At 42.5% G+C, this 112,728-nt stretch overlaps 14 protein-coding genes and 1 long non-coding RNA gene across 23 annotated transcripts; 8 read left to right on the plus strand and 7 right to left on the minus strand.

Annotated features, from left to right (window-relative positions):
- Window positions 1-11,611: 11,611 nt before the first annotated feature.
- On the minus strand, window positions 11,612-14,043 carry LOC111078012 (lipase 1). Of its 2 annotated transcripts, XM_022372541.2 has the most exons (4): window positions 13,842-14,043; window positions 13,306-13,546; window positions 12,701-13,243; window positions 11,612-12,642 (listed from the first exon to the last, which is right to left on the minus strand). In XM_022372541.2, the coding sequence occupies exons 2-4, from the start codon at window positions 13,441-13,443 to the stop codon at window positions 12,097-12,099; spliced, it is 1,227 nt and encodes a 408-aa protein (XP_022228233.2). In that variant the 5' UTR covers window positions 13,444-13,546; window positions 13,842-14,043; the 3' UTR covers window positions 11,612-12,096. The 2 variants fall into 2 exon arrangements, with proteins under 2 accessions (XP_022228233.2, XP_022228232.2); XM_022372540.2 differs by having other exon boundaries at window positions 13,306-14,043.
- A 1,239-nt stretch (window positions 14,044-15,282) lies between these two features.
- On the minus strand, window positions 15,283-17,863 carry LOC111078018 (lipase 3-like). 2 transcript variants are annotated; one of them, XM_022372551.2, is made up of 4 exons: window positions 17,501-17,863; window positions 16,773-16,950; window positions 16,355-16,710; window positions 15,283-16,106 (listed from the first exon to the last, which is right to left on the minus strand). In XM_022372551.2, exons 1-4 carry the CDS (start codon window positions 17,723-17,725, stop codon window positions 15,555-15,557), a joined length of 1,311 nt encoding a protein of 436 aa, XP_022228243.2. In that variant the 5' UTR covers window positions 17,726-17,863; the 3' UTR covers window positions 15,283-15,554. The 2 variants fall into 2 exon arrangements, with proteins under 2 accessions (XP_022228243.2, XP_022228242.2); XM_022372550.2 differs by having other exon boundaries at window positions 16,349-16,710; window positions 17,501-17,862.
- A 14,101-nt stretch (window positions 17,864-31,964) lies between these two features.
- On the minus strand, window positions 31,965-33,653 carry LOC111078001 (leucine-rich repeat protein 1). The gene is made up of 2 exons (XM_022372526.2): window positions 32,983-33,653; window positions 31,965-32,923 (listed from the first exon to the last, which is right to left on the minus strand). The coding sequence occupies exons 1-2, from the start codon at window positions 33,553-33,555 to the stop codon at window positions 32,210-32,212; spliced, it is 1,287 nt and encodes a 428-aa protein (XP_022228218.2). The 5' UTR covers window positions 33,556-33,653; the 3' UTR covers window positions 31,965-32,209.
- A 588-nt stretch (window positions 33,654-34,241) lies between these two features.
- On the plus strand, window positions 34,242-39,064 carry LOC111077999 (long-chain fatty acid transport protein 4). The gene is made up of 4 exons (XM_022372524.2): window positions 34,242-34,460; window positions 36,674-37,303; window positions 37,376-37,577; window positions 37,648-39,064. Exons 1-4 carry the CDS (start codon window positions 34,354-34,356, stop codon window positions 38,587-38,589), a joined length of 1,881 nt encoding a protein of 626 aa, XP_022228216.2. The 5' UTR covers window positions 34,242-34,353; the 3' UTR covers window positions 38,590-39,064.
- A 1,279-nt stretch (window positions 39,065-40,343) lies between these two features.
- Window positions 40,344-42,714, plus strand: LOC111078000. Its single transcript, XM_022372525.2, has 5 exons — window positions 40,344-40,443; window positions 40,555-41,197; window positions 41,256-41,399; window positions 41,462-42,458; window positions 42,519-42,714. Exons 2-5 carry the CDS (start codon window positions 40,602-40,604, stop codon window positions 42,636-42,638), a joined length of 1,857 nt encoding a protein of 618 aa, XP_022228217.2. The 5' UTR covers window positions 40,344-40,443; window positions 40,555-40,601; the 3' UTR covers window positions 42,639-42,714.
- Window positions 42,512-43,443, minus strand: LOC111078002 (peptidyl-tRNA hydrolase ICT1, mitochondrial). Of its 2 annotated transcripts, none has more exons than XM_022372528.2 (2): window positions 43,206-43,443; window positions 42,512-43,153 (listed from the first exon to the last, which is right to left on the minus strand). In XM_022372528.2, exons 1-2 carry the CDS (start codon window positions 43,371-43,373, stop codon window positions 42,704-42,706), a joined length of 618 nt encoding a protein of 205 aa, XP_022228220.1. In that variant the 5' UTR covers window positions 43,374-43,443; the 3' UTR covers window positions 42,512-42,703. The 2 variants fall into 2 exon arrangements, with proteins under 2 accessions (XP_022228220.1, XP_022228221.1); XM_022372529.2 differs by having other exon boundaries at window positions 43,212-43,438.
- A 3,407-nt stretch (window positions 43,444-46,850) lies between these two features.
- LOC111078015 (ATP-binding cassette sub-family G member 1) lies at window positions 46,851-56,611 on the plus strand. Of its 3 annotated transcripts, none has more exons than XM_022372544.2 (8): window positions 46,851-47,005; window positions 48,524-49,163; window positions 53,744-53,861; window positions 53,934-54,269; window positions 54,356-54,594; window positions 54,650-54,796; window positions 54,865-55,365; window positions 55,434-56,611. In XM_022372544.2, exons 2-8 carry the CDS (start codon window positions 48,725-48,727, stop codon window positions 56,033-56,035), a joined length of 2,382 nt encoding a protein of 793 aa, XP_022228236.2. In that variant the 5' UTR covers window positions 46,851-47,005; window positions 48,524-48,724; the 3' UTR covers window positions 56,036-56,611. The 3 variants fall into 3 exon arrangements, with proteins under 3 accessions (XP_022228236.2, XP_022228237.2, XP_022228238.2); XM_022372545.2 differs by having other exon boundaries at window positions 46,870-46,992; window positions 48,384-49,163; XM_022372546.2 differs by having other exon boundaries at window positions 46,870-46,992.
- A 4,032-nt stretch (window positions 56,612-60,643) lies between these two features.
- LOC111078006 (ATP-binding cassette sub-family G member 4) lies at window positions 60,644-64,330 on the plus strand. 3 transcript variants are annotated; one of them, XM_022372533.2, is made up of 8 exons: window positions 60,644-60,844; window positions 61,778-62,041; window positions 62,103-62,229; window positions 62,299-62,488; window positions 62,548-62,932; window positions 62,988-63,107; window positions 63,282-63,415; window positions 63,491-64,330. In XM_022372533.2, the coding sequence occupies exons 2-8, from the start codon at window positions 61,927-61,929 to the stop codon at window positions 64,262-64,264; spliced, it is 1,845 nt and encodes a 614-aa protein (XP_022228225.2). In that variant the 5' UTR covers window positions 60,644-60,844; window positions 61,778-61,926; the 3' UTR covers window positions 64,265-64,330. The 3 variants fall into 3 exon arrangements, with proteins under 3 accessions (XP_022228225.2, XP_022228224.2, XP_041451867.1); XM_022372532.2 differs by lacking the exon at window positions 60,644-60,844 and having other exon boundaries at window positions 61,420-62,041; XM_041595933.1 differs by lacking the exon at window positions 60,644-60,844 and having other exon boundaries at window positions 61,508-62,041; window positions 63,285-63,415.
- LOC111078004 (cell division cycle protein 23 homolog) lies at window positions 64,267-66,585 on the minus strand. The gene is made up of 3 exons (XM_022372531.2): window positions 65,566-66,585; window positions 64,891-65,492; window positions 64,267-64,827 (listed from the first exon to the last, which is right to left on the minus strand). Exons 1-3 carry the CDS (start codon window positions 66,530-66,532, stop codon window positions 64,354-64,356), a joined length of 2,043 nt encoding a protein of 680 aa, XP_022228223.2. The 5' UTR covers window positions 66,533-66,585; the 3' UTR covers window positions 64,267-64,353.
- Window positions 66,586-66,826: 241 nt separating this feature from the next.
- On the plus strand, window positions 66,827-68,820 carry LOC111078007 (phospholipase A2 group XV-like). Its single transcript, XM_022372535.2, has 5 exons — window positions 66,827-66,921; window positions 66,991-67,378; window positions 67,439-67,810; window positions 67,874-68,396; window positions 68,460-68,820. The coding sequence occupies exons 2-5, from the start codon at window positions 67,216-67,218 to the stop codon at window positions 68,680-68,682; spliced, it is 1,281 nt and encodes a 426-aa protein (XP_022228227.1). The 5' UTR covers window positions 66,827-66,921; window positions 66,991-67,215; the 3' UTR covers window positions 68,683-68,820.
- Window positions 68,821-70,128: 1,308 nt separating this feature from the next.
- On the minus strand, window positions 70,129-88,774 carry LOC111078003. Its single transcript, XM_041595932.1, is given in 5 exon segments — window positions 70,129-75,041; window positions 75,112-75,193; window positions 75,279-75,333; window positions 84,804-85,558; window positions 88,647-88,774. Coding segments are annotated over 4 exon segments (2,232 nt in total). The 5' UTR covers window positions 85,021-85,558; window positions 88,647-88,774; the 3' UTR covers window positions 70,129-73,163.
- A 1,836-nt stretch (window positions 88,775-90,610) lies between these two features.
- LOC111078010 (transmembrane inner ear expressed protein) lies at window positions 90,611-92,446 on the plus strand. 2 transcript variants are annotated; one of them, XR_002608211.2, is made up of 4 exons: window positions 90,630-91,377; window positions 91,462-91,614; window positions 91,932-92,056; window positions 92,137-92,446. XR_002608211.2 is itself a non-coding variant. In XM_022372538.2 (3 exons), the coding sequence occupies exons 1-3, from the start codon at window positions 91,269-91,271 to the stop codon at window positions 92,223-92,225; spliced, it is 351 nt and encodes a 116-aa protein (XP_022228230.1). In that variant the 5' UTR covers window positions 90,611-91,268; the 3' UTR covers window positions 92,226-92,446. The 2 variants fall into 2 exon arrangements, 1 of the variants encoding a protein (XP_022228230.1); XM_022372538.2 differs by lacking the exon at window positions 91,932-92,056 and having other exon boundaries at window positions 90,611-91,377.
- A 434-nt stretch (window positions 92,447-92,880) lies between these two features.
- On the minus strand, window positions 92,881-100,554 carry LOC111078009 (actin-related protein 2/3 complex subunit 2). The gene is made up of 9 exons (XM_022372537.2): window positions 100,490-100,554; window positions 99,998-100,084; window positions 96,935-97,028; window positions 96,768-96,867; window positions 96,509-96,695; window positions 96,233-96,453; window positions 93,333-93,424; window positions 93,164-93,273; window positions 92,881-93,102 (listed from the first exon to the last, which is right to left on the minus strand). The coding sequence occupies exons 2-9, from the start codon at window positions 100,069-100,071 to the stop codon at window positions 93,075-93,077; spliced, it is 906 nt and encodes a 301-aa protein (XP_022228229.1). The 5' UTR covers window positions 100,072-100,084; window positions 100,490-100,554; the 3' UTR covers window positions 92,881-93,074.
- On the plus strand, window positions 95,966-98,544 carry LOC121405304. The gene is made up of 3 exons (XR_005968513.1): window positions 95,966-96,055; window positions 97,587-97,645; window positions 97,796-98,544. It is a non-coding gene; the product is annotated as an uncharacterized LOC121405304 (long non-coding RNA).
- A 1,120-nt stretch (window positions 100,555-101,674) lies between the features above and the next one.
- On the plus strand, window positions 101,675-103,195 carry LOC111078011. Its single transcript, XM_022372539.2, has 2 exons — window positions 101,675-102,234; window positions 102,290-103,195. Exons 1-2 carry the CDS (start codon window positions 101,700-101,702, stop codon window positions 103,090-103,092), a joined length of 1,338 nt encoding a protein of 445 aa, XP_022228231.2. The 5' UTR covers window positions 101,675-101,699; the 3' UTR covers window positions 103,093-103,195.
- Window positions 103,196-112,728: the final 9,533 nt, after the last annotated feature.

Raw genomic sequence — 112,728 nt, forward strand, 5'->3', positions numbered from 1 at the left:
CGGAGCAAGCAGAAATAGTTTACTTTGCTGTTGCAAATGATTAACAATTCAATTCAAAATTTAAGATCAAAAGGCAAGTGTACAATAAAGTCGGCTTATTGCCGATATATAATATACTTAATGGGCGCTGAGGACATAAATCGTATAGGCTACGAATGCGCACTCGCCAATCGCGTAGATGCTCGTTGTGGCTACCATCACCTCAATTTGCCATTAGATAGGCGCATAGCACAATGAATTGTTGAAATTATTAAAATCACACATGCACACACCAAATTAATATCACGTGCGTAGATTCATGAATGGCGAACGCACGAGAAATTGTCATTCAAAGAAGAAACATTAATCGTCAGTTCATCGCCGACATACACCAATAATTTACTGAAACATTTTCGAAACAATAAATACGATGATGTATCACATGCGATTTTGACGAGAAGTGCCCTAGTAACAGTTGACCGGAAATAGATTTCTGGAACAAATGGTTTGCAGGCATTCGCAACCAATGCCCAGTTCAGTATTGACAGTTGGTATTTTTCCTTAGAGCAAATTATGGCATTATAATTTAGCGTTTTGCCGCTTTTCATGTCTTTCATGTCTTGCAGAATAGACTCATCCTGAAGTCTTGGCATTCTTTACACTTCGACGGTATAGTATTAAACACAAAAACAACGATTGATTCGTGTAAGGTGTGTTTTGGTGGTTTGTAGGTTCACATTTGTGTGCTGCTACTCAGACACAAATTCGATTACAATTCCATACAAATATTCGACAAAAATAAGCATTAGAATCAAGTTTTTGTTTTGATGGATCTATAATATGAAATTAAATTAAATCTCATCGTGTTTGCTTAGCACATTTAATTTTTTTGTATGCATTTTGTAATTTTAAACTTTGCAATGGAAAAAAAGTGGAAACGTGTATTAAGATTAAAAAACCATTATACAATCCGTCATCTGCCGCCGGCCTATGCAAAAAAAAAAATACCACCCAGAACCCATACAAAACAAACATTTCTAACTTAAGTTTAAGCCAAACAACTAAACACTAACAAAAACAGAACGCCATATACACCTACAACATACATCTACATATGTACAAATAAACCCAAACACAGTGAAAGTGATATATAATAATTATAAAATTGGTTAGTGTGTTATTTACCATGACGCCCCCCTCTGTGAACCAACAACCAACTGAAAAAGGCGCAAAGACACCGAAGACACCGTATGTGTGTTGTTATGCGTGCAACCGGGTGTTGGCTGTGGATGGGCCGTGAGCAATTCTAAAATTGATATTTATGAAATTCATATTGTCATCAGCTGTCCACTAAGATGAACATTTCATGCTAAGAGACGATGATACATAAATATGTATGTACATATACATAGGTATCAAATTAGGTAGGTATCATCCAATATTTCGATTCATTGGATAGTTGAATGACCAGTAGATAATTTTTTGGCTGAGGCCCAAGGACATTACCAAAACGATGGCATATTTGTATCTAAAATACTTCAATATTCAAAGGAAAAAAATGTTGTTAAGATTGAAAAGAAGTTAATTAATGTCCAAAGTACAGAAAAGCGGAAGAGTACACCTCCTGCTACAATAGCAGATAATAATAAGGACAGTGTGGCGTAAACCCCCGGAGAACAGTGTGGCAGATACTGAAAATTCAGAAACTGAATTCGAAATATAAATTGCCTTCCGAATCAAATATTCAATGTGATAAATTTGTCGAAAATGGTCAGTTATGAGTCAAATCGGAAGGAATTTTTGACGAAATTAAAATCACTCCAAAGATCTATTTGGTTTTTCTATTAATGATTAATATTAATACCCTCAAATAGCAAATAAAGCGCTTTCTTTCATGGGGAGAGACGTTATTTTCGAATGGCAGTTTATGGTTGGTATTGCATTTAATTTCCCACCAAGAAACGAGTTACTTTGGAGACGGCAATGTGTGTTCGAAGTTCGTTGCAACCGTCTTATATATTTTGTTCCAGTTCTTAATAATATCGCTAGAAACAGACAGAAAATGTTGCTAAAGAACAGAATGTTGCTACAACATGTATGTATGCTGCAGAGACACAACGAACTCAAGCCGATTGATCCAGCATGCTTGAAACACAGCGAACTAAAACCGGGTTGCTTCGAACCTCAAAATGCAAAAGAAGAAAAATTGTAAATAACTTTAATTTTCATATTCAAGCATATGGGAAAATTATAATATGTTAAGCTCTTACAACACATTAAATTAAAATAGTCAGATTTATGCCAAGTCTTTGTGAGTTATTTTGAGGTGCACCAATTGAATTGGATAGTAATAATATCTGTGTATAAAAACATACATGCATTTTCAAGAGTATGTTTTGGGAACTACTTCTTGAGAGAGTCGTATTGAGTCGTATTTCTTGAACCAATCGTAAACATATAACTACTTTTACCTTTGCAGACACTGCGCTTTATTCGCCTTATCGGAGCCTGCCCCACAACCGTAGAACATGCCTCTCGCACCCGATAACGAAGAGCTAACTTTCACACATACTCAGGTAAACCGAAAGGCAACAGGTAAAGTCAGCGAACGTGAACTGCGCACAGTGGGACCCCAGCCGAAAAGAGGTGGCAAAACACTAAGAATTTCATGAGCGATTTGTATAATATATCCATATATTTATCAATTTTCAAGAAAATCTGACTTTTGTTTTAGTAGATACATATGTATGACAGAAAATTCAACTTGTTCATAATGCATAAAGATGCATTTCAGGTGGAATAAAAAAAAACTATGTAACGTATGATTCTGTTTCTATTCCATGCTATCAGTACTCAATCGATACTCATTTTGGGGCAAAATAGATTATGCATTAGAAATGTGAGAGATACCAAAATAGATCGGCAAATAGTTATTCTATAAACCTCTTAAGCTTCTACATATAATAGCCCGTGTACTCGGTCAGACAAAATATTAAAAGGTTTTCGTTCAAACATATATAGTTTATTTCATGTAAATACGATTATTCGCTCAGAAGTTAATAATTTAGCATGCTGAAATTTCCGAAGGCCCTACTGTGCGCCGCTGATAAGCCCAGAACGCACATGGCGACATTCCAGAGTGTCGGAGTTGTTACGATCAACAAATATGGCTAGAACCCGGCTCTGAATAGCTCCGGTGTTTGTTGTTTGTTTAGATATCGAATCGTGCAATCAGGCGGGAATCGAGAAGAGGAGTAGGGGGGAAGAGGGCCAATGGCCAGCGCAGTTCGATATCCGATACCTGATATCCGAAAGAAAAACAAAATAAGGTGACCTGCTCCATTTGTTTGTCTATGGTGCAGCAGGGCAGCTAGAATACGAGTAGAACAAGCAAATCGTGCAACGTGGAGAGTGTCTCCATCTAAGTGGTGCTTCTACCTGCCCCTGCCCCTGCCCCTCCCCCACCTCGTGACTCCCAAGCAATGCGTAATCCGTTCGACTTAATAAGCCACGTTCCTGTCCAAGTATTTGATCTGGATTTGGAATCGGGAGGTGTTAGGTGCCCCCAGTCGCTCCCCCCACTCCCCTTAACGAACGTCTCACTTCACTATGCAAATATTGACGGGCGGCCCATTCGTATGCGTAATTTGCCTCAATTTATTGTTGTTTGCTCAACTTTTCCCCCATGCATTTCTATCTGTCTTCGGCCCCCCTCTTTCTCTTTAACATACTTTTACTGTTTCCGTAATAAATCACTAAATTGGACAGAGTAGAGGAAGAGAGTGAAAGAGGGAGAATATCGCCTAATTGGTGTATTGATTTTTGTTTTTCCTTATGGCCTAAGTGTGAATTATGGCGGGGGGAGGCGCAATGGGATGGCGCCAGACAACAAAAAAACATACTTATCGGGTTAGAGAACTGTACCCGTATATATGTATGCATGCATGGGACTGATGGAATGCATTAATAAGCTGAATATCATCATACGCAGATTAAGGACAGTCAACGAGTCTATTCAGTTCTTCATAAAGTCGAATGACCATCATCAAAAAATAGCCTAGAGAAAGAAGAAAATCTAAGAAAACGTTGTACACATCTACATAAGTAGATATGTGCATACCTATGTACAGATTTGGTATACAAGCATTTACCTGTTGAGAAACTATTGAAACCGATTCAACTGCCAAGCGACGCGTGACTATTGAATTTACTATGAGATTCGGAAAAATGGACTTGAGGAGGTGTCAAATTTAATTTATAAAATCAACCCACATGATGATTATCCAATAAATACAACAAATTTGTTCTTTGGTTTTCTGACTATCAGGTCTATTTCAGGCCTTCCCCATTCCCCACCGGAATATTTAGTTTGAATTTCCGTTGGATCTCCCTTTATCCAAATGTTTGAATATTTTTACGGTGTGCATTTTTCCACGGCGAACGATTCCGGGGATCAGTTGGCGAGTCCATTATTCACTGCAGTTTAAAATATTTGAAAACTTTCAACACGTTTATACCGCACTAATACTACCCACCCAAATACATACATATATGTATGTATGTACATATGTATGTACGTACATCCACATATATGTACCATGCAAACCCTTTAGCACCCCAAATCCGCACTCATTCCCGTTCGTTCTGGTCTACTTTAATGCCGTATATCATGTGGTGTAACCATGGCCAAGGACATTCACCATATGCGAGCATGCATAAAAACGCAATAATAACAGACCCTCTCTGCCCACAGCCCTGCACTTGGGGGAAAAGAATCCGAAATAGCAGAAATACTTTGGTCACCGCGGGTGCGAAACATTTTTTTGCACTTTTCTCTTCTTTTTCGGGGAAAGCTGAACAAAAAAAAGGAAAGCCAGAAAAACAGCAAATTTTTTGACTGGCGGCGCTTTAGCCTGGCTTTTGCCGTAAGTATGTTTGGCTGTGGCACGTATACGTATACCGAGCTCTACTCTCCTTTGCCCTTCCAGCCATTCAAGCTATCCCATCCGGTCCCGGCAAAAGTCTCTTTCATACGCTTTGTCGTGCGCCGTGCGGCGAGTGGGGCTGCAACAGCCGCGACGGCCACAAGAGCAAGCAGGATTCGGTATCCATCGTCATTGTCGGGTTAACAAACACAACCCGCCCAGCCACCCACCACCCACCACTCATTCATCCACTCATCCACCTACTCGCAAAGAGAATATAAACAACAAAAAATGCTTCAGCTATAATAGTCCTGGCTATCCAGAAACTGGCATCGACTGTATGAGCTCACTGTCCAGAACTGGACTAAACCTTTTCGTACATTAAGATAATATATAAAGATGTATAAATCTAATTTAAAAACAGAGTTTTTCTTTAGAAAAGTGTCCCAAAATGAATCACAATAGAAGCCAAAATTATAATTTCAGATTCAGATTACAAGTTTTGCCACCATCGATCAGTTTTTTCTTGTCTAACCCCGAGCACAGTTCAAACCTTTTAGCTTTCCAGAAACTAAACTGTATTAATAGGTCTAAATAAGTTTAGCCCTTCTCATATAGTTGAATACTCCCTCTACTCACTACTTAAGAAATCGTGCTCGAAAGAGAGAGTAAAAATCCCTTCAAATATTGGCAGGGTATTATCAAAAGTTTTTTTTTTAAGCTGGGGAACAATATGTATAAAGTTTAAGCGAAATGCAGAATGGAGTTGATAACTGAAGGGGAGACCGAGTAAAATAAGGGGACGAGCTCCAGCCGCACAGTTGTTGCTTCGGCAAGTCCTTGCTCCGTTCACTCGTTCAGGATAACATCACCAAATGAGATTAGGAAGGACATTCGCGTATTTAACACGGACGGACACTGAAACTGCTACCAAAGGCAGCCCGCAGAGGAGAGCATCTGCACTCGAAGGGAGACAGAGACCCCGAGTGAGGGACATACATATACATATACTCGTAGAGACGAACAGTGAGAGAGAAGGGCTGTGTAGCTGGTAACCAGTAGGATATCCTGACTGCCTGTTAGCTGGACTGCACAGACAGTCGCACAGGACCTCTACGGGGGTCCATTCGGTGGGGTTTTTTGGCAAAACGCTCAACAGGGGAATACATACAGTACGGGGGAGGGGAAAGAGTGGGCTGCGAGTCCTGCCTGCTAATATTGTGTACCACGCTTAGCGCCTCTGTTGTCATTGCAGGAAGTTGCAACAGTTTGAGGCATTGTAATTGCTTTTTTGTTTGTCCCTGCGAGGCACGAGGCACGAGGCGGGATGGGACGCGGTGTGGGATCCTGGTACGAGTATTGCAGCAAATTTTTAATTAGATTTTTTGATTTTTTTTTTTTACCATTTTCATGGAGATTTTTTGTGTCCACCGCCTGAGGTTCTGTGTTCTGTTTTAGCAAATGACACTCGCCTCAAATTGGGTCCGGTTGGGCTGAGAAAGGGAAGGTATATATAGTCCTCGGACAAACATATTTGTTAACGAGTTAAAGCGCAAGTTATGGAGCATGACAAATTGTTCGATGGTTATTTTGGGGTACAGATTCTGCCCAACTTACGGCAAGCAGCGAGTTCTTTTTGTGGTTTTTGGTCACAGACAGGAAGAAAGTTGTAAAGTCGAAACTCATGACAAGAAAGGCAAAGTTTTTATGAAAAGGAAAGAACATTTTGGAAAACATTACGAAAAATAGGTGTTTTTAAGGCAAACTTATTTCAACAGCCCCCAAGGTTGTTTTAAAGAATTGTGCGTATTCGTCCGAAATATGTGCGAATATGTAGACTTAATTTTATCAGAGATCACTGGAGGACATTTGAAATTAAATTAATTAAATGAAATCGCACAGAAAGATGGAAGGACCAAACCGCAGAGTAAACCCGAAAACAGCTGCTGAAAGTTCTTCCCCAACCTCAGAATAAACAAAAAGAATCGTATAGTACTCGTATCGTATAATTAAATACGTTCCGAGTATTCTATTGCGGGGGAGTCCGGACAAAGCGAACAAAACCACGGCCAAGCTCAAGCCAAAAAACTCGCTTCTGGGGGGTCGGCTCGGCAAGGGAGAAAACTTTGTTGCAATTATGAAATTTCAGACATTTTGATGTACACACACACATACACGTACCCACTGCACTACTCAGAGCCCTCGTGTAAAACACCATTTCCCCTTCTGCATCGTGTCTCCTTTGTTGTCCACAATATGATGGCTGGCCAGGAACGTTGTTTGGCTTGGAGAACATGAGACGAGTGTCCATGATATGGGAATACTCAGAATGGAACATGTAAATGTTTCTGGCTGGGGAGGTTTCTAGCCTGGCCTGGGGGTTTTTTCAGGGGTCGGGCTTCAATTAAATTGTGTGGAAATCAAATTGCGCTTTTGATTATGAAATCAGATCCTTTTTTGCCATGAAAACTTTTGGATGGGATGGCAAAGTGCAGATTTCAGTGGGCAAAACATTAATTAAAATTCGATAATTGCTGAGGTTTGAGTCAGCTTTTTTTCACTCTAGCTTATTGATCGTTCTGTAAACAGCGTTAACGTTCAAAATTTTGTTATTAAATTTGTTGGGAATGGAAGGGATTAAAGATAGCATTTTATAATCTTAATTAAATTATTTTCCAAATGATTTTGTCTTCATTTGTTAAAGTCACACATAGAACGTACGTATGTACATATGTAAGTGCACGATTATTTCTTATTACTGTAACAATTTTCCTCTCGGCTTAAAATATTTGAGATACAGTCGATAAATATGTATCGATGCCATTACTTCCACTCCGACCATGAACAGCCCCTCCCTGGCTTTCTTTTGCCCTGAAACAAAACGCTATGCAAGAAGAAATCATTTCAGTCAATAATCAATATGAACATATAGTAAAAACAAAACACAACTTGCAGCTCTTTTCCATTTAAATTTAAATATAATTGTAAATTATAATATTTATATATAATATATTAATATAATATAATATATAATATATATGTATAATTATAATATAATATATAATTTTCCCGCTGCTTTAGTATTTGAACATGCCAAAGAGATCTGTAAGCAACTTGTTTTAAAATTAGTCACCCGGTAGAGGCGCTTTAACTGAAAATTCCAATAACCCATAAAACTTAATTGAATGCATGAATATAAATTCCCTTAGAATTGTAATTGAAAGTACATTTCTCTGCTGCACTTTCCCCCCACCCCCTTCGGCCCATGGCCCCTAGATCACTGTATGTAACAACCGACTGACAAATAGAACAACAATAATGAAAAACGAAGAGTGGGGCTGCCATGGTCCGGGGAGCAACCAACCACATAGCATCAATTATAAATGCACTCGATAAATTATTTCCAAGTATTAACTTGGCTTTCCGGCACTTCAACAGCAGCAGCATCTGGCCAGGTGGGGAAGCACACACACCACACACACACATGCTATTTATGCGCACACATACGAATACCAGTACGAGCATGTATGTAAGCTTAAGCTACCTTTCATGTATTTACGAAATAATTTTTTTTTGCTTAAGTTTGAAGCAAGTTTTTCATCGTAAACTACGAGTACTCGAAGACTGGAAGCTCTCTTTCTTGAGCTTTGCTTAAGTATTTGTGCGGGGACTTGGCCATATTCGTGCTCGTGTTGGTGTTAAGCACTTCCGCCTGGCTGCTCGGCTCCTGCCCTGCCCGACATGCGTTTCCCGGTCGCGTGGCAGAAGTCTACCTCGAGACCTCTGTGGCTTCCACCTGCACTTGCACCTTTTGGCTTCTGACAGTTCTCACTCTATGTTTCCTCTCTCTCTCCGTCTCCGTCTCCGTCCCTCTCTTTGCTCTTTGCTCTGTTTGATTTTTCATTAAGTTCTCCGTTGAAGTACCAGCGTAAGTCACTTCTTTTTTCTTTTTCCTGGGTATCGTTAGTAAGAATTATTTTCAATTAGCCAGAAACATGACTGCGGAGCAGGAAAATTGATGGGAAACAGTTTTCCGTTTAGCTATTTTCCTTGAACTCAGACATACGCGCTCGCCATTTTCCTTTTTTTTTCTTTAATACAAAATTCCATGCAGCTAGTGGCTTTCGGACACGGCACCATTGGGGATTATAATGCTACACCAATCGCCACAGCAAATATCGAAGATGTGTTTTCTGGATTCGAGATTCATATACTAGTAATGCAAATATTATTTATGTATATACTATGTGTATTGTTTGTGATAAATAGCCCAATAGCCCATAAGCCGAATACTAAAATTATTATACATCGACGCAACAGAAGTATGTCGGATCAGCTGTAGCAGCAGGCGAAAGGTCAAATCAGATACATATATATTATATATAAATTACTTTACATGGTGCCATTTTTCCAACTGTACCACTGGTGTCCAAAAACTTGTTGCATAGTGCTGCATATTGACTATTGCTCTGATTAAATGTTTTTATAATTCTCACACAAATTATTTACACACTTTTGCTGTGAATATAATTATTGAACCGCTTTATTTGCCGAAACTGTTTATTAAAACTATTGAACACACATCTCATCTCATTTGAAATACATGATGAGCGAATATGAAAATACTATTTCCAATATCAATTAATTTAAGGTTAATCAACATTGAACTTATTTTTTTTTCCATTGGAAACCCGTTTTTGCTGGTCCAAACCTCAGTTCGATTCGATTACCTAACTACCCGAAAGTAGGCAGCACTTTATGGAGCAGCACACTACCCCCAGTGCACTGCAGTGGGAAAACCTTTGTCGCAGCTGACAAGCCAGTGGTCTGGTTGTAGTTTTTGTTTGTTCCCCAAACAATTGCATAACAATGCGGTGGGCGTGTGAAGAATCCAGGCCCTTAACTTAAGCCTAACTGGGAAAAAAGGAAACCGAACACAAACTTTACCCATTTGCTCATTCAAATGCAAATCTGGGCGCAAATCTTCAAATGACTTCGATTGGTTTTCTGGTTTCGGCTTTTGTTTGTGGGAAGGATTCTGCCCCGGGGCCTCCGGCGGACAAAGAACACAGCAGTCTTTGGAGCACTCCTAATCAGAGTTCAGGGCAAACATGTAAATGCATTAGAACAATGGTGACCACAGCATTTTAACGAATTTCCCAAACCGAATTGAGGAGAAATTTAATTTGGTGGCAAGAGTCCGAGAGTGCCGAGAGTGTGTGTGTCCCTTGTTCTCTGCTACCGGATAGAAACTTTATGAGCGAAGGTTCCATTTCGATTTGCATTTCTGTGAGAACTCGATTTCCGCTTGGTCAAGTGACATGATTGATACTCTCGGGCGTCTGGTGTCTGGCGTCTGGCGTCTGAATGATTCCTGGGGATTGCCAAGCCTGTTGCCTCGGGCCGGAGCGGGGCGTAAAAACAACACCAGGAGCTTTGACACGCCGGAGCGAGCAGCAGGAGACGGCGACACAGACACGACCACAATCGGAGCAAGGACATGCAACCAAGCCAGGAGAACCATGTATGAGGTGGCGACTTTGGGGAGTAGACAGATTTGATATATGGAACGGGCGACATCAAGCAGCCGACACATTGCAGCCCACAAAACATTGTAAAATGATTTTCGATTCTAGCCCCAGCAGAGGCTTAAGAAAATCGTGAGCTTTTCCCAGAGTACATAGAGCCAGTCGCAACGGCTCCTAAAGCCTCGCAGAGACTCTGGGAACTTATGAACCAGAAAAAGATGCATATGTGAATGCCACTGAAGTCTCACAAGTCTTATGTTGAGGTACATACATACAATATGTATGCAATAATGACTGAGTGGGATCAAGAGGCACATGATGGTGAAAGAGGTATTTGATTAATACACATTAACAGACATTACGGGGGACTCTGCAAAAAAAAACTCGAGGTACTCGTAGTGTTCGAAACTATAATAGCAATCTTGACTCGCTCTAAACTGATGTTAGATACTCAATACAAACCATTTTTGTGTACGCAATTGGTCTGTGTATATTTTGTATGGTTTTCAGTTCGGACAAAGGCTGTGGCAGCTTCGGCCTGGGTGCCACAAGTTGTATGCGTTTGTTTGTTTGTTCTGCTGGTTTCGGGCTCAGACTGCAAACAATTAAGTTTGCATCTGTGGAATGACACTTTTATTTCCTTGTGGCTGGCCAGGCACACCCAAAAAAGTGGGGCAGACACGCACGTACAAACATGTGCACTGCCGATGTCAGTGGCAATTTCAGTTTTTTGGCAACTCCACACACTTGGAATGGCCTATCCCCTGCCCGCGGCTGTCAGTTGCAATGGAGACTTGAATAAAATGTACTTGCCATAAATTTCCCACAGCTCCATAGAGATATGTATATTATCTGTACACAAGGCAGCTCCTGTTTTTTGGCAAGCCACAAGGCACTTGTCCGATTTAAATATTTAATCTGATTTCATGTTTCAATGCGTTGCATGCTAAACTACAATAATGCCGACCATATGTACGTAGGAGCAGCAGAGTGTCCTCAAACTAAATTTTCCACAACTTTACATTGGCGTTGCATCTCACTTTAAGTGTCTTTCAGCACTTTAATTGCACTTAAAACACTCAACTGTTTCAACGTTTCAACGTGCTGGGAGTTAAGCAGATTCTTAGGAAATTATGGCTGAGCAAATGTGCAATTACTGCAGTATTTCATTGTGGTGTCATTTTTGTGGTAATTGTGTTAATTTATTTGCCATTTTATTTTGATGATTATGGTAACTTTGGTTTTTCCTCTAGAATGCACAGCAACAAGATAAGTCAAGAATTAGCCAAAACATTTGATTCCAATATAAGTGTTTTAAGAACATTTTAAAACTAAATTAAATCTAGGTCTATCGCGACGATTTTACTCACCGTTCACATAAAATTTAAGCTGGGCTCGATACCAGTATATTAATCATTTCAATTAACATAATATATGTATGTAATATTATAATATTATATTTAAGCATGGAACTTGAATATTTTCGTCATTTAATAGATATCTGATATTATTTAATTGTCATTTAAAAGTCTTGCGATGATTTTTTGCTAATATGTGTACTAATATGTATAACTGCTCTAATTAGATACTAGATACTATTCAAAAGGTAAGCCTCGAATTCCCTATCCCTATCTAGATCATAGCAAAAGCGGCTCCCTCCTACCCTACAACTCTCCATCATCGGACCTCTTCATAACCTCTACCATTCCATCGTAGAGCAGGCTGTTGACGTCATTCGCCCAAATGAAATCAACGTGATTGAACTTCTCGTAAGGAATCAGGCCGTCGTGAACCACATTGGGCAGCGCGTCGCGCAGACGCTCCACATCCCTGACGGCGGTAAGGAGATCGTTCTTGCTGTAGTACAGGGCCACCTTACAGTCGACATTGGCCAGGTTATACTGCGGTGGGGTGTCGGAGCCGTGGCGGCGCCGATTCTCCACAGTACTGTAGTAGTCGTACTTGTAGAAGCCGCCGCTGTGCACCAGCTGGGTATAGTGCCCCAGGGACTTGAGCGAGGAACCAGCGACGTGTCGAACAAATAGCGGCACGAGAGTTGCATTCAATTGCTGGGCATCGACGCCCATCAACTGTAAAAGGAAGTAGTTGCAGGTGTTCCTGAAGGCAAAGCTACAAATCTGATAAAACAGTCGTTGAAACACTTCACCTTCCGGGGGAAAATCGTATATTCCCAGGGCTCTGGCATACAACTGTCAAATATACATAGTAAATGTGGATTATCCTCGAACGAAATATGGTTATAATTACGGTCAAAGGTCGGACGTATTTCGATGCAAACAAGACAAAGGGTGACTCAACGTAATCACAAAATACCACCGGGGCCAGAGCCTGCATCAGCTTGATCTTCTTCATGTAGCTGGGTCGCTCACTTCCCATCACCATAAAGGATGTGGTCCCCTGCGAGTGGCCAATGTAGTGGAGCTGTTGGAACCCCTTGGTCACCGCCAGAACATAGTCGATCGTGGCCGGCAGGTCGTACAAGCCGACCTCGTGGAAGGAGAAGTCCCAAAACTGGCGCATATATCGATGGTAACGCTTGTGCTTCCGTGAGTAGCGATTGCCCCGCGTGTTGAGCAACCAAATGTCGTAGCCCAGATCACTTAACCTGTAGGCCAGCGATTTCTTGGGTCCCAGGATGAGGTACCCAACGGAACTGTCCTCCAGGCCATGGACCATCAGAACGGGCTGAGCCCCCGGCTTCGGTATGCGATGGGCTGTGAGCACAAAGCCATCCTTGGTCGTAATTTTGTGTATTTCCGCCTCATAGCCATACTTCCTGATCAGATCTGGCTGAAAAGGAATCGTCGTTAGTGGTCGGAACTTCCACTGAGGCATCATCTCTAATATTTTACCGCCGGCAAATTAGCATCCTCTAAAATGGATTTATCGTATTGGATAATATCTGATGTCACAATATCTATGTGCAAGTAGAGCCAGACCAAAGATCCGTAAAATACTCGTAGCATTAAGTTCCCCCTTCTAGTCATCATTTTATTTGCTTCAATGTTGGTTCTATGGAATTCCCAGCTCCCGGTTGTATGTAAAACCTTCAGTCGGTGCAATTTTCCACATGCACTGTCAACCGCTGTCTCTCTAGCCCGAATGATAGAGTTTGTTTAGACCATAATTAATTGGCCAATCAAGCGCTTGAAGCAAGACAAAATCTATGTCTCTTGACAGTGCATGCGAACAGATCAGTTCAAATTGCACTCGAACTTCAATTTAAATTTGTTCGGAGTTTGTACGAAAATTCAATTGTTTCACTTTAATTATTTATTATTATTTGATTGTCTTATTTTTTTATAAATTACAGTTTACGTAAAAGTTTATTGGAAATTTCACTTCATTCATTTGTGGTCCTATTATATTTACGAGTAAAAATCATTACATGTATTTATTTTTGGGTGTTTAATATCCTTTGCTACACATCCTGTTCTAGTTGGAGAGAATTTACTTTTACGAGTCGTAATGTTTTTTTAAATCAGAACTATTCCCGCTGCGCGATCGACTGCCACTGATCACTGGCATCCAGTCGGATGCCTTATTTTATGGCTAATTTTAGTTGGCGAGGCTTATTAAGTCGCTTCCCTCCTTGACCCGGTTGCATTGCCTTGCATTGACTACTCACGACAATCAGGGCAATTAATATGCATAATATTGTAAACTGTTATTGTTTAGAATGTATTAAACAAGTTTTTATTGCCGCTCAATGGTAACTAGAAGTGGAAATAGAACAAACTAACAGGGCGGATAAGGTCGGGCGAATTTGATGTGAAAGCTGGAAAAATCAAATACTAGTTAGCTATTAAATCACACAAAATTGAACAAATCTGACGCTAATCACAGTTGATATGTTTTGTAATTGAAACTGCTGCTTATACTGAAATTAAGCTATTACCTGTTGTTCTGTTGTCTCTGTTTGCCCAGAGAGTTCTCAGATGTTAACAGACTTTCCTCAGGTTAGCAGTGTAAAATGAATTATTTCTGCTGGAAACTGTTCTCAACAGACATTTTACTCGCTATAACTATGTAGAAAGGGATTTTTCTCACCATTACTCTGTTCCTCGTTTTCCTTTAAATCCTATTATGCGTATAGCTCCTCCCTGAAACAAAGTTGTGAACTAGAGTTGGGTTCTTTGACTGTCGTTTGAATACGATGTTATGTACATTGTACATATATCCAAAACGAAAACTTACAAAAGATAAAATCGCACAACAGCAGGAAAAACACCAACAAAAAAAAGGAATTTGAAAAAAAGGCTAGACCATCCATATTGTCCTGATACAAGTCTAACTCCTTGTGCAGCCTTGCACAGGATATACAAAATATATATTTACACATACAAATTTATTTCTGATGGTCCTTCTGCAATTAAAAATCATATTTTTAGTTTATATAATATTTTTTTTTTATTCTTGGGACGTAGGTTGCTATTTAAGTTTCTGGCCTAATTATGAAAAACACAACTTAGGCGTCTGAAAATGGTTTTATTGTTTTAAACAACATTCTCTAGGAGTAGAAAGTCTTTTTTGAAACATTTGAACCTATTTTCAAAAACAGACAACTTTTTGGGCACTCTTTGTTGCGTAAACCTTTTCACATGGATGTTAAACACATCTTTTAAAGCACCTCGATCGTATTTTTGGAAAATTTTCTATTTTTAAATTTTGCCGGTTTCCACTAAGCTGATCTAAGCATTCTTGGCTTAAAAAGCCACCTCAAATATGGAAGAATATCTTGACAAATACATTTTCATGTCTTAATTTCAATTTTTGCCTGAGATGAATTTTTGATTTATCGTTAATCGATATCAAACGTGGTCGTACATGAAAAAGTTATATGTATGTTTTATTTATAAAACTCCAAACTTTTCTATGCAACTGACCATTTGGTCCCAGTACGACCAGAAGTGACCTAGGCCAGAAACATAAATAGCACCCCTCGTATTCGTATATGTGTGTGTTTAGCATATTTACATAAGTAATCCAAAATAAAGTATATTAAATCCAAATAAATACCTAACTAGCGCTGACACCCACCCTCTTCATACTGTAAGTATTTAAACTAATTTAGCTTATGCTAGGCCACATCGATAGCCCTTCAGATAACAGAGTTCTCTTGACTTCGCATGTTTTCCAGCATTCGATCCCAGAGCAATTCCCTCCCATTGATGGCCCATATGAAGTCCAGGTGGTTGAACTCCGGATCGTCGACCAGATACTTTGTCACGACATTGGGAAGCTTGCTATGCAGCATTTCCACATCTTCGGGAGGCGCCAACCAGTCGTTTTTCCCGTAATAAAGCGCCACCTTGGCCCGGACATTCTCCAGCTTGTATGAGGGGGGGTCTATTGTGCCGTAACGCCAATGGTTCCTCAGCCATCCATAGTCGAACTGTCTGAAGGCCCCAGACCTATTTAGCTGGCCAAAGTGTTGCATTTGCTTGGTAGAAGCTCCGGCCGGGGAGTGGCCCACAATCACCGGGAGCATCGTCTCGTTTAGTTGCAGCTTGTCGAATCCAGTGGTGAGAAAGATCACGTTCGAGCAGATCTCCTTGGTAATGGTTGTCTCGTCGCAAATGATCCGATTGAACATGCTGATGAACTCGTTCTTTGGCAGAAACTCATGCACGCCAATTAGCTTAAGGATCACCTGAAAGAAAGAGTCGAAAAGTGAGTTCTTTGAAGTAGGACTACGAAGAGGAATGTGGATGGGAACAAAAGAAACGTTAAGGCTTGGAAAGATGTCGATTCTACATGTAAATCTTGCTTGTAATATTGATATGGATCAACAATATTACACACACATTTAAGCTATCTTTCCGCAGATCTATTCCCATGCAAAAACTAGCTGTTCTTCGATGGGAATCATAGGAATAGGATGGGGTAACTTACGCTCACCGATAAATGCCACTCGGCCAGGAAGTTGACGACAGGACTCCGGCAATGCTTCAGAAAGGCCACTGGCGCCAAAGCCTGCATAAAAACGATCTTATCCATATACTCGGGTCGCTCACTGGCCATGATCCAGAAGACGACCGAGCCCTGGGAGTGGCCAATGTAGTGCAATTGACTGACCCCCGTGTGGTTGAGTACATAGTCGATTGTGCCTGGTATGTCGTGCTTGCCCATCTCATGGAACGTAAAGTCCCAGAACTTGGCATGGTGAGTGCTGTACTTGACGTGGTTCCTGGAGTACGTGTTGCCGCGGACGTTAGCCATCCAAACATCGTAGCCCTGCTCATAGAGCAAGTATCCTTTGAGGGGGAACAGCTCAATCAGAACGGGATGTGCAATGGAGAGAGCCACAGCTACTTACCCAAGCCTTTGTTGGGTCCCATCATCACCCAAGTAGCCGAACTATCCAGCAGGCCATGCACCAGGAGCACGGGCATTGCTCCGGGACGAGCGATCCTGTGAAGAGTGAGTATGTAGCCGTCGTCTGTCTCCACGGTATGGCTCTCGGCTGGATAGCCATATTTTTGTATCAGATGAACCTGAAAAAAGCGAATTTTAACCCGAGGATCAAGTACCGTACTTGTAAAATATTTTTCTATGTTTAATTGATTGCTAAATTTGCATGATGATAAAAGATCGGATACTTACGGAGACTTTACAGACTATTACAGACTTTATTTTAATTACATTTACATTTTTTAATTTCCAAGTCGGAAGAACACTCGCATTGATCTTTGTCACGTAAAAAAAAAGTCCTCACCTTTCGACTAGACAATAAAATTATAAAATATGAAAATAATATATATAAAAATATAAAAGAGTTTTTGAGTAGTTTTTTTAATCGGAAATAACTGTCAATTGTGTTGCGTAGTGCACTTTAGGCTTGAACATTTTACAATGCTCACATCCATGTCGTCATAACGCCAGTTAATAATAAACACTTTCGACGAAAATATAATGATGATCAAATGATGCTTAAATCCCACCAATCATTCGCAAATCTAACTGTTTAGAAATTGTTTTAGCTTCTGTACAACGTTTCTTTGAGAGTATCTTAATTTACAGTTTAGTTTGTTTGTCATTGCTTACCGTGTCCAAGTGCGAATCTTCCAAAATATTGGGATCCACATCGCTCTCTATCCGCAAGTTACTGTCCCCGACTATCGAGCGCCCCAGCCAGGTGGGGGATTTGAATTGGACATTGAAGAGGGTGAGATTGCCTAGCACCATTGACAAGCCAGCGCTGATCTCCGGCTGGACCAGGCACAGGCATAGGGCGCTGATGAGCAGGTTCGCTGACGACGATAATGACATATCTGTATCTGTATCTGTATGTATCTTTCGGTTCTCTCTCTCGCTCTCTCTATGTATCGATGTGCGGTTAGGATGTGGCTGGCTCTGTTAGCTGCGCTCTGTTCGAGTCACAAGTGTCGACTGACGGCAGTTTCAATTTGCAAGCGACAAAGAAACTTTCTGCGAGAGAGAAATTCGACACTTCCACACTCGATTATGTATATGTCTGTATGTACATCTGTATGTAGTAGGGACCTGGCATGTACTTGTACTTGTTGGTGTATAATAATTTCAATGGAATTGAATCACCAAAACAGAAATATTGGTCAGGTTCGGCGATAACCCCGGTTGGCTGCATTCGTCACTAGCTGATAAGCCGCGACGCAGAGTCCGGCTTGAATCGATCTTGACTTTGACTCCGCTTAGGCACGAGACGTCAGTCCGCCCCTCAACAACAACTGAAGAGGTTTTTTTTGTATTCGATGGGGGGCCTTGGCTGCCTTGCCCAACCAACAAACAAACAAGTCAACATGTTGCCAAGCCAATTGATTTTATAATATTGTTTCTCTCTCTAACTCTCTCGACTTCCCACATATACTATATATGTATAACAATTTGTTGCTAGATGGATGGGACAGAAACGAATTATAGATTACATATATTTATTACAGACACGCTTTTACATATACATATGTTGTATATGTTGTCCATCAACATGTATTATAGGGTATACCCATTGGTCCAGCCTACCCAACACTTGACCCAATAATCATAATCTTGAAAGTGCCCATTCCCAGCTGATTAGAAAATTATAAATAATGTTTAACGAGTGAGTAAATTAATTCTAGTAGAACAAAGTCCCCATCTTAAACTATCAATTAGATTTTCAATGCCTCGAAATAATTTTGCGGGACAGACTGAAAATGAACCAAATTATTTTTTCTGCATAATTCAACAATATAATATCCAGTATCCATATCCAATTGAATTGAAAAAAACCCATTCCTAGTTTTTGATTCTATTCTTAGACTTGAATAGTTTCCACCTTTATCATTTACTCATTGAAGCGGAACCTCCCGCAAACGTATGTACATACGAGTATGTAACTGTCCAGGCCACTCATTAAATTACTCATTTATTGCCCACAAAATAAAAAGATTACTTATTTACTATTTCCTGATCAAAGTTCAATTAACTACGCTAGAGTGGAAGCCGAGTAGGCATTATTTGCTGTCATTAACAAATATGTACATTAGGCTGGGCCAAAATTTTTTTTTCGAATTTCAAATGGGACACCCCCTTGTGTTGTTACCTTCGATTTAATAGTAATTTACATGTTATTACTTTTTTTTTAATTTTTTAGAGGTTACCGAATTTAAAAAAAAAATTTAATTAAGAAAATTAAAAAAAAAATTTTGCTGAATGAGTTGGATAATTGGTGAAATCTATCGCATATATATTGATACCATTCATATCGTCATTAATCAGTTATTGGGAGTAAAAAATCTTCACAAGGTTTTGCAAACTAGTTAACTAAATATATCAACCTCAGCTGAACTTCTTGATTTTCACCAATCGTTAATTTTACAACAGTAACTAAAAAATAAAAATACCTTATTAACAATATGAACTAGTTTCTAAGATTCAATATTGTTTGAAAAAACCGACGAATTCAATTTTTTTTTTATGTATATTTAACCAAAAAAGTGTATTTTCTTTTCGGGTAGCAACCCCCAAACATAAAACTAAAAATTAAAAAAAAAATTGTATAATTTTATTGAACAACAAAGAGAGGGGCCAAGAAAAATAATCAAATTTGTTGGTCAAATTTTGGCCCAGCCTAATGTACATACATACATATATATGTATGTATGTACACAATTTATCAAACTTTGATAGGAGCTTGATAGACGAAAAAGACCCGAGATCGGACACACGAATCGTATTTAATTTTAGAAATATTTTATTTGCTGGCGGTAAACAATAATGCAATAATAGATGAGCCAGAGATATACGAGAAGAGAGGAGAGAAACGCAGCTGGATTGGGAGTCTGCCTTATCGCACTGCACAGCAGGGGGAGTTGAGTGGAGCTAAGCCCGAGCTCGAACCGAGTGTTATTCAATTATTAAGTGCAGCGCTTATTCTGCATTTAACGAGCAAACAAACACATGCCCAGGCCTACCCAGAGATACATATGTACATACATACATATGTATGTATATATATTGTATATGAATGTATGTACATTGTACATTTACGGTGGCGGCAGCTACTGCTGGTCTGCTATAAATCCATATGCAAAATAGCACAAACAATGTGCAGTTCATTAAATGAGCTGTTGAGCATAAATATATAAATTTATGCATGTTATTCCCCCTCGAACTCCCCCCATCAACCTCTGCAATGTCAGCCGGTTCGTTCGAACGGACGACTGCATTATCATATGAAGAGCGTTTCAGCATGAAACTCGTTTTCGGGTCTAGCAACATGCTGCCACCCATAGATGTTGCTGAGAGCTAATCAAACTCCCTTCTGGACCATCCGATGACATTTGGAATAGGTTTTCACATTATTTACACTGCGGTTAGTTTTTAGGGAGGGCAATCGAATGCAAATATCCGAATTCCCAAGCTAACCACTCGATTCGATGACATTTTTAGCCTTTGAATAGCCCTCTGGGTCGTTGGGAGCCGTCACCGCAGGCCGCAAACAATCGACTGACGCAAAGAGTGGCATATTGACTCCAAAAGTTAGATTCAAACTTTTAATAGTTCCGAAAGTTCAAAGCAGAAGAGAGGGAAGAGGACGAACTGGTAACATTTTTGCGAAATATTTCTTTGAAAATAAGTAAAATTGAAGGAATAGGTGAGCTGAGCCCGAGAGTCGTGATATCATAAACGTCAATGGGATTTTTACATGTTTGCTGCCGATAAAAAACGCAGCAGATTCATATTTCCCGATAATATAAGTAGGTAGTTAATAAATTCAAATTGGAAATACTCAAGTCTACTATTCAAAAGCCGATGTTCAGACAGCATTTAAAGTTTTAAGTATTTAAAAGTTACATCAAATCTTTACCGAGTTACAAAAAAATACTTTTGAAGTGTGGACAGCACAGACTTGAGGAATCGAACTCTAGGAGACCGACTCACCGACTCAGACGTTTCTTTATTTTGGTATTTTTAAATACACCTATAAAATCTCACATTGTAGCAACAAGTTGGTTCTTAACTTTAATGTACAATACTTTAAGAAGGAGAAGTTTCGAAGTAAAATACCGGAAAATCGGCCACTTGAAAGCAATGAAAGAGCGACCTACTAAACACAAGAAATCAATGTGAGATTGCCAAAAAATGCGGGCGTCTGAACCCCTGGGAATCAGTAGGGTGAAGGAGCTCCCCCACGAGAAGACAAAATATTGCAAATATTCGAGTCTGAGCCGTAAGTGCTCAGTGTGTCAATGTGGCAAATGTATCTGTGTATCTTCACCTCGTTGCTAACCCTCTGAACACGTACTCGACGCCCGGCACTCGTTGCTCGGATCAATTTCCAGAACAAGATTTATGCGCTTGCCAAAAAGGGGCCATAAAATATTTATTGTTTTCGAGTTGCACGGCCCTGATAAGCGGCAGCAGCATCCCGATAAGCATGAGGGCAGCAGAACAAAGAGCAACAGGAACAAGGGGCTAAGTAGCCCGTACCAGGACCCGGCTCCTTATCCTGTAATGCGATACGAGTTGGGTGAGCAGGGCAGAGCCGTGAAATATTACCTTTAAATAAGAATTTATTTTCATGCTAAATTCGAAATTAAAATGAGAACACGCTGCATATCCCTTCTATCCCTTGAGTACAACGGAGAGCACAGAAATCAATTTCCATTACAAAAGACCAATCAAAGAAGAAAGCATTTTCGGACTTGAAATCTTTATAATCAGGAGGCACGTAGTTCAGTGCAATTATATGTGCTTCAAGTTGATGACTTTCTAAAGGTAATAACATTGTTCCAGTGTCTTTCATGAATCCACATGAAATGAACCATTTGAAAACATTACATTTAAGATGTTTCATTGCTTCAGTATTTGTGCAAGTGCACAACAAATATTTTATAGAGATTCGCTGAAATTTTAAACATACCTACAATGTATGTAATTTCCGGTTGTTCCAGACTTTACTTTTTAAAGCTGCCGAAGAGTCACAGCAAAAATATTTATAACTAAACTTAAACTTAAACTTAAACTTAAACATTTTGCATTCGGTACTGTATACGGATAATTGAATGTTATTACGTTCATTTTTATCTAGGCTGAAAAAGTAAAAGCTAATTAATGTATAAGCTAACTTTTTGTTTATAGAAATCAGTAAACAAACTGACTTTGATTTCAGCATGTTCCAATTGGCTTATTCTAAGCTAAATCCCAACAAGTATTTAAGATTATAAAACTCTATTGAAAGCAATCCCTTTTTAATGACCAATCCCGGGAATCCTTTGTTCTTTATAGCCTCGTTCAGCTATCATATAAATTATTCAGGTAACTGCTCTCTTTTCACAACGTATACATTTCCGCGCATACATATGTACATACATATGTATTTGTACATATATGCTATTCAAATTTTCAATTCCGATTCAATGTGTCTGTGCTTAACTTAACCCTTCAGGGGCCGCAACATCTGCAGCGATTTATACAAATAATTAACTGTCAACTGCAGGCAGCAGTCAGCAGTCAGCAGGCGGAATTTTCCGCATTCCTTCCCCTTCCGGCTAAGCGACACCTTGAGGGATCAGCAACAACAGGAGCCACTACCACTACCACTCCCGACTCAACTCAGTTGAAATTATAGGCAATTTTCGCCGGCATTCCGAAAAATGTGAAAAATGAAAAATATAAATAAATGTTGATGATTGTTTGGCAGCATGGAGGCAGCTAGAGTGACGGAGGGCACAGGGTGATTTATAAAAATGTGCGAGAAAAATGATTTTTGCACGCCTCAGAGCAGTTGACAGGCTCAACCATCAGCCATCATCCAGGAGCCGTGAGCCCTGAGCCATCATCCACTGCTGCTCCTCTCGACTGCCGAAGTCATTAACTCGACAAACCGCGTCGCCGTCAGCAGAGCAGCCAGGGATGGCAGGCGGGACTCGTGAGATTTGACATTTGAGTGTAGAGTGTCGGGCACTAGTAAGACGAGTATGACATTTATTGGATATTATACAAATTCCACGTTAAGAGATCCGAAAGTGAACCAAATACGTATTACAACATTGACATTTTTTTGAGGTTTTTTGGAAACTCATCTGTCTGTCAGTTACTATAAATTTCGTAACTAAAAGATGTAATACCCGACACACCTATACATACATGTGTTATGGAAATAATCAAATTATGAGAATAATCGGCATGTCGGTTTACCTATCGGAAGCGGTACGTATCCCCATCACCATTTCTGACGTGGGCGTCGATGCCGGCAGAGGCGAGTTATGTGTAAGTGGAGCGGAAGTGCACACATACACAGCACACACAGCCTTTGTGGGTGCTGTGGCGTGGTCGTGGGCGGGGGCGGGGGAAGCGGTGAGGCAAAGGCAACTCGAAAAATGTTAAGGCATTCGTTATGTCAACAAGCAACAATAAGAGAGAGTCAGAAGGAGGGAATGAGAGACTGCTGAGAGGGAGAGGGAGTGGGAGAGGGAGAGGGATTCTTGTTAGGCACATTACATCACTCATTTTGAAGCAGGCCTGTGCATGTCCGTGCCTGTATTTGTGTCTGTACTTGTATTTGTGTTTGTAATTGTAAGTCAGGAGTTTCCTAACGACCAACTTGCCTCTCCTCCTCTCCTCTCCCTCTCCCATTCCCCCCTCCATACTCCGCTCCGCTGCACCGTTCTGCTTATTTTTTTAATGAAGTGCAGCTCCTGTTTCTGCAACAGCCCCCCCTGCCCATCCCCGACCGCTCTTCGCTTGCAACTGCAGCCAAGCGACAAATGCCGCGCGTTCTCATTTCCTCAAACGTCTCGCCATCTCTTGCGGTGGATTGGATGCAGCACCGGGAGGAAACCTGCACCCGGACCCTTCTGCGGGGAGCTCGCTCTGCGGCCTCTTCTGCTTTGTGGCACGTTCATGGTCCCATTTTCCTGTGTTCTGTTTTCGCCCTTTGCCTTTAAAGGTATACAAATCTCTTGCTTCGCTGAATGCTAAGTGCCAAATGCGTTAATTGGGCATTAAAAGGAAGTTTGAGGGGGGTTAATAGTAAATGGGTTTGGGGTAACCATTTTATGGTATTTTGATATATATTGTATTGTGTGTTAAATGTTTTTCCAAGTGCAGGGTCAGTAATCCGTATATTTTACATATGTAAATACATACATATGTACATATGTAAATTTCACATACGTATTATGGTGAACTTATTATACAAATTTGAAATTCATAGTTTTTTTTAAGTTTAATATTAGATAATTAAATATAGAATAAAAATAACAATTACAAAAATATATTTCATCCGTTACATATTGACTTCTGTAAGTTATGTACATACGAGGAGAAATTGCTATGATAGTTACATCCTAGTAACCTATAGCTAGCTCAAATGACTGGCTACATAAATATGTATGTAAGTTTGTAATATATCCCCGACACGCGGTTGCCACACAAAAATATCAGAGCACTTGAGCGTAAAGAAATGTATCTCCAAAATTATTCTCTTCATTAATTAATGGTTAATTTCTTATGTGTTTCTCTCACCCCCCACTGCACTAACTTGCGTCCTCTGTGCTTCGTGGACAATAACTAACGACCTTACAAAAACGAATTACGTCGGCTTGTACCTATATTTATCGTAATTAATCGTAATTGTAAACAAATAATTTGGCGCCCAAAAAAAATACCTTTCCTCTGAAACAAAATATACATTTTTAAGTGCTTAAAGAACTGAACCAAAAAATAAAGCAATAAAAGTTGTCTGGTAATAGAAGGACGTAGTTTATGGTATTGAGACGTTAATTCTTTATAAAATATATGTATTTTTAGTTTTAATCAGTTCAAAGGAAAATATTGCAGCAAATATTTACACCAGAGGGTAAATTTAGTTTCACGTTGCATCCTATACGATTAATCCCCCTCGAAATTGTTTCTTGAACTTCACACTAGGGGTCGCACCCCCAGAAAGCAATTCCCCTGCCCACATTTCCACCCAAAGTTAGGCTGCCGACCGCCCAGCTCGGCACCGCCATCCTGAGCATTGTCTTTCCACCTGTGTCACCTGCTGGCTCAATCAACTAATAAACTCCCCGAAGCCGGCGGAGACTCCAAAGTGATTATTGATTTAATTACACATCAAAGCAGCAAAGACGATCAACAGGGGGGAGGATGGGAGTCTTTGCAATCAATGTACCTATGGGGGAATCTTCGTCATCTGCTGCTGTCGTCACTGTGCCGGAGTAATAAAATGCTAATGAATTAATTTGCGCTAGAACTTTGCAATAAAGTGACTCTTCCAGCTCCCAGCCGTGGTCTTTTCTTCCCTTGCCTGTCCTCCTTCGTGAACTGCTCCTGGTACATTATTAAATATCTTCATTGGCCCAAAGACATTCGGGCAAGTGCATTAAATTTAATGAACTCTTATTACGTTGGAGCTGCAAAATGAATTATGCATTTAATATTATTATTAAACATTCTGCCAACCCATCAAAGCCAACTCCAAATATTTTATTTCGTTAAATTTTAATCGTTTTCCTGCCTGTTTGCACAGGGGAGCTCTTCAAATTGAATACATTCCCTAAATAGTTGCATTAAGCAAATATTTCGAAGGGTGGCCAGTCCCTTTGAGAGGCAGTTAGATGGGGATAGGAGCCAGAGTCACAGTCGCAGTCGGAAGCAGGCAAAAGCAATTTCCTAGTCACAGATTTGATTTTGTTTGCCCAAGCGATGCGGCATGAAATCGTTTGCCAAATGCCGAATGCCACAGCGCTCAGATGTATCCCAGAGATACATTCGGCTAATGAAATGCACGCTCTGCCCGAGTGGGCCACAGGGCCACAGGCCTGGCAGGGCTGGGCAAATAATCAACTCTGGAGCATCAACAATAAGGGGCCATTGAAACAGACGGAACGCCGGCAAGGAGCTCGTAAAAAACTCACCAGCCGATAAAAATCAAAGGGAAGAATCATCCAGCAGAAATTCAATACAATGTGTAAAGAGTGGGACAATATTTGAGTCGACTGTTTGCTACCTACTATCATTTTCGGCTTTCAGATATCTCTTTGGGAGGCTGTTAGGCAATGCTTGACCTTGTTTTGATAAATTTATGGACAGAGATTGATGTTGATGGAATGGCAAACCCACCAAATGCCAAAGTCTCATCGGACAACAGCAGTATTTTAGCATGAATGAGACAGAAAATGTTTCATAATGGCAATGAGTCGATTGTACCCTTTTACTTCCTGACTACCCATTAGTATATGGAAACTCGCCTCCGCTGACCGCAAAACAAACTTTTTGCGTTAGATTTATGCGGCAATATTTTGCTTTGAAATCGGTTCGTGGCCCAGCACCACCCTCAATTCGAACCAGCATCCACCGAAAAGGGAGGGCACAAAGACAAATACAAATACACGTACAACCTGTAGCATTCATCCGCATCTCTGGGTCTCGGTTAAACTTGAGTTGTATTTACATTTTGCGCTTGAACGCATTTTTATCTTTATCTCTTGTGGCAGCCGAGTGGCTGCCAGAGGATGGATGAGGGGAATGGATTGGAGTGGAGTGGAAAGGAGGGAGTATGCTACATACATACATTTAAAATTGAAAATTGATTTTTCCAAATGTATTCGCAATTCTTTGTTGTTTGACTAGAATTTGATTTGCTTTTGCGTGGCTCGACGTGCTGGCTGGTCAATTTTTTGCGATTGATTTCGCTTCTGCCCAGCGGACAGATTGGAAAACGTTCCCCCGAAGAGTTTTTATGATAAACGTTGTGGAAGGAAAAAGTGGGATGAAACTAAGCACTCTCAGATTCCCCATATATATTTAGGTATGTATGTATGTAAGTGCGTCTGACTGAGATTCAAATTTTATGTGGCATAACAGTCAGGATTATTATATCCATAGAACCCATATATGTAGGAACCTTTAATGGCATGATCGTTTACGATAAAAGAAAAAAACAAAATGCACGAGTATCTTCGAAACGGTAGGCTAGTTACACGGGGCACGATTGAGCGAATCTCTACAGAATCAAAGCTTTAAAATCGAAAGAATTTGAAACGTAAAGGAACTATATCGACAGACAAACCCAAACAAAAATGCCTCAACCCGGAGAAACAGCATTCTCAGCTGTACAAAAATCGATTTATGTATGTACTCAAGTGGCTTAAATACATGCCGCATTTATATTTGCACAAAAGATACAAGTGCACAATAAATACTTTTTAGTTATGTTCTCCATAGAATTCAACATGGAATTATAATTCATTAGTTATCGTCGTTATTTAAAGTCTCCTTGGTTACATCCCCAATGATTCTCTTCTCCAAGAATTTACCTTCGATGTTCGTAGCTGTGAGTCGGCCGGCCCTGTTCTTGGCATTCTTGTTCCCCTTTCATTCAGCTTTTCTTTCAGCGCACCTTTAACTTTACATTTAATATACCCTTCTGGCCAAAGTCTTGAAGGGGGTCGGTCTATTGATTTTCTTTATTCCTTATCTTGATTTGATGTACCAGTTAGCGAGTGAATTTGAAATAATATTAAGACAAATATAAAACAGGAGCAAAAACCTTGCACCATAGAAGCCGGTCATAAGCCTATCAAAACGTTTTTATTAGACCCCTGCACGCGTCTGGGCGACAAGCCCCCACAGGACTGGCAGGGTGTTCCTTTTGGGATTCCCCCACGCGGTCGACGACAGTTTCGCGTGTGTTTGCACTTTTCCGGTCGTTTTTCTAGCTTTGAAAGCGACTTCTAGGCCTCTGATTGCCTGCCGCCATTTGGGGGATGTTGGTCTTGTGCCACAGAAATTGATAGCGGACGACAAATCATACCTTGAGACGGAGTCAGATGTGGTGCTGGGGCCGGGGCTTCACTCTGGGGGTGGCTCTCCGCTCTGTGGCAGCTCCAAGAGTCCCGAACCTTGTTTGTCCTGCTAATGTGGTGGCTGTTGCTATTGCTGTTGCCGTTGCTGTTACTGTTGTTGTTGCACAATTTGCCGGCCCGCTAATAAAATTTGATAAGCTAAAGTGGAGCAGAGCCAGACGGGGCACATAAAATGTTTACCCGCTGCACGCAAATTGGGGATAAATTCACTCCCCGAGTCGTCTCCGTAATGCAGGGGGAGTGACACAGCAACAACACCCAGTGATCCACCATCCTGCCCCATCCGACCCCCCTCCAACTGCCCCATCTCTACTCTTCCCAGCAATTGCAAAGTTAATTTGTGCATAAAAATGTTGCCAGGGGAGTCATCTGTTGGTGTCTGTTTGGATCAGGCTCTGGTCTTCCTCGTTGATTAGCCATAAAAATGTGTTCGCAGAATTTTTTCTCTCCCTCCGCTGCTCCCTGACCTCTTTGATTTATTCCAATGTGCTTTGATTCGAGCCATTTCATCGTATTCTATTTGATGGTGCCTTGGCCATTTTGGTTTGATGCATGCGAAATGCATTTTTGATGACGGTTAATGGAGTTTTTACTGTCTCTGAGCGTGGACTTTATGGGGAAGCTGGGGGACTTGTTAAATTTCCGTTCCCTTGCCTGACTTGGCACATTTTTTTTGGGGCGCTCTTTTTTGTTTTAGGCTGGGCCCAGTGCCAATGATTGGGGGTTGGTTTATTTTATTAGACATGATGGTGCCGGAGGGCAGACATGCAAAATTTCGAAACGTTTTTATATGCTCTGGATGGTTTATAACGCATTTTGAGACGCATTTTTCATTTATGACCGTATAAAATATACAAATTTGTAGCACACTTTTCAGAGCTTGTAGCTTAAAGGGGAGAACGGTTCTTGGAATTGATGAAGATTTCATGGAAATTGTGTATGCACCTACACTTGGCAATCTTAAGAGGAATGAAAATACGAATAGCGCCTACAAATATTCCAAATGGCATCAAATTATCTTCTGTCTAATGTGTTTCCGAAAAACAACCATGGATTCCGATACAGATGTATCGGTATCGGTAATCAGGTAATGTATAATGTTGAACAGTATATTTTACTTGGTGTTTATATGTATTTGTGTGATGCCAACGATGATCAAATAGTTTATTTATTCTAGACGCTGAGAAGCGTCCAGGGAATTCACATTTTGAATGATATGGGGCTCGCTATAAGAAAAAGTGGTCACAATATATGAATATACTCGTACATACATATGTACATACTCGAATGTACAATAGGTACATATATTTTTTATTTTTGTGAGCTATTTGTTTTTTTTTTTTTCTTTTTTATTGGCACCATAATTTGTTTTTAGAAATTCCGAAACGAGCAACCAAGCTCCATTCCATTGTTCAATATTCATTTCGATCAATTGTGTGTATCGCTACCAATTATATCAGTGTGCTTCCATTAACGCATTGCCTGTGTATTTCATGGGGTGCTGGGCAAGGAAGGGAGACTGCAAATCGGCAAGTAAAGCAAAGTCACGCCAAATATTTGCCTACACATTTACGAGTTAGACACACATTTTCACACAGGGAGAGCGACAAAGTCAGGGCCGGCAAAAGGACAACGTTTGAACAAACACGCACACACATGTCTCTCTCTCTCTCTCTCTCTCTCTCTATTTCATACATCTGCATAGCAAACAAAAACGAAAGCACACGAGAAGAGGGGAGAGGGGCACTTAAATGCTGCTCAAAATTGGATTTGGGGCAGCTTAGAGGAAGACGCTGCCCCCCGCTTTCGCACTCCCAAATGCTGATAAACATTTTTATAGTTAGGCCCAACATTGCCACAAGTCATGGCTCATCCTTTTCCGACTCTATCTCTTCATCTCTCCGTCCTACTCGTCTTTTGCGCCTTATTCCCCAGCTGCACATTAAAGCTCAGCAACACTGTGGAAAAGAGCGGCGGTATCACTGTTTATGCTTATTTAAAAAAGTGGCAGCGCTTCCAAGTTTTGATTTGATAAAGCGAAAGAAAAGGAAAGGAAAGCTAAGAAAAGGAAGAGGCCACAGGACATGTAGGTGGATGTGGATGTGTGTGGGAGAGATGCAGAAACAAGCACAGTGGGGTGAGTAGGCGCGCTTGCTGATAAAAAATAATCGTTTATGCAAGTCACATACGCAGCGAGCTTTTAATAATAAAAACAACGAGCTTCTGTAATATGAAAACAAACCCAGAGACGTGCAGAGACGTGTGCGTGCCAATGTCTCTATGAAAGTGAGAGGGGACCGGAACCCCAGAACCGTTGTAGCCACAAAGTTCCCTGTCCCCTGGGGGCTGGGACCCCAGAGCTCGTCGCCCCGGTTGGTGAACCCGGTTGGCACCCACAGGCCTCGCTGCCAGCCGGTGGGTCGTCGTGACCAGCGTTGCACATACATATATAGTACATACTTATGCACATAGTAGTCATTTATTGCTACATAATTGAATGAAAATTGCATGAGAGACCAAAAATCAAATCAACAAAAAACCAAAAACAAATTTGATTAATTTCTAAGTACGAACGAATTTTCAATTTTCAGCATGTTACAAAATATACGTATGTATGCACTGCATTGTACATTGGATGTTGATATGCAATAACTGCACCATTAAGTGGAATAATTCGATCTATAGTTGCTGTGCGGCTTAACACACCAAGCATTTTTCTACGATTAACTAAGGTTGGAAGGTTTATACAGAGCATATTTATAAAGGTAAGGCGGCAATCTCACACCTGCAGCCCAATTGAGGCAGCAGCAGCTCTTTTTTGAAGCACAATACATAGCGCCGTGCCGACCCCTGGGCTAATTTAAAACCAAGATCATCAAATAGTAAATAGCCAAGAATGGGCTGGACCGATGAAATGTCATTAATTTCAATTTCAAGTCTTAAGGTGTAACATATTTGCACAACTCATACATACACACACACATACATGAAGTTCTCGAGAGAGTGCTAATACTGAGGGCTGGTCATTAATAAATAGTGTAAATAGAAAGGGACCTAGACGGCTGCCTTGTGGTACTCCAGAACCTTGACAGGTGAAGAGAGGCAGAAGATAGAAATCCATCTCAAAAGTTTGGCCGAAAAGCTTCAATCAGAGCCCCTTCACGTCGAGACGAATGGCCATTTCTAAAGGTTGTGTATCGACCCACCAAAACTTGGAAACTAACGATGTTCAGGATGTAAACACAGTACTCTGTGTGAGACTCTCTATACGTAACATACCAGAATCCCCTCCCCCATCCTACAACAGGTAGGAAACGTAAGCCGGCAAGAGTGAAGAACAATGGGGAAACCCAAATACTGGTTTCCAAAGTGAAGGCTAATATCTGTGAACTCCCGTGATCCTTCATAAATTTAAGCATTTTTAAGGCTTCAAATAAAAAAAACGAGAAGGAACGTGTGAGTCGCTTCTGGGGACGCGACTCTACTTATACCCGTACTCAGTCAGCATATACATTTTTGAGCATATGATTATTTAGAATTAAAAAAAAAAAATTATTTTACATTTAACATTTTTTTGCTACATCTGTTATCTACATATACATATATTATGTATATTCTACATCTAACATGTATATTCTACATGTACCATTTAGATTCTACATCTCCTCCGCTAGGGGTTGCTCGCGCACTGAACGCGGCAGAGTGTGCGAGCGAGAAGGAAAATGAGTTGCGTTGTCGTTGGCTGGAGGGGGCGGGGGGAAGCAACTGAAAATTAATTTCTTCATTCTGGCTATAATTATTATAAGTATCTTTAAAATTGTGCCTGCCACAGATTTTCGTCCTTTGTGGGGGCGGAAGGGGGCGGGGCGAAATTTTGAAATACACTTGTAGCAGTGTGATATCACATGAGTCTGGAAACCAAATTTGGTTACCCTAACTCTTATAGTCTCTGAGATCCAGGCGCTCAACAAGACGGACGGACGGACGGACGGACAGACAGACATGGCTATATCAACTCGGCTATTGATGCTGATCAAGAATATATATACTTTATGGGGTCGGAAACGTTTCCTTCTCTGCGTTACACACATCCACTTTTACCACAAATCTAATATACCCCTTAACTCTTTTTTGAGTACGGGTATAAATAGATTGGCAGCTAAAATCATTTAAAATTCCATTTAAATGCGTTTTTATTGAGAACTGACTTAACAATGTGATGGAGTGATGGAATGAAAAATTTGGAACAGGAAAAAATACTAAAACATAAATAAGAGCTCCATGTTTTTAAGATTAAATTGAAAAAAATATAAAAGGCGGGTATAAAATATTACATAGATAATGAAAAACGTGTAATAAACTTTAACTTTACGTTAAAACTTAATTGAACACAGAAAAATTGGATAAAGGTATACTCCAGTCAGGGAAACATAAGGGCAAAGAGGGCCTTCAGCTGTTGAGAGGCGCTGCAGTTGGGGCCACATATGACCACATCCGCGTAGATCTGGTGCTCACGGCTGTAAGTGAGGTTCTTGATGTTGGTGAACTTCGGCTGGATGACGCGCTGGAGGAGATCTTCCTTGCGCAGGGCATAGCAGATCTTTCCGCATATGCATTTGGGAGCCTCCGAGATGAGTTCGATGAGTATGGCAGGCACTGAGTCTACCGACAGTGGCAGCTTGTAGTTGGCGACGGCTCGAGCTGCCTGCAGCCAGAGCGGCTGTGGGGTATTGCTGGCCGACAAGCGCTGGGCCTGTAGCTGAGCTGCCTCGGCATTGAAGCCTTGGAAACAGTTTCCCCACACGTCCAGCTGGTCTATGTGGAGATCCTCAATTGCTGCGGGCAGGGATTCTAGTTTGTTGCTGCACACGTGCAACGAGCGTAGACCCTGTAGCCTTCTAATGGCGAAGGGCAGGCGAGTCAGCTGGTTGTGATTCAGTTTGAGCGAGACTAAGCGTTCAAACTTAACCAGAGCAGGTGGGAAGTAGGTCAATCCATTGCTCGACAAGTCCAGCTCGCGGAGAGACTGACTTAGCTTCGTGCCACGCATCCAACACCAGTCATTCAACTCTCCCAGACAGTTGCCGCTCAAGTGCAGTGTGGTCAGGGATAGGCGGCCCAGCTCAGGAGGAATCTGACAATAAAAGAAGAACAATATAAAAAGTACACGCTATGCAAGGTCCGGTCACCCACCTTGGTCAACTTGTTCCCCCCGACATCCAGCGTGGTGAGGTTGCGCAGCGTGCAGATCTCAAAGCTGAGCTTAACCAGCTGGCTGTTGTTAATGCTCAGGGACTTGAGGGTGCGCGGGAAGCCCTTGATGGGGTATTCGCTGCGCTTGCTGACGACCATCCTCTGCTGCGGCTGCGACTTCTGGGGAATGGCCGTGGCGGCCGCTATGTTCAGTCTTAGGTTAATGGCATCCTTGCCCTCCATGCCCAGCTTCAGGGTCTGTAGAAATCCCTTCAGCTGTATGGGATCACATTTGATGAGCAGGTTCTCCGCAGGCTGATGGAAGCCAATAGTGGCCTTTCCGTCCAGAATAAACTTTGTGTGCACGGCTTGTACATTGTCCCGCACCTTGTACCGGGTGCCGGTCTTGGCCTGGCCGCTGAACAGCAGCATTTCCAGCTCCTTTTTCGTGTTTCCATTGGAGTCAGACGCGCTCTGCTTGTAGCCAATGGCAAGTGTCGACTTTACAGGCCTAGGAGTCCGATTCGCTTGCGTTGTGCGGTTCACCACCTGAACTTCGCATAAGATTTTCATGACGAGTGAGTAAACAAACAGAAAAACTATAATTTATGTCTAAACAAAATTTGGAAATAATAATAATAATATGCTGCTGGAGTTGCCAGCTTGGTTGTACGTCAGCTGCGTCTGAATGGCGTTGCCACTGCTGACCTATCTATCTCTGTTTTGGCGCGTGCGCTGGTTCAGTTTTACAGGAAAGCTCAGATGCAGCAAAACATTTTGCAAAAGTTACAAAACCAAAACAAAAGATTGCATTATATACAGTATTTGTTGCAATAGTTGCTAACGAGAGACGTAACTACTTTTGAAGCGCATGAATATGCTATTCCGCAAGGTTCGCCGACACTTTCTGCCGTTTTACATGTTCAACGGGTTCTTGTGACAACGCAACGAACACCGTTATAACTTATTGCGTTATAGCAAGTACAACAGCAATAATGGCAATCAGAGGCGAGAGCTCACAGTAAGTGATTGTTATATGGTGCAACAGCGTCTTACCAGCCTTTAACTCTGCTTTAATTTGCGTTCATTAGTACAACAGCGCACTGGACAACTATGTAAACAGCAACGTGATAATAAACATAGATAACTGCGCGCCGTTCAGCACCAATGTAAGTGGAAATTCATATTATCCGCTCAAAAAACTGATCGCTGCATTATTCTTTTTCCGCTGATCTGGCAACCCCACAGATCACAGCTGATCGCCCTCTAATATCACAACGGCGCGAATGCTTTTTATTCATCTTTCGGCTTTTTCGCGCGACGTTCGCTTTTGGTCTGGCTTTAGTCTGCGTCATCTTCGCGCTACAAACAATGGGCTGGATTTTTGCGGTGTTGATAGCGCTTGTCGCGCTGCTGCTGACGAGGCCAGGCTGGCGCTGGTTCTACATAGCGGGAGCTACATCCAAACGGGATTTAATGTGAGTCTAAATGGACGTAGATGTAGTGGGTGTTTTTTTTTTCCTGTGGCCTCCCCGTGCTAGGCTGATGCTGATGATAAGTTTACAATACCCGCCCCAACTGGTGTGCATTTCAATACAATTCAGATTCTAATGTGTGTTTTCCTTTGTGAATCCATTGAGGCGCTGTTGTCTGACCGCAAGACCGACCGCATGAGAAATCAGACGAGTGTTAGTACTTTGCCCATTGTACCGTGTGCTGTGTGGCCACATAGAAAACTCGTTTCCCGTTTATTTGGGTCGCCGTCTCCAGCAGCCAGATCCAGTTTTTGAGGAAAACTGTAAAGAGAAAACTACATTTGCGCTGAAGTTTTCATCTTCTGTTTGCTTAATTATGATTTTTTTTTTCATAAAATTTCTAATAATATACGTTACAAGTTAGTCCCCATCCAGTCCATTGACTTCTTCAGGTTCAAGGTCGACATAGCCATAGCCCCGGCCAAAAGAAACAAAATTCACTTTTATTTACCATTGGATCCGTACGATCGTCATCGAGCGTCCCTGCCGCATACTAATTTTTCGGGTGCGTCAGGCGGAAGCCTCACTGGCACAGTTACCCATTCGATATACATATTAGCGACTGTTCTTGAAAACGTACACCCAGGCCAGAGCCAGCTACTAATCGTACAAAGTCAATTAAAATGGCGGAAGTGTCGCCTCAAGCTTAGCTTTTCGGGGTTTGTGTTTGTTTTGAACGACTAGCTAGGGCTGGCAGGTCAAATTCCAGCTGCGATCGGTGGAAATTTCGGACTCAGCCGTGAAAATCTCTTTAGATTTGTAGTCTTTTGTTCATGTTTAGTTTACTCAGCGTTTTTCGTACAGCACAACAGACAGATCGAGTTCCATGCCAAGGCCAGCATGCTGAAACCGACTCATACCCATACTGTTCCACACACAGCAGATTCTTAAGATCAACATCAAGTTTGGCCGGACAACCTTGGGCAAGTTTTGGAGCGGCTGAAACGGTTGCTGCCGAAGTTATCTCCGAACAAACATGTTCGGCAGTTCCAAAAATAATAATAACAAAAAAACTAGCCACTCGAGGGGGGTCATAAGGCCTGATTAAAGCCTTTTGGAAAACATGGCTAATGAACGCAAGTAATCCCAATCTTATCGATATGCTGGTCGCTGCTGTCTCTCCAGCAGTGCAAAGTACGTCGGGTGCACAGCGAATTCAAATTGGGATCGCCTAAGCGTTCGAGTTCCAAGTCGAGTGCAGAGTAGTGTAGCCCAGCCTATTATAATATACAGCCCCAATTAACCTACGCTGGATAGTGTTATTCGCGAGCTTAAGCTAAAACCTAATAAGAGCGAGCCATAAATTAGAAATACTTTACCGTTTGCATATAGAGCATATCGAATTGGTTTTTATCGTTAGTTTGAGCAGATTTTCAGACCGGAAACTTTGCCTTCAAAACTGTATTCTGGAATACTTACTGCACTCGTATGTGCACTCGTATATGCACTCTCTTTTTTGTATAAACATCTATTTGAAATTCAGACCTGTCACTGCTGCATGACTTTAGGTATCAAGTGCAAAGTTCAATACAAACGAACTCTTCTAAGGCAAGCTCTAGTTAGAGCCCCCCGGTGATTGGCTGGAAGCCTTAGTTGTGCATTCCTTCTACTATGACAAGGTTAACCTGTATATAATATGTACATACAGATTACTACAGTACTACAGATTGTTCTTATCACAATCTGGCCTATATAAATTCATTGAATGTAAAGAAGATTTAGGGTTATTTTAAATGGATTCATAATTACAGCCTGTTTCCACATCATACATGTTGAGGTTCGTCTCATTTATCGCTCTCAGACAGACTCGGCTCCTACCCAATGACTATGTGTACAGCCTTGACATCACTTTGAACCTTCCATTGTCTGGCGTAGCCATAATCCCCATCCAGTGGCCTCCGTTCCATTGCAGATAGTCCGGGCTAAGTATTGGGATTGGGTTTATCGCGGCGATTTATCTCAAATCGCCTGGCTGTTGCGCCGTGCAGTGCGCTTGTCGAGCTGCGATTTCGATGTTGCTCTATTTTTATTACTTTCAACCGTTGACCATAAAACATCGCTATCGATAGGAGAAGATACTACGAGTGCGAGTGCGAGTGCCAAGTCGTTGCTTAACGTCGCTAATCTGCCTTTTCCCCTCTTAAATCCCACTCCAGTGCCTTGTGGGCCTACTTCAAGCTGCTGCGGTACACAAAGCGGCATGAGCGCCTCAACTACACGGTAGCGGATGTATTCGAGAGGAATGTCAGGGCTCATCCCGAGAAGGTGGCCGTTGTGAGCGAGACCCAGAGGTGGACCTTCCGGCAGGTGAACGAGCACGCCAACAAGGTGGCCAATGTGCTGCAAGCCCAGGGGTACAAGAAGGGCGATGTGGTGGCCCTGCTCCTGGAGAACCGCGCCGAGTATGTGGCCACCTGGCTGGGTCTGTCGAAGATCGGCGTGATCACACCGCTGATCAACACGAATCTGCGCGGTCCCTCGCTGCTGCACAGCATCACAGTGGCCCACTGCTCTGCCCTGATCTACGGCGAGGACTTTTTGGAGGCGGTGGCTGATGTCGCCAAAGATCTGCCCTCCGATCTGATCCTCTTCCAATACAACAACGAGAACAACAACACCCAGACCCAGAAGGACATCAAGCTGGCCAGGAATCTCAATGTTTTCTTGGCCACAGCCAGCAAGCAGAAACCGAACAAGACGCAGGTCAACCATCACGACAAATTGGTCTATATCTATACTTCCGGCACCACAGGACTGCCCAAGGCGGCTGTTATCTCCCATTCGCGGTGGGTATCTCAGCTTGCGCTCTTCTGAATTATATTTGCATCCATAAGTGTGGGCTTTTTCCACCCATGTAGCTATCTCTTCATCGCCGCCGGCATTCACTACACGATGGGCTTCCAGGATGACGACATCTTCTACACTCCCCTGCCGCTGTACCACACCGCTGGAGGCATCATGTGCATGGGCCAGTCCGTGCTCTTTGGCTCCACGGTTTCCATCCGCAAGAAGTTCTCGGCCTCCAACTACTTCGCTGATTGCGCCAAGTACAACGCCACAGTAAGTCCTGGAGCTGAGCCCCCTTTGAGCACAATCTTAAGGCTATAATGCTATACTATATGATCTCTAGATTGGGCAGTACATTGGGGAGATGGCCCGCTATATACTGGCCACTAAGCCGTCGGAGTACGATCAGAAGCATCGTGTGCGCCTCGTCTTTGGCAATGGACTGCGGCCGCAGATCTGGCCGCAGTTTGTGGAGCGTTTCGCCATCGCCAAGGTGGGAGAGTTCTACGGGGCCACCGAGGGAAATGCGAACATCATGAACCACGACAACACTGTGGGAGCCATTGGATTCGTCTCGCGGATTCTGCCGAAAATCTACCCGATCTCCATCATTCGCGCCGATCCCGACACTGGTGAGCCCATAAGGAACAAGGACGGGCTCTGCCAGCTGTGTGCCCCCAACGAGCCGGGCGTCTTCATTGGAAAGATTGTCAAGGGCAATCCGTCGCGCGAGTTCCTGGGCTACGTGGACGCAAAGGCCTCGGCCAAGAAGATTGTTAAGGATGTCTTCAAGCACGGCGACATGGCCTTCCTTTCCGGGGACCTCTTGGTGGCCGACGAGAAGGGCTATCTGTACTTCAAGGACCGCACCGGCGACACCTTCCGCTGGAAGGGCGAAAACGTCTCCACCAGCGAGGTGGAAGCCCAGGTCAGCAACGTGGCTGGCTACAAGGATACGGTTGTCTACGGCGTGACCATTCCCCACACCGAAGGCAGGGCTGGCATGGCCGCCATCTACGACCCCCAGAGGGAACTCGACCTGGACGTCTTTGCCGCCAATCTTGCCAAGACTCTGCCCGCTTATGCGCGGCCCCAGATTATCCGTTTGCTGACCAAAGTGGATCTGACCGGCACGTTCAAGCTGCGCAAGGTGGATCTCCAGAAGGAGGGCTACGACCCCAGTGTGGTCAAGGACGCCCTGTACTACCAGACGTCCAAGGGACGCTACGAGCTGCTCACGCCCCACGTGTACGCGCAGGTGCAGAGCAACGACATTCGCTTTTAGTTTCTCCTGGAGCCACTGCTCCTGCCCTTCTCTTCCAAGAGGGTTTCACCTTTTGCCGATATGCTGTTAATTAATTTGTAAGCTTCCCGCGAGTCGACTTAGTCTTAGTTTGAAAACCCTGCACTGGAGATGGGCCACTAGGCGAGTATATTGACGTTTTTCGGGAATGGGATATATCCCCACTTACCCTTCCCTGCCAACATTGCACATTGTTGTAGGCAATCTTTTATACTGTAGTAATCTTAATCGATAGTCTGAGTCTGGTATACGCATTTTGAATGTTTTTAGCCTGCTAAAGAACCTTGTTAAGTGCAATTTCGTTCGTCTCTTATTATTAGTCAGTTTTACGTAGTGGCATTACACTTCCATTCGCGCTGCTTTTCGCCTTTGCCTCTGTACATACGAGAGAAGCTTTGTCAATGGCGAACACGCCTATGATGCTTCAGTATCAAATAAAGTTTGTTTTCTTCAACAATCATTGTATTTAAATTATCAGCTTACGAGTCTGTGCGTACTGCCGGGGGAACTCGGCGGAACGACGACCGACCGACCGACCCTTCCCCACCTGCATACAAATGCGCTACTCAATTGGCAGCGCCAGATCACGACACCGACAGCTGTAGATGCTATATGATATAGACGAATGCGTTGACAATGCGAATACATACCCATACATACATGTTATGTAAATTCATATTCGAGCTTGTGTGCGAGGCAAACTTGAACTCTGCTGGCATTCAGATTCAGAGTGCAGCCAAGGCATCCCCGCTAATGAGACGATTGTATAATCCGCACCTGTGATTCATGATACATACATAGTTCTAGTAGCTACAGCCTTTAATCAGCTTTAATCTAGCATGACGTAGTACTAGATCCATGTTCTAGTCTCCGATAATTTGATTTAATAATATACGATAATATCATAGAGTTCTCAATGTATTCTAGCGTAATCGCTAAACGGCCATAGCGAAAACCGCGATGAAACAGCCGGCAATTAAGTGGTAATTATATTAAATAAAGGTGCACGCTCCAAACAAGATATTTACCCAGCTGGCACGCCCCATTAATGGCAGGTCAATCAGATATGCAACTTACTAAGTAGGAATTAATATTAATTCGATCTTATTTTGCACTTTTTGGATCAGAAGTACATGCACACGAGTATGTACGTCTCTCCACCATTGTATTTAGTCTTATAACGAAGATATTATATTCAAAGGTAGTAATATTATATTCCAATATAAATATGCAGAAATGCAGAGGAAAGAGTATTGTATAATCAATACAGAAATACTTTAAGTGTGTATGCATAAAAAGTACATTGTGAAAGATTTATGTATGAATATCTGTTTACATTGGTTGGGAGTCAACAATATTGTGTAGTGATAATCCAAAACTGTTTTTTTGAAAACGATGTTACGAGCAAATTAGATTTTTCAGATAAATTAACTTCTGTATGTCCGGATATGTTCGACTAGTTTTAGAGTAGTCGAACAAGCTAAGCGCCTATTGAGCTTTAACAGTAGTACATATCAGCAAACCGATTCGATTGTGTTATTATTCAATAAATAAATTTAAAAAACCCGCAATAAAAATAATTGTTTTAAGTTAAAGTTATTAGCTTGAAAAAGGCGCGAATTTCAAAAGCTTTCCACTCTCAATACCCTAAAAAAGCCAAAGGGAAAGCACCACCAGGTGAATGGCAAGAATCGAAGAGGCAGCAGCAGCAGCACCCAGCCCGAGCCAAGAACCGTTATGTTATCAGTTCAGGCAGGCAAAAGCCAACAACAAGGCGAGGCTTTGAAAGGCACTCTCTGCGCTTACAATTGCAGTTGCAGTACCCAGTCCGCCCCTGTAAGAATACGTATTTGTGTGTGTGTGTGTGTGTGTGTGTGTGTGTGTCTAGGAAATAAGATTATGAATCTGACGTACTGCCGTCTGCATAATTATTTCGATTCGAAACAGGCACAAAGTCAGCTGCAATAATAACAATAATAAATCAGACTGCAACGATGACTGGAGCTGCGGCGGTGCTCTTCTCGATCACGATTCCTACAAAGGCGGAAGAGGAACGTCTCAGAGATGACTGTTCCCGAGGTTCGGATAGGGATGCGGATGCCCAGACAGGTGCCGCAGCGAGCCTGGCCGGAAAAGCGGCCACTTCCTCCGTCTCGACCGTGGAGACCTTGTCCACCATTCCCATCAGCTATTCTCGGAATGACTCCCCCGAGACGCCACATCTAGACAGCTGTTACAAGAGACGAAGCGACGTCTTGCCCACCATTCAAATCGAGTCGGCAAATGCCGCGTCCACCGACCAGCTGCTGGACATACCCCTGGACACCGCCCAGGAGCAGGTGCTGCAGCAGATTCTCCGCAAATTTCACATCTGCAATGCCGTGTGGCTGAGCAGCATGGAAGGCACCAGGTACCACGTCAGCTTTTCCATGGATTTCGATGAACAGTTCGAAATCCTTTACGAGGCGCTACAGGAGTGGGGCATAGGCGATCGGGAGGGCTCCACGGTGTCTGTGGTCACCTGTCTGGCCAACAGATCTTATGTCCAGCGCGAGCCGCTTGAGGAGGCGGATTCTTCCACGAGCAGCGAGTAATACCATCCGAACGACGGACTTATCACAGTAATACAACTCCGTCTTCCGTCTTAGAAACGTCAATGTCCAGAAGAATGGCGCCTGGAACCGTTTTATGAACTCTGTGCGCTCCCGTCTGAACGTGGCACAGATTCTGAGAGACGTTCGTCAGGATGCGGCGATAACTTTTGACTTTTGCGTGCTTCTCGTTTCGGCAGCGTGAGAAACAAAAATGATCGATCGTTGATACAGCAGTTCGGTGACCTTTGCAATCGTTTCAGAATTCTGGCCAGCTTCGGCTTGGTGGAGAACAGCACAATCTTTCTGGCTTCCAGCATGCTGATCTCCCCGCTCATGGGACCAATTATTGCCGCCATTTTCGGGACGGTAATCGAGGACCGGTCGCTGCGTCGCCTGGGCATGCTGAACGAGCTGATTGGTATCTTGATTGCCACACTGGTGGGCTTCCTCTTCGGCCTGGTCGTCTGCACCACGGACAAGAAGTACGGCATTGGGGAAGGTCTCACCGAGGAGATGCTGTCGCGCTGCGATCTGCATTCACTGATCGTCGGCGTCTTCACAGCGATTCCGTCTGGGGCGGCGGCAGCCATCGCCATACTCGGAGGAAATATTGGCAGCCTAGTGGGCGTCGCCATATCAGCCTCGCTGCTGCCTCCGGCTGTAAACTCAGGACTACTGTGGGCCCTGGCCTGCATCTACAAGATCTTTGAGAACGACGACTCCCTCTACGTTGACGTTATCAAGTCGAAGCGGTACTCCGAGAACCAGGCCAAGGAGCTGGCAGTGTTGGGAAGCATCAGCATGTGCCTGACCCTCTCCAACGTACTGTGCGTTTATACGGTGGGTATTTTTGTTCTGAAGGTAAAGGAGATAGCTCCGGCCATAGGACGAAAAAACAGGCAATTCTGGAAGCACGACATCAAGCTGGTCAAGGGTCAGTGCAAGGTGGAGACTGATGCGGAAATCATCGACGAGCTGCTGGCCACACTGGCTACGGAGGATAAGCAAGCGATGGGCCTCAATAGAAACATCCTGCGTCACCTTGATGAAACGCGGTACCAGCACACATGGTCGCCGCTGAGCAATCGACACAGCTCCATTCAGCCCCCTGGCTTCTCCACCATCCACCGGCTGGAGCAGCTATACACGAATCGAATAGGGAATCCTCCCGGAGAGCGTCGCAAGCGCCACAGTGTCACTAGTCGACCATCGCAGAGGAGCAACGAAAACAGCCACCAGTTGAGCCCCCCACAGCACGTAAGCCTTTGCATACACACTTTGCAGAGTTACATAACTGCTCAGTTTTTCCAATTACAGCGTCCTCGATTTGCCAGTATGCCGTCGAACGTGAGGAAGGACGAGCCGCCACAAGAGACCATCATCCAGGTAGCCAGCTCCAAACGCTTTACAGTCACGCCGGCTCGAGAGGAGCACTGAGAATCCATATTATTTGTTAAATGTCTACGTGTAATGAATCTTTGTGCAACAATTTTCAATAACAACTAAAAGTCCACTCCCTCGGGTCCTTGTCGGTCCGCCTTGACCTGAGCACGACCCCGTTTCAGCTGGAGGCGCTCGCGTGCTGCCCGCTCTTGTCGCCGGCGCACTCTTTCTAGGGTCTCCTCGCTGGGCGCTGCCAACTCAACTTCCTGTGCCCGGATCACGGTGCGTAGCTTCTCCAAGGCATCAGCAAGGTTAAGCTGCTGGGAGCGGCTAACGTCGCTCTTGATATAGTAGTATCCCTCCTTGGTGATCTTGTTGGCCAACACCTTAAGCAGCTTCTGGCGCGTATCTTCTGGTATCCATTGCGCCTCGGCCAGTTTAAAGCGCACGTCCACTTTGGTGTTCACGGTGTTTACGTGCTGGCCCCCAGGTCCAGAGCTGCGACTATAGGTAATCTCGAGCTTATCCATGGGTATGTAGCCATTGAACTTGTTTGCGCTGTTTGGGGGCTGTAATACTACAACACATGAGCAACCAGTCGCAGAAGGAAATGAAACTTACACTTACCGGCGGGGGCGGCGTATAGAGCTGCAAGCGCGCACTTGGGTAAATCTTGTCCAGCGACAAGTCGCTTTTGTAGGACAACTGGCGACCCAGGAGTGTGGTGCTGGTGCAAGTCGAGTTGCTTTGCCGCAGCACGCTTATAAAAGCACGCGTAATTTTATTCATTTCAATCCAATTTTAACAATTTGTTACGAGTGTGTCCAACCATCGAAGGCACTATCGATAGTATCGATATTTTACTGCTAGCCTCTACTATCGTCTGTTTTGCGACTATCATGATAGTATCGAGCTACAGTCGTTGCGCTTTTGATATGTTTGGATTGAATACATTTGTAGAAAAATCTATAGGTGGCATCTATTTTTTACAATGGACAAGTTCCTAAAAGGTTTCAATGGTTTTTTAATAATTATTTGAGCCCGATACTATTACGATAGTATCGACTGTTTTTTTCAAAACATTCAAAGTTGATATTCCTCGATTTTGATATTCGGTTTAATATTACTAGCTAGCTAAACAAATAATTTAATCCGATTGATACATAAATTTTCTACAAGATGGGCAAGTTGTCAGAAGTCCTTTTTATTGGATTCTTTACATATTAATAGGCTGTTTACATTGGGGCTGCGTCATGCTTCTTTGCGTCTTGCCGGAGACGCAGTTTTTTTTTACATAGGTTAAGCATAGGGCCCTAGTGGTGGCAAAAAGTTGCGTCAGTTTCTGATTCATGTGCGTCTATTCGATATATTCGATATATTCGATTTTCTGCTTCATTGCGTCTATGCCGATATCAATAGCAGACGCGCCCAGTGTAAAAAGGCTATAAGGTTCAAACAAAAACAACATAAAACGAATGTGACGTCGTTTTGTGGCGTTGCCAGACTCGTGTAATTCGTAGTTGCTGCGGGCTGCCATACCATGATATTTTGTGATATGAAATTCGTCAATTTTGATATTCAGTTTAATATTACTTGATAGTTGGCCCTCTCAGCCCTGAACAAATAATTTTATCCAATTCCTCAAGGAATTTTGTTCAGGATTGGCTAGTTTTCAGAACTCTTTTTCATTATATTTTTTACATAATAAGGTTCAAACAAAAACGGCCAAAGCATAAAACGTAAATGTTTACTAAATGTGACGTTAGTGTTGCTGGTCAGCAAAGTTACTTCTATGCGTAAAAGCCACACTTTAGGCACACGGACGGCTTGTGGAGATGCTTGCAAAATGTCTCGTGAAGGTCTCGTTTTTGTTTGATTGTTTCACATTTTTCACAGTACTGGTACTGATTGGAGCCCTGTTACGCATGGCGAAACCCTGGCGCTGGCTCTTCAGTTGCAGGCAGGATTTGAAAATGTCGCTTCAAATTTTTCCCCTCTTTGACCTTCTCCTGACGGTGGCCATCAAAATTGCGTGTGTATGAAAGGGAGTTCACTGACTCTGATGAGTTGGTGGTGGTGGCTCTAGAGATTTCGCAGTTGTTTGATAATTATTTACTATCTTATTGTAACTATTTTTATTATTATTTTAAGCGACTACTTATTTAAGTTTTACATGTATGTATTTGATATACAATAATAAACATTATCTCTTTGTCCCCAAAAAATACTATTCGATATAAAATCCGTTACAAAAGTAACGGTTCACGTTTTCAACTTTCAGCCAATCAATCGTTCGAAATTTTCTTTAAACATTCTGGGCGCGAGATTCATTGTTGCTACGCGTTCCCGTAAGATACATGCTGCTCACACCACGAAAAGTCAACACGAAAGCGTGAAAAGAGTGAAAATTTTGAAAACCCACCACGAATTGAGAGCCAAAAATGGCAGTATTTTTTGTGCGCTAAGTGAGTTTGGCGGTCATTTTCAAAAGTATTTTCACTTGATTTGTATTGTCGATTGTGACTGGAACCTCAGAAACCTCAGAAAAAATCAATTATTTTATATCATAAAAGGAAAAAAAATTAAAAACCCATTGTTTTGATATGATAAAATAAATAAAACTGCAAAATGAACCCTATTCGAATTGAATCCTGAAAGGTGTCAACCTTGGTTTGTTACAATGTTAAGAAAAAATTAAATCGCTCGGAATTCTGTGGCACGGCGGAAATTTTTAACCGGAAATCCTCTGCGCGGTTTCCAATTTCACTAGAGATTTCTGTGGCACCCCTGATACATTTCTTTTTTTTTACATGGTAACTACACATTAACTACATATCAGCCAAATATTAATGGAGTAAGGACCCTATCTATACCCCCTTTTATTTAATTAATGTTAAAATTTTATTTTATTTGGCATACCTGCTAAATATACAAACGAAGTTCATAGCATCGGTCACTGCATTCATTGGGGTCTGGATGACAAACATTTGATCAATACCCTTTTGCCTCATAAACCATGTAGAAAGTTTATAAAATTCCTTTTTGCATAAAAATGCTTTTAAACACAGCTTTTAAAATTTTCCCGTTGTTTTTGTTTTCAAGCAATGAAAGTCTTCCAAATAGTTATATGACATTAGACTTTGCTAACTGACTAGCTGGAAGAGCGAGAGAAATATATGCGCCAAGCTGGCTTTCCAGTTGAGCTGGGAGCAGCGACTAATCGATTGCTTTACTCTGCGGATACAATTTTGCATCTTATAAATATTTTATAATAATTGTATATCAAGTAGTGCCATTAGAAGTGTCTAGAGACGGCTACGAATAATAATGTTGCATTTTTTCTCTCATGCTATCCCTTTTTTCGCACCAAAATTGTCTAGTGTCATAATGCTAAAAGTAACATATCATACCTTTCCAACATAGCCCCTGCGGTTCGAGATTTACTCTCTCCCGACTCATTTTTGCGTTGAACAAAATATCGATAGTTGGCTCGATTTGGCGGTAAAAACTGTTATTTTATATATTAAATCAATACCCAAACAGTTACTTTAAAACTGTAGGTTAATTATCTTTTTATAAATAATAAGTTGGAACTGTTTCGCAGTGTGTGGAACTTTCGATGCCTTTATTGACATACAAATGTATCTTCCCCAACATATATACCCGCCAGTTTAGTTATTTCTGGCGAACGCATCAAACGTATTGGCGTGAGCACCTTGACTACGATCACTATCGATATGAGATGCAGTGCTACCGGATGGTTGGAACATTTGAGCGATTTAATTTAAATTACACACAAAATTCTTAAAAACCGTATCATTCTGAATTATACATTCTTTGGCGATTTGGCGGGAGTATATATATATATATATAAATATCCTAAGAATCGGGAGCGGCACTTTTGTAATGTCTTTTCATGGCTCAACACAGCGCAGCAGTCATCAGGGAAACTGGTTTGACTTGTTTCTGGGTGCTTTGTTTGCTGGACTGGGAATACAAAGGCTTGTAAGTAGCTAAGCCCGTGGCACAAAGGAGTCGTTACAGACCTCCCTCGGGGGTGGCAGCAGCGAGAGAGAAAGAACAACGAAATGCATTGAGCCCAATGTTCGCAGCCCTCCGCCAAAAGCAGTAGCAAGAACCATTACCAAACGCATGGGATTGCCCAAAGGGAGAGCAATGCCAGCTGCTGATAACATTATGCTCTCCTGGCGCGCTCTCTCGCTCTGCCCTCTATTGCTCTACGACGCGAGAATTTATCAGCTAGTCAAGCGTTCATATTTTTCAGTTTTCTTTCGCGGCACACCACAGTTGGATTCACAAGTGGAAAACATTTCGTGCCTTTGGTCGCTTCGGTCCGACGCGCGTTATTTTCGTTGCATTTTTTGAAGAGACATAGATGTACATATATGTAATTACGCGGGGTATGCTCTACCATTAAGTTTTGCAGTGTGCAGTGCGGGTGTGTGTTTGTGTTTGCAGCTCTATGCGTTCTTATCAGGCGCAGCTATTACATATAGAGCTAATCAGTAGACCTTTCGCCAATCGAACAAAATATTTTGTGGTTTACATTGCAACAGTTGAGTTGAGGGTTTTGATTTAGCCTTTGTCCCCTCAAACAACCCCTCCCCTTTCACGGTCTCCACTCCGTTTATCACATTCGGCGATAAGCCGCAAGCAACTGCGAGGGGAGCGTTAGAGCCTGACATTTGAGAACTACATACTAAATACTTAGTAGAAGGAACCTACCTACAAACGCACTGGCAATTGCGAACGGTGGAGCTGGCAAAGGGGCAAATAAGACGACGGATAGGCCAACACTCATACACCGAAAGAAATATCAGCTGGCGTACGTAGGCCCGATCGTTTTGCTTTTGGATATTTTTAAGCTATTGACGAAAGTGCGCGTAGATGCTGCGATTTTAACAAAAACTATGTGTAATTAATCAATCAATTATCAATCGTGCTGTAATTGTGCCCGCGTACCAACAGAAGATGAGCCGAGTTGAAACAAAGGCGAGAAAGAATACAGCGCGCTATAGTAAATGTATATTCATGTGTATGTATGTACATATGTATATATGAATTTGCATTAAAAATGAGGCTTCAAGTGCATTCGGCGTACGCTACAAAACCAAAACGAGATGCGCGAGCATATTTACTTTGCGAAAAAGTTTGTGACGCGAGATATATACTGCGAAAGTGAACGCATTCACTGATTCCTTCCAAGTGCTTGTTAATGGATTTAACGAAAAGAATTTAAATGTCAATAATAAAAGCAATAAGCCCGCGAAAGCTTTGTTAAATAAATGTACTTGTAGGGCATTCAACCGTCACCATTCGCCACCATTAGCCACAAGAGAGCCAGTAGATTTGTCTATATATCTCACTCTATCGCTCTCCGTGTGGTGACAGCTGTCGGGGCAAAGCAACACGTGTAGCAAAGAGAGAGAAAGTGAGATATAAACAGAAGAAATATAAGAAGAAAAAACCACATTCATATATGAACATACATATGCATGTATTTATGTATACATATGTATGTATGTGCTTATGTAGCTGCAGCAGCCAAACATTGCCTCTGCGCTCCCATACACCCACCCAACCAGTGGATATTCTGGTTTGTTTGGGGCATGGTCTGATTAGCAACAGGCAACCGCACCTCTATTTCCGCCCCCGACATACATACATACATATGTATGATTCTCTTCTTGTTCGACTTTTTATTAAATGGGATGATGTCTGCTTCCCCCCGCTGTTCCCATTCCTCACTTCAATAAGCTAATGAACTCACACACACAGTCGCAGCCAATGAGAAAAAGACGATTTAAAAGAGCGAAATTAAAATTCAAATGAGAACTCAACACAACACACACACTCAAACACATTCGCGACGGCAAAATCTAACTTATTTTAATTGTTGACGCCGCTCTCGAATACAGGCCTAAGCAAAACGAGACGAGAAGCGAAAAAAGAAAAAGGAAATTAAATGACATTAAAAAATGTTTAACAGCACGAATTAGGCTGCAAGTGAATTTTAAACTTGTGAGATAAAAGTGAACTTTATTAGCGTTAAGGTGAAGGTTGGGAAATATCAAAAGTGATAATACAAACTCCTCACACACACACACACCGTTGAAACCATGTCCAGCTGGAGCTTGGCCAGTGCCGTCTCCCCGAATGTAACAGGTTCTGACGTCATCCGGCTAAGCAGCCTCAACTCTCGCTCAGACTCAAACCTGACAGCACCACCCCGTCCAACGACCCCTGTGCCCGCCAAGAAGTTGGCCTCCAAGCGCCCGCCACATCTGACGCTGCACATCAGACCCACAGCTGATGCGCCGCTAGCCGAGACCGAGAACAGTGCTCTGTCGGACGGGGGCCCATCCCTCTATGGCACGCCTCTGGGGGCGACGCCTGCTGCCTCAATTTCGGCTGCATCTCCCGCCAGCAGCACCAGCCATCGCAGCAGCAGCACGAGTGGGTCCATATTCCCTCACGAACAATATAAAGCCATCAAGAAGATCAATATCGGCTTTGAGAACATTCGCTACACCACCAAGTTTGGGGTCTTCAACAGGGGTAAGCGGATAATCGATCATGGAGGATTCATTCTGTGCTTTCCTTCAAATTGAGTCATAAGATACCATCTACTACAAAATACTGTCAAGTTAAATATGTTATTATTGTCACGCATAAGATACCATCTAGAGGGACATCCCCAAGGTTATAAATATTCGTATACGCACATACATATGTACATATATATTGTATTTGATTGCCCAGTCGCAGTCACGCTTTGGTAGGAGTTATAATTGTCCGTCGACAATTGGATACGTACACATATGTACATACATATGTATGTATAATATCCAGTGTATAAGCTTCAATGGCTTTCTTCTCTGGAATGTAAAAAGCATGTTCATTTAGACACCATAAAACTCAAAATTAAGCCATAATTATCCGAATCATCAGTAGGGAATAAAGTGCAATTTCCTATAGTCTCGGTTCATCAATTTTTAAACTGTGACCTAAACAGCCATGTACAGATAATAACAATATGATTATAATCCGCTTTTATTGCGGGCATTCTGTATTCTGGGAACATTGAACATTTCCGATATTCAGCTATCATCAGTTATTTGTTTCTTGGTTCTAAGTCGAGTATGTTGTTGCTTCAGCTTGAAGTACTGCTTCAAGAATAGTACAAAGAACCAGCGGAACAACGAATCCAGTCAGATTGGGGGTACGTTCAGTGCTTACAACACAAGCAACGCAATATGTAAGCAGCAGTCGTTATTTATTGACAAGATACTGATTGAGCGAATCACTCGGGTTCAAAGAGCCTTTTAAATTCAATTAAACAAAATGCATACAGAAATAAAAGAAGTATAGCTTTGAATTACTTACACGGTCAGGGCCAAATATAGAGGTCACTAGTATTATAAGTGGGAAATATGTTCATGAACATATGTATACATATATGTATGCATAGCACACCTTCTCCCCACCTCCCCTACTATGTATTTTGCATAATGTCTCTGGGTGTGTCTTTTTTGTTTACTCTATGGACAGTCCCACAGTTAGAGTGCCGATAAGAACTGCCGCTTACAACATACTGTTACGTCCTGGATACAGTAAATGTTTGCGCTTATCTTTTTGGGGCTCAAACAACTTAACGGGGAGCGATTTGAATAGTTATGTGGACTCGTCTGAATGAATCATCCGTGTGTAGTTTCGATAGATAATGGACATTTAAGTGAACAGGTCCGCAGCCAAATTGACTCCCAAGTGACTCATGCCTCGACTCATTTTATTGGTGTCCTCATTCGAATTATGACACGCGCCAAACTCTGATTACCGATACATACATATGTACATATATGTATATGATATTTCGTTGAAGAGTGCTCGAGCATTGAAAATGTAAGCGAGAAATAATATGAATCCAATTAGGGGCATACTTATCATGAAAAACAGGACGACGACGCTGCTCTTTGGTTCCGATGATAGATTCAAATGTAATCAGTCTTTAAGGTTTCCCACTCTTCGAAAAGTTCAGGTGAACTCAAACCATTTGCCAAACAAATTAATGATATGGACTCCATTTATTCATTGAGTTATCCGTATCAAGCTGAAAACTTTGACCACTTATAGCCGTAGTATTCCCCTACCTATCCGCCAACATTTGAAACATAAACCACATGTGGTACAATGTTACTCGTGTTCCATATCTACAATACTTGTTTAATCACCTCGCCAACAGCAGTGGGAACCGATAATGAATGCTTCAAAAAATATATGTGTGCATGTATATTACTATACATTTTATTCAGATTAATTAATAGAGCAAGAGTACGAAAGAGTGTCGATAATTTTGATAGCGTAAAAGTGCGTTCGGCGTCCAAGCGACTACGATTTCCATTATTACGACATATATCGGACATGTGATGATGAATCCTATAAACAATGTTATAAGCTATACATATGTATGTATGTATGCAGTAGGTAACGCAATGACAAAATTTGATGGAAACACTAGACATTAGCTTGACCAAATGGCCTGGGAGGATCTGTTGACCTACCGATAAAATAGCATTTTTAGCTACATGAAAAAGGCGCAAACGTTTTAATTGATATCACTTAAGATCCATTAAATGGATTTGATTCTGGTTTTCAGTGTCGTCTCGTCATCGTCGTTATGTGTGAGTGCATTTTCCCTGCTTTCCCTTTCTATGATTTTATTCCATTCTATACAAACATAGCTTTACATTCGCAATTATATGTACATATGTACAAAGCAGACTTTGAATCCAACATTGAAATGAATGAGTGGAAGTGGACAGCTGAGGCTTCCGCCTCACTGTTTGAAGTTTGCGTGCTCTAGAAATTTTAGATTGCTGGGAAATTTCAAATTTGAGGAATAAGCGGAGGCATTTGAAAGATTTATGATTACAAGAGCGTGACAATTACTCTTGCTTGCTTTAATTCTCTTGAAATCTATTCTCACTCGACAAGAAAGAGACCCTCAATAGCTATAATTTATCTAAAGCTTAACGCAGATGCATGATTCAACAATCAAGGAGCACTCATTTCACATAAAAAGCAAAATCGTTATCAAAATACACAAGAAAATGGATCAAATTAATTAACAAACAACCCACATAACATATCTAATTTATGTTTTGTATTACTGACAAGCAATGTACTTATGATATCCTATAGGAAGAAAGGAGGACTACCACGATGGCCAAAGCTTCTCCTTGCACATTACACATTACATTACAAAACGATTGCTCCTAAAACAGTTATGGGATAAACATACATACTCGTAGTAATTTGAATTGGATTAAATGTACCTACAGCTCTGTTGAGCTGAGTTTGTTTGAAACAGTTTTAATCAGCCTTAAAAGCTTTATCTAAACATTAATTTTATTCTGAACACTTTTGTCTGAGCTATCCTTAAAGATAACACGTAAAACTGACTTTTTGCTTCCACTATGATATTACGTGAGTATCAATTAAATCTATAAGATCTACTGATTCTATTTTTTTTTGTAATATTGGAAATTTCTTCATGTATATGCAACCAAAAGATTGTTGTTATTTTTAACACATTTCAAAACATTTCTGAAAATTTCCCCTTATTCGGTGATGGCACTTTTTGTAACCGGTACATACTCGAAGAGTTTATACCAATATTACAGCGTTACCGCTCGTTATTACTAAACGAAACGAAGGCGTCAGTTCGCTTATGGGAACTTTGTGCATAGAATCAATCAATTCCTTCAACGAATGTGTCCGAACAGCGGCATTACAATACATACGAGTATTTAGCGCTCATTCATCGTGTCAGCGGTTTCTGGTGCGAGGATAAACCTTAAACCTTGAACTACCCTATAGTTCTGTCTGTCATATGCCCATAATCCCAATTGGAAAATGCAATACCAAGTACAAGGTCATCGCATGACAGTGATAAGGAATTCAGTTCGCAGTAATTGGAATGCAATAAAAGTGGCTGCGGACACCTGTTCCATGGGTGGTTTTGGCTCACCATCTGGTCACCCGCCCATAACCCGAAGAAAAAGCGTTAGGGCACTTATACGACTTTTAGTCATACTCGTGGAACTGCTGCGATAAGATTTGACGAGGAATTGATTGATAAGTCTCCCCACCAGACCCCTGGAATCTAAATTATGCAGTAGCCATGGCTAATCGGCAGATTAAGTCGACATTCAGCGTGCCCGGCTACAATGTAGTCCGCCCCACGAAGCAGCCTGCTTCCTGCTGTATTGACCAATGCCGATCCAATCCGAACCATTCCTCGACAATTGAACTTAAATTTCTTTATGGAACACAATGAAAAGCATGCAAAAGGCGATTAGCCATCATTGAGCGACTCCGAGATAGGGAAAATGAGGTTCGGTGCGCTTATCAGTCGAGGACAAAGACGAGAGATATTCTGGGGATGTACAAATGTAGGACAGCCTGAAGCACAGCTGTAACATGTGCAGTAATCTCAATCCTAATGTCTTGGTTGTTCTTGCCCCTATTGATTAAATGGGTCTCAGGGTTTGTATTTATTGTACATAGTTTTTACATATGTATATTATGCATAGATGTGAACAGAACAGTCGTGTTAGATGCCCTTGCTCCTAAAAGCTCCCTTCAAAGCTTGGCCCCGAGACAGTAAAAACAACATACATGGCGTGTGCGTGAGTGAGCTCATCGACGTTCGACTCGAGCTACGCTTATAAGTATTATTTTGTCGTTGTTGCTGGTCTGCTCCCAAATTCAAAGAGCCCGACCACCGCTGCACTACACTGCAGGGCATACTGATTCGTAACCTCTTACTGGTACTTGGGTTAGGACTGGGACTGGGACTGTGCTTTCATTCTGTTCTTGTTGCATAAAACTGCACAACAACTAGATGAAATTATGATGTTAGTGATATGCAAAGAATGCATTTCTTAGACGTGATTAAGTGATCGATGAGGTTTAGATATCGAGCTCAGTGAGTCATCGGATCGGGTCAGGTGTATTAATCGCCGTGTCTATTGAACAGAGGGATTTGTTAATTTTACCCAAGTCCACCTTTCAACAACTTCAGTAATAATGAATGAATCTTATTTACATTGATTCCATGAATTTCTTGCTTACAGAAACTAAAGACGTCCTCTTGGGTCCGACGGGTTACTTTAAGTCTGGCGAGCTGAGTGCAATCATAGGACCCTCTGGAGCTGGCAAGAGCACACTGCTTAACATACTCTCAGGATACACGTAATGTAACCCCGATCCTTAGCCGGAATTCCATCCATGCTCATCAGTGAATGTTGTACCTCCACACTGTAGAACATTTGGTTACACGGGAGACTTTCGCGTCAACGGCAATCGACGGGACCTGAAGGCGTTCAAACCAAATGTGGCGTTCATCAGGCAGGACACGAGTCTGCAGGCCTTCCTTAGTGTCAAGGAGGCCATGCACTTTGCGGCAAACCTGAAGATTGGCACACACATGACGCTATGCGAGAAGCGAGAGCGGGTGAAGAGCATTCTGGAAGCCATCGGGATGTATGCGAACCGCAATACGAGGACAGGCCAGCTAAGCGGGGGACAAAAGAAGCGTCTGGCCATTGCTCTAGAGCTAGTGAACAATCCCCCCGTGCTAATACTAGATGAACCAACCACGTAAGTTAAATGCCAGACCAGTCTCAGAGCAGACACCATAATCCAGCGGAGAAGAATTCACTTGATATCTCACATCACATATGCAGCGGCTTGGACAGCTTTACCTCCAATCAGCTGATTACCCTGCTGAAGAAACTAGCCATCGAAGGACGCACTGTCATCTGCACCATTCACCAGCCGACGGCCCTGACGTTTGCCATGTTCGACTATCTGTATGGCATTGCCGAGGGCCACTGCATCTACGCGGGCGGCTCACAGAACCTCCTTCCCTTCCTGGGGGCCCTCAATCTGCATTGCCCGGAATATTACAATCCAGCGGACTACTGTAATTTTGATAGCACACTCCTATTCCATCGAATAATAAGTGCATTCTCTTGTAGTAATGGAGATAGCAACGCATGATTATGATACGGAAGATGACAAGCAGGTGGACAAGCTTGTGGCCCTAATAGACAATGGCCGAAATGAGGATTACAGACAGAACAAAACCGCACGGGTCGCTCAATTGACGGCCATGAAAAAAGTTGGTAAGAATATCCAATAAAATATATACTGAGACCGACCCTCTTCACTCACTCTGTGTTCTGTATTCCAGACCAACTGATGGCAGCTGGATTGATCACACCCGTCACAGCTCCTGTAATGGTTACATCTGGTCTTCCCGCACACTACCACCAGTCGAACAACTTTAAGCCCTTGACGCCTATAAAGGAGCTCTCCTCCCGTGTCTGGGACAGCCAAACGCCGGGCATTGGAAGCAAGTCGGGCGGCAGTTGCTGCAAGCCAAAGAAAAATAAGAAGACGAAGCCAGCCCTAGAGCTGGATCCAAGCCATCTATGCAATCGTGATAATATCTATGCCACGCCCTTCTATCGACAGCTCAGCATTCTGCTGCTCAGAGCCTTCCTACTCATTTGGCGGGACAGTTCGCTAACCACGATGCGATTTGCCATACATCTTATCACTGGCCTGATGATAGGAGCTTTGTATTTCGGAATCGGCAATGATGCCGCCAACACGCTGAACATCTTTCGCTACGTTTTCTACACGATCATGTTTATCATGTACTGTGCCTTCTCCGGGATACTAGTTAAATGTAGGCCACCCTATGCAGTTGATTGTGTAAACCCTTCCTTTAATTCAAACTATAATTCTAATTTTTAGTTCCTTTGGAGTTCCCGATTGTGTCCCGGGAACATTTTAACCGCTGGTACTCCCTGCGAGCCTACTACGTGGCCATTACTGTGGCAGATCTCCCAATACAGATCATATGCAGTGCACTGTTCATAGTGCCCACGTATCTGATGACCCATCAGCCTATGGAGTTGTGGAGGTTCGGTCTGTTCTTTCTCATCGTGTTCCTCACAGCTCTGGTGGCCCAAAGCATTGGACTGGCGGTGGGCGCGGCGTTGAGCCTAAAAATGGGCTCTATTCTGGGACCCTTCTTCATTTGCCCCTTTCTTCAGTTCAGCGGATTCTTTTTGATGGAGAAGGATGCTCCCATCTACATGCGCTGGATGTTCGACATATCGTTTCTTAAATACAGTCTGGATGGAGCTATGATGGCCATTTTTGGGTACGGTCGAGAGCGCCTCGACTGCCAGGAGATGTACTGCCACATGACGCGTCCCAAATATATACTCAAGAACTTGGACATGGCCGAGGCCAACTATGAGTTAGCCATCTTTTTTCTCCTCTGCCTGTTTGTCTTCCTCCGCATCATTGCCTTCTACATTATGTCGTTTCGACTCAGACTGTTCAGATGAGGAGGTTGGCGGCGATGAGACGCTTACAGAAGAGGAAGGAAACCTCCTGCCACATTCCGGATGACAGATTGAAGCTGGATTTAAATTTATGGTTTCTTTTAAAGCATTTATTTGAAAGGAACTTTTGTGCCAAAGATTGAAGAAGTCTAGAGTAGATCATAAGGAAATCGTGATACATAACTGAAAAGAATACCCCACCCCCTCCCCCATACAAACATAAAATGATACATTACAGAGATCAATGCTGTATATACGTATAACATTTTTATAACATACATAGTGTACACACAATTGTATTTTTGTATTGTATTAATGAACGATTTATTGACTAGTTTTAAAGCGAGTCTGATTTTCAGTCCTTATTAAAATACTTTCTGAAGAGGGTAAACAATTTTGATTTTAAAACTGCTGTTGTTTGAACTGGTTAAGTCATCACATTTTAACGTAATGGTTTTACAATCTTCTAAAAATAATTTTCAGTTTTTGTTTATTTTAATATTTAATTTTGATACTTCAAAACGCAATTTTTTTTAACGGAATGTCTTATTTATCCAAAGAAAATGAATAGCTTCTTTTAATAAAAAGTTTTATTTTTGAAACTTTCTTGAATGACAATAAATGAAGGAATTATTGTAGTAACTTTATGTTATTGTATTATTTCAATGCGTAACAAAAAATGTTGCTTGTGGTATTCATATTTTGAATAAAGTGAAAATAAGAAAGAAGAAATGAATATAAAATAATAGTAAAAATAATTATTCAGAGTCAGAGCTGGACTTAGAACCGGAAACATCAGAAACCGAGTGTGCGTGTGCTTCAGTCGGGAATTGTAAAATTTTTGTTTTCTTCATTCCAGCGCTTTTTTCGACAGCATGCCTGTTGGTAAAAGAAAAAGGAGATGTAAATATCGGGCCGTAGAATAAGATTTTATGGAGGGGATCACCTTTTTTGGCAGATTGGCAAACTTCAAATGCTGGAAAAATATCGGCATTTCGCATTTTCGCACCAGCTTAAACTAGTTTGTAGGAGTTCTTTGTAAGGCCTGCATCAATGTAAAGCTAAGCTAAGTCTTCTTTTGGTGTGTACGGAATAGGAAGTTGAGCGACTGATTCAAGGAACTCCTTAATTTTCCTTTGTTGAATTCACATCAGCTTGCAGCATTGACATAACTTTGGAAGCATTTCGTTTTCCAGCCTTAAATAAACTAACTCGTGCCGGACTCAATATTCACGGCGGAACACTTATAGTCCAGGTTCAACAAGACCTGGAATTCCTGTGCGTAAAACTGATTCTCCCAGGCTTTTCCATTTTCATTACTTGCTCGAATATTCCATCTTCCTCGGATATCTTAATATACGAGCGTCACCTGTCCGCTTTAAAGACCATGTCTGGACGTTGTATGCATGCTCCCACAGTGGCCCCGCCGCCCGTCGCGCGCCCCCCCCCTCCCCCAACCGCCGGGCGCGCGCGTGCCGACGCGGCGGAAAGGGTAGCTAATCGGGAAAAGCTCACCTAATCGTTGGTGGTTGTATTGTGGTGGGTGATCCCGGTCGTGCAAGATAATTCTAGGGGGTGGTTGGCGATCGCGGCTACTGGCCCCCCGGTTGTGCTAACCCCCTACTGGTGGGGTATAGTGGGGCCCCTTCCAATGCGTTCGGGCCCCCCTGCTGCGGGTCGTCAAACCTTGACCACCCTTATAAACCATATGATAGTTGTTGCTGATGTCAACTTGCCAAGTGCTGTTTGGTCTTCGGTAAACGAGTCTAAGTCTCAAGTAAACCATGTGAAAAATTCCTTGGGTCGATTGCTTGATCTGTGCTTTGTCTCGGATCCGACCATAGTGTTGCTAACCCGAGCCCTTCCGCTCACTATACCTGAAGACTCCTACCATCCTATATTCGAAGTGTTGGTCAATATTGGGCCCACTGTATTGGATCGAATGGGTAGGCTATCTGAACATGTCCGCTGCTTTCGTAAAACCGATTTTACGAAGCTTAGAGGTTCATTAGGGATTTTGATTGGTCCGCTTTGTACTTGTGCACTGACGTTCTGAAAGGCACAAACATTTTTTACAATGTACGTGACGTGTACACTTTTTGATTCTTGTGTCCCACTTTCTTGTCCGGTTATACCTGAGAAGCCTCCTTTGTTTACCAAATAGTTATCCAGTCTAAACTTAAAATCCAGACTTTATACAAAATTTCAATAAGTTGCTTCTCTTTCTCTCTCTGGCTATGTAATAGCTCAGTCAAATTTCTCCGTTCTTAACGCGCAATGCTATAAAAAATTACCTATCTCAATGCAGGGTACGATTTTCACAGGTTTCTCAACAGTTTTACAGCTTCGTAAATAGTAAGCGTAGAATGTCCGCACATCCATCCTCGCTATCATTTTCTCAATATGTCAGCAAACAATGATTAGGCAATTGCCCATCTTTTTGCCAAATTTTTCCAAACAAGCTATTCTCATGAAAGCTACTCTGGTTAGCCGTATACATACAGTTTACCAAGGTCGAACGGCATTTTCGGCATCGCGTTAAATGAAAGCTAACTGCTTCACCACGCTCTGTGTGGACCCCTGCTTAAAATATTCACCCATTATCCATATCCATTAATTCCTCATCTCATGCTTTTCCCCGATCTGGAAGAAATCTTTTATCACTCTTCTCCATAAGAAAGGTAGCAAGTCTGACGCAAAGAATTATGTGTGTAAGTTATCCGCTATTCCTAAAATGTTTGAAAAAATGTTAACTCCGCATTTGCAACATCTCTAAAAATTACTTATATCTCCAGCTCAGCACGGATTTATAAGGCGACAATCAACAACCAAAAATTGATTAGAGTTTAACTCTTTTATCATTAAAGGCTTCCAAGATAATGTGTATACGGATGTTATTTAGACCAATTTCAGTAAAGCAATTCGACTCTGTAAACCACTCCCTTCTATCACAAAAACATGACCTTTGAGGGTTTCCGCCCAAACTTTTGGGATGGAAAGGCAGCTACTCTGTTCTAGGTCTCAAAGAGTCCTTTTTAAAAACTCCTTCTCTTCACATGTTACGACTATTGCGCTGGATCCAAAAAGGTGAAGAGCACGAGGCCCGGTGCAAGCTACTTCCACTCTGAGGAAACGGCATCATCCTCAGGTTTGAGAAGGAGGAGCTTCCGTCGGCATTTGTTGCACGCGAGGCGGCGAGGCTCAATCTGTCCCTGCCGGTGACCGAGCATAGGCAGGCACATCCCGCCCAGGCGTCTCCGCAACAGGCGCAGAAGCGTAAAAGGCAGGGAGGACGCCATTGTTGCGTAAGCAGCAATATCGTAGAGAGACGCCGTCGTCAGACGACCGAATTTATTCGTGTGACGAGCTTGCTCCGCGAATGGGCCCGGCTCAGCAGAAGAAAAGGTCAAAGGTCAAATCGGCCGATACCGCAACCAGACACGCGCCTGCCGGGACAGTGCAGCAAGGAAATTGCTCCGGGCATCATGGAGTCGTCGGCGCCACCTGGTTATGGTATTTATTTTTATACTCGTACTCAAAAAGAGTTAAGGGGTATATTGTATTTGTGGTAACAGTGGATTCCTTCAACGCAAAGAAGGAAACGTTTCCGACCTCATAAAGTATATATATTCTTGATCAGCATCAATAGCCGAGTCGATATAGCCATGTCCGTCTGTCAAGACGGCTTGATGAGCGCATAGATCTCAGAGACTATGAGAGCTAGAGCAACAAAATTTTGTTTCCAGACTCATGTGATATCACACTGCTATAAGTGTATTTCAAAAATACGCCCCGCCCCCATAAAGGACGAAAATCTGTGGCAGCCACAATTTTAAAGATACGATAAAACTTCAAATTTATTATCGTAGAGAATGACCATATCTACCAGATTGAAATTAAATTTTCAGTTGCTTCCACCGCCTCCACCAGCAAGAGACCCGCTACTCATTCTCTTTATCGCTCGCACACTCTGCCGCGTTATGTACGCGAGCGCCCTCTAGCGGAGGAGATGTAGAATCTAAACATGTAGAATGTAAAATACACGTGTTACACGTACACACACACACATGCTTGCTGTCAGTCGGCTCGTGTCACGTCATGAGACGAACGCGGTCGATCCCAGAGCCAAACGCCGTCGGTCCCAGAGCCGAAGACCGTACGGTGAAACCTCAGCTGCGCCGCTTTCGTTGTATGATCTGGCACATCTATATACTGTATGGTTAGTGCTTGAACTCAATTTCAACGTCAACATATCTCGAAAAGTATGCGCGTCAACGGTCACCCTGTATAAATGCAAAATATATATCGATATATTATCTATCGGTAATCAAATACACATCAAATTTAAAATTTGAGTTCAGATTTAGCGGAATTTCAAACATCAAAATATCGATAGTGGTGTAACGAGTGAATTGTTTCCGGTAAATTAATGCATTTTTTGACTATATGGTCTAATATTGAAAAGTATGCAAATATCATCCCTGAATTATTTCTGCTACATGGCAAATACACAGAGTAGAATTTGTCGCGGCGCCAATGACGACAAACTTTGCGATGCACAGTGGTCAAAATGTTCACTGAAAGTAATTGAAAAAACGGTGCTCGGTTTGAATATAAATGGAAAGTTCGCCCGCTGGCGATTGGGAGTGCGTCGCGTCTGTCGCGAATGTTAATTGACTGAAACTGATGCCCACTGGGGGACATCAAATTGTGATACGAAGTTGATTTGTTTATTTACTCTTCCCTAACCATAACCATAACCATAAACAATAAAAGTGCATATCTGGACGTGTTTAAATGGTTAAACTATAAGTATATAAATTGGCATTCGTTGGGAAAACATTTGGAGTCAATGCGGGAAACCAGTTTTATGACCAACCTGTGTAAAAATACATAAATGTAATAGTAATTGCTTAGTTCCATTAAGTAATGCTCATTGCCTTGTGTAAATGCAAACTTCCCGGTTTTATAGAAGTATTCACTGATAAGCAGCTGCTGCTGCAACTGCTGAATGCACAACAAAAAGTTCCGATCCGATCCCAAGTGCAATTTCAGTTAGACATTTTGTATATGACGCAGTTTGATCTAGACATACATACATATGCACATACATATTTATGTATGTGGCGGTCTTTGTTTCTTTTTGGACCAATTGTATCAATTACCCAATTAATAATTTACCCGGGTTTCTCGCATGTTTGCCGGCTGATGGATTTTGAAGCCGCCGGTATGCAATATGTATGTATGTATGTATGTACATATGTTAGACTGTGGGATTATTAAAAATTCGCTTCGCGAAGTGTAAATATTTATTCGCTGATAGTGCAAGTGAGTCAATAAAATTGCTGTGCATATATGGGTCTATGCCGACGGTGAGCATGCATTTTCCGATTGCACTTGTACTAGATTATAGTTCAAGCGCAGACGAGACGACAGCTATCCATTAGCCATCAGCTAAGCTAATCTAATCTACAGACCTCGGACTATACATTTTAAACTAGAACCTGCAGATCCGATTGCAGGCGAGCTCAGTCTGGTTCCTGGGCAACAGGTTTAGTCGGGTTGGACGACCTTGATCAAATCCATCAAGCCTCGGGCGATAAGATTATCCATGACTTCTTCCCCCTGAGCGTCTCGTCTTAGCCGTTCGGTAGATAACCGAAAGCTCCGACTCGGGGTCGGCTCCCATGCAGGGGGCACTCGCATCGCATTCGAAATTTAAAATAACTTTGCATTCAATAAGAGTTACTGAAAGCAGTCGGCGGTTCAGTGTTTCGGTGGTTTGTTGACCGCCTGGATAAGGGTGCTGCAATCTCTCGCATAAACAAACTTGGCACATACTATACAGAATTGCTGGTTCGAATCGATCATAAATAAAGAGCAGCAGACGTACAATGCCCGATAACGACGACGACAACGTTGGAGAAAGGCAGACAAATGGCTTGGCCCACACCAGACAGCAGTCGTTGGAGCTGCATTTCAGCCAAGTCAGCTACCACCTGAAGAGTGGTAAGTCGCATCCATCGAGCGCATTCATTAAGTGCTTTACAATTTGGTACTCCTCCGTTAGCCACAAATGGTTTCACTCAGATACTGAACGAGGCATGCGGAACCTTCAAGTCGGGCCGACTGACGGGCATTCTGGGTCCGTCAGGGGCTGGTAAATCCACATTGCTCAATGCTCTGGCTGGTTTCAAGTGAGTGAGCCAATAATTAGCCGATTAGCCTCTGGAGCTGACTAAACACAATCATGCCTATCCAAACAGAATAAGGGGAGTTTCGGGGCAATTCCTTTTGAATGGTCGGCCCAGAGATCTGATGGCCTTCAGAAAAATGTCGGCCTACATTGCACAAGACTTTGTAATGCTGAATCTGCTGACTGTCGAGGAAACCTTGTGGGTCTCGGTAGACCTGAAGACGCCCAGTGCAACAGCCGCGCAGGAGAAGCAAAAGATTGTTAGTAGGCGAAGATCACTAGGCAGGCGCATTGCTAATCACATAAAAGTACTCCCTAGATAGATGACATCATAGACATTCTGCAGCTCCAGTCTTGTCGACAGACTTTAGTGGGGAACATCTCAGGGGGCGAGCACAAGCGGCTGTCCATTGGTATCGAGCTTGTTACGAATCCCCCCATCATGTTCTTTGACGAGCCAACCAGTGGCTTGGATTGTGTGGCCAGTTACCAGGTGATCTGCCACCTGCAGCGCCTGGCCCATGATGGAAGGATTGTGGTGTGCGTGGTGCACCAGCCAGGCTCGCGCCTAATGCAGCTGTTCGACGATGTACTGGTTTTGGCTCATGGCGAGGTCTTGTACGCCGGAGAGCAGCGAAATATGCTGGCCGATTTCGCTACATCTGGCTACACCTGTCCCCAGTACTACAACCCAGCAGATTTTGGTAGCGAACATATACAGATAATAGAGAATCCTAACACCATTGCTTCTGCCCACAGTGCTGGAAGTGTGCAGCGAATCCTCCACCACGGAGCGTTGCGAGTCGCTAATCTCCCAGAATAAAGGAAGACATAGCCCCAGCAGCACCTACGTCGAGAAGCTCAATGTGGGTGATGAGGGTAAGTCGCACAGAGTATGCCTCTAAATGTGAATCTGAGGATCTTAAGTATGATTTAAACAGACCCATCTTTCCACATTGCATTCTTCTTGTCCTTCTCTGCCCCCCCTTACTCTGTTACTCTATCCTCTGCTCTATCTGTCGCCCTTCTTTGCCTGCTTTTCTTCCATTTCAGCAGCGCTCATCCAGATGCCCCAACAAGCTGCCTGGCCAGACCTGCGCCAGCTGCGTGCCAAGGAGCAGGTGGGGTTCTGTTTCCAGCTTCGAGTGCTGCTTCGGCGGCACCTGCGCTCCATGTCCAGGGATATGGTGAGTGAATCTTGGACACCGATCGCTTCGGAATAACGCTATATTTATACCCTTTACCCTTCCTTCTCCACGCAGTTGGCCGTCCAGCTGCGACTTATTATGCATGTGGTGATCGGTTTGCTCCTTGGCGTGGTTTACTGGCAAATAGGTAGCGATGCCGCCAAAATAGTGTCCAACGTCTCTTGTCTGTTCTTCATGATTCTGTTTGTGTTCACGGGCAACGCCATGCCCTCGATCTTGCTGTGCCTGCAGGACTCTGCGGTCTTCATCAGGGAATACTACAACGGCTGGTACTCCCTACGAGCCTACTACATATCCAAGGTGCTGGCGGACTTGCCCCTCCAGCTGACCTGCCCCACGATGTTCATCAGCATCAGTTACTTCATGACAGGCCAACCGCCGCAGTTCGACCGCTTTGCCATGTGCTGGGCTGTCTGCTTGATGACAGGATTTATTGGCCACTTCATAGGCGTGGTTGCCGGTTCGCTGTTCTCCATGCAGCTGGCCATCTTCCTGGTGCCCAGCGGGACGATTCCGTTTCTCCTCTTCTCCGGCTTCTTCATTCGGTTGAATGAGCTCTCCTGGTTCCTGCGTCCCATCTGCGATGTTTCCTTCTTCCGCTACATATTCGAGGGTCTTCTGCGAGCCATTTATGGCTATGGCCGAGGCGACCTGGACTGCCATGCGAATTTTTGCTACTACAGAAGAGCAGATCAGTTTCTCATGGATTTCGGCATGGGGGGCGATGAGTTCGGCTGGGACCTGGCTGTGCTGGGTGTGTACGTCGTGCTGCTATTGGTTTCCTTTTACGTGACACTAAACGTTTGCATTAGGCGAGCCCTAAGGTGACCCGTGAAGTACAATTTCTTAGTTTTCCAATGTAATTCATGAAAATAAAGTATTTCTACAAGTGGAGAAGAGCATCGCCGGGGTGTAACCTAGTCAATAGACACACTGGATATGTCCATGGAGCTGGCATCATCCGAGGGTGGTCGCTCGGAGGGATTTTCTGCCCGGCTCCCCGACGTCCCAGGCGTCTCCTCAACCGCCGGTGTGGTCACGGTCGCTGTCGTTGTAGTGGTGGTACTGCTCGCTGCTGGTGTCAGACTTGCACGGCTGGAATGCGTTCGACGCATCCCCTCCGACAGAGATCGGCCCGCACGTAAGCTGCTTGATGCGCCACTGGAGCCAGCGGCCGTAGCCGTCGTGGAGGTGGTCGTTGTCGCTATGGAGGTGAAGGGCACGCGTACACGCATATCTGGCACCTCCCACTCCATGTCCTCCTCCTCCTGCTCCTCCTCGGAGCTCGTCTCGGCAGTGGCCACAGCAGAGGGAGTCTTTGACTTCTTCTGCCACTCGGCACTGCGCTTCCAGTCAATTGTCTTAAGCAGCGCCTTGGCCTCCGTCTTACGCTGAAAATCAAATTCGAATTTATTATTATCAGTGGGGGGAATCACTTCTGAGGCAGTACCCACTTCATCAGAGTCCAAGCATTTGTACGCATAGTAGGCTGCCCTTTCATAGTCCCCTTTTTTCTCGTAGTAGTTCGCGAGAGTGATGAAGCCTTGGTACAGACTCTGCTTGTCTGTGGCTGCCCGCTCATCCTCACAATACATGATGTAGCAATGGACCGCCGTTTCGTGGTCGCCTAGCTTCTCGTGGAGACTGGCCAGCTTGTACATGGCTATGCCCTCGATGTCGCCCACGTCTATGGCCTTCCAGTAGCACTTTACGGCGTTCTCGCACTTGTCCAGCTTCTCGTAGGTCTCTCCCAAGGCTACCAGCATGCGGGAGTCATATGGGCGTAGTTGGTGGGCGATTTTGAAGTAGTACAAGCTGTAGTAGTGCATTTTAATGATCTCATAGGCCTGCCCCAGGCCATACCACGCCCGATAGTCGCGCTTGTTAACTTCCACTGCTTTGCGGTAGCTCTGTATGGCAGCGTTTGTGTTTTTGAGTTCCATAAACTCGTGGCCCATCAGAGTCCAGGCAGCGAGGTATTTGGGATTCAGCTTCAATGCGCGCTGAAAGTAGGATATGGCCACCTGATGGTCGCAGCGTATGCTGTAGTAGTTTCCTGGCGTATTGCAGAGAATGCTGTAGTTAATTAAAGGATTCGTGCGATGTGATGTGCGCCAAAATGCACTTACCTATCACACAACATGTCTCCGGTCGGTATTTATTGATGCTGACGGCCTTGTGTGCCAGCTGTGCCATTTCCGTTTTCATTTCTTTGACAAAAAGTAAATTGGAGTAGGTATCCACGTTGTCCAGTCGGTAGGGATCGCTCTCCAGCAGAGCCTGATACAGCTCGATGGCCTTGTCCACATCCCTCTTATTGTGATAGACTAGGGCCATCTGAGCAATCAAATAAATGCTTTTACTGAAGCCCGACGTCTGCAGGTCCTCGTAGATCTTCAAGCCATCATCGTTGAGGTACAGCTCGAGGTAGGTGTGAGCCATGAAAAAGTGTCGCATCCAGTGCCCGCCAAGTTGCAGCCCGAGCAGCTTTTTTTTCTCCATTATCAACGGGGAGAGCTCCAGGTAGGCACTCCACAGCATGGGGACTAGACGAATGGCATGGACCAGCATTTGTTCAGCAGCTTGGTTCAGATTGAGGGCTTTTAGAACCACTCCATATAGGTAAATCCCGTATCCATCCAGGCGGCTCTTACCGTACTCCGCTCTCAGTGTCGCGAGCAGATCGGCCAAATCACGCATCTGGTTTGGCTCGTTGAGATTGGCTTGGTCGGTGGTGGAGTCCAGCCGTCGCTTTTCACGTGCCAGATAGGTCGAGTAAAAGTGGAGGAAGCGCGGCACACTCGACTCGCAGTTCCTCACGGCATGCGCTGCCCTCTCGTACTCGCGCACATCGTAGTAGCTTTTGGCCAGGAAGTAGTCACTGTACTCCGCAGGAGCTATGCCCTCCAACTGGCACTGGCTGAATGTGTGGTCGTCATCGGGGGCTTCATTATCAATTTGTACATCACTGAGGCCATGGTGCATCTCTGCCAGCCACTTGGTGCTGTGCAGGAGTCCTCGCTTGGAGCACTCGATAATTCCGCGCCGCAACTCCTTTTTAACATCTGGCAAAAGCACGCTAAAGAACTCCTGCATTTTATTTAGAGTTTTGAGTTTCCTGCACAAAACAATCAGTGTGACCGCGGATTTACCGCCTGAAATATACGTGGAATATACCGCATGACCCTCAGAAATATACCGGAATATACCGAGGAAAAAACGAGCTTAGCCCACTTAACCCCCTTCTATTTAAACAGTTGAACACCTTGAGTTAAACCGCGGATAATAATACTCTTTTTATAAGCTCCTTGTGGGTCCATCCCTCTTCCTTTACCTACAAAAAAAATCCTACCACTAATATTAATAGGCGTAAAAGTAATTCCAATTTTTCATAATATTCGTGGGAAAATTAAATACCCCCTGGGTCGACAATGGGCTAACGTTGTTTTTTGTTGATCGGAAAATAGATTGCTGACCATAACAAAGTATGCAATAACGATAAGGGGCAACAACAAATATTATTAAAAACTGCCTCTTTGTTAAAACCTTTTCAGACAAGCGCGTCTTCCCATCGAGGAAGGGAATTTAACAACTAAAACTCCCCTGCAGACACTGTGAAAGGTCAGAACAAAGGTTCTCCTACTCTTGCTCTTGCCACTACTTGAAACTGCGCAAACAAACAACAATATTTAAATGAATTGGCTGTTATTGGCTGATTCATTTATTTCCGACTGACGGTGTTTCGACCTTTATTTGTGACGCACAAGACACATCGCACCATGAGACTCAGCTCGGGAATCCTGCTGGTGCTGCTACTGACCGCTCTGTTGGAAGCAGCGGACTGCTCTTGGCCCTGGCCTTTTTCCAGGAAGCACAATCAGAATATGCCGACGCCGCCGCCCACGCCCCCGCCAGAGCCCAAAATGTCTCCAGTAATATTTGGTGAGTTTATTGATTTTCTGCCCAAGGATGACCAAGGGTGACCTTATTTTCGGATTTTAGTGCCAGGTGATGGCGGCTCACAGCTAGACGCGCGCCTGAACAAGTCGAGTGCTCCCTACTTTGTATGCCAGAAAACCCATGACTGGTTTAATCTCTGGCTCGACCTGGAGCAGCTGGTGGTGCCTATGGTGTACTGCTGGATAGACAATGTCAAGTTGTACTACGACAAGGCCACCCGTACGACGCACAATACCCCGGGGGTGGAGATCCGGATACCTGGTTGGGGTAATCCCGAGGTGGTGGAGTGGATAGATCCGACGAAGAACAGTGCTGGGGCGTATTTCAAGGACATCGCTAACGTGCTTGTGAGCATGGGCTATGTGCGGAATTTGAACATACGCGGAGCACCCTACGACTTCCGCAGAGCACCAAGTGAGATAGTTTTAGTATTTCACTACAAGTGCATGTTATTAACAGTCTTAAACATCTCTGCAGATGAGAATAAACAGTTCTTCATCGACCTTAAGCAGCTTGTCGAGGAGACCTACGAGGTGAACAACCAGTCAGCCGTCACCTTCATAACTCACAGCATGGGCAGTCCAATGACCCTAGTTTTCCTGCAGCAACAGACCCTAGAGTGGAAGAATAAATATGTAAGACGGCAGATAAGTCTGGCTGGCGCGTGGGCTGGCAGCATAAAGGCAGTGAAAGTCTTTGCCATGGGCGATGATCTGGACTCGTTCGCTCTGAGTGCCAAGATCCTTAGGGCTGAGCAGATAACACATCCTTCGTCGGCTTGGCTACTGCCATCGCCGTTGTTCTGGAAGCCGTCGGATGTTCTTGCCACGACCCCCTCTCGGAACTATACTATGGCACAGCTCAAAGAGTTCTTCAATGATATCGACTACATGACGGGCTGGGAAATGCGTAAGGACACAATGCGCTATAGCCAAAACTTCAGTCCCCCCGATGTTGAGCTGCATTGCCTATACGGCGACGGCATAGACACAGTCGAGAGGTACTCTATCCTTGGCGACAGACTTAAGATTTTTAAACCGATTTTATATCCCATATCCCACAGATTACAGTATAAAAAGAATAATATTGCCGGACAAACACCCAATCTAATCATGGGCCCGGGCGATGGCACTGTGAACCAGCGTTCGCTACGGGCCTGCAAATACTGGTCGGGATACACGAGCTCCCCCATTTCGACGTTGGCCCTGCAGGGTGTGGACCATATAAAGATCCTATCGAATGAAGATGTTCTCCAATATGTTCGCACTGTTATCCAGCAGCCGTAGTCAGAAAGTTTGCCTGTTTTATTAGACTAAGATGTTTTGTTTCTGGTACGAAATATCCAAAAAGATGATCTGTGTAAACCTTTACGATCAAATAATGCCAATTTTAATTTTAAATAAATGTGATTGTTTAAATAGTACAAGTCGAAACGAGTTTTCAGAATTCAGGCCCCTCCCCTCCCCAGAAGCCCCACAAGCAACTCGTGCAAATTGCATTTTCTTTAATTTATTCTTTATTGTTATCTTATTGATTTATGCTTATAAGATGAGATATCGAATCACGTGTTAATGTTAATGTCAATGTATAACGCTCTTTATTACTCATTAGTGTTTCATTTTTCGTTTTCATTTCATTCTGGTTTAGTTTTTATTGTTTTTCATTTTCATGTTCCTTTTAATAAATCGTTTGTTTATATGTATTTTACAAAGCGTTTACTTAGATGTATTTCCTTTTAATCATACCGAATAATTTGTTTTATTGCACTAGTATTTAATTCTCTTCTCTCACTTTCCCCTCCACCTTGCTAATTTATTGTAGTTGACATTGTTCTTTACTCTTGGTAAATTTCCCTTAAAGGAAATGCTCTTTTCTATGCACTTATTTACGGTTCGGGTCGGGTACTTCGATATCTGGGTAGATATTGAGAAAAGTGTCCTCGGACAGCATGTGCTCAAAGGGGCGAATCTTTTCTTTTTTAGAAGTTTCGCTTGCGTTTAGGCGAAAACTAAAGTTTCTGAATGATTTGCGTGTCCGAAACTTGGCTTTAGATAAAATCAAGAAATTTATATGCATGTATATTTACAAATTGTATCCTCATACAAAAACCGCTCTCTATGCTAAAGTGTGGACATTTTCCTAGAAATTGTGGCTGCCTTTGGGCTGGGTTCTCGCTCTCTCCACTGGGGCTTACAAAGCATATTACTCGTATTTTATTTTATATTTCGTTAGGTGATCAATTTGTGCGGGTGTCCTTTACTTTATTGGTTTGCTAAATATATACATACACCTTTATATATTTAGTATATATTTGATTTTATGTTCCTGCGTGTCAGTGTAATGTGTGTCTGTTGTGAGTCTGTTGAGAGTTGAATTTAAAAAATGTTTTCTTTTGTTTGTGTTAGTATTTGGTTTTGGGTGTTTGTCTTTGTTCAACAAAATTTGTGCTCTCGTTCCATAGTTGCAGTTAGGGTTTACATATGTATTTATGTATGCACACATATAGCATATACATATATGTAGCTATAAGTATGACGTACTGTTTGTTTGACTCAAATCATTGCGATCTCAAAATCAATACCCCAAAAATTCTCGGCTTCGAGTTCAAAGTTTTGCCGCTCTCGTTCAAAGAGTTTTACGTTTAGTATAAAAAATCATTATATCGAAAGTATAAAAATCGTATTTAGCCGTACATACTCTTTCTTTTCGTTTGTCTCATATTTTTATATCTGTTTTTTTTTTGGTTTCGTTTTATTTCCGTTTTTCGTTATTAAATCTCTGTTCTTTTTTTTTTTAGTTTTCTTAGCAAAAGCGGGTGTATCTTCTTCAAGCAGGTATTCGAATGTTACTTGGCAGGATTATTATTTTCCATAGTACATATATATATAATATATTTGTTGTTAAATAGTTTTATAAAAGCTTTGTATTCGAGTTGTGTGTGTGTGTGTGTGGTTCTGTTGTGGATTATGTATGTATGTATGTATGTGTGTACGTATGTATGTATGCATGTGGTGTTCGTAGGCCTGTTCTGCTCTGTTCTTTTGTATAATCGTATTTTTATTTGCCTTTTGTTTGGATTTATATCTAGTTTTATGCTTCGTTATTGTTTTATCAGATGCAATATTTAGAACTCACAATAGGCGTTGCCATTGACAACATAGCTGGCTAGTTAATTAATTAATGAAATAATTAATTACCGCTGCTCAATAGGTATCTACAATGGAATTCGCTATCAATGGGAATGATATCAAAATTGATTATTCTTAAATACACGTTGTATTACATTCCTTTTGGGGTTTCGTCTTGTAATTAAATTAATTAAAGCTTTTTCGTGTGTATGTGTCTGTGTGTGTTTAATCTTGATTCTAATAAATTGTATATATTTGTAATGAGAAAACAAAATTTCATCCGAATCCAAAAAACATTCAACAAACCAAACCAAATCAAATCAAATGAAATCCTATTTACAATTGGATAATTTACTACTTACTCGCTTATCTACGTTTAGTATTCATTTCAATTTGATCGAATTGAGTTGCTGTCATCCCCCTCTGGTTGCGGGGGTTCATTAACCATTAACTAGTCTCCTACATGCATTCACTATTTGCTTACACATCAGATTTATCAATGTCGTTAATACAATTGAATTGCCATGAATATATTGCTAATATAGTTCCTTCCAAGGACCTTTGGGCCAGATCAATAGACCTGCCATCCCATCTCATGCCATCCCGAAAGGAACCCTGATTGGTGCTTCGGCTGGCCGAGACTACTTATTGCATAACAATTTTATCCATCTTAGACTGTAACTAGACTAGCCCTCCTCGGCTGGCTCTGTTCTTCTCTTCTCTTCTCTTGTCTTCTTTACTTTGCTTTGCTTTGCTTACTTGCGTTTGCGCTACACATTTGTAATTAGTTTAGATATCTAGGGCTAGGTTAAGGTAATAATTCTTTCCTTTGTGGCTGTAATTTATCCAAATCATCATCACATATCAAAAAGTTTACAAAAATTTCACTTTAGCTTCAGTTTCTCCATCTTGCTCGTTGATGTTTTATGTTTAGTTCATTTCGTGCGCTTCGAATAAAACATACAACAATAGACCGTTTTACTGGCGGTTATGGTTCTCCTCGACCCAAACAACATATCTCGTTATGTCTTTTGTTAATGATTAACATAATCAACAGGTTGATATACATATATTCTAAACAAATTAGCTTCGCTTGTAGTTTCGCAGACATTACGAATATAATATCATGTAAACCGTAACGCTCCTCCTCTCTTATTATCCACTAACATTGGTTTGCTTAGCTTTTCAATTTCATTTCCAGTTGATCATATACCGTTCTCGGGAGACTTTTCGTGTAGTGTTAGTGACGTGTGGGCATGTAAAAGGCATTTGTTCGGTTTCTGTGATTCCTCCTTTAAAATTATTTGTATTTTAAACATTCGTTTGGTTTCATGCTCGCATATACGAGTACATACATACATATGTACCCCACAAGGGTGAACAAGGGTCCTAGGGGCTTACTTTTCCGTTGGAAGAACTCAACTCAACTCAGCCGAAAGCCCAGAAAGCGCACCTCAGTCGGGCAGCGAAATAAATTATGTTTTGGTTGAGTTTCAACAATCTGGCAAATCGTAACTATCGTATTTATTTGGTAAACTAAAGCGTGATCTGAGGCGCATTAAGTTCGCGCGTGATATATTTCAAAACACTTGTGTAATCGCATTGGCTCCAAACAAAATTGACATTTTCAAACTGGTTTAAAAACTAATATTGCTCTTGGTCAAACGAGTTAAGAGTTTAGCGATCGATCCTTTGCGTCTAGTAGTCCTTTTGGAGTTTAATTCTCCTCTGCTGTAACAACAATTCCTTATAAGCTTACGAGTCCAAAACGAAGGTCTAGTTCAAACAGAAACAGAACGATTTTGTTGCTTAGAGTGTAAATCAATAAAATTGTGTCTAATTGATGTAACAATTGCTTTTGTTTGGTTTATGTATCAATAATCTAACGTAACGCACACGCCACCGGTTTCAAAACTCTAGGAGTATTTTTTTATTTGCATGTAATACGAGTATAGACAGACAAACGAACAGGAGAGGTTAAAATGCTGGGATTGAACACACAAATATGCACGGCGTGCGCGTCCCTCCTTCTATTTGACGACGCTTTAGCTTTAATTAACATTATTCACAATTTCTTTAGTTATCATCTTACTATACAAGCTCTCTCTCTCTCTCTCTCGTCTACGCTTTGCTTAATTCTTTAACAATATTCTGTCTACTGAAAAATTCCTAACCACTCGTACAATTTTTGCATTCACCTGAAAGAAATCCCTGACAGAGAATTTGCAAATCCTTGAAGCATCTGCTGAAGTTGGGGAAGCGTTTGAACCATTTCACATGTAATTTAGTAATAATTTTCTTCATTTTAATTTTCTGTTAAACATTTCATTCATGTGAACAACTTATTTGGAGCTGACTACGTTCCCGTGTATTGCAAAAATGTGCAAATGTCTATCTGTGTGGCTCGTGTCTGCTGGCGTATGAAAAATTGTTACTAATAATTGTTTACGTTCACGTTAAGCGGAATGACGTTTAGAATGACGTTCCAGCGAATGATTGGATTGGGTATTGGGTGGCTCGTGTAACGACTGTCGATCGAAATGGAATCTCTTGTTGATATCGCAAATGAGAACAGCGACCAAATAAATTAGCCAGGCACATGTTGAATCTCAATCTCTGAACTAGAGCCTGTCCCAGTGTCAGACTGGATGGCTCTGACTCGCCTGCCCGTATTTCGAGGGGGCGGAGGTCTTCTGCTGGCGCGCCACCAGTCGACGCTCCCGCCAACGGTCGATGGGCGTGTAGCAACACCTGAAGAAAGGGGGCGCCCGCGTGCTGGACGAGCTGCTGGCGCTGTTGCTGATCTTGGCCAGCGACTCCACAGTCAGCTCCGTCTGCACGCCACTGGTGGTCAGCCGCGTCTCCGCCTGGTACTGGTACTGTGGCGGCGGAGTCGCGGCCAGGGGCGCACCCGCCTTGCAGATGACACTGGGCGGCTCCATCTCGTGCAACTCAAAGCTGTTTGAGCTGCTGTTGGTCGAGGGCCGAAACTCGTGCGAGCTGCTCTCGACCATGGCAGTGCGATAGGTAGCGGCAAAGTAGTTTGTCTCCAGGTAGTGGCAGGACTCGAACAGATAGTCATCGAACTGCTGCAGCCGCACCGAGCTGGCGGCACTGGAGTTATGCCCGCCAGAGGCAAAGCGCTGGCTCTGCTTGTGGGACTGCGTGGATGGTGATGGCGGCGACGGCGGCATCATTATCAACGAGCTCGACGCCATGGGTGGACGTGGACGCGGAGGCGGACGCTGTTGTCTTTGCTTCATATCAACAATTTCTATTTCTTCTATATCACTAAAACTATTTAACTGTTTCAACAAATAATGCACATCATTTCGTTTCATTTGATTATCCTCGTCGTGGTGGGGATGATCATCGTTAAGGGCGACTGCTTCGTTATCCTCCTCTTCCTCTCCTGATTCTGCTGGTTCTGCTGCTCTTCCAGCTCCTTGTTCTTCCTCCTGCGCCGTTGCTATCGATCTGTGTGCTGCAAATGTTAATGGAGTGCTGGCAACGGCGCCTGAGCCACGATCTAATCTTGGTGTCCCCTTGAGGCTGTTGATCGTCCTGATCGCATCATGCTGCTGCTGCTGCTGTTGTTGCTGCTGCTGCTGCTGCTGTTGGGGAATCAACTCTGGATAGGCCAAATTGAAGCGCTGTTGCAGTGTGGCACTGCTCAGCTGGGGCAGCGTTGTCACTGCCCCCATTGCCGCTGGGGCCCTTTCCAGGGTTGAGTCGATGATGCGGTTGAATTTAGCTAATGCACTTGATGCTGCGGCTGCCGATGAACTGGATGCTGCCGATGGTGTTCTGGTTGCGGTGATCTTAGTTGTAGGTTGTTCGTTAAGTTGAGGCACTGTTGTGACGGTTCGTAGATTATCACCAGCACGATGGCAACGCCCACTGCCCTGATCATTGTCCGCGACGACTGAGCTAAGCTGTTCCTCCTCCTCCTCCTCTTGCTCCTCCAGTTGGCGCTCAGCCTCTTCGTCATCGCAGACATCCTCATCAACATCATCAATATCAACGCCATCCTGCAACGTCTCCTGCACATTCAAATTGAGATTGAGGTGGAGCTGCTGCCGCAGCAGCAGGCGGCTCGTCTTCGTCTCGACGCCAGGCACATTCGGTGGTGCGCCCGCTCCTCCCCCCAATCCACGGCCGGCGGCTATGACGGCCGCCGCCCTCTGCTGTGCCGTTGCCTTAGCTAAATTCTTTTGTAGTATCAACCTCCTCGACGAAATGATGTCATTATTGTCGCTCCCCCGCGATTACCGGCTGTCGCGGGTGGAGCGAGGCCGCCCCTAACTGGACGTGCTGGCGATGGGCGAGACGGGTGACAGCGGGCTGCGGGCCTGCTCGCGCGGGCAGCCAGTCAGCGTGATCACCAGCTTTCGGGAGCCGGCCTGGTCCCGGTGCTCACACAGCCAGACGCCCTGCCACGTGCCCAGCGAGAGCTTGCCGTCCGTAATGGGGATTGTCAGTGAGCTGCCCAGGAAGCAGGCCTTCACGTGTGCGGGCTGCAAGTCACAGCAATGAAAAATCTGGTTAATCTGCGGCTACAGGGATTTTCGAAGGGCATTCACTCACCATGTCGTCGGGTCCCTCGCACGAGTGTCTATAGGGCAATCCTTCGGGAACTATTTTGTTCAACATCATCTCCATATCGTCTCTGCAAAGCGGATTGTCTCCAGATTAGCTCAGTAATACAAGTAATATGTAAGTACAAATATCGATTTAAGATCCTATTCGCTCACCTGACGTCTGGATCCCAGCTTTCGTTTAACGCCAAGCTCGCCGAGGTGTGAAGAACTGCAAGCAGAGAAACGAAGTCAATTAGTGTGTGTGCTGTGCGACTGACTAATCGTAATCATAATCAAAATCATAATCTGTGGAGTGATTGGGCTGCTGGTTATTAGACCAGCACGAGGCGTTGGCTCGGCTCCCAATGCATTTCAAATTGAGTTGCAACGCCAATTAGTCCACACACTTGCACCCAGCAGACCCATCAACGGTGCGGGGGCCAACTAATGAAAGTCAGTCATGGAATGTTAATGGGATATTCATGGATATTCCCCATCATTTATATGACAAGGCAAGATCATGTATGCCGTGGGGATTAGGAATCCGTTCCAGTGTAAGCGTCAATGGATGTTTTCCCCAATTTTATAAGCCACTGAATGAACATTTGCGGGGATTTGGGCTTTACTTTCAACAGTCGACTGTATCTGTCCATCTCTTACGAGTACCCATACCCATCTCGTAGTACCCATAAACTAGAGATCCGCGTGTCACTCACACCATAAATATTCACATACATCTATGTACATATAGTATGTATGCATATACATAAGTCCAATAGATACTTATGAGTACATATGTATGTATATATGTATGTCTGAGTTCACAGCAGTCAGCATTCACCCGATATTTATGAGTTACAATGAAGGAGTGCCCAAAACGAAATGAAAGAAATGGCATATCCGAAGACAATCGAATTATTGTCTGCTCTTTTTATACCCGTACTCGAAAGGTTAAGGGGTGTATTCGATTTTTGGTAAAAGTGCATGTGTGTAGGGCAGAGAACGAAACTTTTCCGACGCCATAAAGTATATATATTCTTGATCAGCATCGGTAGCCGGGTCTCTGTAATATCAAGTTGTGCCTCTCTGGAAAAAGTGTGTTATAGAACTCGGTTTTGCTTTGATGTACATACTTCTCCTGGCTATTTTCTATTTTTGCAGCAAATTGTTTACATGTAAAAAATTTTGCTTGGTTTCAGGACAATAGGTCTTTATTTTGGGTTTTATTTTGGGCTTGTTTCATAAAAATTATTCGACCACGTTTTTGTCTTAGAAAACAAAATAGAAACGCATTTAAATTTGGTTCTCATCAGTAATAAAACGGTTGAAATCGAATTATAGAGGTAATATTTCATCGACTAATGACAAAAAAAGATATAAAATATCTATTCCTGCGGATCCCGCTTTGTTTGTTGTTGTTATTCGTTTCGGAATGGGTCGTGGCGTATATTGTAGGGATATTGAAAGAAAACATATCCTAAATCTAAAAAATGAAGGCCACACAAGGTCAGACACAAACTCCCTGTTTGAAAAATATAAAATATAATCCCTTTCTCTCCTTGGCAGATCAAAAAGTTACCTTAATGCACGGGTTGGTATTCGTACTATAAGAAAAAGGCTGATTGATGTCGATTTACAAGGCCATATAACTCAAAAGGTCCCACTAATTTCCAAAAAAAAAGGGTCAGAAACCGAGTACATTTCTTGAAGGTGCGTTTGTCTCGTCCAAGTTGGATAAAACGTGGTAACGTCAGTTGAAACTAAGGTCAATGTGCTTAGATTTGTTGGGGAACTTCATATTTGGCACCTTAATACTACTTCCCACGACCCAAGGTACTCTGTTAAAGCGGGTATGCATGGTGGTGGGCGCATTCTGTTTTTTGAAAATTATTATTTTGTTATTTTTTGATACATAACAAAAATTTTGATGCAAAAAAATATTGACTAAACAAATTTAAAAAAAATACGGCAAAATGTCCGTTTCTTATATTTTTTCCATTACTGTACATATTCTTTTTCTGATGCACTCGGAATTTAATAAAATACATGCCTGCATGTACAGTACATACATATGTGCGCGTAGTTCCATAACTACAATGATATAGCCATTTGCTCATGGAGTATCGGGTAAACTCTCAAAACAATTTATAATCATCTAATACCTTAAATATTCTCATAAATCCCATTTGTTCTACGTAACATTGGCCATGTCTTATTTGGAATCACTTTTTCTGACACATTTATCGTATGGCATTGGGGTATTGCCAGGTAGAACCTGACATGAGCATGTGTGGACATCGGAATCGGAATGGAACAGCAATTGCCTACACTCGGGGCCGGAATTGGCCAACTGCCAGCGCTAAAATGACCAGCAGAGTCGAAATTGAATAGTTTAAACTGTGTTTAGTGTTAATAATAAATATCAGTGGAAGAGGCACACAAAAACACTTAAACATGCACAATAATTGCGTATTCATGAATAAAAGACAGAGACACAAAGACTGAGAGAATGAAATGGACGATGAAGAAGTACATAGTACATAGTACATAGTTAAAATTATTTTTAGTTTAGTTAAGTCACCGAGATCTAATTTTACGGCCTAGAGCAGAGACTGGGCAAACAACCTAAAAAGTCCAGACAATCAGCGGAGTTTCTTTTTAGATAATTCGAGAAACGATTATGTCATGTTGAACACGAGTAAATGGCATCGGGAATTCGAACATTACGAGCACAGCGTACACCTATCGGGGCCTGAGGACACTCGGACAAAGCAAATGAAAATTAAATTAAACTCAAAGTGACAGTCGAAGGACTACAAAGAGGCCATCTCGGTCAGGAACAAATTTACAAATTGATTGTAGAAGGGGATTGGAAAGGGATGAGAAAAAGGTAACAAGCCCCATCACTTATCCGGCCTCAAACATTGTCTATACATGCATGCATACATATGTAAGTATGTATGTACATATGTGTAGGATGACACCATTCCCCATCGCATCACAGCATATCACCCCATCGCATCGTTTTAAATATGTTAATGGCCTAAACATAATTGTGTGTGTCTGCGCTGCGGCGTTTGAGTGGCATTGGAGTCGGAGCAGGAGCAGGAGCAGGAGCAAAAAGCAAAAGCAAAAGCTTCGTGCACATTCAGACACATTCCACTCTTCGCTTAACTGGCGCATCCGCCTGGAATAGTACTCGACTGACACTTTTTCCATTGCACCAAACCATAAACGGAATGCAGGGCACGACGCGGAAGAGTGGTAAGCGGTGGTCGGACGGTCGGTCGAGGGATGCCTCTAATATGATTTAGCCCTGGACTTAGTGATGGGTCGGGGTCGGAGTAGTGTCGCCTGCGTCAGGGGTCCTGCGGAACAGAGGCTCTGTTTGCACATGGCAGCCACAGCCATGCCTCGGGAGCTAATAAACGTTTATGCACTGAAAAAAATAGTCGCGGGAGTTGACACCTAACCATATGGATATTAACTTAATCTATAAATCACTAAAACTAAAAACAGATTTAAGATATGTTAAATATGGTGATCAAGTCTTAGCATAATACGCAAACTGTCGATCGTTAGGCTGTTCGTATTAATATGGTGTATTCGATCTGTGGTGTATCCCAATCCTTCCTGCCCCAAAGGGGAACAGACTCGCAGTTCGCTAATCTGTAGTCCTCAATATTTTGCCTCAGTGTAAAAAGGCATCGTTAAGTAGCAGGTGGCGTCGTTTTTGCCGGCTGTTCGTCTGTGTCGGGGTGTGTGTGTGGGTGGGGTGAGGCTAAAGCCGGTGGGGACGAGACGGTGGGTTGTCTGAGTTCCGGGCACAGTGTTCACTGTGCACTGTGCTCTGTATTCTGTGTAGCAGGCGGTTAGGCACTACAAAAGTTGCTAATGTTTTTTAAAGAGGCCTTTTTAGTATACAAAGTCAAACATTCTGACGGCCCAAATGCAGGCATAAAGCACACACACGTACACACATAGCCGTAATAATCTCATACTTACACATCCGTACAAACACATGCATGTATGTGTGGCCGTACACATGAGGTTAGCACACCCCACAAGCTTAACAATGGACTCGACATAACTCAACTTGACTCGCATCTCGACTCATTCATTCATTCATTCGTTCATTCATTCATTTAAACCCTTACATACTCGAACAATACGAGTATAAGCATTCATACAGACACGCATCCACCCACCCACACACACACACAGCCAGACATCACGTGAGTGTATTGTGCATTACATAATGCCATGGATAAGGAAGCGCTTAGATGCGTCAACCGTCTTATTGCATGGCCGGGAGAGGCAGGAATCACGGAACACGCCGCAGCGGCAGGTGGTGTTGCTCCCCGAACGGAACCAGTTCCAGTTCCAGTTACTTTCGCGGGTTTTTGAAGCCAGCAGCAATCGAAGACACCGAACACTCTATACGAGTGCTGATGTACCCGAACCGGGGCCAGTTCCCGTTTTACCTCCTGCAGAAGTCGGAGAACAGGAATCACGGAAAATGCCAGCGGCAGGTGGTGCTGCTGGCCCCTAGCGAAATCAGTTACAGACCTTTTTGAATAAATAATATTGATTTATTGGTAGCGGAGAATTTGCGGTTCATAAGCGAACGATTTTAATGCTAAGCGAGCCACCAACACCAACAGGCCAGAAGAACAGAGGCCAGGCAGGAACGGAACGGAACGGAACGCACACAACGGAAGCCAAAAGTATGACACACACATGGCACGTTTTTTTTTTAGTTGCCTCCTTTCTCAGTGCTTTCGTCTGTTTGTTCTTTCCCTTTGCATTCTCGTTCTCATTCTCGTTTGGCGGTGTCGTCACGAAATTGTATCCAAAAAGAAAGAGAAATGGCGGAGGACGCCCACACAAATATATTCCTAATGCTGAAGGCTCCACCGAAACTCCCTACTTCATTCGGTACCCCTTCTCTGCCCCACTTCCGCTTTACTCCTCAAATTGGTTTCGCTTTCGGTTTCTGTTGATTTATTTGGTGTGTGGCTTCTCTCTCTCTCTTGTCCCACGCACACATCCACACCCCGAAAAGGACATTCGTTGACGGAGGGAGTCCTTTTACTGTTGTTCTTTTGCAGCTTTTCCCAGTTCCCCTTTACCATTTCTTTTTGGGTTAATTTGGGTTATTTGTTGGTAAATTGAAGTTGATCCATTTATGTATATGATCTTGTGATAAGTCCGATTCATCAGAAACTTAACTTGAAAAGACGACTCGACCTTTAAGCTTTAACAGAAAATATAAAAACATTTCATTATCTCTGATTCTCTATGATTTTATACTTTACAGGATTCATGTTTCAATATCTAACAATTCTAGTCGATCGTAGCAGTCCCACCCGCAAACTTTAACGTTTGGCTTACTTCAGCGGGGGGCACGGGCACGTCCTTGCTCCCATCCCTCCCACATAACGCAGCATATTGATGCTGGACTCGAGACAAGCGAGTGGTGCAAAGGATAATTGCATTGTTGGTTTTATTCACCGATTCTTTAAAGGCCATAAAATCAAATGTTGCTTAAACGGTTTCACATAGTGGTAAAAGCCCTTTGGTTCCTGGTTCACTGAATTCCTTTGAAGGAAGGAAAACAGGACGTTAACCAAAAATAATTTAAACATTCATTAGGTCCGTCTTAAACATTCTTATTATTGTTGCCCGGCCCCATATCCCTACAACTTTCTGACTATAAAATTTGAACAAACAAATCATCGAGTGCCCCCAGCCCAATTAGTTGTTCTATACGCGAGAATGCACGACTTGAATTGGTTGGGCCTGGGAATGGCGAAGTCCTTTCTGTAAAGGTACTCGAATGTGAATGTATGGTCATTGTGTGGCCAAACACGTGTGAGACTTTCTATAAGTATTTTCTCCGCTTTAGCCCCCGACCACTGCACATGAATGAATATTAATAATAAAAAAAGCCAACAAGGAGGCAAGTCACTGCGGGGAACTATGTACCGTACATGTGTATGTATTTCCCTATTTTCCCCCCGACTCAGGTGGAAGTCGAACTCTACTCTGGTGGATATATCATTTTTTAGTATTTCCCCGCATTCCATTATACTTACATATTTCTTGTTTGTTTGTGTTTCGTGTTTCTGTTTCTCTCGTTTTTCTTCGTTCTTTTTTTGTGTTTAACAAGTTACCGTTACATTTGGCTTATATTTTGTGTATTTGTGATTTGTGTGTCCTCTGGCACCTCTTCCCCATCCTACATATACACCCGATCCCCTCCTTCCACCGTCTGTGCATTTCCCCATAGAAACAATGGAGGACATGGGCGGTGCGGTACGACAGAGACAAAGAAAAGGAAAGGGAGGGTAGGTAGGGTATTCAGGTCAATAGTGAAAGACAACAACATATGGCAAGGTTGCTTTGAAATTATTTTTCCTTTTTTTTTTTTCGAAATTAACTTTTTTCCGCCTTTCCTAAGAACAGGGAAGATTGAAAATGTAAAGAGAGAGAGAGAAAGAAAGACCGAATGATTGCATTTATTTTTTTGCATGGTAGTAATCGTCGTAGGCTTCCCTTCCCCTTCCCCTTCCTCTTTCTCTCCTGGTATGTGGTATCCTCACAGTAAAGTGTGTCTAATTAGGAAGTCCTTTTAAGAAAATCAATAAACATGTCTTGACCTCAATTAGATTCCGCTTACAGTTCACAAAACAATACACGTACTACAGTGAGCACCCCAGACAACAAACACGCACAAGAGATCTTACAGAAATAAGAAGCGAAGGGGGGGGGCACTGAACAGGGGCTATTGAGGGACACACGTGCTTTTGATTTGGCCAAAAGGCGAAGCGAAAGAGAGAACTAAGAAAGCGAGAGAGAGAGAGAGCGGGCACAGAATGTTCGTAATAATAAAGACCTGCTTTCCTGCCTGCCTGCAATGTGCTGGCTAAGACGATTTGTTGGGCAGAGACGTGGCAAAGGGGTATCTAAGGGGCACTGAACAGGGGCAGAGCAGGGGTTCGCCCCGAGTATTCACACGCCATAGCCACAGACCATGACATGAAGACGACGACGATTGCTTTTCACTTTAGTCAACTTTAGCCCCAACTCCCTTCCAGCCATCCAGCCTTCCAGCGACCCCTGCCCCAGTGCCCCTGGCCTCGCGCGTCAACTGGCGTTTTATGATACGATTTTATTTATTTGCCCAGGAAGGGAGAGAAAGAGAAAGAGTGAGGGGGAGCCAGAGAAGCCGCAGCACTGAACGCGAGTCCTGGCATTGTAATACGAACTGTCAACAAGAAGCTGCCTCGAAGGCAGAGGCAGGCAACTCTGGAGGTTCTTCTCTGTTTGCCATGATTCCTCCCCCATCATCCTGGGCTGTTTTCTCGTACCCTGGTTCGTGTTTCTAGTGTGTTTGGGGGGATGTCAGAAGTAGTCCAAACGCAAGGATTACGCACGAGAATTAGTGTGCATGGAGAAGAGAGAGAGACAAAAAGGAATATTTTGGATAACTGCAATTCAGAGGTTCCGAGTGCGGAATACAAAGATCAAGCAACCAAGGAACCAACTTTGCTAGATGCTGGAAGTACATACATTAGAAGGGCATCCTCAACCGTTTAGACACTGGTTCGCACCTGCCTTGTTATGCCAGACTAAAATCCATTCATGAATCCCCAAAAAAAATAGTTTTTAGGTTGGTCCGAATCATGGGGGGTCAGTCTTTTTATACCCGATGCTCAAACATTATAAAGATATATTAGTTTTGTATGGATGTGGTCGTGATTCCTCTTTTTATACCCGTTCTCAAAGAGTTATGGGGTAAGTATATTAGATTTATGGTAAAAGTGGATGTGTGTAAGGCACAGAGGCAACGTTTCCGACCCCATAAAGTATAAATATTCTTGATCATTCTCTATGTGTGTCCGTCTTGTTTGTCGCCTAGTTTGCAGAGACTATAAGAGCTAGAGCAACCAAAAATATGTTTCCAGACTCATGTGATATCACACTGCTATAAGTGTATTTCAAAATTTCACCATGCCTCCACAAAGCACGAAAATCTGTAGAAAACGGAAAACGCAGAATCGTAGGGAATGATCATATCTACCAGTGCACATTGGGCCAGACAGCCGATATTTTGGCATAAATTTGACAAACTATTAGAAACAAAATCTTATTTTAAAGGTACATTTTCATAGTGCATACCTTGGCTAGAAAAAATGGAAACATATTTTTGATTTTAATGCTGCACTGAAATTTGTGTAGCCCATCAAAGTCAGATGTTCGGTTAATTACGAGTTGGTATACGAAAAGCGGGAATCTCTTTCTCAACTTTGTGAGCTTGTAAGTTTTTTAAATTTTAAGAAAAGGTAAATGTAAAACATTGACCAGAAAGGCCGCGGCATGTTAAATTTGTATATAAAAAAGATTTTGTTCATATGCGTTAGTTGGTTTTTTGTGCGTATTAATTTGGGCCTTAATGTTCAGTTGCTAATTCCACCCCCTTCAAGCACGGCAACGCCCTCTGGCGCAGGGAGATGTATAATCTGCATTGTAGGTGTAGATGACTGATGTAACAGAAAACTGTAAATAGATCGAATATCAAAAAAATCATAGTCTCACATATGTACATATAAACTGACTGAGTACGGGTATAATAGTTGAGTCGCGGCCACAGCAGTGACTCACAATGTTTCCTCTCGTTCTCCCTATGTTGAGTGTGATATCCCCCCTCACCGCATTAACCAACAAATCAATTCGTCCCTTTTACGAACAGTGATACCATAAGACAGACAGAGAGAGATAGAGAGAGCAACCGGCAGTCATGGGCTCCGATACCTTATGTTGTTGCATATACATATGTATGTTGCATACTTCACATAAATTATAAGACTAAATATATACTGACTGAGTATCGGGTATCCCCGTGAACTATAAGTGATCAAAACTTATACTATTTTGTGGATAACTGAGGAAAAAAAAAACTTCAATCTTCATTGTGGCGCATCGATCCTCCGTATGTCACTTCACATCTCTACCCTGAACATCGTGATAAGCCCCAGCACGACATCTCCCATTTAATTTCAGAAAACTCTGTCTACTCGCCATGTGGGTCAACGCAGTTTGTCCACACAGTTTAGTCATAGTCAGAGGACTCGTACACTCTTTCGCAATTCCAGCCGAATGTCAATCGTGATTTTCGGCATCTATCCAAGGAGAGTGACCAGAAGAAGGAGTGCGATAGATGCCCAAGTGTAGTTTAACCCAGTTTCTCAGTAATATAAATGAGCTGAAATCCCCCCATTCCCCCACCATCTCCCGGTGACCTCGTGTCAACGAATGCAAGCTTCAGCTACTATTTTGGGTGTACAGTACTGATTTGCTATGCAAGCTCTACATTCTATTGCTTGTCCAAGTGAACTTTGCACTAAATGTGGGCGCCGTGCCGAGATTCCCCGAGAGAATCCAATCCAATCCCAGAGATGTTTTGGAGGGAGCGTGGACAAAGGAAATGTGATGCCAAAACGAGTGACAGGGGGACCCAAACTGAGCAGGAAAACTTTCCAGTGGCCGAGATCCGACCCTAAAAAAGTTGTTATTTGATAGCCAGGATGTCAGGATGTATTCTCCCCCAGCTAGTTGACAATTAATTGACAATTGCATTCGTTAAACCATCAATAACCTTCTGGGGGGCGTGTAGCTCTACTCTACTCTACTCACTCTGCATATGACAAAGTCCCACGGAGAAGTGCGCCAGCTCCGGCATCTGTCTGAGTATCTCCTCGGTCACCAGATGGACGCCGCGGTGCTGTGGCCTTAGATTGATTTTGCGCTGAAACCACGCTGAGCCGATCTGCAGGCCCACGATGGCGTTGCCGTCACCAGCGCCGGCCACGGCCCCGCCGCCACGCCCGCTCCGATGGTTGGCCGAGGCCATGGTGCTGTTGGAGCTGCTGCTCCGGATGTTGCTGTTGCGACTGACGCTCTGCTTGACGCCGCCACCGCCTCCGCCGGCGCTGCCAGCTCCACCGCTACCACTGGTCGCTTTCGTTGTGCCGGCGTGGGGATTACTGCTGCTACTGCGACGTCGCTGGCCGCTGCGTCCGCCGCTGCGTTGATTGCTCCCTGCAGCAACTACCGCTCCTGCTCCTGTGGGTGGGCTCTGGCGTGCAGCGGCGGCGGCGGCGGCGGCAGCAGCAGACGACGTCGTTGGTTTTGAGGACGACGTTGTGGCTTCTCAGGACACTCGCGCACTAACACACTTGCACTGGGACTGGCACTGGCTCTGGCCCTGGTACTCGCTTTCGCAGTGGCAGTGGCAGGAGTCGATGTGCAACAAGCTTGTGCACTTGGCTGGCTCTGCACTTTTCCCGTTTCACTTTTCCGGCTATTTACTTTTCCCTTTTTCGCCTGGCCAAGCCCTTCTTTGTATTAATTTATTCTATATTATTGCCACTTGTTACCGTTATCAGCACCTGCAAGAGCGCAAGAGAGAGACAAAAGAGAGAATTAGTAGACACGTTCGTTCGCAGGCGAAATTTAAACAATGTTCCCAGTGGGCAGTGAGCTCAGATGGGACACAGGGTTCAAAAACAAACGGTAATGCTTGTATGACATATGTAGAGATAACTGATGTGAATCGCAGTTTTCAAATTTGACTGCTTTTAAATATGTAAGACATTCGCAAAAACATTTCGATTTCATCGAAACCACAACATTTCAATGCCTTGTCTTGGAATGCTGTCAATTAAAATGCTTTTAAATTATTGCACTGCACATTCGCACGGGATAAACATAACTTTCTGGGATCATAAGTCGTGATTGGGTAATTTTCTGTACTTATTTGAATATTTAAGAGAGACTTTGTGGAAGAACTTTTATCTTGAACCAATCAATGCCAAATACTCGTACCAAAAAATACTCAACAAATGAACATTTACTTATTTTAATACCTTTCAAATCAATGTTGGCATTGGTTAAATCAGTTAAGTTTCAATAAATTTAGAAAATAATATCTGGACTGACTTATATCAAAATGTTTGTTTTGTTTTACTTTAAATTCGTTGGTCTCAGTGGATATTTCCATGGAAATGTCCATATATTCAACCAGAAAATGTGTAATACTATTTTGCTCACACAGTAGGTTCCTCTTGCACAATTAGTCCATTAAACAAACAATTTTTTTAGTGATTGTTATACAGACATTTTTTTTAGAAAGATGTGACATCATTGAGCTTTAATATACTTCTAAGCATCAGTTTATTTTGGTAGCTGCTTATGTCCGGCAAACACCAAGTGGGTCTTGTTTACTAGAGTCACCTTAAAAGGCAGTACGATCTATCATTGACTTCCCTCCCTTTCGACAGTCTACTGATGACATAAATCATATACTCATATTATTTCTTAGGCGTTGTTGCTACATCTCAATTAGTATATGCAGCCAGCGAGCAGCGCCCACAATCAACAAGTTATTAATTGCCAAACGTAAACAGCAAACACGGCCAGACAACGACTGCTATAGTTATCAGAACGCCAGGGGTGACCTTCTGGAAATCTACACATGTATGTACATGTACATATATATGTATTCTTCCTTTACCTACATACACACCCATATCAGACAGCCACTTCTTATAAAACTTAAGATTTCACGGGAGCGAACAATAAATGAAAACTATTATTATACATACATATGTATGTATATATGTAGGTATAATTAAAATATTTATAATTTAGAAGCTACAATTTCTGTACATAAATATGTACATATGTAGCTGTGCTGCTTTTAAATGTTCAGTGCAAGATTTAAGCTTAATTTTAGTTATATGTAATGAATAAAGTTACTTGAATTCTAATAAACAACGTACATATTGTGGTTGATAGTGTAGAACTGTAGAACTGTGCGGCTGGTGCTATATTTTCCACCCCATTTCAGTCGAACAAATCAGAGTGGAGAGATCAAATACAAAACCCTTAACAAACGAAATACTGTTCCAGAAGTTCCTTTACTTTTGTTTGCTTTATAAAAGCTAATAGTCTACTGATTGTCTATTAAAAACCTGAGGAAAACAGTTCCAGTCGGTTCAGCTCAAAGGGAATGTTTCGGTTTGCGTGAAGAAAAAGAGTGGGACCCGAGCCAAGGCAACACAACAGTAAAAATGTGTAGTAGCATTCGAAACGGAATAATGAGCACGTGTCGCCAAGTGGGCCAGTGGGGAGACAGGCCTAGGATTGTTGGCCTAGGAGCGCGCTCGTGCGAGTGGGAAACAGAATCCAAAAAATGAAAAGGAATATGGAGCGGAATCAAGAAAAATCGTGTTTAAAAATCCCTCTTTTTTCCTATGTACTTTCTGCTTTCTCTGTATGCTCTCTTGGCTTACGAGTTGAGTGCGAAAAGCAATCGAAATGCATTTGAATTGAAGGAAGATTGAAGCCGCAGCCACAGCTCATGGAAATCCGCTGCGGGTTCGTACGCCTGTAGTAATAGAAGTAGTGGTAACAAAAAAAGTTCACACACACGAACAGGCCTCCAAAAAAAGGCAGCACTTGCCACACAAACGATTTACACGACACTAAAGGCGGCCACACGCCAAGAACTCGACAAGTGGGAAGTGTGCATAGGCGGAGGGGGCCAAAGGGGTGGAAGATGGAGATGAGCTGATGGAAAACTAAGGCGACACGAGTACATATCTGGATAAGCAAACATTTATCCAGAATTCATGGTGGAGAAGGGCTCCATTCAGTTGGCTCTTGTATAATCGCGAAATGTTCTTGAAACTGGGATCGTAAACCCAAATAGGGAGCCCAGGCAGTGTGCTGTGGCTCGGTCTCTATCAAGGCGTCTCTCTCCCGTCAGGGGCGGGCAACAACTAAAATGAGAAGCGCGTTAAGGCCGCAGCCAGGTACTTTATACTTTTTACGGGGCCACTGTTCAAATTTGCATATGCTTTAAATATTTAATGTAATTCAAAAAGAGGAGACAAGTATCGTGCCAGCCGCCGCAGCAGCAGCAGCAATTGGACAAGGCTTGCCCTCTCGGAGTCCAATTGGACTTCCCGACACCAGGAGATGGAGCCAGAGGCATAGGGGACTACTACCATCAAGGCAACACACAGAATTGTTCGCGCATTTGGCAAAAAATCAATTTTCCGTGTGATTGCCAAATACAATTGCAAAAGAATCAAGGCATAGGAGAGAACATGCAAAGCAGAAGATCTAACATGAAGCAAAAGCATAATTAAACTTTTGACGCGCTTTGTGAACTTTTGAATACCTTCGTGCGTACGCTCTTTGTGCAGTATAATTCTACTTTTTTATTTTTTTTACTGTTAATTATTGACATAACAAATGGGAAGTCTCCGTCGCTCTCTCCGCGCACTCACTCTGCCCTCTGTGGGGCACGGATGACGGCAACGTTGACAGCAGCACACGCGAAATTGCTTAAATAAAGAGGAGGATAACACAAACACACCGAAACTAGAGCTTATAATTTTCCACCGTTGGCGCTCTGCTTCGCTTTCTGCCGATTCTTTGAACGAACGGAATTTCGGGGACTGGACTCACGTATGTACGTACACCTTCAGCACTGGCAATGGGCAGCACAGGTAAATCACGTAGGCATAAAATTTAAATGCACTTAATTACATCTAATTCGTGTTTTGCTTTTGTAAATTTTATGGCAAGAGTGCCGCTGCTACAAACCGTGACGCTAGAGATGAGCGATAGCCGGGTCATGTATTTTAAAGTAGCGAGTCACGGATCTGAGTTTCTAGCAAAACAAATCACGTTTTTATTTATGGATGCCGACACTCTACAAAACTATACAACTTTGACTCAGATCTGGATTTCCCAAAGCATTAACGTTGAATTTTCTTAAATAAATTTGGGAACTCCACACAAACACTTTAGCACACATTTTTACGTATTTCACCAAATATTTCCAACAATCACTGCATCTGTAATATTGGGGCAATCGATAGAAATTGCTCAAACAAAAAGAAAAACAAAAGTATCTGATAGATTTTGATATGATATCTTGAGAACACGATTTAAAATTAAATGAAATTCTTGAAAAATTAAATCTGATCAAATGCAATTTCAGCTTTCTTTCACTTGGATATCGATACCTTGGCGTGCAAGTTAAAAGCGCTAGTGTGCATTTTATTTACATTTGAAATGCGTTCAGATTTTGCATGTGTATAAACGAACCAAAAAGCGGTGCTTACTTTTGCTGGGGATTATTAGTTTGTGGCTGAAGCTATTGTCGATGCTGAGATCGGGATCTTTGTGCATTTTGGAGTGGCAATGCGAATGCAACAACAACTACGGAGATATGGTGCTGCGTTAGTAGGTCGAATAAAGCTGCGTTCTGCGTGCGGCGGCTAAATATAACGTTTGGCTTTGGCGCTACACTCGTTACTCTTTTTTATGTGGCCAATTCACAAAATGTACATTTTTTTTACACCTTTCACACACACCCACGGGCTTTACGCTCACGCTCGCACACACTGGCCCGTTTTTCTCTTTTCTTCTTCGCTTTTCGCACACCTCCTCTCCTCCTTTGCGACAGCAATTTCGGGAGCGTTGCCCGTTGTTTTTGTTTTTAGTGGTACACCATAGAGATTTTTTTTTTTGTAATGTAGGTTAGCTCCATATCCTATTTTCTTGATTGCTGCTTGACGGATGCTTGTGGGGCGATTTTCCTGCTGCATTCATCCGCAGCAGCAGCTGCATGTTACCAAATGGGTGACTCCCATCAACTTGGGCCACATGGGCACAGTTTTCGCATGAAACATTTTCACTGCCTTCTGCCCGTTTTCAACACCAGTTTGGGTGCATTCGGAAAGGGCGGAATGGATTCCCGATATTCCTGCCTTTACCCTTGTCTCTGCTCCGGTTTTCAATAAAACTTCATGGCCCTGTTACATATGTACTCCGTGCACACTCACACATACACATGAGCCCGATGCGAGGATACAACAGCACACAATTTTACTGCCTCTTCTAACCAACAGAACTGTGTGTGTGTGTGTTGAATTTTTCTCTTTGCTTTTTCAATTTCTTTTTTTTTCTAGTTATGTTTTCTGCTATGTTCAGCTACTATTATTTTTTGGCTTTTCTCTGCCTTTTCTGCGACGAGCGCCCCCCTAAACTGAATCTGATTCAGGATATATTTTTGTTGAATGAGTTTGGCTCACTCGTTGTCTTAACGGTAATGTTCCTGCACCTGCGCACAATCTGGCGAGTATATTCCCGGACTATTGTGAATGGCAAAGGCGCTGCCATATGAAATGATGTTCCAGTAGTGTCGCCTTTTGCACGTATCGATATTTCGATAGCCTGTTACTTTGGATTTAAATTTGTTTTCGTAACTACTCGTAGGAAGGGTAAGTTAAATAAAACTGCAACCTTTCCTGTAAATGTTGACTTTTCCGATTTTTTATGTACTATTTATTTATTTCCGTTTTTATTTTAAAAACCGTATTTGAAAGGTCACTCTCCCCTAACGCAATTCGAGTAATTGCAATCACACACATAATTCTAAACGCCCTCCCGAAGCACGCCAACCTCTAAATGTCACAGTCATTAGACTAAATTCTGACGTCTCCGGATCTCGCCCATACCCCTGCAGCTACCATCCCAGCGACCAAGGATCCCATCAAACTGGGTGTGACCAGCAGGTGGCCGCCTAACCGCCTAACTAACCATATACATATGCATGTGTTCTTCGCCGAGCTCCAGCTTGTATGCAGAGCAAAAATTACTTTACTGTGTCGTGCTGTTGAGGCACGCGGAGCCGCACCCAGTTTCTTGGTCTCGAGTCGAGTTTGTTGTCATTTTCGCTTTCATATCCATATCCACAGGCACAGCCACATCCACCAAGGGAGGAGCTGCTAGTGAAATATCTAGCATTACATTTTACGTTTCAGCTTTCATTTGTTGCGGCGTGAAGGGGACGGTTTCGGTTTCTTTGTTTGTTATTTTACAAGTTTGCCATTTTCCCCATACAGGGTGAGTATCCCACTCCCGTCCCACTTATTTGAATACCTTGCGTGGGCTCCAGGGATCCAGCTCGTCTAGCTCTGTCCATGGACAGCAGTCTGCACTGGATAGGCAAAGCAGCCAGACGTACTCGGGAGTAGGAACGAACCACGAACCTGCCGCAGTTCATAAATCAGCCCAAAAATGGATGACAATACAGACTTCCGTGACGTTTGGCTGGAGACGGTGACCATTGGGGGGTTTCGTGTTTGGCACATAATAGCCGCTGTCCTGGGCATACTAATGGGAATCAGTGAGTGGACACTGCAGTGCTTGCTAATGAAGGTTGAGCATATTGTCTATCTTTATTGTCTGGACGTCTATCTTTATCTCTCAGTGATTATGGTCTGCTGTTGCATCCGATTCCGCATACCACGCACCAAGCAAGAGATCGAGGCGGACTATCAGCGCAAGCAAATAACAAAGAAGTTCCGCGAGAAGCTCCAGCAAATTAAAAACTCCGAAATGGACGACATGGACCTACAGAAGGGTGAGGAGCCCTCGCTACTCTAAATCTTTTCTAAATACACACTCCACTCCACTCCACTCGTATACCTATATAAATATACATAGCGTAAAAGTTTTGTGTACCAACTGTCCCAGTTTTGTTGTCACCCTTATGCGGCCAAGCCTTTTTCCTGTCTGGTCTCTGCCTCATTTTCCTCCTCCCACACGAACTCACGCATTTGTATATACAAAATGAAAATGATAAACGATTCCTTGAGCTGGACCTGCTTGCACGCTAGTTACGTTTCGAGAATGTTACTCACCCTGTCTCTCTATCTCGCTGCCACTTCTCTATCACAGCACTTGCTTACATCAAACTGGAACAGTACGATGATCCCTAAGGGCTTGTAAATTCACTAGCACACTGTACAAACTATTGGAAGTACCTAAGAACTAGCCTCTGTATCCCAAAGAACACTGCCAATGTAAGTAGCACATCCAACCATTACTCGATTAACTAATGCCATCAGCAATATTTCTCTTTATCTGAACTGTTCCATTGCAGTTTGTGCTCGAATTCAAAGCGATTTCCTGAATCTCCAGGCGAGCGTCGAGAGCATGAACGAGAAGCAAAATGTTAAGTTTAAGATCTAGATACGGAAGGAACTGTTATACTGTTGTGTAACAGAATATAATACAAAGTGTGTTGGTATCCTATACTATACTCCTAGCATGATAAAAACTTATAAACTAGAAAAGCAGTGGATTTTCATATTGAAGAACATTAAACGTACGAATATCGTCTAGTCTTAGCCATTACACATGTTTCTCCTAATCCTGTTATACGACTATTCAAACAATAAAACTCGGGGATGCAGTAAAACAAAAGTTGTTTATATTGCAATTTATGTTTCTCGTTTTATTAATTCTGTTTGCTTTCTGCTTTTCTGTGGTATCAAAGGATCGTTTATAATTTCTTTTTCAGGAGTAAGTTTTTAAATGCGTTTTCTACACATACATATAGGCTAGTTGGGGCTTTTCTTCCTGTGGGGACAGCGTTTCCCACAATTGCGACTATATAACAAGTTGTTGGCATACCGCACCGCACTCGTTGGATCTATTATGACATGATATTTTTCATTGCGTTTTCCACTTAAGTAGTTCATTTATTAGTTTAAAATGTTGCTTCTCTGCTGAAGCGCCGACTCGGCTAATGACTGTAACAAATTTGCTGAGGCTGACATTGACTCGACACAAAACACTCACAAGTTTATCAATTATTTACGCATAACTATTAATTCTTTGTTCATTATGTTGCTGAGCTTACACTTAGCCTTAACTTTCAGTTTCCAATACTTTCTTTTCTCTACTATTTGTCTTTCCTGTTCTGCAGGGGTTTCTATTGCTTTGCCTAAGCATCGCGTATGTTCACTTTTTGCATGTGAATAGACAATTTTTTTTTTATATTTATGTATATAAAAACAACTAAACATACTGCACGCATCATTCCATGCGTTTGAATGTTCTCCCCCTGTAAAAGAAACGCTGAAATTAGTACAGCTGCAGCAGACCTAGGCCCTGTCGTCACTTACGTTATAGTTTTCTTCTCCGTATTCTTGGGTTCAGGCCTTGCACGATTTAGCACCTTGAGGAAGTCCGAGGTTTTTGCACGCATGCGGGAATGAATGTAGGCCTTTGAACACTGTTAAAAATAGCACGGTTAATGCCTGGTAAATTCTAGCCAAGTCAGATCATACGCACCTTGATGTGGTAATGCAAATAATCTCGGAACATATGTATTAGATTGATGGTATTGTCCCTAGTTTCTTTGTTGGTATGCCGAGGGAAAAGTACTGTAAAAGTAGAAAAAAAAGTGTAATGGTGGATTATTCGGTATTCCATTCGACCTTAAATCTATTCAAGGACCATTTGACAAACAATGAAGGATTATTCAGGATGCCGTTCGTCTATCGTTTTATTATCGGAGTATTTGAGACACAAATCTGAAGGTTGGTTCATAAATATGCCACTTTGACTCTAGGAATACGATACAGTATAACAGTCAAAGGTCTATTGTACGCGAACACAAGTCGTCTGCTATAATATGATGGATTATTCAGGATGCCGTTCGTCTAACGTGTTATTATCGGAGTACTTGAGACACAAATCTGAAGGTTTGTTCATAAATATGCCACTTTGACTCCAGGAATACGATATAGTATAACAGTCAAAGGTCTATTGTACACGAACACAAGTCGTCTGTTATAATATGAAGGATTATTCAGGATGCCGTTCGTCTAACGTGTTATTATCGGAGTATTTGAGACACAAATCTGAAGGTTGGTTCATAAATATGCCACTTTGACTCCTCGAAAACAATACAGTAGAACAGTCAAAGGTCTAGTGTACACGAACACAAGTCGTCTGCTATAATATGAAGGATTATTCAGGATGCCGTTCGTCTATCGTGTTATTATCGGAGTATTTGAGACACAAATCTGAAGGTTGGTTCATAAATATGCCACTTTGACTCCAGGAATACGATACAGTATAACAGTCAAAGGTCTATTGTACACGAACACAAGTCGTCTGCTATAATATGAAGGATTATTCAGGATGCCGTTCGTCTAACGTGTTATTATCGGAGTATTTGAGACACAAATCTGAAGGTTGGTTCATAAATATGCCACTTTGACTCCAGGAATACGATACAGTATAAAAGTCAAAGGTCTATTGTACACGAACACAAGTCGTCTGCTATAATATGAAGGATTATTCAGGATGCCGTTCGTCTAACGTGTTATTATCGGAGTATTTGAGACACAAATCTGAAGGTTGGTTCATAAATATGCCACTTTGACTCCAGGAATACGATACAGTATAACAGTCAAAGGTCTATTGTACACGAACACAAGTCGTCTGCTATAATATGAAGGATTATTCAGGATGCCGTTCGTCTATCGTGTTATTATCGGAGTATTTGAGACACAAATCTAAAGGTTTGTTCATAAATATGCCACTTTGACTCCAGGAATACGATACAGTATAACAGTCAAAGGTCTATTGTACACGAACACAAGTCGTCTGCTATAATATGAAGGATTATTCAGGATGCCGTTCGTCTAACGTGTTATTATCGGAGTATTTGAGACACAAATCTGAAGGTTGGTTCATAAATATGCCACTTTGACTCCTCGAAAACGATACAGTAGAACAGTCAAAGGTCTATTGTACACGAACACAAGTCGTCTGCTATAATATGAAGGATTATTCAGGATGCCGTTCGTCTATCGTGTTATTATCGGAGTATTTGAGACACAAATCTGAAGGTTTGTTCATAAATATGCCACTTTGACTCCTCGAAAACGATACAGTATAACAGTCAAAGGTCTATTGTACACGAACACAAGTCGTCTGCTATAATATGAAGGATTATTCAGGATGCCGTTCGTCTATCGTGTTATTATCGGAGTATTTGAGACACAAATCTAAAGGTTTGTTCATAAATATGCCACTTTGACTCCAGGAATACGATACAGTATAACAGTCAAAGGTCTATTGTACACGAACACAAGTCGTCTGCTATAATATGAAGGATTATTCAGGATGCCGTTCGTCTATCGTGTTATTATCGGAGTATTTGAGACACAAATCTAAAGGTTTGTTCATAAATATGCCACTTTGACTCCAGGAATACGATACAGTATAACAGTCAAAGGTCTATTGTACACGAACACAAGTCGTCTGCTATAATATGAAGGATTATTCAGGATGCCGTTCGTCTATCGTGTTATTATCGGAGTATTTGAGACACAAATCTGAAGGTTTGTTCATAAATATGCCACTTTGACTCCAGGAATACGATACAGTAGAACAGTCAAAGGTCTAGTGTACACGAACACAAGTCGTCTGCTATAATATGAAGGATTATTCAGGATGCCGTTCGTCTATCGTGTTATTATCGGAGTATTTGAGACACAAATCTGAAGGTTTGTTCATAAATATGCCACTTTGACTCCTCGAAAACGATACAGTAGAACAGTCAAAGGTCTAGTGTACACGAACACAAGTCGTCTGCTATAATGCAGAGGATTATTCAGGATGCCGTTCGTCTATCGTGTTATTATCGGAGTATTTGAGACACAAATCTAAAGGTTTGTTCATAAATATGCCACTTTGACTCCAGGAATACGATACAGTATAACAGTCAAAGGTCTAGTGTACACGAACACAAGTCGTCTGCTATAATATGAAGCATTATTCAGGATGCCGTTCGTCTATCGTGTTATTATCGGAGTATTTGAGACACAAATCTGAAGGTTGGTTCATAAATATGCCACTTTGACTCCAGGAATACGATACAGTATAACAGTCAAAGGTCTTTTGTACACGAACACAAGTCGTCTGCTATAATATGAAGGATTATTCAGGATGCCGTTCGTCTATCGTGTTATTATCGGAGTATTTGAGACACAAATCTGAAGGTTTGTTCATAAATATGCCACTTTGACTCCACAAGTTGATTTTAAAAAGAAAATATATAAATGAATTTTTTGGTACATATAATAATATTAATTCTACAAAATGGGGTTGCGAGCGACAGAAATACAAGAAACCAAAAAAAACTGCTACAAATGATGGGCCGCATGAGCTCAACCTACCAAATGTGACATAGCCAATGTTGTCGCCCACTCTGGCATCCGTGTTGGCCAATTCCAGAGGCGGTTCTCGGTGCGTGAAGAGCACTTGCGGGGCTGTGTGAGAAGCACGACGCCCTTCTCTCAATTCCTGCATAAATACTTTGCCAATTATAACGTCGTCCTCATCACGGAAGATAGTGCTGAAAACAACGGTGACACGATCTGGCTTGGCTTCCACGTACCTATTAACAAAATGTAGTTGGTCAACCTTTTCTTTGGGCTTCGAATCGTTCTTACAAAGTCTCATCGTTGCGGTAGTTAATTACGGCACGCTTTTGTCCTTCTTCTCCTTGCTCCTGGAAGTCGAAATACTTTTCAAAGACAGAGGCAAAACAGTTGCGCTTCAGCAGTCCAATTCTCTTTGCAATTTGCTCCCAGTCCTCGGGGATTTCCTCGAGATTTATAAGTACAGAAACATTGTAGCCTACAAAACGCAAACCAATTAATTTCATAGAATAGATAGATAAAAAACTACAGCTCAGTGTCGTGCACAAACCTTCTTCTGTGTCAGTTAGCAGACTGCCATATTCACGCTTCAGCAGCTCGTCGGCCCCATGCTCTTGCAGCTGTTTGTAGAACTTTAACGATATGCTGATCTGTTTTAGCGGATGAAAACAGCGATGAGTAAAGTTTTCTCTGAACCAAATGCGCAGGAATACTTACCCTCACTTTGGTTTTATCATTATTCACATTCGAAATGTGATAGAGTACGCCATCGAAGTCTGCTATTCGTATGTCTATCGATTCTGGCTTTAGTCTGCAGGAAGAATTTCAAAGATAACATTCAGTTCGATTACTATTAAGTATTAGTCATTGCTACCACACACCGGAGTACCTTATCAGCAAAAACAATATATACAATATACATGCATACATATGTATATAAATAGTTTTCCTTTAATTTGTATTTGTTTGAAATTTAATAATACAGAATGTAGGATACATTTCACATTTTTTTACGGAGAAATTCACACACACATTAGGAACAACATCTAAGGAATGTCACATTATAGCTCCGACTTAACGAGGATTTAAGACACTAATTTAAAGTTTTGTTCACAAATATGAAACGATCCAAAGGTCTATTGTACACGAACACAAGTCGTCTGCCATATTATGAAATATTATTCAGGATGCCGTTCGTCTATCGTCTATTCATAAATATTCCACTTTGACTCCTCGAAAACGATACAGTATAACAGTCAAAGGTCTATTGTACACGAACACAAGTCGTCTGTTATAATATGAAGGATTATTCAGGATGCCGTTCGTCTATCGTGTTATTATCGGTAGTATTTGAGACACAAATCTGAAGGTTTGTTCATAAATATGCCACTTTGACTCCAGGACTACGATACAGTATAACAGTCAAAGGTCTATTGTACACGAACACTATGAAGGATTATTCAGGATGCCGTTCGTCTATCGTGTTATTATCGGTAGTATTTGAGACACAAATCTGAAGGTTTGTTCATAAATATGCCACTTTGACTCCAGGACTACGATACAGTATAACAGTCAAAGGTCTATTGTACACAAACACAAGTCGTCTGCTATAATATGAAGGATTATTCAGGATGCCGTTCGTCTATCGTGTTATTATCGGAGTATTTGAGACACAAATCTGAAGGTTGGTTCTTAAATATGCCACTTTGACTCCAGGACTACGATACAGTATAACAGTCAAAGGTCTAGTGTACACGAACACAAGTCGTCTGCTATAATATGAAGGATTATTCAGGATGCCGTTCGTCTATCGTGTTATTATCGGAGTATTTGAGACACAAATCTGAAGGTTGGTTCTTAAATATGCCACTTTGACTCCAGGAATACGATACAGTATAACAGTCAAAGGTCTATTGTACACGAACACAAGTCGTCTGTTATAATATGAAGGATTATTCAGGATGCCGTTCGTCTATCGTGTTATTATCGGAGTATTTGAGACACAAATCTGAAGGTTTGTTCATAAATATGCCACTTTGACTCCAGGAATACGATACAGTATAACAGTCAAAGGTCTATTGTACACAAACACAAGTCGTCTGCTATAATATGAAGGATTATTCAGGATGCCGTTCGTCTATCGTGTTATTATCGGAGTATTTGAGACACAAATCTGAAGGTTGGTTCTTAAATATGCCACTTTGACTCCAGGACTACGATACAGTATAACAGTCAAAGGTCTAGTGTACACGAACACAAGTCGTCTGCTATAATATGAAGGATTATTCAGGATGCCGTTCGTCTATCGTATTATTATCGGAGTATTTGAGACACAAATCTGAAGGTTTGCTCTTAAATATGCCACTTTGACTCCAGGACTACGATACAGTATAACAGTCAAAGGTCTAGTGTACACGAACACAAGTCGTCTGCTATAATATGAAGGATTATTCAGGATGCCGTTCGTCTATCGTGTTATTATCGGAGTATTTGAGACACAAATCTGAAGGTTTGCTCTTAAATATGCCACTTTGGCTCCAGGAATACGATACAGTATAACAGTCAAAGGTCTAGTGTACACGAACACAAGTCGTCTGCTATAATATGAAGGATTATTCAGGATGCCGTTCGTCTATCGTGTTATTATCGGAGTATTTGAGACACAAATCTGAAGGTTTGTTCATAAATATGCCACTTTGACTCCAGGAATACGATACAGTATAACAGTCAAAGGTCTATTGTACACAAACACAAGTCGTCTGCTATAATATGAAGGATTATTCAGGATGCCGTTCGTCTATCGTGTTATTATCGGGAGTATTTGAGACACAAATCTGAAGGTTTGTTCATAAATACTCCTCTAAAACGATACAGTCAAAAATCTATTGTCTATTATTTAGGATGGCGTTAGTCTATCGTGTTATTATCAAAGGTTTTAAGAAAAAAATCGGAAGGTGTTTCTTCAAACAAGACACACGACTGTAGAATAACTGTATATTTAAGGGCGATTGTAAACGTTATCCGATCAATAAATAGATAATCTTATTTAGAGAACCGTCTGCCTCACCCCGCAAGTCCGGTGTCGTAGAACAATTCCGCCGCTATTACACTACTAAGTCCCGGCCGATGCCTGGTTTCTGTCTAAATCAGCGTTGGGTACACCCTTGCTCCCAATTCATTTACTGTTCTCGGACTAGAACACAAGCCATCTGTTATGCTGTTAGCATCTATGTAGTAGATGCAGTGGTTCGCCTTGAATGATACTAGAGATTACTGCTGGACGGACTATTTGGTACGCGGATCTAAGGAGCCCTGATGAGCTTTACCACGTTTGACGGGCTTAACCACTATTGGGAACATGCTTTTATTGGGGTTCCAACGAGATTCGTTTCATTTTTTATGCGAGCAGCGATGAGTCAGGTCCAGCGGGGTCAAGGCATGGCCGCATATGATGCACAAATGATGCGATAAATGAGCTGTAATGAACTAACAAATGCGTTGGACGGGTGGGGAGGGGGATCGGGCAGTGGCACGTAAATACGTTGGATTGTACATGTAGAGGAGAGAGCTTGCTTGACGAGTGGATGAGTGTTCCAGCGCTCGTGCTACACCCGAATTTTTACTTAAGGGAGAAAGAGAATACGTACGGCCTGATAAAGAAATCGGAGCTGATAACACGCGAAAGGGAGCTCAGGAGGAGAAGAAGCACACGCATAGATAAACCAAAATGGTGGAGCAATAAGGTCACATTACTGCGTTACAGTTATGTGGAACACTCACCCAGCCTGGGCGTTGCGGTATTTGACCAGGAGTGTCTCCTCTATAATCCGATTATTGATTTCCAGCAAGATCATGATGAGCGGTGGCCTATAGATGATATTTTTGCAGAATTAGGTTGCTCAAATGCAAGGCGATGACAAATTGTATGGCGTCGACTTCTTTCGCTGCTCACCGAGCTGCGATTGCGGTGGTTCTTCGTGCGGTAACTGTTTCTTTCTCTGCCAGTGGCGCTGTGTGTGGGGAGCTGCTCCAACTCACCAACACAGGCACATTCAGCGTGAGAGCAGTGTGTGTGTGTGCGTAGCGTATTTAATGAATCAACAACAAAAAATGGGCGCTGATGTCGGCTTTTTTGGTCGTCTCACTCACACACACGCACACTACAAAATTCCAACACACACACACAATCGCAGCACTCTGACTATCGCAGAATTGTTTAGCTCTTTTTCTTTTTCACCCGTGAAAATGGTTGAAGAGTTCAACACAATTTACTTTATTTAAAGAATGGGTTCTGAGCGTTAATTCCTTTTAATTTAAGACAAAACGTGGGAGTAATGTCTTGTCTTGAAGGTGATATTTAGTGTGACTAACCCTCAAAAATATACCGAAATATACCTACTCATCAATGTGACCACTAACCATACAGTATATAGATGTGCCAGTTCATACAACCGAAAGTGGTGCAGCTGATGTTTTCAGCCCACGTTCCCAGGATCTTCGGCTCTGTGAATGGCTGAGCATTCGGGTCTGGGAGCTGGGCCGTTCGGCATGTATGACGTCACACGGAGCCGAAAGCAAGCAGAGCATTGCAAGTGTTGTGTACGTGTACACATCCAAAATAAACTTTTTATCATAGAATAATTTTTATTTGCCGAAACCGTTTTGAGTTTGGTTTTTGAGATTTCAGGTTACGTAAACGTGTGTGTGCCATGTATTCACACATACTGTGCTTGTGTGTGGGCTCTACAATGTTTGGCAGCTTGAATTGGTTTTTCGTTTTGTTTTGAGGGCTGATGTGATGTAGCAACGTGTGCTGACCTGCCGCAATATAACTGAGGAATGGGCAGAGTGGGTGGGGGTGGGAAATAAATACAATATATAAAAATAAAAGATGATAACTATTTTATTTATCTGAAATTGCACACTTACATATACATATACCTATTTTAGACATGTACATACATACATATATACTAAAATAAATTTGTATGTGCATAAAAATTGTGCAAATGCCGTCGGCTTTCGACTTCGTTGCTGCCGTAATATCAACTTTGTCAAAAAAATGCCGGGAATTGGTATATATGTATGTATATGTTAATTTTTTACCTAAAAGAGGTTCGAATAGAAGAGGATTGGATAGGAGACGTTCGAATAGGCTAGGATTGGATAGCCGTCGCAGGCTGTTTCCATTGATTAGACTAGTATAAGTCATACATGCCGAAAAGCCCAGCTCCCGACCCGAATGTCTCAGCCTCCCGAGCCGAAGCGCCTGGGAGCTGGGACAGAAAACTCGGCTGCGCCCCTTTCGTTGTATGAACTGGCACATCTATATACTGTATGGTTAGTGATGTGACCGATAGCGCCGATAGCGATTAAAATACCATTCTAAGTATATTTTGCAATACTTCGGTATATTTCTGAGGGTCAGACGGTATGTTTTTCTCGCGGTCACTGCCCAACACTAAGTAGTATAACACAGCAAATGGATGAAACCGAGCTAATCAAATTAATAAAGAACTGCCCAATCCTGTACGATAAGGATAGTGCACGCTGCGCGAAGAATGCAGCGCTGAAAGACGCAGCATGGAAGTCCATATCCCAGAAGATTGGTGCCTCAGAAAGAGCCTGCATCACACGATGGAAGAGCATCAGGGACCGCTTCGGAAAGGAGTTCCGTCGCTTACGTACGTCGCCAGAAGTGCCTACGTACTGGGACATGTTTCCGCACCTACTGTTTCTCAAGGACCACTATAAGCAGGGCCAGGTCAGGCATGAGAGTCTGGAGGGGATTAAATTTGAACCCAAAGTGAGGAAAAAACGCAACATATTGTATACCGAACATGAGAAAAATCCTAAAGACGAGGAGGAAGATTGCAAAGGTGATATGCTAAGCGAGCTGATAGAGCTGGTCAGAATTCATCCCGTTCTGTATGACAAGGACCAGATACGCATTTCCAAGAACCTGTCTGCTAAGAATGAGGCTTGGCGGGAAATCTCGGAACGCTTGAATGTGTCGGGTAAGTGGCTGGACGCGTGTACATGTGAATGGATACTAACATAGCCCACTTATAGAGGTGATCTGCTTCAACCGTTGGAAGAAGTTGCGCGAACGATTCGCGCGAGAGTACCGAAACCAGCAAATTAATCACTCGATGCCCATTACCTGGAAGTATTTCGATGAGATGCTTTTCTTGGGCAGGCATTTTCGTAAGGGAGTTCCCCTGGTCATAGACAACATCAAGAAGCGAGGACGCCCACCTAAGGCGAGGAATCAGACCGGCAGTCCCGTCAAGCAGCCGACTAGCGTCAGCATTGTAAATGGGCAGCAGATATGGGGCGCCGATTATCCCTATAGCACGGATAATGACGAGCAGGAGAACGATCTGGAGCTGAGATACGATGAACCAGAAGAGATTGAGTTCGCACCAGAACCGGAGCACACAACCGCCTACGATTTCATTCTCACCGAGACAGCTCCCTCTCAGCAGCTGGCGCCGGGTGTGAGCGTCGAGCTCTTGCCATGCAACGAGAGCTTCGACCTGGCCAGGGAGAGTGCTGCTGTGCAGGACGTGGCCGTTGTCACAGAGGTTGACACTCCCGCCCCCACACCTGACAAACTCCTCGACCATGTTATAGCCAACATGGAGACTGTCCTTCAGCAGTCACGGGAGCTCCAGACGCAGCTTCAACACGAGCAGCACCATCCCCCCGCTATTAGGAGCCTGTTGGACAAGGCTCAGATGCTGCTGGACGGCCTCAGTCCGGAACAACGGTCGAGTGCAGTGCGACAGATAGGACAGTTCGTTCATCAGTGCCAGATCAAGGCACTGGAAGGGGAGGTGATCGAGGATCTCACTCACTTATCAAGTGTTTAATTGTTAAGAAGGGTTCGGAAGGGGTTAGTTTTAAGATATAATGATAACATTTGCCAAACACAACACTTTTGAGCCAATGTAAAATATAATGAATGCATATGATTTTCCGATTTATTTTTGGAACTTTGAGTTTTGTTATCGAATACCAGCTGTTGCGTCGATATCCGCCAGAGGGCGCTCAAACTTTCAAAAAAGGCGTTACGCACAGAAAACAACAGCACCCACGCACCCATGAACATTTATTGCAATTAATAACGCACACACGCACAGTATGCACTACAAAAATGCTTAAACAAATCGGTGGGCATGCAGTTAGACGCGAATGATTTTAATTCGCTTAGTTTCCACGCTCGATTCGCACGCTGCAGTTGTTGGCTGGTCTGCGCTCCTCTTGTGCGTCAAAGAGCCGCCAAAACATTAAGAATTATTGAAATAATAAACGGGCCAGACCAACACCCGCACAAAAGCGCTTTTTAAGTGTCTGTAAATGATTTTTGTTGTTCCCCTCCCCGTCGTGGTTCTTGGTTGTTTGTATAAATAAACGAGCCGGGAATCGTTTGAAGTTATAATATTTAAGATTCGTAGAGAACGCCGGAATTTGCATGGTGTTAATGGAATGCGATGAATCGGTTGATACATATATACATGAAAAACGTGCGCCATTGTTGTGACACCTGCTGGAACTTCCCTCTTCGTCTCCCATTATTTATCAGTCTACGTTTTTTTGTGGGTGTTTCCACATGCTTGTGTCTGTCAGTGCTGCGATTAGTTCAATCATCGGAGGCGAGGAAGAAAGCGGTTCCTGATAGTTTCTTCCCGATGCTGCTGTCTCTTTCTAAGTGAAAATTTGGTAAGTACACGAGGAGACCATCAATCTACCTTATGGTTTTATAGAATTTTAAAGAATTGAAAAAGAAAGTTTTAAAATTGAGCAGCTGAATTGAGTGAGCAGATTTTCGTGACTTCGTGAACATGTTCTAAGATAGTGAAAATAAAAAAATGGTTATACGTAATTATTTATATTCGTGGAACCAACAGCGGCTTTAAATCTTTACAAATATATGATATTATATATAGATATTTTTACAATAGTTATGCTGTTTTGGCATTGTCTCTGAGCATATCGGGGCAGATATTAATTCAGTTGCATACTTGTATCCCTTTTGATGAGAGCTTTAGAGCTCAAATGTAAATGTCATTGAAACATTTAAAGTTCAGCAGACCTTTGACCTGAAACCCGATCCATTTCCGCGCCGCTCAACTCCTCCCTTTCTATGGCTGAATCATTTATAGAGCTGCCACTTTGTCGCATCATTGGAGGAGGTCAAACCATCAATCACCATGGTCGTGGCAACGGCGGAAACGTGCGGCAGGATTCCCCTCCTGCTGCCCATCCTACAGCATGGTGGGGCACGGTACTCCTTGGTCTATTTTCCACTTGCAGTGGCAATTGTGTATGAAGAAAATTTGTATAATTGCCAATTGCCACAGATTTACTCGATTGCAGAGACGCGAGAGACGATGCACCAAATAATATTCAGCATACGTCGTGTGTGCCAAATTAATTGTAAAGCATTGCCGCAGCGGTGCCAACACACACACATTCGGATGCATGCTCGACGGCTCTCACACACACAAGTGCAACATACTCGTATGTACGTACATATCTATTTATATATAAATATATTTAGAGGCAAGATTCGCATAACAATAAATCCAAACAACATTTTGTTCGCCGCTTTGCGTTTTGAGGAGCGATTCGAGTTGCCTGTAAATTTGTGTATGTGAGAGTTAGAGTGTTAGTATGTCTGCATTGTTTTTTTTGGCATATGTACATATGCATGCATGCCGTCGTGTACATCTCGTACATACAATATATCTTTGTGTCTTTGCCATTGACAGTGCGGCTGTGTGTGTGCATCGAGGGCTGAAAAGTCATCTGAATTTTGAATGAGCCTCTCATCTGATTAGGGAATTTGGGTTCAACCATTCATGAATAAAGACACTCATGCTGAATGGGGGAACAATGCACCTAGTAGTTATTTATTATGCTAAATGATAAACAAATTCATAGAAGGAATTAATTATTTAAGAATGAACTCCATGAACATGATATTCACAGAGTAAGATCCACCGCTCCTCCTCTCTTTGTGGGTATCAAAAGTCGAAATATAGCCAGCCTAAACACGGATGTGGAGGAAACTAATTCCAATAATTTAAATGAATGTTTAAGCTTAACTAAGTTTAAGAAAAGCCTTCGTAATAATTTGAAAGCTTGGGTTGCCCACTGTGATCCTTTGTACCAATCATTTGATATTATGGGAGGATTGATTTGTGGCGTCGAATTCAACCTCTTTACTGCAGAAGAACTTTATTTGCAGCCCTCGGTGGTGTTACGTTCACATAACACATTGCACATACAACGTTATGGGCAAACACTTTTTCACTTTTTCGCTTTTCACCGCACTTTCCTGTCCTCTCTCCAGCACTCCTTCTCTGATTGCTTACTTGTGTGCGTGCCCATATTCCTTTCCGATAGGCTCTGGTGCCAGACTGCACTGCAGCAGCATTTTTTTATGGCCAGTGCAGTTCTTGTACCTCGAACGTTGCGACATGTTCTGCATGTCCAAACAACAACGCCTCAAACACTGTTGCAAACAATTTGCAATAAAATTGAATGCAGAACAGGCCACACAGCAAGGGGCAGCAACAGCAAGGGGCAGCAGGGGCAGCAGGGGGCAGCAACAGCAATGGCCAAAAGTCAATCATGCAGCCCGGAGAGTAGGCCACTAAGTGGGTCTCTACCCCTCAGAGCACGTGTGGGCCCCGAATTCGTCTTCTTTTCGCTCAACCTTTGGCTAGAGCTTTGAACTTTGGCGCCATCTCGCTGACCGACGCAGTCGGGCGCATAAATTTCTCTTTGAAGGGGGACTGCAGTTCAAAAGACTCGCTTGGAAAAAGTTCAGATCAAACTTTCGTCTTACACGTCTTACGTTCCTTCTCTCTCTCTCTTATCGTTTCGTTTCGTTTATTTTCTTTTCGTTTTTTTCGGTGCTCCTTCCCTTTCCCCTTTTGGCAGCAATGACCTACAAAAGCATTTTAAATTTACGACTTGAAGGCGAATCTGCCTCGAAATGAATGAAGACAAAGTGCAGGAGCGGCCAAGGAGTCAGGGGTCCGATGTCTGAGGAGTGGCAGGCACCAGTGATGCCTAGAAATAGAATCGAAAGGAATATGAATTCGAATGGATTGTTGCGGGAAAGTCTTGGAGACCAGCAAAACCTTTTGTGGAACCTTTTGAATCCAATTCTTTTTTGTTGCTCTATTTAATAATGAATAATAATGATACTAGTTGCCAAATTATAGAATATCATGGAACTGACATTACTGGGAAAACAAGTGACATGTTTGGATAATTTTTGCATGGTTTTTGGCCTCACGCTGCCTCACGAACGGGTGACTCATTTTGACACGAGCATGGAAAAACAGCCGCAAGCAAATGCCATTGGCGAGGCAATAATAGCCAAGCTGACAGCACTGTTGGGATTCCCCTGGCCCGACAGCTGCTTGGTTGTCTCATGGCCCAGGCCCGTGCTGGCGTGGAAATTTGCGCCGCGTGTGTCAAGCTGCTTAATTGCACTTGTGTGCAATTACATTTAAGTAACTAAAAGGAGTGCACTTGGCTGACAATTAGCCACAGACACACACAAACATGCAGCAGGGGCGGGGCAGGGTCCATCCTAATTGGATCTAGCAGCGGCAACAGTTCAGTTCAAACTGAGAATCATAATCATCAGCCTCATCAGGCCTCGGCATGCGAGTTGTGCTGGCAACAAAAGGTACGACAAAATAAACATGCGAAACTACACCAACTCATACGAATATGTATGCACGTACATACATACATATATGTATGTATATGCATTGGTAAGCATGTATCTCAAGCAGGAGGTCCCATATTATGTAGTTTTTTTCGATGTGGCTGCATGAGTTTTACGATTTGCTATTACTTTGCTATTTTGGAAATGGATTTTCTCTTTCGCTGTCGCTGTCGCTGCGTCTGTGTCTTTGTCTGACTGTGCTGCCCCTGCCCACTCTCCCTCCGTGCCACATATTTTCCATGAAAAGTCGGCATCTGCTGCCAGTCCTATGGTCCATTGTCTGAGCACGCTTGGCATCGTTTCAAGAACAAGAAATCGAACGCCTCTGCTCATTACTCATACGCAGCGTGTACACCAGCAACGCGGTAGGAGAACAAAAACAAACTTTAAATATAAATTATGCCTAAATTTAACTCAGTTACTTATTATATTTATTCAAGTTTATCGATTCTCCCTGTTACAAAGTAATGCGACAACTTTCTTTAATTCTAGACATGGTGTTAATTTGGATTCAATCTTCCTGGATCCAAACCACTTTTTGGCTAAGTGGCTTCTAGGACATATGGTGGCAGCTTTTCTCGAGGAGTCTATTGCAAACAATTTTAAAGGTAGGAATCGTTTTCAATAGTTTAGAATCTTACGTCTGGTAAAGAACAAAAAACACCCACGAAGCCACGTTAGGGGTGAATCCCAAACACTTTGTGATTACTAGCTGATCGGTCTGGGAATTTAAGCTTCATGAGCACCAAATCATACGCAATTACCATAACGCCATGAAACTTTGTGATTCCCCCTGCTATCATCATTTTATTCACACAACCAGAAACCCAAATATGTATGTATACATTTTAGAAATACATAAATTACATAACTCAGAATATGTCTCACCCCGCACACATTATAAAAGAAATTTCAAAATAGTCCCCGAAATATTCAATTGAAGGCAGCCATTTAGGCGTTGCGTTAAATCCATTGGAAAATATACACAAACACGGAATACGCGTATTCCCTATTTTCCGTATTTGATTGTAGGGCGGAAAATGAAAAAGTTAATTATGCGCAAAGTGAAACCAAATGTTTTGGCTCAAACGACTTTTCGGTCGAGTGTCGAGAGCAAATTGAATGTAAACTGAGAAAAATGAAATACGATGAGCACTTGTGGTCTCAGGGGGAGCACGGAGGCCATTTAATGGCCAACTGTCCATTTAATGGCCAACTGTCCATTTGCCACACAGAAAACAGAACACAGAATAGAGACTACATAAATCTATATCTAGATGCTGTCTGACTGATATAAAATATATAACAAAGCAGTTCAAGTGCTCTGACAAAGGCGCTAAAAGCAAATGGATAACAAGGGAAATATATGAAAAAAAAAAAAAAAATTAATTAAATTCATGCAGACAATAAAAAAAGCCAACAAAAATGATGTACAATGTTTATTACGAAACTTTCTCGGAGACGCGATGGCCAGCGAACCTGACATGCTTCGACTTATTATGTTTAAATCTCAGGGGAGAGATTCACCGATTCCAGAATATGTAAGGATATGCCAGAGAATGTTAGAATACTCTCCAAGAATCCCAAGCTATAACTGAGGAATTTATGTATTATCTGAGATTCAGAATTTAATTTCTCAGCCAATGTTGCATTTTTCCTTTAAGTCCCTTCAGTCTTACAGAACAAAATACAGTGGCTTATAACAGACTAAGACAATGGGTTACTATTACGAACCTTGACGAAGACGTGAGCTGCGTCACAGTTTATTTCGTTAAGGTTTATTACTACATAATGGTATTATTACTAAAGACAAAAGAGTACGCATGAGCGTCATATAATGATAGTTTTTTTATTTTCATCGTTAGCCCGTACATAAAAAAAGGGTTAAGGGGTATATTGTATTTGTGGTAAAAGCGGATGAGTGCAACGCAGATAAGGAAACGTTTCCGACCCCATAAAGTATATATATTCTTGATCAGCATCAATAGCCGAGTTGATATAGCCATGTCCGTCTGTCCGCTGTCCGTATTGATGAGCGCCTAGATCTCAAAAACTATAAAAGCTAGAGCAACGAAATTTTGTTTCCAGATTCATGTGATATCAAACTGCTACAAGTGTATTACAAAATTTCGCCCCGTCCCTCTTCCGCCCCCACAAAGGACGAAAATCTGTGGCAGCCATAATTTTTTTAAATTTTCCATAAATCATAAGGCCAAAAATGTATATACTGACTGAGTACGGGTATAAGTAGAGTCGCGTTCTCAGAAGCGACTCACACGTTCCTTCTCGTTTTTGGTTATAAATAAACAAATTTTATATTCGCTTATGAGCCATACAATGAGCACATTACGTTACCCTCTGTACTGAAACAGCACATGCATATATATTAACCAAAGTGTAACTTGAAAACTGGCACAAACTATTTTTTATACCCGTACTCAAAAAAGAGTTAAGGGGTATATTAGATTTGGGTAAAAGTGGATGTGTGTAACGCTTAGAAGGAAACATTTCCGACCCCATAAAGTATATATATTCTTGATCAGTATCAATAGCCGAGTCGATAGATTCATGTCTGTCTGTCTGTCCGTCCGTCCTTGTTTGTCGGCTGGATCTCAGAGACTATAAGAGCTAGGGCAACCAAATTTGGCTTCCGCCCCCACAAAAGACGAAAATCTGTGGCAGGCACATTTTTAAAGATACTATAAAACTGAAGCTCAAAAATGTATATGCTGACTGAGTACGGGTATAAGTAGAGTCGCGTCCCCAGAAGCGACTCTCACCTTCCTTCTCGTTTTTCTGTGTCATATTGTAAAAGTCCATTTTTAATACCCGGTAATCGAAGAGTTTAGTTTTCTAGTGGAAGTGAATTGATGAACTGAATCAAATTTGTTTTCAAAATTTTGGCACACCTCCTTCCGTCCCCACAAAAGATGAAAATCTGTGGTATTCACAATTTTGAAGATACGAGAAAGCCGAAAAGAAAGAGATAGAGAGAAAAGAGATATAACGGAATAAAACCCAATAGCGGAAAAATGGAAACTATAAAGTATGGTAAAATTATAGTTTAAAAATACGTATGTCATTAGGAGGAAACGAGGTGCAAGAAATCCTCGATTTCTCTATAGAGAGACCTCTATCCCGTCTCTTATGACAAGTGGGAGATGAGCACGGTGAGAGCTGACTGAGTACCGGCATAAAAGTAGAGCCGCGGCCCTTGCCAAAGCCAGGATTCTTTCAACTTTTATATATTTTTCCAGGATTTTGTTTTTGTCCTTATTTGTCCTTAAAAAGTGTTTGAATGAAAAGGGAAGCCTTCAAAAGTTCCTTTTGGCACTCGGCATATGCGACGTGGTCAAGGCGAAGATTATTATTGAATATTTTATATCGAAATGGGCCAACTCACCAACACACACACACAAACTCTCGTTGTGACTCTATCTGTGCGATGATATACAGATACTCGTATGTACGTACTTATCTGAATAACCGAGCTGCAATAGTTTATGGAACAAACATTTTCAATGGGGCGCCCAGCGCCAACAAAAAATGAGTCGAGTGCTAGCCGCATCCGAGCACTTCACAAAGAGGAAGCAAAGGCAGTGGAATAGGGGGATAGGTGCAGGGGACGAGCAGATACAGGGACTGCAGCCAAAACGGTACTTGAAAAACGGTGCGAGAATTTGATGCCAATTTTTCGGGCATCGAAATTATGGCCACGTTGGGTACAAGTGCCCCTGGCTCACTAATTTGATGCAGTAGTCGCGTGTAGCACTCAGCTTTAACAACCATGTATTTCGGATTTACATTTGCATGGATGCTATGAGAGGACAGAGGGTTTTGGAGCATTTCTGATTTGTGGAACAACCCAATATAAGCCTTATTTAAGAGTTAAGTTATTAGATAACATTATTCTTTAAACAGTGGCATGAAATAAGATGTGACACATTTCATTATCCATGCAATTATTCTTTAAACAAAGCTTACATACTATATGTACATATGTACGGTGTTTATCTTCGTTTTCCGGCTTAGATAATTTCAAATATTGTTTATCCATGGAAGGGAATGAAGCTTTTAAAGGTTTTTCATTTTGTTTATTCGGGCATCTATGTTTAGCGACTGCTCACGGCTAATTTCCCTCGTGATATTATTCGCTGAACACACAACAAAAGTCGACCAGCTCCCCATGAACCCTCTCCCCTGGCAGGCTGACAAATTCGCAGGTGAGCAATCGGGAACTTTTACTTTGAGGAGCATACAATATGCGCCACTAATTTTCAAGTAATTAAAATGCCTTCAAATTACTGCAATCTAAACCCAAACACAAAGACAAACAATCTGCGCTATGTTTGTTGGCTAAAAAAAATAAATTGAGAAGCGACCCCGCATACGGGTATGTCTCGGACTTTCGGTGTCGTGGTCGTGTCACTTGCGTCATGCACTGCACATTGTGGGCACGGTTTGTGCCAAGTTTTCAAATATAAATGAAAGATACATACAATATGCATGTGCACGTGGGGGAGAGGGGAGTACGGCCTGATTGGCCATACAGAGGAAGGCGGCAGCAATTAATGCCGAATAAAATGTAATTATACTGGCCGTTTAAAAATAACCGATTTAATATAATTCAAAATCAGATTCAAAGCTAATTGAAAAGTGGCAGGCCCAAGGGGAAGCCCAGCATCCGTGGGCGTGGCGTTAAAGGGAGGTGTCTGTCGGGACCGAGTTGGGATAATCAGCTACTTACTTGTGCGATGTGTTCCCAAGCATTTGGCAGTAATTGCACGAAATTATATTTTATAATGAGAGCACATTCGCCATCTGTCGAATCAGTTATCATTAATCCATCGAAGGGTTTCTAAAAATGTTTTTAATCCAGGTCATACTACAACAACGAATCAAGTGTGCTTTGATATGTGGTAACAATCTCAAAGATTTCTCGAGGCTTCAATGGTTTTACACTTGGTCGTCTGACCCAATAAATTTGTTGATTTTTTGCCTTGATGATAGCCACCAAAACAATGGACACCATAGCAATTCACATTGAGAGTTTTACCAAAATGAATTTAAAGAAAAACTAGACAGAAATTAATGAAAAATTTAACAAAAATATGCACAGATGTAAATATTCATGTCAAATGCAGTTTTAATCATTTTTCATATAATTCAATACGAGTTTAACATGAATGATCACATTATTACTCGTGTTGGATATTTTTACATATTTTATTTAATCAACTGGAGTCGATCTTGTCTATTAGACCATTACGTTTTGTAAGTGGTCGATCGGTAGATAATAAATATTTATGTAGGAGTCTAACAAAAACGGATTTTGCGTGGATATAAAAGTACGAGTATTATTTTATTAATTTTCAACAGCTGGACTGAAGCGTGAGAATACTTTAAGACTACGAATTGGGAATCCCGAATCTCTCCTTCAAGAATTTCCTTCTGCTGCTATCATTAAAACTAAAAGGTTTTGGGATGCGCTGCAAGAGTTTTCTTCTGTACAACTCCCTTGGCAGCTATTCAGTTGGCTAAGCTTGACTATAGCTATCCCGTTGTGTGTTAATTACCAAGGATGCCCGTATATCTACCTGCCTTATCCCCCCCACTTGCAACCTATTCAAGCAAACATCCAAGGAACCCAGCCACAACACAGCAGGCGGAAGTGCATCTGCGAGGACGACAACGAAAACATTTCATGGCACATTATTTTTATTAATAATTATTTCACATGCGGACCAGACGGGAC

Source organism: Drosophila obscura, unplaced genomic scaffold (assembly GCF_018151105.1).
Source record: "Drosophila obscura isolate BZ-5 IFL unplaced genomic scaffold, ASM1815110v1 contig_9, whole genome shotgun sequence".
NCBI lineage: Eukaryota > Metazoa > Arthropoda > Insecta > Diptera > Drosophilidae > Drosophila > Drosophila obscura.

Coding starts and splice junctions, on each gene's coding strand:
- LOC111078012 (XM_022372541.2), bottom strand. CDS start 13,443: ATGATGACTAGAAGGGGGAACTTAATGCTACGAGTATTTTACGGATCT. Junction 13,244..13,305: donor AGGATGCTAATTTGCCGGCG/GTAAAATATTAG, acceptor ATTCCTTTTCAG/CCAGATCTGATCAGGAAGTA. Junction 12,643..12,700: donor AATACGTCCGACCTTTGACC/GTAATTATAACC, acceptor TATATTTGACAG/TTGTATGCCAGAGCCCTGGG.
- LOC111078018 (XM_022372550.2), bottom strand. CDS start 17,725: ATGTCATTATCGTCGTCAGCGAACCTGCTCATCAGCGCCCTATGCCTG. Junction 16,951..17,500: donor AAGATTCGCACTTGGACACG/GTAAGCAATGAC, acceptor CGCTTTTTTCAG/GTTCATCTGATACAAAAATA. Junction 16,107..16,348: donor AGTGGCATTTATCGGTGAGC/GTAAGTTACCCC, acceptor TCTTTCTTTCAG/GTGATCCTTAAGCTAATTGG.
- LOC111078001 (XM_022372526.2), bottom strand. CDS start 33,555: ATGAAAATCTTATGCGAAGTTCAGGTGGTGAACCGCACAACGCAAGCG. Junction 32,924..32,982: donor GGGGGAACAAGTTGACCAAG/GTGGGTGACCGG, acceptor TTTTATTGTCAG/ATTCCTCCTGAGCTGGGCCG.
- LOC111077999 (XM_022372524.2), top strand. CDS start 34,354: ATGGGCTGGATTTTTGCGGTGTTGATAGCGCTTGTCGCGCTGCTGCTG. Junction 37,304..37,375: donor GCTGTTATCTCCCATTCGCG/GTGGGTATCTCA, acceptor CCACCCATGTAG/CTATCTCTTCATCGCCGCCG. Junction 37,578..37,647: donor GCGCCAAGTACAACGCCACA/GTAAGTCCTGGA, acceptor TATGATCTCTAG/ATTGGGCAGTACATTGGGGA.
- LOC111078000 (XM_022372525.2), top strand. CDS start 40,602: ATGACTGGAGCTGCGGCGGTGCTCTTCTCGATCACGATTCCTACAAAG. Junction 41,400..41,461: donor GTGCTTCTCGTTTCGGCAGC/GTGAGAAACAAA, acceptor CAATCGTTTCAG/AATTCTGGCCAGCTTCGGCT. Junction 42,459..42,518: donor AGTTGAGCCCCCCACAGCAC/GTAAGCCTTTGC, acceptor TTCCAATTACAG/CGTCCTCGATTTGCCAGTAT.
- LOC111078002 (XM_022372528.2), bottom strand. CDS start 43,373: ATGAATAAAATTACGCGTGCTTTTATAAGCGTGCTGCGGCAAAGCAAC. Junction 43,154..43,205: donor CGCCGCCCCCGCCGGTAAGT/GTAAGTTTCATT, acceptor GTAGTATTACAG/CCCCCAAACAGCGCAAACAA.
- LOC111078015 (XM_022372544.2), top strand. CDS start 48,725: ATGTCCAGCTGGAGCTTGGCCAGTGCCGTCTCCCCGAATGTAACAGGT. Junction 53,862..53,933: donor AACATACTCTCAGGATACAC/GTAATGTAACCC, acceptor TCCACACTGTAG/AACATTTGGTTACACGGGAG. Junction 54,797..54,864: donor GACGGCCATGAAAAAAGTTG/GTAAGAATATCC, acceptor TCTGTATTCCAG/ACCAACTGATGGCAGCTGGA.
- LOC111078006 (XM_022372533.2), top strand. CDS start 61,927: ATGCCCGATAACGACGACGACAACGTTGGAGAAAGGCAGACAAATGGC. Junction 62,042..62,102: donor CAGCTACCACCTGAAGAGTG/GTAAGTCGCATC, acceptor CTCCTCCGTTAG/CCACAAATGGTTTCACTCAG. Junction 63,416..63,490: donor GCTCCATGTCCAGGGATATG/GTGAGTGAATCT, acceptor TTCTCCACGCAG/TTGGCCGTCCAGCTGCGACT.
- LOC111078004 (XM_022372531.2), bottom strand. CDS start 66,532: ATGCAGGAGTTCTTTAGCGTGCTTTTGCCAGATGTTAAAAAGGAGTTG. Junction 65,493..65,565: donor GGAGACATGTTGTGTGATAG/GTAAGTGCATTT, acceptor GCAATACGCCAG/GAAACTACTACAGCATACGC. Junction 64,828..64,890: donor AATGCTTGGACTCTGATGAA/GTGGGTACTGCC, acceptor TTTGATTTTCAG/CGTAAGACGGAGGCCAAGGC.
- LOC111078007 (XM_022372535.2), top strand. CDS start 67,216: ATGAGACTCAGCTCGGGAATCCTGCTGGTGCTGCTACTGACCGCTCTG. Junction 67,379..67,438: donor AATGTCTCCAGTAATATTTG/GTGAGTTTATTG, acceptor TTCGGATTTTAG/TGCCAGGTGATGGCGGCTCA. Junction 67,811..67,873: donor CGACTTCCGCAGAGCACCAA/GTGAGATAGTTT, acceptor ACATCTCTGCAG/ATGAGAATAAACAGTTCTTC.
- LOC111078010 (XM_022372538.2), top strand. CDS start 91,269: ATGGATGACAATACAGACTTCCGTGACGTTTGGCTGGAGACGGTGACC. Junction 91,378..91,461: donor GGGCATACTAATGGGAATCA/GTGAGTGGACAC, acceptor TTTATCTCTCAG/TGATTATGGTCTGCTGTTGC. Junction 91,615..92,136: donor CGACATGGACCTACAGAAGG/GTGAGGAGCCCT, acceptor GTTCCATTGCAG/TTTGTGCTCGAATTCAAAGC.
- LOC111078009 (XM_022372537.2), bottom strand. CDS start 100,071: ATGATCTTGCTGGAAATCAATAATCGGATTATAGAGGAGACACTCCTG. Junction 97,029..99,997: donor TACCGCAACGCCCAGGCTGG/GTGAGTGTTCCA, acceptor TTCTTCCTGCAG/ACTAAAGCCAGAATCGATAG. Junction 96,454..96,508: donor TACCGCAACGATGAGACTTT/GTAAGAACGATT, acceptor TTTTGTTAATAG/GTACGTGGAAGCCAAGCCAG.
- LOC111078011 (XM_022372539.2), top strand. CDS start 101,700: ATGGATGAAACCGAGCTAATCAAATTAATAAAGAACTGCCCAATCCTG. Junction 102,235..102,289: donor GGAACGCTTGAATGTGTCGG/GTAAGTGGCTGG, acceptor GCCCACTTATAG/AGGTGATCTGCTTCAACCGT.